Raw genomic sequence first — 144,179 nt, forward strand, 5'->3', positions numbered from 1 at the left:
CTAAGTATATTCTCATTGTATAAACACAGGTAGATAACATGATACCAGGTGGTGATTTAGACTTTATAGCACACTTTTATGACCATGATATATAGAATTGAATGAAATGGCTCCAGAGTGTATTTATAGGATGACAGTTTGAGATGTAAAAAAAAACACGCATATTTATTACAAGCAATAATTTATGCGTGAATATTGAGATAATGCGTGAAGCATTCCACCCAGATACAGATCTGGAAAACTATATTATTCTATGATGTAAAGGAAATACTTTAAACATAAAATACATTATATTTACACCCATATGATATTCTGATTACTCTTTCTTTTCTTCTTGTTTTTTCTTTTCGTCTAATTTAGGGGTTTTCAAAGCGTGGTCCAGGGACCCTCATGGTTCCTTGGGGGGTTCCAAATGGACCCTTACAGGTCTGTAACTCTGAGAGTGTCAGGGTCCATTTAATCTCTCAAGAACAGATTCTGAGATAGTACAAACAGCAGAGGGCGCTGTTTTTCATTCTCATTTGGCTTTGGGTTCCCAGATTGGGGTCCATTTGGTTCCATTTGTACACTCTCAGAGTTATGCGAGTCCCTGCCTGGAATAAAATGAAAAGTTGAGTTGATCTCGTTCCATTCATGGAATGTACTTAAAGGACCACTTCACCCACTTTCAACCTTATATATGTTCTTACAATTGGTCCTCACTAATGCTCATCATAATATGGCACAATTTCTGTGTCTCAGAGGAGGGCTGTGGACAGTTCACAAACCTGCCTACCAGTGACATCGTCGGTAGGCAGGTTTGGTCATTTCAAACACAAGTTAATTTGTATTCTTATTTTGTAATAATGCAGCTTCTATTTCAGCATGCAAACTTTCCAGGAAGAGAAAGGCCTTAGTTATTAGTTTTGGAATCCCCCATCGATGATGATGTCACTGGTAGGCAGGTTTCTGAACTGTCCACAGCCCTCATCTGAGACAGGGTGAGAGTGAGTAGACAGACATGGTGCCATATAATGAGCATTAGGGAGGACCAATCGGGCATAGCAGTACATGGAGTCCATTTTGTGGTGCCACATATAGAAAACCCATACATTTTTCCCAAAGAGATTTCTGAAAACATTTATATAAATTGTTTTAAGACTGTAACCAAGCCATCCAGGCTCCTGGTGAATCATTCATGACCATAAAACATTTTGATTCTGAAGTCAAAAAAGATTTGAAAACCGCAACAAATCGTATTTATTAAATATATTCTATGAAGATAAGGTTGACAATGGGTGAAATGCTGTTGGTGGTGTCCCCTCCACTAGAATACTAAACGCTCAGAAAAACGTGAAAACTGGTTTTAAATTCTTACAACGTGCACATGTACACACACACATGTACACACACACACACACACACACACACACACACACACACACACACACACACACACACGTATGTATGTATGTATGTATGTATGTATGTATGTATGTATGTATGTATGTATGTATGTATGTATGTATGTATGTATGTATGTATGTATGTATGTATGTATGTATGTATGTATGTATGTATGTATGTATGTATGTATGTATGTATGTATGTATGTATGTATGTATGTATGTATATACTCCTTCTCATTGCATTTTGTCTGATGGCTGTAATTTCATACTCTGTTGTAATTATGTTATTGTAGTTTTATTTACATATTCTGTTGTAATTATGTTATTGTAGTTTATTCAGCGGTTCCCAATCGTTTTCTGGATCAGGGCCCACTTGAAACACCTAGAAAAAATAAATCCTTTTATTATCATATTTATTATTATTATTATTATTATTTATTTTTTTCAGATCAATATTTATTTCAATGATCGATCGATCGGTCGATTGTGTTCCTTTGAGTAAACTTTTTGTTTTACATTACGTTTTTAACGTCAATATTATTATTATCATTAAAATCTCAGTTTCTTTTTGCCAATTATTTGGGGGACCGTCTTGCAATACCCTCACGGCCCACCAGTGGGCCCCGCCCCTCAGGTTGGGAACCGCTGGTTTTTAATATTACACAAATACTGTACCTGTTCTTCAATAAACCGTTTATCAGAATATCACATACAGTAGAACACAATAAACTCAGTTTTGAATATCAGTCAGCCTTTTTTTGCAGTTTTTTAAAATTTATAACCGTCTACATCGTGGGTCTTCATTAACGGGGGTCCGGGGACCCCGATAGGGGGTCCTCAAAGTTACTACAGGGGAGTCGCCAAATCTTCACGTGTTATAGGAACTATCACATCATGTCTAAACATGTGTTAACCACTTGAACCCTTACAGCGTCCCTATTCTGGAGGTACAAATAGACGATCTATAAGCTCGCAACGTATCACGGAGGTTTGGCGTAGAGGTGGAAATAGAAAAAGAGCAGACCAAGTACAGAGCCAAGGGTCAAGTTATGTCTGAAACACATTAACATGAATCCAACAGCACTGATGGACGAAGCATGTCTAGTTTAATCTGCAACAGTTTTATACAATATGTAGTAGTGGGCAGTGTTGGGCAAATTGGGCAATATTACTCCTTCCTTAAAATATATATATATATTATATTACTTAATACTTGGAATCATGAGTAATATATTATATTACATATTACTTTTGCATATAAGAGTCACCAATCAGACAAAAAGTCTATAAAATATAGCAGCAATCTGTCCTGACCTTTTAATCTTACATACCATAAAATATTTATACAGCAATAAATCTCATAACTTCAGTATTTATGTATTCATCAGTTTATATAGTTTTCCCTCTGTACAGAGGATGCTTAAAATTAAAAACAAATAAGCTTTTACAGATTTAGTAATTGTTATAAATGAATAAATGTCGCCATCTCCTGGCGGCATAGCGGCACGTTCAGCCTCACTGTAATGTTTGGAATTAAGTTCTTATCAATTATTTTATAAAGTAGCCAGGAGACAAAAGTAACACTTTTGACATTTTCCTTCACAATTCACAGAATACTTAAAATATACTAGTCGTCTTTTGTTTTAAGAAACATATATATGTGCCCTAATTACTAATACCATTTATAAGCTTTCACTAGTAAGGACAAGACTAAAATATTACTTTTAATGCAGTAAGTCAGAGTGTAACAGTGTAAAAATAAGTCATATTAACACACTTTATCTCAAATAAAACTCACTAAGTAATATGTATTTTTTATAATTTAACATTTTTACTTAGGAATGTTTTATATACATAATTACAATTATTTAGTATTTTTATTCGAATTATTTTATATAATTTTAGTGTCATATATTTCGATATAAATAAATACATAATGTTATTGTATTATTTTAGTATCATTTCAGTTACAAACAGATGCTAACATTTGTCACTTTCTTGTAAAGCTGCGGACTATACTATATATATTTTTAAAAATGAAATTATAATAGGCTTAATAAAGTTGAAACATTTTTTGTTTGTTTTGTTTAGATTAACAAATAAATAAGACCCGAAAACAGCAGATCTACAAGCTCACAACGCGTAGCGGACGCGACGCGTTGTGAGCTTGTAGATCTGCTGTTTGTTTTATGGCGCACGACAGACCTACCGTCGCACGACGACAAAGTACGCTCGCGCTATTGGCTGGCTGTTACCGGGGCAACCCGTACGTCCCATAGCTCCACGGGACAACCCAGCCAATCAGGATCGACCATAAACCCTCTGGGCCTATGGGATCATTTTACTTTTTTTTGTAACCTCGTTTCACCCCAGCCTCACTCATCTGCGAAGAGCGTTTCACAGTGGGATCCGGTTTAAAGCCCGCCCTACCGTATCCGGTCATTTTACACCTACACATAAATGAAAGAAACCATTTCCGTATCCGGCATAGAACCCAGACCGGATTAGCAACTTTTAAAGTAACTGGATCCCAGTTCCAACTTTTTTTTAGTTTTTCTGTTTACGCCGAATGTGACGTCGTCGTCGTTGTGGTGGATGGTCACGTGATTGCCGATTCAAAACAACATGGCTTCCTCCACTGTCTGAATGTTGTGTTGACATGAATGTTTTAGTGAATTTAAACATTAAGGTTGTGTTTGAATACGTTTAAATGTTTGACAGCCTTTCCTGTCATTGATTATAGTGGCCGTAAGAAATAAAAAGCTACAGTAAGTGATGTTTTCTTTGTTAAAATAAGTGTTAAATAGCTCTATATTGTGATAGTAATCATTACTACAGAGTGTTTGTTCAGTAACAGTGTTAAATAGCTCTATATTGTGATAGTTATCATTACTATAGAGTGTTTGTTCAGTAACAGTGTTAAATAGCGCTATATTGTGATAGTAATCATTACTATAGAGTGTTTGTAACAGTGTTAAATAGCTCTATATTGTGATAGTAATCATTGCTATAGAGTGTTTGTAACAGTGTTAAATAGCTCTATATTGTGATAGTAATCATTACTATAGAGTGTTTGTTCAGTAACAGTGTTAAATAGCTCTATATTGTGATAGTAATCATTACTATAGAGTGTTTGTAACAGTGTTAAATAGCTCTATATTGTGATAGTAATCATTACTATAGAGTGTTTGTTCAGTAACAGTGTTAAATAGCTCTATATTGTGATAGTAATCATTGCTATATACTAGTGTTAGTTCAGTAACAGTGTTAAATAGCTCTATATTGTAATCATTGCTATGCAAGGCAGGTTTATTTGTATAACAGCACATTTCAACAAGGCAATTCAATATGCTTTTTAATACAAACACATTAAGCTAAGGACACACGTTATAACAATACATTATAATTCAGTGAAAATAAAAAGTGAGAGTTTAAAACGTATTTCTTATTCAGGACACAGAGTAAAAACAATACAAAAATTAAATACAATAAAGACAAAAAGTACCCAAAAAATAAACTCTCCAGCTCTTTAGTAAACAGAAAATATATTATTTTATTCAGGTCGGGATACCAATTGTATCCAATTTACAGAGATCTCATAACTGGATATGAAGTGAAATTATGAATGGAAATGATGAAGCAAAGATGAGCAGATATTTGTGTAACACTGTATAAATGAAGCTAATATTAGGGACCAGGGTAGGCTACAGTACTCATTGATTGATTTAATACTTTATTAACAGTTTGCAAAATAGTGCAGTGGCGCGATATTTCAATCTTTTGCTAAAAGCTTGTTTCCATTGTGGACCTGTCCTCCTGTGGTCGTCATCATGAGTCCATTAGTACATTTAGGGCTATAGGTCTAAAGGTCCTTACACACCGGGGCGATTTTTTTCATGCGAATAATACGTTTTTTTAAAAAACCTTATAAAGTCAATGCAAGCTTTCACACCAGTTTCGCGGAGCGAAAAAAGCGTCTTTTAATTATTCGGAACAAGTCCGAATTTTGCGTATATTCGCATATTCGCCGGTGTGTAACCGCCTTTACACTACACTATGTGTTTCTGGTAATAATGTTATTGACCGCTCATTTTAGTCTGTGGAAAGAAATACAGAAACATTGCAAACATGGCGGACGCGTGGTGAGTTTGTAGATCGGCTATTAAACATATTGGATACTGACGAAGATTAAAACTAAGGACATTTTCTCTATGATTTGAGTTTATTTCAGTTAGTAAAAAAATCAGTTAACTAAAACAATTTTTTTTTTGGTGGAGAAGACTCAGTTCTACCTAGCCTCCTGGCTCTGGACTATATAATAATACTAATAATAATACTACTAATAATAATGTGTTTAGATGAGTGATGTGGTGGAGAAGACCCTGACGGCCCTCCCCAGTCTCCTGGCTCTGGACTCGAACCAACAGCCTTCCTCTGGAGGTAAACTGTCGTCTGCCTCCAAGCTGGGCCAGCTGATCAGAGCCATCACTGAGCTCACCTCCAAACATGTGAGTGCATTCATTCATTCATTCATCACTGCGTTGACCCATTCAATACAGCAGTAGCCTCGGAAACCCATGCCCTTTTTGAGCGGTGTAGCCGCTCCTATAAGTGGGTTTGGGACCTATCCGTGGCGAAACATTTTTTTTTCATCGTGAAAATTGATCTTTCGCTGTACTGTGATTGGCTGATTGGCTGTGACGTACTGTGATTGGCTAGCGAGACGCATGATGAAATTAATAACTCATAAATAGCACCACTCACTTCAAAAAAATTACCTTTTTTTTTTAAGTGAGCTTCCATCACTGTGATGACCACTGTTGTTTTTTAGCACCGAGCGGTGCAAATATACAAGTGTCACAGCAAAGGGTCTGAATACTTATCTTTGCAGGACGTGTTGTGATTGGCTAGCGAGACACATGATGAAATTAACTTAAAACTTCGCTCATAAATAGCACCGCTCACTTCACACTGGGTGTGTTTTTGTCAGACCCAAGGGGTCGGGCTTACATGAGGCTTTGTATCTGTTTTCTCCATACATGGGCATGGTCACTTTGTCCCCCGGCCCCAGCCAAAAAACGAACTATTCATGACATCATTATTATGTCACATACTAGGACTTCATTCTGGGTCTGGCAGAACCAGGTCTCCTGGTCTTGTTTTTTGTTACAAAAGAAAAAAAGTCTGGGGGAACCATGCAGGAACGGTGGTTTCGGAGTGGGAGTGAACCTTGTGCAGAGGGGCGTCGCTCTAAATTTGGTGACGTCAGCGTGTTCCGTGCATAGGCCGGGGGGGGGGGGGGGGAGAGGGGAGGGGAGGCGGGAGAGAGGGGAGGGGAGGGGAGGCGGGGACATAGATTGGTGAAGCAATAGGAAGCGGCGCTGGAATCCAACCGCCTGGGTTTGGATCCGCCCTTCAAACCATCGATAGGGCTCGCTCTTTCTGGCTAATAATACAGCAGTGATTTTCAACCTTTTTCGTGTCAAGGACCCCCAAATTGACACATATTAGCCCACGGACCCCCATTGGAAAAGATATGCCAGGGACTCGAGCATTTAGATTTCTCTGGGTCCCAAACTACACTGTATCATCATCATTAGTGTTCATTAAATGAACTTCATTTAACTCTGAGAGTGTACAAATGGAACCAAATGGACCCGTACACTCTCAGAGTTACAGACACACGAGGGTCAATTTAGTTCCTAACTATTAATTTGGGTGGGGACCCTTTGGAACCCCCTCAAGGACCACTGGTGGTCCCCGGACCACTGGTTGAGAACCACTGCAATACAGGAACGCATCTGTGGCATTTTTGATATTTCTTTGGCTATTAAAAAAAAAAAGAGAGCAGATCTACAAGTTCATAGCGCTGCACCATGAGCTTGTAGATCTGCTATTTTTTGAAAAATCGTAGATTTTTTTTGAAAATCTTAGAATATATATATTTTTTAAAGCGAACATTTGTAACTCAAATCTTTGCTTCCGGGGGGTCCCTGGAACAAAACATTTTGAGATGGGGGTCCGTGGCCAAATACATACATATCTAACAAATTATGTTTTCTAAATCCTAACATTATGTTGCTATATCAGTGGTGCTCCAACCTTTCCATGTCAAGGACCACCCAAAATGTTATGTATTTGACCTCGGACCCCCATCTCAAAATAAGTTGTTCCAGGGACCCCCCCCCCCCCCTAATTATTATTATTATTTAAAAAAATAAATAATTTTAATATTTTTTTAATGTTTATTTGACAGGGACAATACAAAAAACAATGTATCAAGTGCTCAGATCCAATAATACATTGTTTTTTTATATTGTTCCTGTCAAATAAACATGCACATTGTTTTTAATTCGAATATTAATTTTCATATTCGAATATACAGAATTCCCCCCATATTCGAGGAATATTCGAAATTCGAATATTAATTTACCAGCCCTACTGTACAGTGTGTTTATCAATGCCTTATGGCTGATATGAACGTTCCTTATGTTCCCACAGGAGGAAGAGAAACTGATGAAACGTGAGCTGGTCTCTATCAAAGAGCAGGTGTCTTCTCCAAACACCTCCATGGTATGAAACTTGTCACTGCTTGTACTTTTATAAGTCGGTGACAAATAAAACAATCTTGATTGTTTAAACCCTGCATTTCACCTGCATGTCCTGCTAGGATGGCTGAAACTATAGAATACAAAATAGTTTTCCATGGAAACGTGTCGCTTTGCGCCACATTTCGTGCTTGTATGTAGATCTGCTGCTTTTGATGCTTTTGTGTGACGCTGTAGTATGATCAAGTAGGGCGTTAATTTACAGAAAAGAACCCACACAAAGTTAAAATATGGAGATAAGAGGTTTTTGCCCGACTGTGTGTGTGTGTGTGTGTGTGTGTGTGTGTGTGTGTTTGTGTGTGTGTGTGTGTGTGACTGACGCCCCCCCCCCCCTCTTCTACCCTTTCTCTTATGGAAATAACAAAAACGATGAAGCTTGTTGCACAAAAACTAATTTCACCCACTGTTTTACACCTGTAAACCTGTGATGTGACAATAAAGACGATTCTGTGTGCGTGTATGTGTAATCCCCTTTGTGTCACATGACCTGTTCCAGAGGCAGATGAAGGAGTTGATGGTCAGAGCCATCTACTGCGAGATGCTGGGCTACCAGGCCTCCTTCTCCTACATCCATGCCATCAAACTGGCCCAGCAAGGCAACGTCCTGGAGAAGAGAGTCGGTACGTAGTATTATTATTATCACCTACTCATCCATGCAGAGAGAGAGAGAGAGAGAGAGAGAGAGAGAGAGAGAGAGAGAGAGAGAGAGAGAGAGAGAGAGAGAGAGAGAGAGAGAGAGAGAGAGAGAGAGAGAGAGAGAGAGAGAGAGAGAGAGAGAGAGAGAGAGAGAGAGAGAGAGAGAGAGAGAGAGAGAGAGAGAGAGAGAGAGAGAGAGAGAGAGAGAGAGAGAGAGAGAGAGAGAGAGAGAGAGAGAGAGAGAGAGAGAGAAACCCTAACAACTAGATCTATGAGCTGACAACGCATCCGCTTGTAGATCTGCTATTTTCCGTCTGTACTTATGGTTAAAAATGACCCTTAAGTTTTTTTGAATGGCCCGGACTGCTGGCCTAGCGGTCACTTTGCTGCTTGTCACTCCCCGTCTCTCTCTCTCCCCATTTCCTGTCTGTATACTGTATCCACATGTTTCCTGGGGCGTTGTGGGCATCACTTCCTGTCGATTTCATTGGATATCATTGGATTTCATTGGATCAAATCGACAGGAAGTGATGCCCACAACGCCCTAGGAAACTTGTGGATACTATCAATAAAGGCCCAAAAAACAAAGAAAAAATATAGATAGTTTTGTAAAAAATAGCATTCATAAATCACTGTTAAATGTAAAATGTTGATGTCCTCACAAGTATAATAATACAAACCTGTGTGTGTGTGTGTGTCATTAGGCTACCTGGCTGTGTCCTTGTTTCTGCATGAAGGTCATGAGCTGCTGCTGCTGCTGGTCAACACAGTGCTGAAGGTCAGTGTTCCTCTGTTGTTCCTCAACCACTCCAACCCCAGCAACCCTAAAAAATAGCCGATCTACAAGCTCACACCAGTGACCTCCGCACCAGACACACCAGGGGTCACATCAGGGGCCCCCGGGGCCACAGGCTCACCGTTGCTACAACGGCACACACACACACACACACACACACACACACACACACACACACACACACACACACACACACACACACACACACACACACACACACACAGTGCCACGCTATGAGCTTATAGATCTGCTTATTTTTTTTAAATCATGAACATTTTAACAAATCTTTGAATATATATATATTTTTAAGCAAACATTTGTAACTCAAATCTTTGCCTCTGGGGATTCTACAAAATGTCTTGTAAATCCACATTTTTATTTAATTTTTTTTACTTAACTAGTTTTGAGTTAAAAGTGTTTAAATATTCAAAGATTTGCACACATTTTCACGATTTTTTTCAAAAATTGCAGATTACAAGCCCATAGCGCTATGAGCTTGTATATCTGCTATTTTGAATAGCCAAAGAAATCTAATTTATTTTTTATTTAATCTTTTAGGATCTTCAGAGCACCAACCTCATAGAGGTCTGCATGGCTCTGACCGTCGTCAGTCAAATGTTCCCCAAGGACATGATCCCTGCAATACTGCCCCTAGTGGAGGAGAAGCTCACCCACCCAAAGTAAGTAGAAAACATATAACTTCAATACATTTTTCATGTATTTATATCAAACACATTAAAAATATAAATGAGAAAAATACAAAGGAAATAAATGCTGAAACGGTTTATTTATAATGTTAAAAAATGTTGGGAAAATACGTAGATCTTCGTTTATGACACTCAATGTGTTAAAATGAAAAAGCGAAATAAAATATAAATATTAACACTTGGGGTGCCAGAGGTTTATTAAAATATTATACGTTGAGTGCCTGGATTTTTTACCATTTTTGAACCTTTTTCAAGTAGTCACAAAATATTTTCAGTGATCACTGTCCTCACGGTGATCCCCTCATTACACACATACAGGTCTCGTACAATCGGGGGGAAAAAATTAAAAACATTCGGTAATCCGTTCCATAGTTGCAGCCAGTTGAAAATAGTTAAATTAACATTGTAAAAAAAAAAAGTACACAGGAGCCGAGATAAAGGCTTTTGAAGTCATAAGTTAACCAGGAAGTGGATTGGAGTCTAAGGCCTAGGCTACACGTATATGGATCTTTTACTAAACGGATATTTTAGTCCTCCGTTTTTGAAAAGAATCCCTGGCCACATGACAAAGATTTAAATAAATCCCTGTCCACACGTAGACGCAGAAACGCATTGATCAGCTGCAAGTTTCAATTTTATATCAGATTTTATATCTACATTTATTTTATATATGAGGGGCCAAACACATATAGCCTATACATATTTGTAATCACATGTTAAGGCCCAATGCTGCAATAGCTGCATTATTTTAATAGCATCACCACTGAGCATACGTGAACATAAACGAAAACAACATTATTAGGGCGCAGCTGCAGCGCAAACAGTTGCCATGGTTCACATGACGCTGAGTCCTTGGTTTATAGTGGTGTTCAAATTTTCTTACATTGCCAACTCTCACATGTACATAAACGTTCAGATTTCAAATATAAAGTGCTTACCCCTGAGCCACGGATGTTACAAGGTGATCCGGACCGCGATAAGTACCCGTATCTCCCGTATTGTTCAATAAAAAGCATTTTAATCCCATCGCCGGACATTTTCTTTTCTTTTTTTTTGTAATGTATCGGAGTGCAATACACCCCCCAACCATTAGTGTCGCATGGTTGAAAGCGTCGGAGAAAATTTTGAGAAAATGGCCGGCGATCGGATTAAAATGCTTTTTATTGCACAATACGGGAGATACGGGTACTTATCGCGGTCCGGATCGCCTTGTAACGTCCGTGGCTCAGGGGTAAGCACTTTATATTTGAAATCTGAACGTTCATGTACATGTGAGAGTTGGCAATGTAAAAAAAAATCGAACACCACCATAAAGCAGGGACTCTAAGCACCATGACTGTCATGGTATGACAGTCATGTTTCAGGGCTACGCAAACAGTAGTAGCTCCGACGGAACCTCTCCCTCCGCTGTATAGCTCCGAGATGAGCTATACAGCGGAGGGAGAGGTTCCGTAGGGGCTACGCAAACAGATGAGTTTTACTTCATCAATTCATTCCATCGTCCCAAAACTCCCCGCCCCACGCACCTTTTGAGCGGGCCACCCGCGGCCGCTCCATGGTCGCTGGATTTTGACCCGGGGCGATTGTGTTTTAGGACGACAGACCCCACATTCAACCCGTGTGCGTGCCGTGTGCGCTACTCGGCACTCTTTCTCTGTGCCGACTCGGCACAGAGAAAGAGGGTTTTCGTCACACAGTGAATGAGCTACTTTTCCCACCACTGTCTTATTATTAATTATGACATTATTTTGCCATAAATGAGCGTGCCTTGTTTCATAGACTGTAAGTGTTGCTCTCTATCTCTTCATTTATTATTATAATGACCATGAGCGGTCTGGTGTTTATGTATTATTATATTATTTATTATTATAATGACCATGTGCGAATGAATGACGTCATCGTTTCTCAAAATCTCCGGATTACATGTCCACACAGATACACTGAAACGCATGTTTTGGAAAACCTTCACTTATTTATCCGTTTACAAAAATATCCGTTTTAGCGGCCAAAAACACCGTTTGCGTGTGGCTGAAAGGCCCAAACGCACACAAAAATGTGCGTTTAGAAAAAGATCCATGTACGTGTAGCCTAGGCCTTAATCTTCGAACAATGATATCTCCTGGTGCTGTGAAGGAAAAAAAATAATAATAAATTCAAAAAACGTATATATACGGTTTTGGCACCCAATGTGTTCAAAAAGAGCGTCTGCTAAATGCCTAAATCAGTGGTTTTCAACCGTGTCCTTGAGGGAGTAACTGGGGGTCCCCAGCGAAATGAGTTAACATAGCGTCACAATCATTTTTAACCGCTTAGCTTTGGCTATTCTAAAATAGCAGATATACAAGCTCATAGTGCGGCACCGAGTGCCGCGCTATGAGCTTGTAGATCTGCCATTTTTGAAAAACCTTGAAAAAGTGTGCATATCTTTGAATATTTATATTCTTTAAGGCGAACTGATATCTTTGCTTCTGGGGGGTCCCTGGCACAAAACATTTTCAAATGGGGGGGTCCGCGGCCAAATGTATATCAATTTAGGGGTCCTTGGCATGAGAAAGGTTGAAAACCACTGGCCTGAATTGTAAACAGTATTTTCTTGTCTCTGGTTTCTAGGGAAATCATCCGGCGTAAAGCGGTGCTGGCGCTCTACAAGTTCTACCTCGTAGCGCCCAACCAGGTCCAGCACATCCACAACAAGTTCCGCAAGGCTCTGTGTGACAAGGACCCCGGTGTCATGTCCGCCTCGCTGCACATCTACCTGCAGATGATACAGGTTATCTTTGTTTTATTATTCACATCTATACCTGCAGATGATACAGGTTATCTTTGTTTATAATATTCACATCTATACCTGCAGATGATACAGGTTATCTTTGTTTATAATATTCACATCTATACCTGCAGATGATACAGGTTATCTTTGTTTTAATATTCACATCTATACCTGCACATGATACAGGTTATCTTTGTTTATAATATTCACATCTATATACCTGCAGATGATACAGGTTATCTTTGTTTATAATATTCACATCTATACCTGCAGATGATACAGGTTATCTTTGTTTTATTATTCACATCTATACCTGCAGATGATACAGGTTATCTTTGTTTTAATATTCACATCTATACCTGCAGATGATACAGGTTATCTTTGTTTATAATATTCACATCTATACCTGCAGATGATACAGGTTATCTTTGTTTTTAATATTCACATCTATACCTGCAGATGATACAGGTTATCTTTGTTTATAATATTCACATCTATACCTGCAGATGATACAGGTTATCTTTGTTTTTAATATTCACATCTATACCTGCAGATGATACAGGTTATCTTTGTTTATAATATTCACATCTATACTTGCAGATGATACAGGTTATCTTTGTTTATAATATTCACATCTATACCTGCAGATGATACAGGTTATCTTTGTTTTATTATTCACATCTATACCTGCAGATGATACAGGTTATCTTTGTTTTAATATTCACATCTATACCTGCAGATGATACAGGTTATCTTTGTTTATAATATTCACATCTATACTTGCAGATGATACAGGTTGTCTTTGTTTTATTATTCACATCTATACTTGCAGATGATACAGGTTGTCTTTGTTTTATTATTCACATCTATACCTGCAGATGATACAGGTTATCTTTGTTTATAATATTCACATCTATACCTGCAGATGATACAGGTTGTCTTTGTTTTATTATTCACATCTATACTGGGAGATGATACAGGTTGTCTTTGTTTATAATATTCACATCTATACTTGCAGATGATACAGGTTGTCTTTGTTTATAATATTCACATCTATACCTGCAGATGATACAGGTTATCTTTGTTTATAATATTCACATCTATACTTGCAGATGATACAGGTTGTCTTTGTTTTATTATTCACATCTATACTTGCAGATGATACAGGTTGTCTTTGTTTTATTATTCACATCTATACCTGCAGATGATACAGGTTATCTTTGTTTATAATATTCACATCTACTTGCAGATGATACAGGTTATCTTTGTTTTATTATTCACATCTACCTGCAGATGATACAGGTTATCTTTGTTTTATTATTCACATCTACCTGCAGATGATACAGGTTATCTTTGTTTTATTATTCACATCTACCTGCAGATGATACAGGTTATCTTTGTTTTATTATTCACATCTACCTGCAGATGATACAGGTTATCTTTGTTTTATTATTCAGCCCCTGATCCAGATGCGTTTGTGCCATGGTTACGAGACTGATGGCCGACAGCAGTTGAACTAATGAATAAAATCCCATATCGATATTTTCCGATATTACATTTTTATGTTAACTCATTCAGTGCCAATTAAATAAATAAAAAAGTCTTACCTTTTTCAACTAGTCACAGAATATTTATCTCCAGTATGACCGATCCCCTTATGGTTGCTAATCACTGAGGAATCCACTGTGTGGTTTCACAAATGTGAACGAGGTCATCGCGACCTCGTTGACATTTGTTGTCTGCCTTTGAAAATAGCATGTCTGGACCAAAAATACATAGTAAAAATAAAGTACACAGGAGCCGAGATACAGACTTTTTAAGTAATAAGTTAACCAAGAAGTGAATGGAGTAGAAAATCTTCGGATCACAATATCTTTTTGTTTTTGTTTATTTTTTCTCAAAAACTTGTCATTGGCACGTTGCGTCATTGCGGAAAAACACGTCAAACACGTCCATAGACCATATTCACACGGCGGCCATATTGCCATTAAGTCAATGAAATGCCACCCCAGTTGCCACCCCAGTTGCCACAGCAACGCAATGTTAAATTCCAAAATGGCCGCCGTGTGAATATGGACTATGGCACTGAATGAGTCAATAATGGCCGATCTTATCGAACAACTCTAGCCCCAAGTACCCCATGTACCCCAGATACCATGGGTGCCTTCGGTGCCTGGGGTAGGAAGCTAGAGTCAGGGTCAGGTCGTCTATAAGCAAGTGAATGGTGGTGAATGGAGCTGGAACCCTGTCCAAAGATGGAGTCATTACATCATAGTGATGTCATAGACTGACCACATGATGTCACAGATTCACCACGTGAAGCCACACCCCAATACACCCTTTCTTGTTAACTGGTGAACCCAGCGATTCATTGTTTTACACTTTTTATGCGTTTTTTAAATTTAAATTGTATTTTTGTTCTGTTGTTGTGCGTGCGATGCAATGCGAGAGTTGGTCTAGCCAACACCAACTCGGGACTCCTGAATCGCTGCCCTCCACACTCTCCTATCTAACATCAGGGTCTTGAGCTCTACATTGTTGTACGCTTAGGTGTCGCACTGCAGTTCATCTACGTAGGTGGTGCGCTTCTTGCCTTTCGTGGCTTTACCCTGGGTTGGCTCCCATATTGTCAGTTTGCTCGCTCTAGTTCTGGGTGCCTGACGCAGTGCCCTGCCAGCCTTATCCTTCTCTCTCTGACTTTGTCTGTGACCCGTGGTAGGTCCCCATAGAAGATCAAATCTCTGATGTGGTCCATCCATGTGACACCTAGTGCCATTCGTAGCATTCTTGTATAGACTCCATCCTGGGCCCTTTCCTGTTGTGCTGTGAGGGTCCATGTCTCAGCCCCATACAGCAGTACTGACTCCACTGTGAGGGTCCATGTCACACTCTTTTCAGCTGTGTTCAAATTGAAAACATCAAAACTATAACAACCTTTGCCCAATGGCCGAGCTGTCGATTGTGCCTCAGGGTGCTCCTTCTGAACGTCTTTTGAATATATTATTTTTCAAAGCAAACATTTTGAACTCAAATCTTCAAAGCTTAAGGGCATTCTACAAATGTCTTCTAAGTCCTAACGTTTCTTTTGTTTTTAAACGTATGTTGCTGTAATATCAGTGGTTCTCAAACTTTTCCATTTCAAGGACCCCCAAAATGATATGTATTTGGCCGCGGGACGCCCATCTCATGTTGTTCCAGGGACCCCCCCCCCCAGAAGCGCACAGATCGGAGTAAAAAATGTTCGCTTTAAAACATATATATATATATTAAAAGATTTTGCACACATTTTCCACGATTTCCCCCCCAAAAAATTGTAGATCTGCTATTTTTGAATAGGCAAAGAAATCTTAAAATTGCACAGATGTGTTCCCGGTCTAAAGGTCTCTCTATCTCTCTCTCTCCTCTCTCTCCTCTCTCTCTCTCTCTCCTTGTGTTCCAGGAAAACCCAGAAGGTTACAAGGAACTGACCGGCAGCTTTGTGACCATCCTGAAGCAGGTGGTCGGGGGGAAGCTTCCCCTGGACTTTAACTACCACACTGTCCCAGGACCCTGGCTCCAGATCCAGCTGCTCACCATCCTGGCCTTACTGGGGAAAAACGACCAGAAGTAAAAGAAAACATAATAATATGTAACATAATAATAATAACATAATAATCGGTCAGAACGTTATTCTGACCGATCTGTAGGGATGGGCAATATTATCGATATCACGATATATCGCGATATTTTATTTCGCGATACTGTACGATACTCCAGTATCGATATCGCAAATGTTTTTTTTTTTGGAGAAAAAAAAATGTTTTTTTTTTTTTTTTTGCTTTTTCAGATACAGGCTTTATGAAAAACATTCAAAGAACCTATCACAGATCTGCAGCTACTCAATATGTAGTGTATATATAAACAATATGTAGTTGTGATATATGTATATATCGCAATATATCGCAATATGTATCGTATCGCAATATGTATCGTATCGCAATATATCGTGATATTGCAATATATCGCAATATATCGCAATAATATCGCGATATATCGTGATATCGCAATATATCGCAATAATATCACAATATATCGTGATATCGCAATATATAGTATCGTGACCCAAGTATCGTGATGCGTATCGCAATATAATCGTATCGTGACCCAAGTATCGTGATACGTATCGTATCGTGAGATTGTTGCCAATACCCATCCCTACCGATCTGTATGGTTAGAGCAGGTTCTCTAACTTTTTCATCTCAAGGACCGCCAAGATGATATGTATTTGGCCGTGGACCCCCATCTCAAAATATTTTGAGGTTTTATTTATTCTTTCCTGTTCGCAGCACGAGTCAGATGATGTATGAGGTGTTGGACGAGTCTTTACAAAGAGCAGAGATGAACCATAACATCACATATGGTATGTTCTGTTACATTCAATAAACAGCGGTGGAAAAAGTACTCGAATGTTTTACTTAAGTAAAAGTATCAATACCGCAATGTAGAAGTAGATCTGTTACAAGTAAAAGTCCGGAATTCTAAATTTACTTGACTAAAAGTACAAAAGTGTTGGCATCAAAATGTACTTATAGTACAAAAAGTAAAAGTACTAAAATGTCTGAAAATAGCAGATCTTCAAGCTCACAACGCGTCGCATCGCGACGTGTTGTGAGCTTGTAGATCGGCGCTATTTTCAAATAGCTATAGGTATGAAATAGGGCTAAAGTGGTTAATGTACGTTTTATAATATAATAATTTATATCTGCAAAGTAACTAGTAACTAAAGTTTTCAACTAATTGTAGTGGAGTCAAAGTACAATATTTGCCTCAGAGATGTAGTGGAGTAGAATTAACACTCGCATGACTGAGGTTTCATACTCCTCCACCAAGCCTGAAAAAAGATCATTTTGATCCCCAAATCAGGCTATCCTATTGGCCACTGTCTCCCTCTGTTCTCCAGACTAGTTCACACTTTCTCCCCCAAACAGTGGGGGGTTCCATTGTCTTCTAAAAAACTGAGAGTTGAAAATGGGTTGCCAAATTTTGAGAGAGAAATAAGCAGGCAGGTCTATGAAAGTGTAGGCAGTAGGCTAGTGTGTATTTCTATCTGTCTCCTATATGTCATCATGATTTGTGATTTGTGTATGTGGGGATCTCATTTTTACTTCCATGCAGTGTTGATTTCGTTAACGAAAACGAAACGAAATATGTTCGTCAACGCACATTTTTCAAAGGACGAAGACGAGACGAGACCACCACCCATGAATAAACAATAACTGGGACTAAATCATTATGCAATTTCGTTGACTAATAAAGACGAGACGAAAATGTAGTTCACTAAATAAAGACTGGACTAAAATCTATGGTCATTTTAGTTCACGAACAAAGACGAGACGAAATATTATATCATATATTTATTATATGATCCCTGTCTCCTTTGATAAGCAGCGCAGGGCATGCTGTTCCTCACTCACACACACCCCCTTTTAAAGTTGCAGCCGCGCACGCACACACACACACACACACAGAGTCACACCGTCAAATGAATGGCAGGAGGATTCAGATTTCAGAGCGAAACTTTACAAAATAAAACGGTAAAATGCTTTGCACGGGGCTCGGGAGAAAGAGAAGAGGTGATATGGACACATTTTCGCTACATCGACGTGGAGAACAAAACACAATGCTTGAACACAAGCGTTCACCACAAAGAGATCGAGTTATAAGTTAACAAAAGGTTTGCACTTTCTCCATTTACACCCCATACATCTACACAAACGTTCAGATTTCAAATATAAAGTGCTTACCTCATGGCCAGGGATGTTACAATTCTATTCGGGTAACCCATAAGTACCCATATTCTCCGTATTGTCCAATAAAAAACATTTAAATCCGATCGGTGGCCATTTTCTCCGTATTTTTTCCATGCTTTCAACTAAGTGACCCTATCGGTTGGGAGGTGTAATTGCACTCTGATACACTATAACTCTATGAGAAAATGACCGCCAATCGGATTAAAATGCTTTTCATTGAACAATACAGAAGTTACGGGTACTTATACCCACCCGAAGTAAATTGTAACATCCGTGGCCACGGAATAAAAACTTTATATTTGAAATCCGAACGTTTATGTAGATGTACGGGCTGTAAATGGAGAAAGTGCAAAAAACAGGTTGAAGTTTCGTCATGACTGTCATAATATGACCGTGATGTAATGCTGCTTTCGATTTAGTAGCAGCAAGCGAACTATAGTAACTTGTAAACAACCCAGTGACAAACCTATATTATTATTATTCATAATAATAATATTCACATTATTGTCTGAGCGTAAAGCTCTCATTCTATCAGCTGTCCACGTCGCTGACAAACGCGTCTCCTCTCCTCCTCCCGTGCAACAAGTGAACACAATGCTATGTTCCACAAATGTGCTCAATCCTGCGCAAAATATCTGATCTTCAAGCATAAAACAGTTGCTGCGTGACAAGCTGTATGCTTGTAGATCCTATCTTTTTCCACCGCTTTGCAGTGAAAGGGAAAGTAAAATGGGTCGCCACATTTTGCGAGAGAAATAAGTTAGGTCTATGAAAATGTTACTGCATGCGTCGTTGTGCCCTGAGAAAACAGTTAGGCATGAATGCTGGGGTAATAGCCGAGGCTAATTTGCAACACCAGTCCCTGGTTAGACCTTTCTATATAAATATATACCTAATAAAAATGCATGAAGCTCTAATCTAAACAAGTATGAAAAGATATTTATATCTGCAAAGTAACTAGTAACTAAAGTTTTCAAATAGTTGTAGTGAAGTAAAAGTACAAGATTTGCCTCTGAGCTGTAGTGGAGTAGAAAAGTATTACCATTATAATGTAATTATATATATAATTATAATATTAATAATAATAGAAAGACGCGAAAAACAAGCCCAAAGTCGCTTATAATAAGCAGACATGGCAACATCGACTCGCATAGACTCGCTGCTGCAGCTCGTCTACGGGCCGCTCTGCGGGGGGTCTAGAGGTGTCAACTGCTCTTCCCTGGGGGAGAGAGAGGGAGAGCGGTCAATTTAGCCGAAATATAACGTTTGGGATGGTATATATGGTATATATTTCATATTTATAATACGTTTCAGAAGAAAAAAAAAACGGAGATGATTTGAAACATATATTTAGGAAAAGTCATGAAAGGGGAACTTTCTCAGAGCTTCATGAGAGAAGATAATCCACTTTAAATTCTCAAAATCGGTCATATTGATAGCTTAGTCATGCAAGTGTTAAAAGTACTGATAATTGGAAATACTCCAGGAAAGTAAAAGTACCTCAAAATTGTACTTAAGTACAGTCCTTGAGTACATGTACTTTGATACTTTACACCGCTGTCAATAAATGAATGAATGGATGAATAGATAAATAAATAAATAGATACATAAATATGCACAGTTTTTTTTTAAGCTCAATTCCTCATAAGCATCGCAGTTGTCATTTCATCTTTTTGTTCACGATCTGTCTCTTTTCTGCAGCCATATTATACGAGTGTGTGAAAGCCATTTACACCATTCATCCCAAGTCGGACCTTTTGGAAAAAGCGGCAAAGTGTATCGGCAACTTTGTCCTGTCGCCCAAAATCAATCTCAAATACCTCGGTAAGATGCAAGAAACACTGAGTATGTGGTTAACCCATTAATACCTGGAACGTATCTGTGTCACTTTTAGATTTCTTTAGGCTATTCAAAAATAGCAGATATACAAGCTCATAGCGCGGCACCGAGTGCCGCGCTACGAGCTTGTAGATCTGCTATTTTTGAAAAATCGTTAAAAAATATTTTTTAGATTAAAAAAAAAAAAACTGTTAGGATTTAGATTTTTTTAAAGAATCGCCTCAGGTCTTAATGGGTTAAAACAATTGCTTTCTCAATGGACTGTCAGTGTTGGAGCAGTGTTAGGTCTTATTAGTCATAGTCTTTTGAATACATTTTAGTCAATTTAGTTTTAGTCATATTTTAGTCATCTGAAATGTTTTGCTTTCAGACTAGTTTTAGTTGACTAAATTTACAGTTGGTTTAGTCGATTAAAATCTATGTTGGCGGGCCTCGATGGCGTCGTAATGCTCGATTTATATTTCGCTGTGTACCGAAAATAGCCGATGTACAAGCTTACATCCAGTCGTGATGCGACGCGTTGTAGGTTTGTAGATCGGTTATGTTCGGAGAGCGACACCCGCACTCAACCAAGCATAAAATGTTGGCGAAATTGGCAGGATATTTTGTCATAGTTTTAGTCATCATAGCTTAGTTTTTATGTGGGGTTGGTGAAAGGGCATTTCTGTGTGGAGTTTGCATGTTCTCCCCGTGTCCCCTAGGGTAGGTACCCTCACACAAAAACATGCAGTAATCCTGGTCTCTATACTGCCTCCCCCTGGTCAGCCGGGGCGCCTGATGGAGGGGAAAGGAACTTGTTGGAATAACGTCTTCCTTCCAGTCGCTACGTCCTACCGGGGAAACCCCCCCCCCCCCCTGTCAGGTGATAAGAAGCGGCCTGCTCACTCCTCATGCATTGAAGGAGGCATGAGCTCAGTCTGGGCTCTCCCTAGGCTGGCAGAGGGAGAGTAGCGCCCAGGATTACATAGGCAATTGGCACTGGGTGAAAAAATGGGTTACAAAATCGTGGGATAAAAACAAATTATTTAAAAAAGCATAGTTTTTATTTATTTTTCGTCAGTGAAAGACAGGTAGTCAACGGACCTTTTTTCATCATAGGTTTAGTCGATGAAATTAACACAGGATTGGAGACATTTATTACCGTCATTGTTATTCTTCTTATTGTTATTGTTGTTGTGATGTGATTGTAGGTCTGAAGGCGTTGACCTACGTGGTTCAGCAGGACGTCAACTTGGCCCTGCAGCACCAGATGACCATCATCGAGTGTCTGGACCACTCTGATGTCATCATCAAACGCGAGGTGAGACATGATGTCACTCTGATGACATCATCAAACACATGATGTCACTCTGATGTCATCATCAAACACATGATGTGTTTTATGGTCACTGAACTAAATATGGAACCCGATCGCTGCAAGACACACAAAATATTCCGACTAGTGTTGATTTTGACAGCAAATTTTGATTCAGTTTTAGTCATAGTCTTTTGAATCAAATGCCATTTAGTTTTTGTCATATTTTAGTCATCAGAAACGGGTTTTTTTTTGGTAATCTACAGTTGATTTAGTCAACTAAATGTATTTTTGCGGTGCCTTGATGGCATCGTAATGGCTGATTTTACACTTGGTTGCATGCTGAAAATAGCCGATCTACAAGCTCACAACACGTCGCAGCGCGACGTGTTGTGAGCTTGTAGATCTGCTATTTTTTGAGCGCCACACCTGAGCGCAACCAAGCATAAAATGACTTGTCTTTTAGTTCTACTGGATCTCTTCTCCACTAGTCCCTCCTAGTTTTTATTTGTTCACGAAATTGTCAATATATTTTAGTCTTGGTTTATTATTTCGTTTTCGTCAGTGAAAAAAGATAGTCGACGAACATTTTTCGTCATAGTTGTAGTCGACGAAATCAACACTGATTCCGACACTAAAACCTATTTTTTTCAGAGAGACAGATTAGGAGAAAATAAACATTATTATCGACCTTTCTCTGTCCCAGCAACACACTAGAGATCTAGTACCAGTAAACATTGGACATCCGTAAGATGGCACCCACTTGTATACAGACCATTTGTGTGCCATTTGTGTGCCATTTCTCCTCTAGTGGCTACTATTTGGATGGCCTATCTTTCTATATCCACGGTCTTTGGGGATCTCACTAAATCCATAAACGGGTGTTTCTCCCAGGGACTGCCCCTTATGTTCTGTGTCACACACACTGTTGTGTCTGATGCGCGTGCTTGTCGGCTTGCATTGGCTCGGCTCGTCTTGTCGAGCTAAGCTAATTTGAGCTAGCCACGTTGAAAGTCGACAAGATTTCTGAACCAAAAATACTTTTCGTATCGGTATTCAAGTGGTATGTGCAGGAGCAGGGGCATCGGTTGCTCGGGGCGGGCACTCACTCACTCGCACTAGCGCTCCTGCTAAACGGGGCGGCAGTGGCAGCGGATGGGAACCGCGAGGTTCCCAGTTCGATCCCGGGCTCCCCCAGAGTTAGTGTTGAAGTAGCCTCGATCTCCAGGCTTTTATTTTTTAGTTTTGCTAAAAAATAAAAGCCTGGATCAGCGAGTCGGTGTTCCGGGTATAGGAAGTGTTTCATTTTCCCAACCAACCAGAGTGCAGTGGGCGTCGCTCGTAATGTTGTGTTGAAGGGGGGGGGGGGGCTGACGGACAGATCGCTGAACCAATGGGATCACACGCATTCTCTCTCCGGAGATGTTAAACCTGCCCCTCTGAAGTGTCCTTGAGCAAGACGCTGAACCCATAATTGCTCCCGATGAGCAGGTTGGTGCTTTGCATGGTTTCCTCCGCCATCGGTGTGTCAGTGTGCGTGTGAAAGGGTGAATGTAAGGCACAATCTATGTAAAGCACTTTGGATACAAGCGCTATATAAATGCACCATTTACCATTTAAACCACGCCCATCCCGGCTAAACACCTGGTTTGTAGTGAGTCCAGAGACAGAAGCTGGTGTATTGTGGGTTTGATTGTGTTATGGCACGATGGTGTTGCTTGCCAAAAATAACTGATCCACAAGCTACCAGGACGTAGATCAGTTCCTGTCGGCAAGGGACTCCGTCGTACTGAGTGTGGATCGGATGTAAGACTGTGCGTTTCCTCCTAGACACTGGAGCTGCTCTACCGGATCACCAATGAACAGAACGTAGTCGTCATCGTAGAGAAGATGTTGGACTTCCTCCACCTGTGTAAAGACGAATACACCATCACCGACCTGGTGGGGAAGGTGGCTGAACTGGCAGAAAAATATCCTTTTATCACACTGATCATTACTTTACTTTATTTACGTGTTTTGGACGGGATGGCGCATAATATTGAAAAATTCATACAGTACATGATGTAATGTCAATATTCCGGATTTAGCAAGAATGCTAATTTCCGTCCGTAGTCCCCAGACACATCAAAATGATGATATCCAAAGCGCCTTCCCTCTCATGAAACGCGGTGTGTGTGGACACGGGCCGTAAATGAAAGTCCTTTACGACAGAGAACGCCGCAAACTTACAGTGCCTGTGCGCAGATTGCAGTTTGATCATTCATCCCATAGCTTGGGTCGCTACAACCATGGTGACGGCTGTAAACATGGCGACGATAGCTCCCATAGGCCAAACTCCGAATCTCCGGTGTTGACACAAAAGCGCTAATAAACAGCTTACATTTTGGGAAAGTTTAAAACGGGTGTCGTCATTTGGTGCATATGCTAATGGCCAATGGCCAGATCCTTTATGTTGTTCTATATGTTCCTATATTATCAGTACGTATGCCCCAGATCCTATATCATGATGTTCTATATGCAGTGGTCTAAAGTAACTAAGTACATTTACTACTGAGTACTGTACTTAAGTACAATTTTGAGATACTTTTAGTTCACTGGAGTATTTCCAATTGTCTATACTTTTACTTCTACTCCACTACATCTTAGAGGCGAATATTGTACTTTTACTCCACTGCAATTATTTGAAAACTTTAGTTAGTAGTTACTTTGTAGATATAAATGATTACATTATAAAACACACATTAACCACTTTAGCCCTATTTTATACCTATAGGCTATTCGAAAATAGCCGATCTACAAGCTCACAACGCGTCGCGATACGTCGCGCTGTGAGCTTGTAGATCTGCTATTTTCAAACATTTTTGTACTTTTTTTACTTTAAGTACATTTTGATACCAATACTTTTGTACTTTCACTCAAGTCAATTTTGAATTCCGGACTTTTACGTGTAACAGAGTGCTTCCACCTTGCAGTATTGATACTTTTACTTAAGTAAAACATTTGAGTCCTTTTTCCACCACTGTCTGTATGTTCCTATATCATAAGTACGTATGCCCCAGACAACAGCTGGTTCATAGAGACCATGAACGTGGTGTTCACTCTGGGAGGAGACTCCATGCAACCTGACATCCAGAACAACTTCCTGAGGCTGCTGTCTGACGGTAAGAATGTTACTTTACTTTATGTCATGAACAAGTACATCATAATGTAATAATATTAACTCACTGACTGCCAGAGTTAAAACGTCATCTATAGCTGCCCTTGCCAGCGATTCCGAGCGTTTTCACTAACCTCAAAAAAAGAATTATAGAATATTTTTCTTCACAACGATCCATCCGTCGATCGCTTTAAAAGACATAGGGGGGTCTCGTAGAATCGAATACTTTTTTTTTGTACTAATCCATTCCATAGTTATGGGCAGTTAGTGTTCGCCAAAAAGCTACAGAAAGCAGAGAAAATTTCATTTTTATAAATCCTCTGATACTAACAAAACCAGCTCCATTTTGTTGTGATCTATGGTAGGTCTGTCTGGTGTCACATGGTAATATGTCCCACTGAAACCTGTCTGGTGTCACGTGGCAATATGTCCCACTGAAACCTGTCTGCTCCCACGTGGTAATATGTCCCACTGAAACCTGTCTGGTCCCACGTGGTAATATTTCCCACTGAAACCTGTCTGGTCCCACGTGGTAATATGTCCCACTGAAACCTGTCTGGTCCCACATGGTAATATGTCCCACTGAAACCTGTCTGCTCCCACGTGGCAATATGTCCCACTGAAACCTGTCTGCTCCCACGTGGTAATATGTCCCACTGAAACCTGTCTGGTCCCACGTGGTAATATGTCCCACTGAAACCTGTCTGCTCCCACGTGGTAATATGTCCCACTGAAACCTGTCTGGTCCCACGTGGTAATATGTCCCACTGAAACCTGTCTGGTGTCACGTGGCAATATGTCCCACTGAAACCTGTCTGGTCCCACGTGGTAATATGTCCCACTGAAACCTGTCTGGTGTCACGTGGTAATATGTCCCACTGACGAAGGCTGGATAGTCGAAACGTGTGTTTCTTGTATAAGGCATATGGAGAAATAAAGAGCTGACTTATCTCGTCACTCTGAGTGAAGTGTGTGACCCCTCACTCTTGCCAAATATTCACGTTTTAAGAGGACAACCATGCACCAGAGGAGTCCGGGCACGGTGGTAACAAAAGGTTTTGTTTCATTGTGTTATCAGGAGCAGACAACACGGAGGACACAGAGCTGAGGCTGTTGGCTGTAGACTCATATGTGTCTCTGCTTCAGGGAGACGTTCACACACTGCCTCAACGCTTCTTACAGGTCATCAGCTGGGTGAGATACACACTACATAGACAACACACACACACACACACACACACACACACACACACACTGCCTCAACGCTTCTTACAGGTCATCAGCTGGGTTCGGAGATACACACACATAGCCGTGGGGCTGCTGAGGGGGCTGCAGCACCCCCTGAAAATAAAGTATGATTTTTTTATTTATTTTTTTATTAAAATAAAATATATTTTTTTGCACAATATGCCTGTTGTTGTAAAAAATAACCGCAGAAACCGGACAGAAACCGCAAATGTTCGCGCGCACACGCTAGGCACGCATGCGCCCGTAACCTATAACGTCTTCCCACGGCCCTGCACGCACCACATAGGCACCACACACAGAGAACCGAGCCTGTTTGGGGCCAAGATATTGACTTGTCCCTCGCAGGCACCGGTCGGATCAGTTCCAATTGCCATGGGTCTCGGTTGCATCCATTTGAAATGGATGGACCCGTATGGCCCCGACGACCAGCTTTTTATTATTATTATTATATTAATCTCTTTAACCTTCGGTTTTAAAATGAGACATAATATGCGTTGTAATCACGCTGCTAAATCCATATCGTCTGTTCTCACATATTGAATGAGGCCCGTTTTAAACGGCCGATTGAAACGCAGCCAATCTCAAGCGCTGCACTGCTGAACACCATGGAGGTTTTTAAGCAGGTGAAACGCAAACAAAAGCCACCGGGAAGATGCAAGTGGGAACGTCATCTGTGTGGAGCATGTTTATGGACATAATCTGCGGGGACGGGCGGTATAAAGTCGATGAAACATGTCTGTCTGCAACACAAAGCAGAACGCACGCGACACAGCTCGTCTGCAGTCCAGAATGGGTCTAGAGACCCGGTCGGACCTGGTCTAATACATTTGAATTATTCTCGGTTCATTTCGGACCGGGTCCAGTAATCTAGAATGTTTTCTCGGGTCTGTTCGGATCAATCCAATTATCCGCGGGTCTGTTTCGGTTCGGATCCCATCTTTTGGACCCGTGCTACCCTCTAGGGCAGGGATTTTCAACAGATTTTGACCCAGGGACCACCATCCTGACTAAGAGCAACCCGGGGACCACCACTATTGTGCGTGGTGGGTCCATCATAGACCCACCCCACACAATAGTGGTGGGGGGGGGTTCATGCACCACAATGAGCTGGAGAAAATAGCTATAATATCAATATAATATCTAATAAAATACAGTGATTTTGTTTGAATATGATGGAATATGATTAAGGATTACTGTGATCATGGTAAGCTCACATTTCATATCACACACACCATACAGTAAGAACTCCTGTAAGTTATTAAAAGTAAAAATAAATAATAAATAAAAACGTTTTTTTAGGACCACCTGCAATACCTCCGCGGACCACCGGTTGAAAACCCCTGCTCTAGGGAGTACTCTCCCCCCCAGAGAGGATCTCCAGTAGGTTTCATTGTGCTCTCTCTCTCTCTAGGTGCTGGGTGAGTACTCTCCCCTCAGAGAGGGTCTCCAGACCGCCACGGTCCTCAGACTGCTGCTCAAGCTGCTGGACATGAAGCACAGCAGCAGCGACACCAGGATCTGGGCCCTGGCAGCCATGTGCAAGCTGCAGTGTGAGGGTCCTGCGGGCCTGGGTCCGCTGCAGGACAAGCTGCAGTGTGAGGGTCCTGCAGGTAAGGGCTGTCACAATTATTACATAATCGTTGAATCGCAGAAATTTGTCTCCCTGTGTCCGCTAGGGTAGGTACCCCCACAAAAACATGCAGTAATCCGGGTCATTATACTGCCTCCCCCTGGTCAGCCGGGGCGCCTGATGGAGGGGGAAGGAAATGGTTGGAATAACGTGTTCCTTCCACGCGCTACGTCCAACCAGGGAAACTCCCCCTGTCAGGTGATAAGAAGCTACGTCTTACCGGGGAAACTCCCCCCTGTCAGGTGATAAGAAGCTACATCTTACCGGGGAAACTCCCCCCTGTCAGGTGATAAGAAGCTACGTCCTACCGGGGAAACTCCCCCCTGTCAGGTGATAAGAAGCTACGTCTTACCGGGGAAACTCCCCCCTGTCAGGTGATAAGAAGCTACGTCTTACCGGGGAAACTCCCCCCTGTCAGGTGATAAGAAGCGGCTTGCTATAGCTCCTCATGCATTGAAGGTGGCATGAGCTCAGTTCTGGGCTCTCCCCAGGCTGGCAGAGTGAAAGTAGCGCCCAGGATGACATAGGCAATTGGCACTGGGTGAAAAAATGGGTTACAAAATTGTGGGATCAACAATTGTAGTAATAATAATCGTCAAATCGCAATTATTTGAGATAATCGCAATTATTTTTGCATAATCGTCATAATCGTTTCCATGTTGTAAGTTGTCCATTCAGTTTGAAACTTTTTCAAAATACAGTGGAAATAGCCGATCTACGAGCTCACGGCGCGGCTGCGTCGTGAGCTCGTAGATCGTCTATTTGCAGTATTTTTGGTTATTTCCAAAAAAAAATAAAAACATTTTTGAAAGTATAAAATGATTGCATCGCTTTGTATATTTTTTTTATTTGTCATATCTAGCCTTTGCAACTTCAACACCTACAGTATAAAAGCCAAACAGAAATGTCATTTGTATTCATAATGTCATCCAGCGCTCAACGACAATTAAATCGTTAATCGCAAGTTATTTGTGTGACAACGAATGGTCACGTAAAATGTCACATTGGTGACGACAGTCCTACCTGCAGGCCAGGGTCTGGTGGGTCTGCTGCAGGACGTGTGTGAGAGCTACGCCGGATCCCTGGACACCGTGCTCAGGCAGAAGGTCCACGAGCTGCAGCTTCTCAGCCAGGACCCAGAGCTCCGGGCCAGGGTCCTGATGAGCCCCCCACGACGCCATCAGGAGCCCCTGGAGGTACAGTACCACATGCACCGTATACAGAGAGAGGGGTTTGGATTGGTGGTTGGTGGTTGCTCACTATACACATATTAATCATATATGATATGATAACTAAATAATTTAACGAGCTGGTTCAGCTCATTTTAACCCATTCAATCCGGGAACGCATCTGTGTCACTTTAGATTTCTTTGGCTAAACTTTTTTTTTTCTTCAGAAATAGCAGATCTACAAGCTCATAGTACTCGGTGCTGTGCTATGAGCTTGTAGATCTGCTATTAAAAAAAACAAAACATAGTGAAAATGTTTGCAAATATTTATATATATATATATATACAGTATATAAACATTTTTAACTCAAATCGTTGCTTCTGGGGGTCCCTGGAACAAAATATTGTGAGATGGGGGGGAACCGCGGACAAATTCATAATCATTTTTGGGGGTCCTTGACATGAAAAAAGTTTGAGAACCACTGATATTATAGCAACATTTAACATAGAATTTAGAAGACATTTGTAGAACCCCCAGAATAAATGATTTGAGTTACAAATGTTCGCTTTAAAAAAACATATATTCAAAGGTTAATTGATGGCTTGCTTTTGGCTGCTATTTATGAATAGCCCAAAGTATAAAATAATGGTTATAGCTATAAAAATCTAAAATGACACAGTATGCGTTCCTGGATTGAATCAGTTAAGACATATTTACAATTAACACAATTTACAATTTAACCACCTATTTTCTGTGTCATACGATGTCAAGACGCATTGTGAGCTTGTGTAGACCTTGCTATTTTTGCTATTTAGCAACATTTAGAAAGAAATAGAGACAAAATAATGTTTGCCTACAATGACATGCCCAAAAGAGGGAGAGAAAAAGTCCAGGGAACTGTCATTGGCTGGGCTGTAACGCAGAGCCTGTGATTGGCTGGGCTGTAACACAACCTGTGATTGGCTGGGCTGTAACACAACCTGTGATTGCCAAGCCCCGCCCTGCCTGCCTTGCGATTGGCTGAATGCAAAAACGACCGCTGGGGGATTCGGAAGGTTACTTCTTCTCGGAACTTTTACCGTTCCAAGAAACTGAACCCCTAATTGCTCCCGATGAGCAGCTCGGCGCCTTGCATGGTTTCCTCTGCCATCGGTGTGTGAAATCTGTGAATTTGTAATGCACACTGTAAAGCGCTTTGAATAAAGGCGCTATATAAATGCACCATTTAGCATTTTATTTACCATTTAAGTGCATTGTTACTATAGTACCAAAAATGTTTTACAATATGCATTTATTACATTCACACATTCACACACCGATGGCGGAGGAAACCATGCAAGGCACCGAGCTGCTCAGCGGGGGCAGTTAGGGGTTCAGTGACTTGCTCAAGGACACTTTGACACTCAACGATCCTATATAATCATTAAGGCTGCTGTGAAACTAGTTAGTGTGGTTCTGCTCGTGGCCACCAGAGGTCACTGTGAACCTAATGAAGGTTACACTTATTTGTCTCTGTCTGGTGGAAACCTTATACTGTATGTCCAGTATTTTTGAGCTTGAAGATTGCCTATTTTTGCTACATTTGTGTGACACTTTAGTATGAAGACATATGGCATTCATTTATGAAAAAACATACAAAGTTTCTGCCCAATTTTTCTGGGGTCATGTGTATTTTACATCATATTTCTTATTAACATGGTATCATGTGTTTTTCAGGTGGATTCCTCGCTGTCGTTTTTAGACGGCTTCGTGTCGGAGGCGTTGGCTGCGGGGGCCGCGCCGTACAAACCCCCCCATCAGAGACAAGAGGAACTGAGCCAGAACAAAGGTACCGACCTCATGTTCTCATGTATTCATGTGTTTATTACACTGTTACCTCACTGAACATGTTCCCAATGTATTCATGTGTTTATTATAGAGACTCCTATATGTATGAGACTCATACAAGCTCATATGAGCTTTTATATCTGCTATTTGTTGAATAGACAAAGTTTAAAATAATGGTTAAAGTGGTTAAAATCGAAAATGACAATCCCTAAGGTCTGGCCCTGGTTGTTGTCAGTATGTAATAATGTTGTTAGCGTGTTAAACTAGGTCCTTTGTAGCTCAATACTGTACATTCTCCCATTCATGCTTGGTACCACTCTCTGGTCTCGGACAAATATAACGTCTCTAAAGTGTTGCACAGAGATTTCAATGACACTCATAACTGCGTCAGGGTCCCGCTGAAACGTGTGTTGATTGGCGCTGATCGCCGCTGCCATTAAAAATGTTCAATCCATACTTTTGTCTCCGCCAGGCCGAAAGGCATGGCGAGAGAGTATGTTTTACACCCTGTCCGTCCTTCCGTCCGTGTGTCTGTCTGTGAACAGCTAATGTCCGGCACCGTTGGCCCGGTCGCTGCAAAACTGTGCACACACACCCCCTCGATGCCTATTCAGAACCTCTGCCCCAATTTTTTTCACATGGGCCTGTTATAGCGCCACCAGGAGGTGGATTTGTGCAAAACCCATTTTTGGATATTACTCCTACAGATTTTATTCAAACATCACGCAAATCGGTACACAGTATCTCTATAGTCATATGATCAAGACGGATCTGTTCGATATTTCATATTCCATCCTGATTGGCTAAGGTAGTCTGCTAAGTTTGCAGGAATGGTCCGTTTTGAGCAAAATGTCTCAAATCATCAACGCAGCGTGCGATGTCCGTGAAAATTTGCACGCACATTCCCACTAGGCCGAGGAGGAAATGCCGCCCTTTTCACATATTATAGCGCCACCAGGAGGCCACAATAACCTGCCTGACCTGGCGGAGACCTGTGCTCCGAGGAGCACTTTTTCTAGTTTGCATTTAGTTTTGCTCTCACTCGTGCTCCATGTCCACGCCATGTCCTGTGATTGGCTAGGCAGAGTGCAGCTAGCCAATCACAAGACAGGGGAAGGTGGGACATGGAGCGCAAGGGAGAGCAAAACTAACCTTAACACACATGGATTAAACTGGGAAAACTCAAGCTGCGCTCCCGAAAGGGGCGGTGTGGTTGTATAATGTTGTTGTTGTTGTTTGTAATGTTGTTGTTGTTGTTGTTTCAGCAGTAAACATGGAGCCATACAGTCTGTCCCTGTCTGTCAGTATGTCAGCAGACAGACTGTCTCCCACCCTGAGGTCTGTGAGCTCTGGACTGTCCGGGAACAGCGCTGAACTCTCACACAGAGGAGGGTAGGTACTGTAGGAACAGCGCTGAACTATCACACAGAGGAGGGTAGGTACTGTAGGAACAGCGCTGAACTATCACACAGAGGAGGGTAGGTCAACACCATGCTGCCATTATGACAGGGGTCTTCAACGTTTTTCAGACCAAGGACCCCCTAACTGAGAGAGAGATGAAGCAGGGACCCCCCTCTATATTGTATAAAATTGTGTTGCAGATTAACTCTTAAAAATGTTTTCTTGGTCTGCTCTTTTTTCCCCTCTACACCAAAACCTCTTTGCCAAAAATAGCAGCTCTACAACGCGTTGTGAGCTTGTAGGTCTGCTATTTTTGGAGAGATTTTTTTCAGAGATTTGGCGCACCCCCTGTGTAGAAACTCTGAGGACCCCCTAGGGGTCCCCAGACCAACATTCCTAGTGATAGATCAATCACAAGTAAGACGCGCGAACGCGGGAAGCGAACGCAGCTCAACAATGAGATCTAAAACTGTCCTCAAACTAAGGCGTTTTCAACTTGCCATCCGGCCTGAAATATGCAGAAATGACATGGAATTCTTAGATATCCCAATAGCTGAACTCGTGTAGATGCTTTTTGACTGTAGCTGCTATATTTCTCTCAGAGGAGTGTAATTAGTCACCCAGGGGCAGGCGGATTTCAGCCACACACTCTGAGATCTGTCAGCAGCCAATGAGAGCGTGAGTCACATGGGGGCGCGGCTGCACACAGGCAGTGCACACAATACTGCACACAGACAGACAGACAGACACACACACACACACACACACACACAACCCGAGCACGGTTTCATAGTAAGCTCCACTTGCTCGGGCGCGCCTCCTTCCGCTGCGTTCGCAACTATAAATGAACACACTTTGTAGCTTGTTGCCCTGTAAATAATTTACAAAAATGTTCAGAAGAAAAGAAAATAATCAGTTTTCACCGATCCATTGATGTCCTTTTCAAGGTGCAGCAGCCTGAAGCTGGACGGAGTGAGGCGGGTGTGGGGGAGGGAGGGCTACCTGGAGGAGGCTGCAGTGACCGAGGAGGTGCCCAGTCCCCTGCAGTCTCCTCCTCCGCCTCCTCCTCAAGGAGGAGGAGCCCTGGGTTCCCCAGGAGGTGCAGGTTCTCCTGACAGCGCCGTAGGAGGGGCACGGGGGTCCACGCTCCTCCCCCCCGGACCCCAGCAGGAGAAGAAGCAACAGCTGGCCTCCTCGCTCTTCGTTGGCCTGGGTTCCCAGAGCTCTGTGTGTCTGGTGAGAGACTCTTTCACTGCATGACAATAAGCTATTTATAATAAAGAAAAGAGCTCTTTGTCATTTTAAGATTTCGTTGGGCTATTCAAAAATTGCAGATCTACAAGCTCATCGCGCGGCACCGAGTGCCGTGCGATGAGCTTGTAGATCTGCTATTTTTTGCAATGGGTGTCGATGTCCAAACCTCACCCGCCCAAAAATAGCAGATCTACATGCTCATAGCTTGTCATAGAGCGCTATGAGCATAGCGCTATGAGCTTGTCGATCTGCTATTTTTTGAATAGCCCAAAGAAATCTTAAAATGACATATGCGTTCTCGGTCTGAAAGGGTTCAAAACACTTCTGCATGGCACCGCTGGCCTAGCGGTTAAGGCACATACCACATATAGGCTCTAATCGGTGTTAATCTTGTCAGCAAATTCTAGGCCTGACCTCGACTGAGTCGAATAGTCGACTGGTTAGTCGCGGAGGGTCCGAGTCGACTGCGTGTCTCTTAGTCGAATCTAGTCGAATATGTTTTTTTTTTTTTTTTTTTTTTGGCCAAGTCTACACCTGCAACCACACGTAACTTCCACTTTATTCTTCTTCTTCCTCGTCTTTGTATTGGTATTGTTTGTGTTGGAGTGCCTCAGTGCGGCTGCAGAGTTCATGTGTAACCTCTTCCAGAGAGAGATAGAGACACTAGAAACTCTGCTGGAGACACAAAACAAACTGTGTAGACTTGGCCCTTTGAAATATTTTTTTATTTTTATTTTGCATTAGTCGACTATTGGCAATTAGTCGCCAATTAGATTCGACTAAACAAATCCTTAGTCGGGGACAGGCCTAGCAAATTCTGATGTAGTCTTAGTCTTTTGAATAACACACCATTTAGTTTTAGTCCTATTTTAGTCATCTGAAATGGTTTGTCTTAGTCTAGTCTTAGTCGACTAAATATCACAATATGTTTAGTCTTAGTCAACACAATTAACACTGACTCTAATGGCTTTGATTACCGAGCTCGACGGATATCTTCTGCGTCTCTCTCTCTCTCTCTCTCTCTCTCTCTCTCTCTCTTTCTTTCTCTCTCTCTCTCTCTCTCTCTCTCTCTCTCTCTCTGGGATCGTTTTGAACAAAATGCCGCAAATCATGAACGCACTGTCCGATTGCGGTGAAACGTTGCACGCGGATTCGCACTACGAACAAATGCCACACTTTTAACATTGCCCTATTATAGCACACCAGGAGGCCAAGTTCCCCCTCCCAGTCCCCCTTAATCTTGCTGAGTGAGGCGTCATTAAATGAAGATAATATAGAGCTGTAAATGTTTGATATGAGACCTTGAAGTTGAGCACAAAATATCAAATTTCAAGTCTGGATCTAAATTAGGAAAGGTTTGGGTTTGAACAAAGTGTCTGATTTGAAAGTACCGGAATAGGTGTGAGCGGGGGAGGTAGAATTTTAGTGAAAGGTCATTGAAAGTGGCAAAAGTCTATGTAGAGGTCAGTACATTTATACAGGCCTGATCTTTTCCAGTGCAAAAAGCTGGCATCCAATTTAGCAGGGAGAAATAAATGGTTGTTGCATATGGGGCCTTCTAAAGAGAAGCCACTAAAATTAAAATGCTGACGGAATTGGGCCCAGATTTTAAGAGTAGATATAACAACGAGGTCTGAAGTGAATTGTTTGGGAGAGAGGGGTAGCTTGGCTGTAACCAGAGCAGTAAGGAATGTTGTACTGTAGTACATGCGCTAGCCTCAGACCGACACCAATGTGCATCTGGGGAACGGATCCAGTGTGTAATTTTTTGTATATTTAGTAATAGTAATTACTAAAAGTAAGTAAGTGACAGTAATAGAATAGCAGGTTAGGAAGTACCAGTCCGCCACAGACTCTTGGCCTTTGAAGAAGTTCCTTACGGATTCTGGGGTTTTTGCCGCGCCATAAAAAGGTTGTTATGGTTTTATCAACTGATTTGAAAAATCAGTTGATAAAACTGTCATACAGTTTCTATCTCCCAGGCTTAGCCTGCCAGCTGATCAATCTATTGGGGATTGCTATCAGCCGCAATATGCACTTAAACCCTACCAGCGCCAACAATTTAACCCCAAAATAAGCCCTGTATGACAAACAAGTAACTAAGGGCTACATTTTCTAGGCACTTTTTCTTGGGTCACCACACAAGTCTATGGAGGTATGAGGGCCTGTTTGTTTAGATGTACTGTGTCTGGGCATGAATTCATGTTGTTAAAGGTCGTGTATGCTCTCACGCAATGGCAATAAGACGATAAGATGATGATAAGATTTACAGCTTTATCTCCCCTAAAACCAGCAAACAGTCCTGTCTCTGCAGGCAGGCTCATGACCTGCTTTGAGGACATCAAGTGCTGCATGGCACACACCTTTATACAGCTGAATGTAGCTTTATACAGCTGAATGTAGCTTTATACAGCTGAATGTAGCTTTATACAGCTGAATGAAGCTTTATACAGCTGAATGAAGCTTTATACAGCTGAATGAAGCTTTATACAGCTGAATGTAGCTTTATACAGCTGAATGAAGCTTTATACAGCTGAATGTAGCTTTATACAGCTGAATGAAGCTTTATACAGCTGAATGTAGCTTTATACAGCTGAATGAAGCTTTATACAGCTGAATGTAGCTTTATACAGCTGAATGAAGCTTTATACAGCTGAATGTAGCTTTATACAGCTGAATGAAGCTTTATACAGCTGAATGAAGCTTTATACAGCTGAATGTAGCTTTATACAGCTGAATGAAGTTGGAAGTTGTTCTGTTTGTCTCCCTCACAGTCACTCCATCACAGGGAATACCAACGGTCTTGGTAACCTGTCCACACTTTGGTTGGTTAAACCCAATGCGAAACACCTTGGTGGGATGTTTGATTCTGCCTTTAAGTTTAACAAGCAGGTAAAATATATTTTTCTCCAACGTAGACCTTGAGAAAGTCCTCCATGCCTTTATATCCTTTGGGTTACTGCAACTCCCTGTAGACAGTGCAGGCTTAATGCAAGGACTTACGGTGCTACAGCACTGGGCACCAGCAGGGCAAAAGAGAAAGAACACTCTACTATTGGGTAAAAAGTGCTGAAATATTGAAACAATGGCAAAGAAGCGGTAAAAAGGTCAAACGTGTCGGCAGCACTCGCTGGTGAAGCGATTCTTTTCTGCTGCAATTTTCACATACAACAAAAAACAAGCAAACACAAGAAGAAAAAGGGAGAAACTAGAAAAAGTGCTCCTCGGAGCACAGGTCTCCGCCAGGTCAGGTAGGTTATTGTGGGCCAGAATTGTTCGGAATTTGCCATTGAGGATGGAATACGAAAAATAATAGCAGATCTACAAGCTCATAGTGCGGCACTCGGTGACGCGCTAATGGGTTTGAGTGATTACCGAGCTCGACGGATATTTTCTGCGTCTCTCTTCTCTCTCTCTCTCTCCTGTGTACTCTCCTGTGTACTATCAACACAAAGGCAGAAAAGCCCTAAAATTATTTTTTTATAAAATCAATACACTTTTGCACACCTACAGTATATTAAAACGGTTTAAAAGCCGATGCGTAGGCAAAAAGCAATAGACAACAACATCCAACAATAAAAAACTTGCCCACACACTGCCAGCTGCTATGAGAAAGAATTTAAAAAGCAATGTTTGGGTCATGTGAACCTTCCTGAGGAGAAAGGTCCACATCACTGAAACGGGTGATATTTTTATTGTCCATAAAGCAAGCAGAAATACGATGGAAATAATCATAACAATAACAGCAGTGACACTGAGGTTATGTTTGCTTCACACCAGATGGGAAGGTCAGAGCCGACGCCTCAGCGCTTCCGAAGAAGAGCCAAAGGTCAGGGGTCGTCATCAGACTCCTCCCACTCCTCTAACAGTACCGTGGATCACACAGACCCCCGACACGCCCACCCCTCTGTGGACCCGCCTCCCACTTCAGACCCCAACCACGGCCACCTCTCTGAGGACCCGCCTCCCACTTCAGACCCCAGACACGCCCACCCCTCGCTGGACCAAGGTTATTATTTTTGCGTTGTTATTCTCTCCGCCAGGCCGAAAGGCATGGCCGAGATTATGTTTTGTATCCTGTCCATCCGTCCGACCGACCGTGGTTCCGTCTGTGAACAGCTAATCTCCGGCACTGTTGGCTTGATCGCAGCAAAACTGTGCACACACACACTCCCTGGATGCCAGAGCAGAACCTCTGCCCCAAATTTGTTCACATGGGTCTGTCATAGCGCCGCCAGGAGGCCGATTTGTGAAAAACATTTTTTTTTTTACAGTACTCCTACAGATTTTGTCCAAACATCACCAAATCGGTACACAGTATCTCTATAGTCATTAAACGAAACAGGTCTTTCAGATTTGTTATATTACATCCTGATTGGCTAAGATTGGCTTCCAAAGTTTGCAGGAGTGCTTCGTTTTGAACAAAAAGCCTCAAATCATGAACACAGCGTGAAATTTCCGTGAAATTTTGCATGCATATTCCCACTAGGCAGAGGAAGAAATGCCACTTGAAATTTCTCAGCCTCATGGTGGCGCTATAACAGGCCGACTGTGTAAAAATGTGTATGCGCATTCCCTAGAGGCCAAGGAAAATCCTTTGCCCTGAATTCTTCACATATGCCTTTTATGGCGCCACTTATGTGAAACAATTGTTTTTATATTACTTTCACACAAATCGGTACACATAATCTCTATGGTCATGTAATCAAGACAAGTGCAAGATTCCAAAAGTTCAGAAAAAATATTTTAGCAAATTGTAAAGGCAAATATTGGACTAAAACTAAGGACATTTTCTCCATGGTTTTAGTTAGTTTTGTAAAGACATTATACAGTTTCAGTTTAGTTCTTCTCATTCTTTTGTAAAGCCTTGTTTTTGTTTTTATTTCAGTCAACTGAAATGTATTTTTTTCCCCCGTTAGTTTTAATTAACTTACTGTATACTGACCTCTGCCACAGACGCCCAGCAGTCCCAGAGCTCTCTGGACGCGGCCACAACCAACGGTACCTGCGGTGGGGAAGAGCTCCTCCATCCCGCCACACACACAGACCCAGACACATCCAAGGACCAGAGTCTGGCCTCCCAGCTGCCAGTGGACCTGGCGCAGTTGCAGCGGTCAGCTCAAGGTATATGCTTTTATTAATGCAAAAACAATGGCTTCTACTTCAGCATGATAACGTTCCAGTTAGCTTGGCATCCCCATTGATGATGTAACTCAACCTTCTCCCAGCTCCCTTTTTCTAGTCTGGGTCGGTTCAAGGTAGAAGACAGAGTGCAACATCCCTCAATACGTCTGGTCTTTAACACATTAACACATTGATTGCCAGAATTATTTCAGATTTTTTGAATTTTCATGCCAGGGTTTTTACATTGAAAAAAAAAAGTACTCAGGCTGAGATACAAAACTTTTAAGTTTTAAGTTAACAAGGAAGTGGATGGGAGTTTAGATCTTCGACAAATCATATCTCCTTGGTCTTTGGGTCAAATTAAAAAAAAAGAAGAACATTTTTTTTTTCCTAAAAACGAGTTAACTCGATCTAGGCAATCAATGTGTTAAAGGGATATTTCACTTTCAAAAAAACTTTGGGTCATTTTATCGTCTACTCAGGCTTTTGTAAGCCCCCCAGACCGTTTTTAAGTTGCTTGATTTAGTATTTAGATATTTGATAATCATTTTATCAGACACGCCCCCTTCCTATACAAACCCATTATAACTTCAAACTCCATTTTTAACCTGTTAGATTCATCAAAAACACTCGTCCTTGGTTCTGCTGACTCACCCTGCCCTCCTAATACGTGAGGGGGCCGTGTTTTTTCGATTACTTTTTTCATTTATTTTATTTAAATTTTTTATTGTATTACATTTTTTTCATTTTCCAAAAAAATATTTAAAATAAATGAAAAAAGTTATCGAAAAAACACGGCCCCCTCGCGTATTAGGAGGGCAGGGTGAGTCACCAGAACCAAGGACGGGTGTTTGTGATGAATCTAACATGTTAAAAATAGAGTTTGAACTTATAATGGGTTTGTATAGGAAGGGGGCGTGTCTGATAAAATGAATATCAAATATCTAAATACTGAATAAAGCAACTTAAAAACTGCCTGAGTAGACGATAATATGACCAAAAGTTTTTTTGAAAGTGAAATATCCCTTTAAGACCGGGAACGCATCGCTGTCATTTAAGATTTCTTTGGCTATTCAAAATTAGCAGATCTAGAAGCTTATACTTTGCAGAGTGTTGCGCTACGAGCTTGTAGATCTGCTAGTTTTGATCATGAAATTTGTGCAAATCTTTGAATATATATATATTTTTAAAGCGAACATCTGTCAAATATTTTGTTCCAGAAGTAAAGGTTTGAGCTGCAAATGTTTCGCTTTAAAAGACTTTTAACAAAGTGTTTTATTAATTCTTGGGCCTTTTTTTTCTCCTTCTCTATGCCTTAATGTTACCTAGTTTTTAATTTGACCCTTCGATCGGCGATCACTCTGCAATGGAGGATCGCGTTAGAAATATTATTGTTCCAGGCGTTAGTCGGGACCCTCCGCCGTCTCGCACGCACGCTTTGTTTACATGCACTTCCGCGTCGGGGCTTCTACAGCACGAAACATATCAACGTAAGTGGATGGAAGATATGCTGGCACTAGATGTACCCTATTTTAATAAACCTCTGGCACACGATGTGTTAATATTAATATTAATAATATTATCATCATCAGACATCCGGCTGCCAGTGGACCTGTCTCAGCTCCAGAGGTCAGACATCGTGCCTCTGTGCTCCAGCCAGGGCGGGGTGTCTGTGTCCGGCTGTCACGTCCAGGGAGAGGACACCCTGCTGCTGCTGCTCTTCCTGTCCAACGCCTCGGACGCACACGTCCATCACGTCCTCCTCGACATCACCTCCACACAGCTACAGGTATGTGTGTCCTCCTGGACATCACCTCCACACAGCTACAGGTACGTCTGTCCTCCTGGACATCACCTCCTCACAGCTACAGGTATGTATGTCCTCCTGGACATCACCTCCTCACAGCTACAGGTATGTGTGTCCTCCTGGACATCACCTCCTCACAGCTACAGGTATGTGTGTCCTCCTGGACATCACCTCCTCACAGCTACAGGTATGTGTGTCCTCCTGGACATCACCTCCTCACAGCTACAGGTATGTCTGTCCTCCTGGACATCACCTCCACACAGCTACAGGTATGTGTGTCCTCCTGGACATCACCTCCTCACAGCTACAGGTATGTCTGTCCTCCTGGACATCACCTCCTCACAGCTACAGGTATGTCTGTCCTCCTGGACATCACCTCCTCACAGCTACAGGTATGTCTGTCCTCCTGGACATCACCTCCACACAGCTACAGGTACGTCTGTCCTCCTGGACATCACCTCCACACAGCTACAGGTACGTCTGTCCTCCTGGACATCACCTCCACACAGCTACAGGTACGTCTGTCCTCCTGGACATCACCTCCACACAGCTACAGGTACGTCTGTCCTCCTGGACATCACCTCCACACAGCTACAGGTACGTCTGTCCTCCTGGACATCACCTCCACACAGCTACAGGTACGTCTGTCCTCCTGGACATCACCTCCACACAGCTACAGGTATGTCTGTCGTCCTGGACATCACCTCCACACAGCTACAGGTATGTCTGTCGTCCTGGACATCACCTCCTCACAGCTACAGGTATGTCTGTCCTCCTGGACATCACCTCCTCACAGCTACAGGTATGTCTGTCGTCCTGGACATCACCTCCACACAGCTACAGGTATGTGTGTCCTCCTGGACATCACCTCCACACAGCTACAGGTATGTCCATCGATACTGGACTGTCATTATATCCAACATAGTGTGTGTAATTATACAGTGTTATAAGTACACTGTGGCGCCACCACAATTAATAATAGATCATTGCCATATACAGCTACAGTACTGTATTGACCCGGTTATACAAGACAGTGTGGTGTCTAAGGTGTGAGTCGTTTAGAAGAGTATGTCCTCTTAGCCTGGTTCCATACCATAGACCCCGCCCACTCTCTGAGTGGACTGACTCTTGGTCTGGAGTTGTAAAGGTGAACCTAAGACTTCTCCGGTACAAAATGCGTTGTCCAATGAGAGGCGGAGGTGGGCGTGGGGATCCCTTAGGATTGGTTTAGGGAATTTCTAATCCCCGACACTGGAGCCAATTTCAGACTGAAGCTCCATGCAGCTTCAGTCTGATAATCAGGCTGATGTCCTCTACTTCTGTGTGTGTCCGTACGTCCGTCCACGGCACGCTGCCGTCACCCATACACACACACACACACACACACACACACACACACACACACACACACACACACACACACACACCTTCACACCAGACACAGTCCTCCCTTAAGTCTTCAGTGATTCACACGTCGAGTAAGAAGTCCATCAGTCAGACGGTTCTTGAGGTGCTCCAGCACACCAGTGGTGGAAGAAGTACTCAGATATTTTACTTAAGTGAAAGTAGCAATACTACAATAGAAAAATACTGTGTTACAAGTAAAAGGCTTAGCTGTGTTCAAAAGGTTACTTAAAATTGTAAATGCAAATTTGCCCGATATGCCCCCTATTCCCGCATATCTGAGTAAATACCTCCAAAAGGTTAGCGACACCCACAGTCACAATACCAGAGGGAGCGTTAACAACAATTTGGTACCACCCACCCATAAAACAAACATGGGCAAATTCTCCTTCTACAGCACTGCCACCCAGGATTGGAATAGTCTAACCCCATCCCTCAAAAAATGCAGTTCGCTGGGCTCATTTAAAAGAGCCTTACAAAAATCACCTTTCAGGAGGCCAAAGGAGGAGGTAGTACCATTTTCCCGTTACATTTTTTGCCTAATAAAACATTCAATCAATCAAATCAATCAATGAGTAAAAGTACAAAAGTATTGGCATCAAATATACTTAAAGTACCAAAAGTAAAAGTACTAAAATGTTTGAAAATAGCCTATGTATAAAATAGGGCTAAAGTGGTTAATGCATGTGTTATGATAATTTATATCTATAAAGTAACTAGTAACACAAGATTTCAGATACTTGTAGTGGAGTAAAAGTACAATATTTGCCTCTGAGATGTAGTGAAGTAGAAGTAAAAGTATTGAAAATGTAAAATACTTCAGTAAAGTAAAGATACCTCAAAATTGTACAGTCATTTGAGATCAAAGTAGGAAAAAAAGGCTATATGTTATTTAGTCCGGACTTGTCCTTTAACTGCTGTGCTGCCTCTGTGCGACTGAAATTCCCCCGCGGGATCAATAAAGGTATCTATCTGCTGGAGATAACTGACCTTTTTTTCTTTTGTTTTCCATGTGTTTCAGGTGTGCAGTGTGTGTGCCAGTCCACTAGGGGGCGTGCAGGCTCACAGCGTGGAGGTGTGTCAGTACTCTCTGCTCATGGAGACGCCGGCGGCTCACGCGGAGCTGAGCGGCAACATCTCCTACCAGCCAGCAGGGGGCGACCTTCAGTCACAGAGCTTCACCTACACCCTGTCTCTGGCCGACTTCATCAGGTACGTCAATGTACATGACATCACTTCCTGTTACCGTTTAACCACAAGAACCCCAGCGTCCTTTATTCTGGGGGTGAACATTCAGCAAAAAAATGGCCGCTATTCACCTTATTCCTGGCCACACCCACCAGGTAGGGGAGTAGTGGTTTCCTCTTTACTAGTGTTGCCATGTCTGCTTATACTAAGCGACTTTGGGCTTGCTTCCTAATGTTTTTTTAAACAAGTGGTTCAGTAATTTTTTCATTTCAAGTTCCCCCCAGATTAAACTTAAATGAAACTATCTTTGGACCCCCATCTGAAAGTATTTTGTGCCAGGGACCCCCATACAAAAAAGTAAAAAATCCCCCAATATTTGTTTTAAATAGCAGATCTACAAGCTCACAACGTGTCACGATGTGGCGCGTTATGAGCTTGTAGATCTGCTATTTTCAAATAGGTAAATGGTAAAAGCAATGGTTATACTTCTTTTGGGCTTGTTTTCATAGACCTGGCCGCTTGTTTCTCTTGCGAAATCTGGCAACACACTGATTACCTGCATTACACCTGTAGTCTAGTGGGGAGGAAGTGAACACATATTGAATGAAGCAGCAGAAAAGGGCAATGGTGCTGCCCTGGAGAAGTCCATGAATAAGGTGAATAAAAGCTCTTGCGGATCACAGCAAGACACATTGTGATCATCACTGGGCTGTGGACCCATTAACCCATTAAGGCCTGAGGTTCCGATTCTACAAAATGTCTTCTAAATCAGTTTTTTGAAAAAAACGTATATGTCGCTATGTCAGTGGTTTTCAAACTTTTTCATGTCAAGGACCCCAAAATGTATATGTATTTGGCCGCAGACCCCCTTCTCAAAATATTTTGTTCCCAGGACCCCCCCCCCCCCCCCAGAAGCAAAGATTTGAGTTACCAATGTTCGTTTAAAAATATATATGTCACAGGGAAATTGGCATTCCAGGGAAATTGAAAGGGGAGCGCTTGTTTTTAGACGCGGGCGGGGCTGCTAGGCGGGACTTTGATGCGAGGACGACGACGACAACAACATAGCAACCAGGAAAAGCAAGCACCAGCCTTAGTGGCGCACTTTGATAATCATTGGACTCCCCATCCACTACCACTGGGAGTCTGGGTTTGACTCCCGCTTGGGACATTAATTTTTCAAACAACCGCAGACTACTTTTTTTCGCCGATAAAGTATAGTTTTGGACCATGACGGAGGCGCGCCGACTCAGCAGACCTTGAGGCCGAGCGCCTCCAGGCACGAGTGCCCGCGCCGACCGGCCGATGGTCTGCTAGTCGACTAAGCGCCGTCCGAGTTATGTACCGATAGGCACAGAATCGTAAATGATGTTGTGGGGACTGCGTTTGCCCCAACTGCCACTCACTGCACTAACATAGCCCGCCAGCCCCGCCCCCTCGCCCCCTTGTGCTTCAACTGCATGGAATAAGGCTGTTCGCGGGTGTGCCTGTGTGCGTGCTCGTTTGTGTGTGGTGTGGGGCTCATGTCTGGCTTGCATTGCCCTCTAGCGTTGGGTCTACAGAATTGCCTGTGGGGCGGTGAAAACAAGCGCTCCCCTTTCAATTTCCCTGGAATGCCAATTTCCCTGTAACATATATATTCAAAGATTTGCACAAATTTTCTCGATTTATCAAAAATAGCAGATCTACAAGCTCGTAGCGCGGCACTCATGAGCTTGTATATCTGCTATTTTTGAATAGCCAAAGTGTAAAATAATGCTTTTTTAGCTCAAATCTAAAAATGACACAGATGCGTTCCAGGTCTTAATGGGTTAAGAGACCGATTCTACAAATGCCTTCATAATCAGTAGTACTCACACGATTTTTTTCAAAAGTATTTTTCAATAGCCAGCGCTAAAATCTAAAATGACACCCGATGCTTTCCTGGTTTTAATGGGTTAAAAAGGAAGCTTAGTGGCTGCGTTTGATTGGTGAAACGGAGTCATGTGACAGAGCCTTTGGTATTAGTCTCTCTGACAGAAATAAACAAACAGATCACTGTAAATAAAAAAAATAAAAAAAATTCAATGGAGCGTAGTCCGGTGCAAAAGAGTAAAAGAACCGTTTCTTCTTCACAAATTAAAGGTAGGGTAAGTGATATTTTTTGGTTAAAACAAAAAGTATTTTTTTTAAAGGTTAAAGCACTATATTCTGATAGTAATCATTGCTATAGAGTGTTTGTTCAGTAACAGATGTCTCCCCGTCTCTCCAGCTCTTTAATAAACAGAAAACATTTTCCGGTAGGTGTCAAAATCTCAGCCAATCAAGAGAAAGCACCCATTTTTAAGCTTCATTTTTATAGTGTTCCAGTTCAAATTTTGCCTGCTCATTTCTTAGTGTCATCACTTCCAATTTCACTTGTTTAATCTGTATCCTGATTGAGTTCTCTGTCCTGATTGGATAAAATTGGAAATGAAACTGAAACTGAAACGAAAATGCATTTTCTGTTTTATAAAGAGCTGGAGAGACAAGGAGACTCCTAATACTGAACAAACACTCTATAGCAATGAGTACTATCACAATATAGAGCTATTTAACACTTATTTTATCCAAAGAAAATCACTTACCCTACCTTTAACTCAATGAAAAGTTAAAAGTATGTTGCATTAGAACTACACGAGTATCCATAAGGTTACTTATGGATACTCGTGGATACTTATTATGTTTTACCCCCTGTCCGTCCGTGTGTCCGTCCGTGTGTCCGTCTGTCACCAGCTAATCTCCGGCACCGTTGGCCCGGTCGCTCCGAAACTGTGCACACACACTCCCTGGATGCCAATTCAGAACCCTCTGCCCAATTTTTCACATGGGCCTGTTATAGCGCCACCAGGAGACCGATTTGTGCAAAACCCATTTTTTTATATATTACTCTTACAGATTTTATCCAAACGTCATGCAAATCAGTACACAGTATCTCTACAGTCATGTGATCAACACGGATCTGTCGGATTTCCAATATTCCATCCTCATTGCCTAAGGTTGGCTTCCAAAGTTTGCAGGATTGGTCCGTTTTGAACAAAAAGCCTCAAAGTATGCACGCAGAAATTTCACATGCACATTCCCACTAGGCCAAGGAAGAATTGCCACCCTTTTCACATTGGCCTGTTATAGCGCCACCAGCAGGTCTAATTTAGCAAAACACTTTTTGGAACAAAATGCCTCAAATCATGAATGCAGTGTCTGATTGCTGTGAAAGGCCTACGAATAAATGGCACGGTTGGCACCCTATTCACATTGGCCTATTATAGCGCCACCAGGAGGCCAGAATAACGTACCTGACCTGGCGGAGACCTGTGCTCCGAGGAGCACTTTTTCTAGTTAGTAAATGTAACTTGTTACTAATATCAAACAGACAGTCTGATATGTGGATGTAGAGGCATGGTGGACAGTAAACTGGACCCTGCATATACAGTATCCATGTAGTTTTTGTTTTTTTTAGTTGCCTTTCACATTGGAAATTGTATGCATTTAATTATTATTGTCTCCGCCAGGCCGAAGGCGTGGCCGAGACTACGTTTTTCAGATCACCAGGAGGCCGAGTTTTTCGAAAAGGAATTGGCTATTGCTAATACAGCTTTTGTTCCAGCATCACGCAAATCGGTACACAGTATCTCTATAGTCATGTGATCAAGACGGATCTGTCAGATTTGTCATATTCCATCCCTGATTGGCTAATATCGGCTTCCAAAGTTTCCATGAGTGGTCCGTTTTGAACAAAATGCCTAAGATCATGAACGCAGCGTGCGATTGCCGTGAAAGGCCGCGGCAGAAATGCCACCCTTTTTCACATTGGCCTATTGTAGCGCCACCAAGAGGCTGATTGTTGCGAAACATTTCTTTTTTATGTTACTCCTACACATTTTGTCCAAACATCACGCAAATCGGTACACGTCATCTCTATAGTCATGACTGAATTCCGAACATTGCTGGCCCACAATAACCTACCTGACCTGGTGGAGACCTGATTACATTTTTTCTGTAATCATTATCTCTGCCTATTATGTCACACAATACATTAAAAATGCATGTTATAATAGTATTATTTTTAAACTGTTAGATGGTATCAAAGATGGAAGCCATTATCAAACCCATAACCTCCACTATTCTCTGATAAGGGAGGTTCAAAGTGCTACGTGTTTAAATGTTTCCCTGTCTCTGCTTGTGTCCAGGCCATTCCCTGTGTCTACAGACGAGTACGGGTCCATGTGGCTGTCTTTCTCTCATGACACCAGGCAGAACCTGTCTCTCTGTCAGGACGTCCAGGACCCGCTCACTGCCACCCTGACACTGCTGAGGGACAAACTACAGCTCCATCTGGTGGACATTATAGGTACTGTAGGCTGCTTGATTATACGTCCATGATTTCCATACTTAGATTCAGGATTTCATATCATATCTCATAGAGATGTATGGTATCGTTACTGTCGGACAGAAACCTCTATTGTCCATATTTTAACTTTTTGTGTTAATAAATTAACGCCCTGCTTGATCATACTACAGCGTCACACAAAAAGATCAAAAGTAACAGATCTTCAAGCTCAAAACGTGGCGCGAAGTGCCGCGTTTCGAGCTTTGAATTTGTTTAGTTACTTTGAGAGAGAGACAAAGTAACTCAAGTTTTCACATTTTTAAGTGGAGTAAAAGTACAATATTTGCCTCTGAGATGTAGTGGAGAAGTAAAAGTATTGAACATTGGAAATACACCACCGATTTTTACCATGCTCTGCTCAACTCAACTGAATCAAAACGAACGCGGAACTGCCTCTCATCTACCGACGGCGGGGGCGTTGTCACATTCTAACACAGCTCAAAACCCTGTAATTTTACCTGCACTGGTGGCGTGGCTCGTTAACTCATTGAGTGCCATTAACGTGTTTCACACGTTTTACCGCTATGGTGCAACGTGGCATTAACGTGTTTCACGTGTTTTTGAAAAAAAATGAAAAAAACTAAAAAATATATGTTTTCCAAGATATCATTATCTGAAGATTTGCAGCTCCATCCACTCCTTGTTTAACTTATAACTGAAAAAGGCTGTATCTCGCTTCCTAAGCACTTTTTTTTTACTTTGAAAAAAATAAAAAATAAATAAATCGTACTGGCCAGAAATAGCCAGAAATAATTCGGGCACTCAATGAGTTAAGCATTGGACTGCCGACTTCAATTTCCAGTGATCGAAATCCCGCTAACGACCTTCTTTTTCCGACAACGATAAACCGATAAAGTACAGTTTTGGACCGCGATGGAAAAAGTGAACTGTGGTTGGTCACATGACTGTCAAAGTGAACTCTGGTTGGTCACATGACTGTCAAAGTGAACTCTGTTTGGTCACATGACTGTCAAAGTGAACTCTGGTTGGTCACATGACTGTCAAAGTGAACTCTGTTTGGTCACATGACTGTCAAAGTGAACTCTGGTTGGTCACATGACTGTCAAAGTGAACTGTGGTTGGTCACATGACTGTCAAAGTGAACTGTGGTTGGTCACATGATCCGTGTTGTGTGTCCCACAGGGTCGGAGGGCATCGTGGCGTGTCGTCTCCTGCAGGGTCAGCCGTGTCTCATGCACTGTCGTATCCATGGCGACAGTCTGGCCGTGTGGCTGCGCTCGCCCGTCCCAGAGCTGCCCGACTGTCTGCTGTACCACTGTCAGAGAGTACTGACCCAGGATCAGTCCTGATGTCTCCTCTATCACTGTCAAACACATAACATCTGACCCCAGATCTGTCCTAATGTCTGCTGTATACCAGTGACCCAGGATCAGTCCTAATGTCACAGAGTGCTGCAACCATAGATATATATAAAGGCTAGATGACTCACCCGCGCTGCTGGCCAATGGAGTACGACGTTGCCACATGGCGGCCATCTTGCGACGGTCATTCATAACATTATGTCTATGGTGTACTTTGAAATAACCATAGCGTGCTCAATTTTCATCCGATTTTCAAACGGTTTGGTGTGTTGTAAACACCAAAGATGTAGTTATGATACTGCATACTTAATTTTATATTTAAAAAAAAACATGATTATAATTATAAGTATGCAGTATCATAACTACGTCTTTGGTGTTTACAACACACCAAACCGTTTGAAAATCGGATGAAAATTGAGCACGCTATGGTTATTTCAAAGTATATGCACCATAGACATAATGTTATGAATGACCGTCCCAAGATGGCCGCGGTTGAGCTACGCTTGCGACGCCCCCTTGAGCCATCTAGCCTTTATATATATCTATGGCTGCAACCACATAACATCCGATCCTAGATGTCCTTGTTTTAGGAAACACGACGCTAGTGTGTGTGGGGCTACACTGTATATACAGTACCTTCACACTGTTTCACAAAATGACACTTGGTCTGACAAGTGTAACATCACTGCTGGTGTCCACAGCTGTCATTCACAGCTGAAATGAATGATTTTTCATTATTATTGTTATTGTTATTGTTATTGTTATTGTTATTATTATTATTATCATGTGTGTTTTGGTTGAAGTATTTATTAAGTGTGTAAAAGCAGACGGTCACACTGTCAGTCAGGGGACTTTTCTTCAAGACTCAACGACTCAGTCACCACGACTGATTTCAATCGTTTGGATTCTCTTGTCTTCCTCTAAAGCAGCGGTTCTCAACCAGTGGTCCGGGGACCATCAGTGGTCCTTGAGGGGGTTCCAGGTGGTCCCCAGCTAAATGACGAAGAGTTGGTGGTAACCAAATGGACCCTTATTAGATCTTTAACTCTTGAGAGTGTAAAATGAATGGTTTAATTTTTACACTCTCAAGAGTAAAAGTATTGTTTAACATCTGCATATGCAATTTACAAGAAGTCTACACAATTTAGAGAATGTAGAAGAATTGTTATTTTGATCAACGTTTGCCTGTTATCTCTCCTATTGGAACCAATCAATACAGCATGGATGGAATTGTGGACAAAATCTCATCCAACGATAACAACATATTCTAAGTCTTGGGTCCGAGGGTCTAAATCTCATCAAACGGTGGTTCCCGTGGCTCAAATGGCGAATAAATAATGGACTTTGATATGAAAAGGGTTGAAAATCACTGCTCTAAAGGATGACTTATACTTGGTTGTGTGCCTTGTGTCAAACACTGACAATAACCTCTATAGAATAATTAGGTATTTTTGTCTAGCAACCAAGTTTAGCCCATTAAGACCGGGAACGCATGTGTGTGTCATTTTAAGATTTTCTTTGGCTATATAAAAATAGCAGATACACGAGCTCATCCGCTCTATGAGCTTGTAGATCTGCTATTTTATTTTTCTTAAAGCGAAAGCTTTTAACTCAAATCTTTGCTTCTGGGGATTTTACAAATGTCTTCTAAATCCTAACAGTTTTTTTTCCTAAAGTTTTTTTTATATTTTCTTTTTTACTTATGTTGCTATATTATCAATGGTTTTCAAACTTTTTTTCATGTCAAGGACCCCCAAAATAATATGTATTTGTCCGCGGACCCCCTCCCATCTAAATTTTTTTAGATGGACCCCCAGAAGCAAAGATTTGAGTTAAAAATGTATATAAAAGATTTGCACAAATGATTTAAAAAAAAAATAGCAGATCTACAAGCTCATAGCGCGACACTTGGTGCCGCGCTATGAGCTTGTAGATCTGCTATTTTTTAATAGCCAAAGAAATCTTAAAATGACACACATGCGGCCTTAAAGGTTTAAATCATAACTTACTTTAGCCCATGTGTGGCTGTTAAATTCAAGCCTTACAGTAATAATAGATATGACAGTTTGTTTTAAGATGAAGGAGTATTTGAATGGGTCGAACTAGCAATAGAATCCACGTTCAGAAGGATCTTATGTAAACACTAGAATGGTCTCAGACATTTCATAAAAGCAAAGATCAAAGCCTCAATCTGTGATTTCTTCAACTGTTTGGCTGTAATGCAGAACAACAGGAGCAATAGGTTTAGGACGATGACACCAAAACATCTTGGATTCGGCGCTGAGCCTCTTCCCTCTTATCTCTCCACAACTGAGGGAATCCTTGTTTATTTTTTTATTTCACCTTTTATTTGACCAGGAATAGTCCCATTGAGATTTAAAAAAAAATCTCTTTTGCAAGGAGGGAGTCCCATGGCTAAAACAGCAGCACACAAAGTTTCAGGGAAAAATAACACATCAACATAAAACATAAATCCCCCAAAACAGAACGGATCGGACAAGAAAGGCCCACAAACATTGAGCGAAGGCGTCAGTGGTGAAAAAAGTACTACATTTATTTACTTAAGTGAAAGTATCAATACTGCAATGTAGAAACATTCTGTTACAAGTAAAAGTCCGGTAATCCAATTTTTATTCAGTAAAAGTACAAAAGTATTGGCATCAGAATGTACTTAAAGTACCAAAAGTAAAGGTACTCATCATTATGCAGAATGTCCCGTTTCACAATTCACAATTAATACATTTTGAAAATAGCAGATCTACAAGCTCACAATGTGTCGCATTGTGACGCAGTGGAAAGCCTGGTATCTGTTCTGAATGAATCAGTGTTATTTATCCGGTCTGGACTCAGCATAAACTCCCAAAAATGCAGTTTTCTGTGTTTGTGCCACAGCGTTACCGTTCCCTCACACACATGAATGCCAAGTCGACTAGCCTATAGTCTCAGCAGTCGCTACAAGTTATAGGATCAAACATGGGCTTAAACAAAGTACTTGAAGAAACTTGCCTGATTCATAAGAATCAACATCTTGATGGAGAAACCCGTGGCACAAACAGGGAAAGGTTTTTTTTTAATCCTTTTTAAGTGTTTAAAGCAGTGGTTCTCAAAGTGAGGTCCAAGGACCCCTCAGGGTTTCGTGATGGACCACTGTAACTCTGAGAGTGTACAAATGGAACCAAATGGACCCGTAAGGGTGCATTTGGTTCCATTTGTACACTCTCAGAGTTAGGTTTGAGAGCCATTGATTTAAGGGTTCGTTCATGCATCTGATTAGCAAGTCCACTAAGATGGTTGAATTCAAAGAGGTCTTTGATTGTTATATTTTTGTATTGATGCATTATTTGAAACGTATTTATTGGAGATATATTCTTACAATCTACAAGCTCATAGCGTGGCACTCTTGCAGATCTGCTTTGAATATGTATAGTTTTTTAAAGCGATCATTTTTAACTCAAATCTTTGCTTCTGTTGGGTCCCTGGCACAAAACGTTTTCAGATGGGGGTCCGTGGCCAAATATATAACAATTTAGGGGTCCTTTCCTTGGCATGAAAAAGGTTGAAAACCACTGATTTACAGGAAATAGAAGGAAAAAAATGTGTTCCAATATACAGTAGTTATTATTTAAGTCATCAACAAGTTCTTGTTAATACTTTTCATTCGTTCAATATTTATAAAACCCCACAGACAGACTTACCCACTTAACTTGCCAGCAGGCCTATTTTGGGGCGTTTTATCATAGCAAAAAATAGACTGATCTGCAAGCTAACAATTTGTAGATCTGGCTATTGTATTTACTTTTTCACAATCACAAAACAAATGGGGGAGGGAAAAAAAACGGATAAAGATTAAATATGGTTTCTGCCCAGCAGTGACGATATGAAGGACTGATGTGATCAGATTGTCAGATCTCGGCTTTCTTTTTTTGCTCTGCCTTAAAAGAGAAGACACAGTGATTGAGAAGCACGGTGAAACAGTCTTAATTTAATGCCTTCCGTTCCAGTGTGTCTGATGTGCTCCTGAAATGATCCCTGCACAGTTGTGAAAACTTGTAATAAATCAGTTAAATGAAGTTAAAATGTCTTTTGACCAGCCTCATTATGTTTTGCCACGCCCCCTTCCTATATAAACCCATTCTAACTTCAAACTCCCATTTTAACCTTGATGGATTAATGGAAAACACCCGTCCTTGATTCTGGTGACTGATATTGTCCTTCTAATGCATGAAGGGGGGCTATTTAATTTAATTGTTTCATTTGCATGAACAGATATAAAAGAATACATCCAAAAAGAAATTGAAAAAATTTGGCCCCCTCACGCATTGAAAGGACAATATCAGTCACCAGAACCAAGGACTTCACCAGACCAGTGCAACACAGACACAATTTGAGTTGATGATTAATTTGATTTGAAACAGCCACTCCACTCACACAAATACCTATATGAACACTATGGGTATTCCATAGGTCATAAATGTGTGTAATATTGTGCCTTGTGGCGTGTGTGTCTCTCTGCATTTTTGTAAGGTATAATCCATGTGCCACAATGAATTGAAATGTTATCACTTTTTCTCCACCAGAATAGATCTGTCACAATTATTTCATAATCGTCTAATCGCAATTAATTTATATAATCGCACTTATTTTTTTTTGCATAATCGTCATAATCAATTTCCTGTTAAAAAAAATTATATTTTCAAAAAAATTACAAAAATAGTGGAAAAAGCAGATCTACAAGATCAAAACGCGTCGCGATGTTTTGAGCTTTTAGATCGTCTATTTCCACTATTTAATGTTTATTTTTAAGTATAAAGTCATTAAATATGTGTTATTTGTCATATCATAATGACTTTTGTTTACGAAGGGGGCCGTGTTTTTCCGATTATTTTTTTCATTTATTTTATTTTATTTTTTTATTGTATTTTATTTTTTAGAATTTTCCAAAAAATATATCTAAAATAAATGAAAAAAGTAATTGAAAAAACACGGCATAAGGAGCATAAGGAGGGCAGGGTGAGTCACCAGAACCAAGGATGGATGTTTTTGATGAATCTAACATGGTTAAAATGGAGTTTGAAGTTACAATGGGTTTGTATAGGAAGGGGGCGTGTCTGATAAAATGAATATCAAATATCTAAATACTGAATCAAGCAACTTAAAAACTGTCTGGGGGGCTCACAAAGGCCTGAGTAGACGATAAAATGACCAAAAGTTTTTTTGAAAGTGAAATATCCCTTTAAATGTGTAATGGTGACAGCCCTACAGCGGAATCCAGTATCAGTATCTAAATTCAAACAATGTAGTTTTCACTTATTATCATCCTCTCCTTTAGAGCCATTTCCTCTGCAGAGATTTTGTTATAAAGAATAAAAAACACACCATCACGTGTTCTTGTGTGTTAGGGAGATCAAAGATCTCATGTTTTTTTATTGGTTATCAGAATAGCGATACCAAACAATGCTTAGTTGCGATCACAACGTTTTGCTTTGTGATTCAGGCATGCTTGTTATCTCTCATGGTCTTCTCGATCCACTCTTTGTAGAAGCAGACGTCCATGAAGATAGATGATGCTAGAGGGTCCGTGCCGCACGTCGGGCCCCTGAGAACCCCATAGATGGATAGATGTGGTGTGCCACCGGGAACAGGGACGCCATACACCGCTCCTCCACCGCAGTCACCCTGAGAGAGAGAGAGAGAGAGAGAGAGAGAGAGAGAGAGAGAGAGAGAGAGAGAGAGAGAGAGAGAGAGAGAGAGAGAGAGAGAGAGAGAGAGAGAGAGAGAGAGAGAGAGAGAGAGAGAGAGAGAGAGAGAGAGAGAGAGAGAGAGAGAGAGAGAGAGAGAGAGAGAGAGAGAGAGAGAGAGAGAGAGAGAGAGAGAGAGAGAGAGAGAGAAATATAGCTGATCTACAAGCCCACAGATCAGCTATTTTCAGTGAATGTTCCACCCAGAATAGGGACGCTAGGGTTCAAGTGGTTGTTGGTTAATACAAAATCAAAATGAAAGTTCCTATCACACAACGATTTGGCGGACCCCTGTAGTAACTCTGAGGACCCCCTATAAAGGTCAAGTCCATGGGACAACACATCTCCTGCATTGCAAATGTTCTTTTGACTCTGGGATTGTGATTCAAATTTAAAACAGTATTATTTAGATGTTCTAATGAATGAATGAATGAATACATCAATAAACAAATAAATAAATAAATACATTCACGCAATAAAATGGAGCAAATTAATTAAATTGTGTTTAAAAAGAGTTTAAAATATAATAATAATAATAATAATAATAATAATAATACAAAAAATAAAAAAACATACAATAGACAAAACAGTGCTTTAGAATGTGTCTTTATTGACAACATGAATATGAGCATTATGGAAGCTCTTTAATGTAATGCTACCAGGACCAGTGATGGAAGAAGTACTCACATTTTTACTGGAGTAAAAGTACAAATACCATTTACAAGTACAAGTTACAATTTAGACATTTACACTCTTATCCACAATTACTTACATGTGTAACCACAATATAGAAATACTCTGTTACAATAAAATACCTGGAAAAGTACAAAAGTATTGTCATGAAAAATACTTACAGTACTCATTATGCTAAATGGACTATTTCACTTTTTCCTTTTTGTCCAAATCTTTCAAAAATAGCAGATCTACAAGATCATAACATGATCTACAAGCTCACACATTGTGAGCTTGTAGATCTGCTATTTTGGAAGAGCCAAAGTCTAAAATAGGGCTTGAATGGTTAATGTATGATTTGTATTGATAATATAAATCTACAAAGTAACTAGTAACTAAAGCAGTTGGATAATAGTAATGGAGTAAAAAGTACAATATAAGTATAATAGAGATGTAATGGGTTGTGACATTAATATGTATTTGGCTGCAGACCCCCATCTGAATAGATTTAGAGCCAGAAACCCCCATAAGAGAAGATTTGTGATGCTATATTTTATAAATGATTCCACATCATTCATTGTTTATTTTTAAATAGCAGATCTACAAGCTCACAACACATCACTGTGAGCTTGTAGATCAGCTATTTCTGAATCGTAAGTAAAAATAGTGGTTAAAATGATGATGATGATGACGATGATTAAAATAAAAGTATCTCTAAATTGTACTTAAGTAGAGTATTTGAGTAAATATACTCAGTGAGTTTCACTAGCAGTGTTACATAGAATAGAGCAGAAAACCACTGAATGTGTTGTGATTCAGTGAGTCATCATAGAGCCTGTAGGGACTACCACTATAACCATCAGACCTCATGTCTACTGTGTCTCCCTGCTCCATCTCTACTATCGCTCCATTAGACATGTATTCATAATATGCATGATTATTCTGTCCATAGTTATTAATGAGTAGCTGATTATTTTTATACATGCTGATACCCATAGTCTCTGATGATCCCAGGGTAGCTGCAGTGAATCTGAAGAAATAAACTCCTTTCACAGGAGATCGAAAATAACCTAGAAAACACACACACACACACACACACACACACACACACACACACACACACACACACACACACACACACACACACACACACACACACACACACACACACACGTCATGTTGATGCTTGTTAAACACTGTGAAATACTTTTTTCAAAAACGTTTCTAAAATAGCCGATCTACAAGCTCACATATATTCTAGAAGAGTGTTTGAACATTTTAGCCTGTAATGACGCAGCAGAGTTAACCCTTCACATGCTGTTACTGATGTTTTCACACAGATGTAACTTGTGTCATGCCAGAGCACAAGATTCCATAACAACAGATAGTGCTCTGTTATCTGCTACCGCTGCTGAAAAACATGAATGGCTTTGTGTAGACGCTACCACACCATCCCCCACCGCTGCTGAGGGGGAGGGGGGCGCCACACCCCCCCCTACCAAGGATGGTGGAACAGCCATAACAAATGAACTCTCTGATAACTCGGAAACAAAAACAAAAGCTGATGACAGCCTGGAGGAGATTGTCGACTCTGATGACAGCCTGGAGGAGATTGTCGACTCTGCAGCCACGGTCTGCAGAGGGAAGGGATGGACTCTCGATGAGAGGGAGGGATGGACTCTCGATGAGGAAGATCAACCTTCCTCCTCCTCATCATCATCTTTTTCCCTGTCCCCAATACCCCTTCTGGAGTTCACCAGTAGCATGAACGACTTGATTAAAGAGGGGACTAGAATCACCCCCCAAATCAAACGCCAGGCCCCACAACCATCAACCGTGCCCTGCCCCCCAACCATCCCCCCTCGACGGTTGACGCTGTTGGCACTAGCGATACAGAGGCGCAAGATCAGGAACGAAGAACGTGAAGAACAGCGCAAGAATTGTCCCTACGAATTGTCCCTACGTCTAGAGAATACATTTGACTGCTGAGATAGGCAGGGTCCATTATGCATAGCCAAAATCATGTCTGGGCCCAAGGCTATTTCAGTTAGCCTTGTTGAAAACAAGGTTTACAATATTCCCACTGTTATCTCAAATAGAGCCTCCGGGACAAGGAGTGACTTTAAACACTCTGCAAATATAGCAAATTTAACACGCATTCCCTGTAGAGGCAACAGCCAGATAGTTGAATGCCTGAAGCTAAACCTGGCCCTATTTAACATCAGGTCACTTAATGACAAGTCTTCCTCTGTAAATGATATCATCTGTAAAGAGAAACTAGATATTATCTTTTTAACAGAAACTTGGCTTGGATCTGATGGAGCGGTGCCCCTAGCTGCAGCATGCCCACCAAAGTACAGTTTCATTCACTCAGGACGTGAGGGAAAAAGAGGAGGTGGTCTGGCGAATATCTTTTCTGACACTTTAAAATTCAAACCTCTGCCAAACCTCGGCAGTTTTAAATCATTTGAATACCAGGCCACCATATTGGAGAGTCAATCCTCTGTGCTTATGATTAGTATGTATCGACCTCCAAAGTGCAGCAAAGCCTTATTTCTAACAGAAATATCAGAACTTTTATCTATCTGTTCCACTAATTATGACAGAACTCTGATTACTGGAGATGCTAATCTACATGTTGACATTGTTTCGGATGTTGTGGCTATGGGTTTCCTACAGTTACTGCACAACTTTGACTTTATTCAACATGTTGTTGGGCCAACACATAAACATGGCCATACCCTGGACTTGGTGATCACTAAAGGTTTGAATATCACTGTTGACAGTATTATTGATAAGCCCGAACTAACAGACCACTATTTATTGTGTTTTAATATGACTGTCTCTGATCTAGGGAAAAACAATACAGAATATACTATAAAAAAACGTTTTTTTAGCTCATCTGCAGCAAACGAGTTTCCTCGTCATCTGGCGTGTGTGCAGGTGCCCCCCCTACTTGATGCTCCCTCAGTGAATGATATGGTTCAACATTTTAATCTCAAATTAGAGTCAGCTCTCGACATAGTGGCTCCTATGAAAACTAAAAAGAAACTTAACTCTAGAGTAACACCCTGGATCGACACGCACATGCGCTCACTCAAGAAAGAATGTCGTAAAGCTGAGCGAATTTGGAGAAAAAACAAACTCACTGTCCACCTAGAGATCTTTAAGAAGTCAACAGTGGCCTATAACAAAGCACTGCGCTTGGCAAGGCAGGCATATTTTTCACGCATTATCAATGACAACAAGCAAAATGCCAGAGTCTTATTCTCTACCATTGAACATCTCTTAAACCCCCCCCAGGCTTACAAGGAGTCGCTCCCTGCTTCTAAAGCTAAGTGTGATGAGTTCGCATCCTTTTTTGAAAACAAAATTTTTAGCATTCGAGCTGGTATTATAAATGCTGCTGCTAGCACTGCAAATGCGGCAAATGGTGCATGGTGCAAAAATGTAGATCCCTCCAGAGGAAGCCTAATATCATTCTGCGCAATTAATGAAGAGGAACTCCGTAAAACTATATCACAGATGACATCATCATCTTGCTCACTGGATGTAGTACCCACCCCGTTTCTCAAAGAGGTTTTAGACAGTGTTATTGGAGATATCCTAAGAATTGTAAACAGCTCTCTACTTTCAGGCGTCTTTCCAGACTCACTGAAAACGGCTGTAGTCAGGCCGCTACTCAAGAAACACAACCTTGATCCATTGGTGCTGGGTAATTATAGACCAATCTCAAATCTGCCATTTTTGGGCAAGGTCTTAGAAAAAACTATCTTTCATCAACTGGATGTGTTCCTACAGAACAATAAGGTTCATAACAAATTCCAATCTGGCTTCAGGAAAGGTCATAGTACAGAAACAGCACTTGTAAAAGTAATTAATGATCTAAGGGTGTCCGCTGACGACAAAAATGTATCTGTTCTCCTACTTCTTGACTTAACCGCTGCTTTTGATACGATTGATCACACAATTCTACTACAACGTTTGGAGTACTGGATTGGTTTGTCAGGCACAGCCTTGTCTTGGTTTCACTCTTACCTAACAGGCAGAAGCTATTTTGTCAGTCTAGCTAACTTTGACTCAGACAAACACAACATCTGTTCTGGTATTCCACAGGGCTCAATTCTGGGTCCCTTATTGTTCTCCCTGTATATACTACCGCTGGGAGAACTCATCGCCGATCACGGAGTGAACTTCCATTTCTATGCTGATGATACCCAGCTGTATCTTTCAGTAGCTCCAGACGACCCCTGCGCTCTAGACCCATTGTTGACCTGTCTGTCCAGTATAAAATGCTGGATGAGTGAGAACTTTCTTAAGCTAAATGAGGATAAAACAGAAGTTCTCATAATTGGCTCCAGTGAGCAGAGAGAATCAATAACAAGTAGACTTGGTAACCTGGCTGTAGAAAGTAACACCACAGTAAAGAACCTGGGGGTGATTATCGATTCTGAATTGAATTTCAATACACACATTAATCATGTCACCAAGATTGCTTTCTTTCATCTTAGAAATATTGCGCGAATTAGAGACTATCTGTCGTTAGACGATGCAAAGACGCTGATCCACGCTTTTGTTTTCTCTCGGCTTGATTACTGCAACGCACTCTACTCTGGCCTGCCAAAGAAAACAACTGACAGATTACAACTTGTTCAAAATGCGGCAGCCAGAATTTTAACTAAAACCAGGATGAGAGAACATATCACTCCAGTTCTTGCTTCACTACACTGGCTCCCGGTTGTTTTTAGGATTGATTTTAAAATTCTTTTAATAGTTTATAAAGCTCTAAATGGTCTGGCACCTACCTACCTCTCTGACTGCCTAGAGAGATATGTTCCAAACCGGGCCCTCAGGTCTTCAAGTGCTGACCTGCTCGAGGTGCCTACAATGACATATAAAAAATACGGTGAAGCAGCATTCTGCTTTTACGGACCGACAGTGTGGAATAAACTCCCATTACACCTAAGACAGGCAGCCTCTGTCGATAGCTTTAAAGCACAGCTCAAGACCTATTACTTCACTCTTGCTTTTAGCTGATTCTTTGGTTGATTTTTAATTCCTCACTGTATTCCCTATTTTAATGTTGTTTTATGCCTTTGCTTTTGCTTGCTTTTATTTTATTTTATTTTATCTTTGTTTGCTTTATTGTTAAATTGGTTCTAACTGTAATTGTATTATTGCTCTGTAAAGCACTTTGAGCTGCATTTCATGTCATGAAAGGTGCTATACAAATAAAGTTTATTATTATTATTATTATTATTATTAGTTGGTGAGAGATAATTGACTGTGTTAAGCTCATTAACATAATGAACTTATTCACTTAATGTAGAGCTCATTAACATAATGAACTTATTCACTTATGTAAAACTAATTGACATAATTAATGTCATCACTTAATGTAAAGCTCATTAACATATTTTACTTATTCACTTAATGTAGAGCTCATTAACATAATGAACGTATACACTTATGTAAAGCTCATTAACATAATTAAGATAATCACCACCTACCTGTAGATGGATTGTAGGCGTTGCCGATGTTAGTGAAGACCTTCTTATAAACCAGAGTGGTTAAAGAACTAAATGGTCCAACCCATCCATCATAACTCAACCCAGCAGAGAAGGCCACCTTTGGTTGGTCTGTCAACACAGGAGCATTATCACATTATTTATATTGTTATAAAAGCATATTTTATACTATTAATTATCTAATTATGTATATCATTATAAGGTTGTTGTCGGGCAGAAACCTCATATCTCCATATTTCTTCCGTAAATGAACGCCCTACTTAATCATACAAGAGTGTTGCAAAGATGGTAAAAATAGCAGATCTACAAGCTCACAACACGTCACAATGAGCTTGTAGATCTGCTATTTTCACTATCTTGAAATGTCCCATTTCAAGGCCGTCAACTGTATAGAAATCTTTTGAAAATAGCCGATCTACAAGCTCACAATGCGTCGCATTAGGACACATTAATGTATGTTTTGTAATAATAATCAAAATCTACAAAGTAACTAGTAAGTAAAGTTTTCAAATAAATGTAGTGGCGTAGAAGTAAAAGTATTGGACATTGGAAATACTCAAGTAAAGTACAAATACCTCAACATTGTACTTAAGTAAATGTACTTACCGTAGTTACTTTCCACCACTGCTTGGTTGTGCTCAAGTAACTTACAGTAGTTACATACGGCTAACTTAGTTATGTACGGACATTGGGAAATGTTCAATACATCCCCCAGGGCTCTATACTAGTCCACTATTATTTCCCTCTACACCAAATCTCTTTGCCAAAAATATCAGATCTAAAAGCTCACAACACGTCACATAGCACCACGTTGTGAACATTAGGAAAGAGTTACAATTAGTGTCTCCTCAGCAGATTAACTTTAAACTGTGACCGTTTTAGTACGTCCAGTTTTAATGTTAATATGTTCAAAATAAAACAGCATAACAGCAAATAATCATTGCTTTCTATTTAATAACAGTTGTGCTACTTTATTTCATTTGGTTTAACCCTTTACAGATCAGTGAGGATACATGGCTTCTATTCCTCTTCCCTTGGATGTAAAGTTGTTTTACAGAAGTTGATACATTATTCAGTTAATTTATTTGGAAAGAAACCCAGAGTCAGCCGTCAGAACTTATAATTATGTTGTCCGTGTCCCTGAATGGCGTCTACACAAGAATGCTACGAATGGCCCTAGGTGACGGACCACATCAGAAACATGGTCCTCTATGGGAACCTACCACGGGTCACAGACAAGGTGAGAGAGAGAAGGATGAGGCTGGCAGGGCACTGCGTCAGGCACCCAGAACTGACACTATGGGAGCCAACCCAGGACAAAACCAGGACAGGAAGGAGGTGCACCACCTACGTAGACGCACTGCGGGGTGACAGCTTAGCTAACAACACTGTAGAGCTCCAGACCCTGATGCTAGACAGGAAAGTGATTCCAGAGTTGGTTTTCTCTCTTTTTTTTTAGGCACACACATGGGGACACACTCGTTCTATTGCTATGCCACCAAAATGCCCTTCCAGCAATCATCAAAAAGTGTAACTCCTTACCCTCCTTCAACATTCAAAGAGCACCTGTCTACCACTGATAACTGGACCTAGGAAAGTCTCCTAAGTCTGACCCCCCCATCCTCAACTGTTTTACTCTTTACATACTTTTGTACATATTCGTAGTTTAACCACAAGGTCCCCCCATGTTTATTTTAATATAACTTGTACATAGTATATTATTGTATGTCTTTAAATGTCTTGATGAATTGAATACCCAGGACCATAATGGAAACAAGCCCTTAGTGCTTATTGTGTCATCCTTTCAACTTCTGTTAATAAGGATTTCAATCAATCAATTAAAATTAAATCAATTACTCCTGCAGTTTCATTTGAGTAGGTAAGCTTTCCCATGTGGATTACATTGATCAACATCAAAATTATTCTCCAAACTCAAATGAAGTAATTAACATAAATTAACACTAAAGTAAAATATTACATTTGTCCACTCTGTCCTCTATACCTGCATCCACTGAACATCCTTCTGTTCTAATTACCTTTGATGTCTGTCTTCAAGGCCTCCATGTTGGTCTGAAGGTCTTGGACATGGTTCTCACTAGTGTCCAGTCTGGTCTGAAGGTCTTGGACAAGAAGGCAGTTCAGAAGACAAGAAGGACAGAAAACATTTTAAAAGGAATAGATGTCAGTGAAGTTGCTTTCTTGCTTTAAGGCTGCAGCCAACTATACAAAGAACAATGATGTGTTCTGTATGGACACCTCAGTACAAATCTACATGGGGAATAAAACAATACATTAAGAGGCTTGAGATGAGTATCTTTGGTGTTCTGTTAGACAATATCAGCATAATCTATAATGGGAAGTATACCTCAGCAATTATAATTTTCCTCACTTCAAAGGAGAAGCAGTTCATTGAAGGATAAAGTTAGAACATTTAGTTCTTTAAACATGAAGTTATAATACCTGCATTGTGTCTCTCAGTGGTGTTGAGCCTCATTTCTAGGGTGGACAGCTGATCAAGGAGGGCTGAAATCATCCCAGCATTAGCATTAAATCAATACTCAGTTTACCCTGGTCAATTAGGCGGATAAAATATAAATTGCATTTAAAAAAACCCATCTATTTTGAATATAATATAATTTTTAAATTACCTTCCTCCATCTTGGTCTGACTGGCGCTCACCTTCACAAACACTGCAGAGAAATATCACATAAAAAGTTATGTTAAACTGTAAAACATAAAGGAGAAAAAAACATCTCAGCCTTTAGTTGTACAAGTTGAACTCCGAAACCTTAGCCTGGCTTCGGCCCCTGAATCGGTAGCCACACCCATTTAAAACAATATGTTCTGAGTGAAACTAAATGAAAATCCAGGATACCAAAATCTAGCTTTTACATTTTTAATTGGTTTTCTCTCAACTAACATAATAGTACATAATAGTCCAGTCGTCTACTTGTAATAAATACATGGATTTATGTTGTAAAAACATACAGGTCTGACTCCAATCAGTGTTGTTTGTTTCAAGAGGTCGAGTGGCCGCTGCAATGTGTGCCTTGAATGAGAGCTGACTGTCCAGGTCCAGGACAGCACCAAGGTTTGTCGTACGGCGGTGTTGCACAGCCAACATAACAGATCTACAAGCCCTCAAAGTGTCTTATTCGCAACGTATTGTGGGCTTGTATGTCTGCCATGTTCACGGCGTGACACCGTCGTATGACAGCATAAATCAGACAGCACACCGCTGCCTGCCTGCCTGTGAATGGAATGGATCAATCTACTTCAACAATGTGGGGGGGAAATACCAGTGCAGCGGCCCCTCCCACTTTGGTCTAGTCCTATTTTCTGCTTAGATCTAATTGGCTCACAGGCTCAGTTCCACTTTACTTTTGTTTAGGTAAGGAACGTTGGTACAGAAGTTAATTAATATCACCTGGTCTTGAAATTCGTTTTTGAGCAACAAGCTCCATTGTTTTGTTGTTTTCAGAAACAGAAAATGAATATGTGTCAAGATATCTAGACTACCTACTGTAGATAGCATACAGTACATGAGGTTACACTATACAAATCTGAACTAAGGGGACGTGAATTTCAGGGAATTCAAATCCACCATCTTCGATTTACGGTCCCAAATTAAACAGGAAAACAAATGCTATTGGGTAGCAGTGGAGCGAGGGTGGGTCTACCCTCGTCTACCCCCCCCCCCCCACACACACACACACACACACACACACACACACACACACACACACACACACACACACACACACACACACACACACACACTGCATGTGATTGGAGAATACTTACAGTGAACTCCAACCGTGATTCCAGCCAATAGGAGGAGACCTAGCAGACCCACAACGACCACAGGAAGCCTGCAGCTGCCCTTCCTCTCTGGAGACACTGCAGTGACTGTGGACACCAAACACAGTGTAGCAGTAAGCTGTATGTGTGTGTGTGTGTGTGTGTGTGTGTGTGTGTGTGTGTGTGTGTGTGTGTGTGTGTGTGTGTGTGTGTGTGTGTGTGTGTGTGTGTGTGTGTGTGTGTGTGTGTGTGTGTGTGTGTGTGTGTGAGAAAGCGTCAAGTTGTATGGAAGGCTTTCTCTAAAAGTAAAAAAACATTGTTTTTTACAATAAGATAATGGGGGTCCTGCTTTATCACTCTCTCAGCTAAGGGGTCCTTGGCCTGAAAAACGTTGAAGACCCCTGCTCTATTCTGTACCAAGTGCAGCTTTCCTTTCCTTTTTTATTTATTTATTTTTTACTTTTTTTTATTTAGCATTTTTCAGCACATTAGACAAAGAGCATCATTTCATCATATAATTTTTGGGTTTTTTCCCCCACATCCCCCCTCCCCCCATAACTGGTTAGTGTCCATACAGACAAAGCGAAGTAAAAAAGTAAACAGACATATACAAAGGGAAAAATAAAAAATTAAGCACACATCACAACATGATTAATTGTTGGAAAATAAATACATAATAGTAATACTAAATAATAATAATAATAATACAAATAAAAAAATACCCCCCCCCTCTCTCTTCTTCAATCCTGATTTCAAAGCCTAATTGCAGCCGGTTGCAGACACAGTCCAGGAGTGCAGCTTTCCTGCTCCTTTTAGAAAACAATGTGTTTGTCAGATACTGCATGCCCCCACCGCCATTTTTTCCCTCAAACGAACCACAATGGAAACGAGCTTTCTTGTGTCTATACTATGTTCTATCTTGTATGCACCTGTATTCACTTGTTCATGTCATTTGGTGAATAAAAAGTTTAAATCAATCAATTTCATCGTTGATGACATAATTTCACATTTAATGCTATGTATGGATGGTTTTAATAACATATCTCACCAGACTGCAGTATCTAGATGGTCTATCATGTCCATTACACATGGTGCAAAGTGAACAATACTCGTCAATTCTACTTTTCTTTATGAACTCCTTTTCCTTGCTCCATTGTTTGCTAAATGAATACTAGCCAATGCGCTGGCTGCCAGCTGATATTCTAATCTATACCAATGAAACGGGAGATTTACCGAGATATGTAAATATAAACCAATAACACATACACTCATATGCGTCCGGCCAGAGGGTGCACCGGACGGAGGACAGCTGGGTCTAAAACCGGACGAATGGCCACCCTTATTAACCTGTATTCACTTGTTCATGCCATTTGGTAAATAAAGTTTCAATCAATCAATCAATCAATCAATCTCATCGTCACAATTAATGCTATATGGTTTTAATAACATATCTTACCAGACTGCAGTATCTATATGGTTTTAATAACATATCTTACCAGACTGCAGTATCTATATGGTTTTAATAACATATCTTACCAGACTGCAGTATCTCATGGTTTTAATAACATATCTTACCAGACTGCATCTATATGGTTTTCATAACATATCTTACCAGACTGCAGTATCTATATGGTTTTAATAACATATCTTACCAGACTGCAGTATCTATATGGTTTTAACCCATTTAGACGGGAAAGAGATAGCAGATCTACAAATAGCAGATCTACCAATTGCCGCGCTATGAGCTTGTAGATCTGCTATTTTTGAAAAATCGTGAAAATGTGTGCAAATCTTTGAATATATATATATATATATATATATATTTAAAGCAAACATTTGTAACTCAAATCTTTGATCTTTGGGATTCTACAAATGTCTTACGCAAAACGTATGTTGCTATATCAGTGGTTCTCGAACCTTTTCAGGTCAAGGACCACCAAAAATGATATGTATTTGGCCGCGGACCCCTATCTCAAAATATGTTGTTCCAGGGACCCCCCAGAAGCAAAGATTTTAGTCACAAATGCTCCCTTTAAAAAAAAATATATATATATTCAAATATTACACATTTTCACGATTAAAAAGAAAATAGCAGATACAAGCTCATAGCACGGCACTCGGAGCTTGTATATCTGCTATTTTTGAATAGGCAAAGGAATCTAAAAATGACACACAGATGTGTTCCCGGTCTTAATGGGTTAATAACATACCAGACTGCAGTATCTACATGGTTTTAATAACATTTCTTACCAGACTGCAGTATCTATATGGTTTTAATAACATATCTTACCAGACTGCAGTATCTACATGGTTTTAATAACATAACTTACCAGACTGCAGTATCTATATGGTTTTAATAACATATCTTACCAGACTGCAGTATCTATATGGTTTTAATAACATATCTTACCAGACTGCAGTATCTATATGGTTTTAATAACATATCTTACCAGACTGCAGTATCTATATGGTTTTAATAACATATCTTACCAGACTGCAGTATCTATATGGTTTTAATAACATATCTTACCAGACTGCAGTATCTTGTGTGGCTGTTGCTCCTGAGGTGCAGGGTTGTCTATATCATTATAGATTTCATCGTTCTGGTAATTCTCATAGATCACATCACTTGTCTCTTCCATCTCAATGTTTTCAGAGTGGAAAGCCACCGACATTTCTACCTTTTTATGACTTAAAATTCTAAAGTGATACGGTTCACTTCTTTAGCTTAAGACTTAGATTCTAAAGTGATACGGCTCACTTCTTTAGCTTAAGACTTAGATTCTAAAGTGATACGGCTCACTCCTTTACCTTAAGACTTAGATTCTAAAGTGACACTGCTCACTTCTTTACCTTTGAGACTTAGATTCTAAAGTGATACGGCTCACTGCTTTACCTTGGTCCACTTCTTTACACAAACTGGAGAGGAGTGAGGTGTCATCTCTCTTTTATGTATTTTCTTCTGTTCCTCTTTTTCTGGTGCGTTCCTCCCTCACGCTTAGAAACTTCTTTTTTTTTTTTTTATGTTTGGTTGTTGTTTTTAGAGCGTCCCTTAATTATTAGTATTAGGGCACGGCACCTGTCATCCGGTCATCTGCAACGTGTGTGGTGAATTTGAACCGTTCTCGAGATACGTGGATTCTAAGTTAAAGGAAAAACACTGGAGCACTTTTTCAGCTGAAAAAGAAAAAAATTAAAGTTGAGGAATCAACTGAAATAGACTTTCATATAACTATGGATCATATTAAATGCTGAAAAGAAAGTTTAAAAGAGAGTTAAAGAGAGCATATTTATATACTAAAACAGGTTCTCAAACTATGGGTCGGGACCCCAAGTGGGGTCATGGGGAAGGTGTATCATTCCAGTTAAGTCAGTTTTATGTTTTTGAAAAGCATAATATGTGAATTAATTTGCATTGTTATTTGATGGCAACAGATACTGTATGCTTCCATTTAGAGATGTGTACAGAAACAATTGGTCAGAATGTATTGAGAGGAAAGCTCTGTCCCTTGAGATGCAGCATCTCATTTTAGAGGCTACAGATAAATAAAACATTACACACAATAAAAATACACTATACAAACACGTACAGATACAGTTAGCTTGCTCACCCTCACCCTCTCCCACCCACAACCCCAGCCCTCAAGTCATTTTAAACAAAGAAAATGGAGAAACAGTACAATGACCTGAATCAAAGTCAGAAATCAACGTAAGTACAAACAGTTTAAAAACACGAACAGGTTGTTTCTAGATGTGAATATAAGGAAGTCCTGAAAAGGCCAAGAGAGGCAACAGACCTGAAAGAAAGAGGAAGATTGTTCCAGTTGAATGGAGCTTTATAGTGGAATGACCCGTCCAACTTCAGTAAAAAATAATAATTGAGGAACAACAAAATAGGATATTGTGTGTGTCTTATGTCTAGGTGGATATGGTGATGTACTGTATATGGAACCAGGGACTGTTTCAAATAAAATTACAGAAGTGAACACAATAGATATCAGTGAAGTTGCCTTCTTGCCTTAAGGCTGCAGCCAACTAAAGGGCAATGATGTGTTCTGTATGGACACCACAGTCCAAATCTACATAGGGAATTGAATAATACTGTTGTGATGGGCAGTACAGGCCTGTGACATCTTATTCTATGACAGACTGTGATGTGTGTAACATGGGACTGTGTTACCTGGATATTTGAGTTACCCCCTAGTTTGGTTGGATGTGCGTGTCATTGTCATTGGCTGTCCTACGTTCTGTGCTAGTTTGATAAGAGACGTCAGCGTTTCCTTGTTCAGTGTTAATGCCAGAACGAGAGGACCCAAGTGATCTAATACTCACCTATAACCAGCGAGCAGTGTGTGTTCATGTTATCACCATCCTTGAACCTTGAGAGGTTATTGTTTAAACTTTAAGGTGTTAAAGACCGCCGCTGACGGTGCATGCTCGCGCGTGCATGTGGAGCATGCGTGAGCCCCCAGCCCCCATAGTGTCAGAGCTGAGCACCCCCTAGAGCTCACCCCTGCTGACCAGCATATTGCAAAGAAGTTAAAGTAACCTGTATTTTCCAAGTAAAGTCTACTAACCTGGATAAACATTGTCGTGCCCCTCCTTACCCACTCCTCTACACCCAGCAGCAAGATAAATGGTGTCAGAAGCGGGACAAAGACATCAAGGTGTGTAGAATCTAAAAAAATACACTGTAACAAATATTTGAATGGTGAAAACCGTGAAAAAACTAAAAAAATGACAGGAGGGGCAGTAGGACGAGAGGAGGTAGTACCAGCATTGGCTACTAATTCTGATCAGCCCCCAGCATGGCTTCAAGCGCTATTGGAGAACCAGAATCAGCAAAGCCAAGCACTACTCACTAACCAAAATCAGCAAAGCCAACAACAGCAACAACAACTCCAAATGCTGTTAGCCCCTGTCTTGGCACACATTACTGCAAGCAGCAGCAGCACAGTAGCTCAACCACCTACACCAGGGGATGGAGTCCAACAGCCCCCACCAGCAGCAGCCTACAGAGGGAATGGAGCCCAGCAGCTCCCACATACATCAGCTGCTTTAAGAGGGGATGGGCGGGAGAGGACCCAAAACCCTGCACAGGAAAGAAGATCACTGTAATCTGATGGTCCCCTACCTTTCCCTTGGGAAATCCCAGAAAGGCCCCGTGAGCAGATTACTGGCCCGTTTGCAGCGGAGCTGAGTGTAATACAACAGCGAGCACGCACCTCTGGTCCTCCCAGAACAGGCCCTGCTGCAGAGCCAGATGTTAGACGCAGAGGCACTGAGCGTGGAACCCAGCACCTACAGCCGATCTCCACTGGTGAGCAGAGGTCCAGCAGCTCTAGCCGTCAGAACCAATACCCTATGCAAGAAGTTCCCAAGGCTAAGCTAGCCCTATTTGATGGTACAGATGATTGGGAGTCCTTCTTACTACCGTTCGAGCGTCAAGCCAGGAAGTATGGGTGGGGCTCGGTGGAAAGTGTGGATCGACTGCATGAATGCCTAAGAGGAGCGGCCATTCGGTACGTCTGCTCGCTGCCTGAACACATAAGAGAGGAAGGACTATATCCTCTTGAGAGAACAGCTTAGCCAACGTTTTGGTCAGCGGGACCCCCCTACTACAGTCAGGAGAAGCTGGGTGACCTTCAACAAGGAAATGAGTCCATGGCTGAGTTTGCGGAGGAGGTGCGCCGTCTCGTTACCCTTGCTTACCCTGGCGTGGATCTGGAGCTACAAGACCAGCTAGCAACAGATACCTTCCTCAAAGGACTCGGAAACCAAAAAGTGGCATATGAAGTCATGAACCGTGACCCACGCTCCCTGGCTGAGGCGCAGAAACTTGCAGAGGCTAATGACCACAACTACAGAGCCACTATGGGGCGAGAGACTGAAGGGAGGAGCAGAATGCGACAAATATCCTGGGCTGACGAAGAGGACATCGCTGAGGACCGGCCAGCGGTGTCACGCAGAGTGCAAACCCCACAGTACGTTACCACAGACCAGTTTGCTGTAATTACAGGTCAAGTTACGGCATTAACTGACCAATTCAAGACTCGTACCGACCAATTCAAGACTATAATGCAGGCATTGGAGAACCTACAGCTGCTGCACAGAGATTCTCAGGCCAACACGATTGAGTATCGACGTGACAGACAGTCAAACCAAGGTCCCCTCCAGTGTTGATTTCGTTAACGAAATCGAAACGAAATATGTTCGTCAGCGCACATTTTTCAAAGGACGAAGACGAGACGAGACGAGACGAGACCACCACCCACATGAATAAACAATAACTGGGACTAAATCATTATGCAATTTCGTTGACTAATAAAGACGAGACGAAAATGTAGTTCACTAAATAAAGACTGAGCTAAAATCTATGGTCATTTTAGTTGACGAAGGAAGACGAGACGAAATATTATATTATTATAAGATTTTGTCACTTTCTTCCTGCCTCCTTTGATGCGCTGCGCAGCGCAGGCTGTTCCTCACTCACACACCACCTTTCAAAGTTGCAGCCACGTGCGCACACACAGTCAGTCACACGCACACACACACACACCACCGACAAAATGAATGGACAGTCAGGAGGAGGATTTAGATTTAAGAGCGAAACTTTAACAAATAAAACGGTAAAATGCTTTGCACGGGGCTCGGGAGAAAGAGAAGAGGTGATATGGACACATTTTCGCTACATCGATGCGGAGAACAAAACACAATGATTGATTTTAGCCGAAGCGAAGTGATCACAAGACAGCTGGGAAAAGCACAACAAACTTGAAGAGATACATAAGCGTTCACCACAAAGAAATTGAGCTAACAAACGATTTGGTGGTGGACTGGTGGTTGTTTACAATGTAACATTAAACGTGGAGTTGCGTGTCGGCTTAATGTTCCAACAAAAACGCCAATCCGACCCCAAAGTGCCCAAACTAATGATGACTAACCTACGTTAGCTTCTTAGCATGTAGCGATAAACCTCAAGCTGGTGTTTGCACTTTATCCATTCACAGCCCGTACATCTACACAAATGTTGAGATTTCAAATATAAAGTGCTTACCTCGTGGCCACGGATGTTACAAGTCTGTTCGGGTAACCCATAAGTACCCGTATTTTCCGTATTGTTCAATAAAAAATATTTGAATCCGATCGTTGGCCATTTTCTCCGTATTTTCTCCACGCTTTCAACTACGTGACCCTATCGGTTGGGAGGTGTATTGCACTCTGATTGCACACTATAACTATGAGAACATGGCCGCCAATTGGATTAAAATGCTTTTTATTGAACAATACGGAAGATAAGGGTACTTATACCCACCCAAAGTGAATTATAACATCCGTGGCCATGGGGTAAGCACTTTATATTTGAAATCTGAACGTTTATGTAGATGTACAGGCTGTAAATGGAGAAAGTGCAAAAGACAGGTTGAAGTTTCGTCATGACTGTCATGATATGACCGTCATGTCATATGTAGGTTTCTGCTATAAATCTAGTAGCAGCAAGCGAACTATAGTAACTTGTAAACAACCCAGTGTGCAAACTGTGCACATAATACCTGGGCAGCTATACAATTTTGGATGCAAACAAGTAATCTTTAGGTGACACTGACACATGTGACATTCACTGTTTCCAAAATAACATTAGGACACAAACAAGCCATTTGGGCTTCTTGGTTTTTTTTTAATCCTTTTTAGCTGACCTTGTATTGGAACTGTACTATCATGTGCTTTGTTTCTGCAAACTTCTAAATACAGTATTCAATCAATCAATCAATCAATCAATCAATCACACTTCTACTAGTGAATGATTTGTGAGTAGTTAATATTTACCCTGGTATCTGTCACCTTTTTCATTCTCCATGAGAACCACTTACTGGTAAACTTGACCTGAGTTGGCTCTGTACTTAATTGGACTGCTTTTTCCTTCTACTCCAAATTTGCCAGAAATAGCCGATCTACAAGCTCTACAAGCTTTTTGGCTTATGTTTCCCCTTAGAATATAGATGCTGGGGTTCAACTTCAAGTGGTTAAGTCCATGAGGCACTTTATTTTATTTTATTATTATTTTTCATCTGAGATGTATTTTATTTATTTTAATGCAAGCATTGGTGTGTCTTTGAATTGTTATGGTTTAAAATAAATATATAAGTTCAATCAGAACATGTTCCATGTCTGGATGTATTCCTTAAAATTGTGTTTTTCATCAAAAGGATGTGAGGAAATGCTATGTGAAATTATTTAGATTAGATGGAAATGTTCTATATTATCTGCTGACAAAAAAAGTAAAGGGCTAATATAATTGTCATGACTAAAACTTGACTAAAATGTCAACAGTTTTTGTCGACTAAAACTAGACTAATACAAATAAGTTTTCTTGGACTAAGATAAAGACTAAAATGCTCGACCTTTAGTCGACTAAAACTAGACTAAATAAAAAAAGGATGAGTTTGACTAAATGTGATAAAAACTAACAGCCGTCATTGAAACTGGACTAAGACTGGACTAAGACTAAAAAATAGCTGACGAAATCAACACTGGTCCCCGCTCAGGGCAGCAAGGACACATGCGGTCTCAGTCCCAGAGTCCCACACGTGGCACGACAGGCCTGTGTTTCTGGAGGGAGGAAGGACATTTCCAGAGAGACTGTTCTAGGTCCCATAATCCAGCCCCTGCAGGTGGTCACAGTGGAAAGCCTCCTGGGTCCCAATCCCAGGTGAGCCGCATCAAAGCCAGTGGACCAAGCCTGCAGATTTCCTTATGTGTGAATAACGCAGTGGTGGACACTGGAGCGGAGACCACTGTCATCTCTGAGGACCTGTACAAGCAACTGGGAGACCAGGCTGACCTACAGGAGACACACCTCGACAACGCTGGGGTGGGAATAGGCATGGCAGCTAGACATGGACTGACAGTCACATTCAAGATTGCGTCTCAAACAGTTGAGTGGGGGGTCCATGTAGCCCCTATACGTGACTCTGTCTTGCTAGGCCTAGATCTGATGATGGCTGAGAGTGTAGTGATCTATACCCATGGCCAGGTTTCCATTGGCGATGAGCTGGTGCCATTTAGGATAGTGGGAGCAGGGGCGATCCTGGGTGAAGCCACCACCTTGCCCCTAGCATCCTGTTCACCCTGTCCTGGGGCCTCCGACTTGTGTCCCTCACCCTCTCCAGCACCTGGGGGTCACCTTCCCGTTCCCTGGCCTTCTAGGCAGCCTCCTGAATGGTCCAGCCAACATCAGCGTCCTCCAGAGAGGTCCCGCCCGCTTCGCCGGCCTCCACATCCTCCTACAGGGTGGGATCACCGACGCCACCGATCTTCAGAGAGGTTCTGTCACCGGCGCTGGCCTCCGGATCATCCACCGGGGAAGCAATGCGGACGTCGCCAGCACCGAGAGCATCCTTCAGAGTGGTCCTGCCGATGCCACTGGTCTCCTGGGAGGTTCCGCCTGTCTGGCCATCCTCCTGCCCATCCTCCAGAGCAGTCCTGTCCTCCTAGTCGTCCACCTACTCATCCTCCAGACCTTCACTACGACAAGAAGGAAGCAGGGATGCTTCAGACTCGTCAACGGAGCAACGCAAAAATGGAAGCGAGGACGCTTCAGACTCGCCAACGGAGCGACGCAAAAATGGAAGCGAGGACGCTTCAGACTCGTCAACGATGGGACGAGAAGAACGAAGCAAAGGCGCTTCAGACTCGTCATCGGAGGGACGACAAGAGCAGACAAGGACACGCCTTGGGCGTGAGATTCACAAACCAGAGACATACCAGAGATAGACTGTGTTAAAAAAAGAAGAAAAATAATCTGTACTGTTTATTGAAGTTCAATTGATGCTGCTATACTTTGAAGTTATTTCATGCTTTATTTTGTACACTTGCACGTGTACTGAAGGGACTCAGTGCTCTTGGAGGAGGGTTGTGTTGTGATGAGCAGTACAGGCCTGTGACATCTTATTCTATGACAGAATGTGATGTGTGTAACATGGGATATTTGAGTTACCCCCTAGTTTGGTTGGATGTGCGTGTCATTGTCATTGGCTGTCATACGTTCTGTGCTAGTTTGATAAGAGACGTCAGCGTTTCCTTGTTCAGTGTTAATAGGGTTTCTCAAGGTTCAACAGCAGGGACAGAGCGTCTCCCGTTCTGTGCTAGAACGAGAGGACCCAAGTGATCTAATACTCACCTATAACCAGCGAGCAGTGTGTGTTCATGTTATCACCATCCTGACCTGACCAGCATGTAAAGAAGTTAAAGTAACCTGTATTTTCCAAGTAAAGTCTACTAACCTGGATAAACATTGTCGTGCCCCTCCTTACCCACTCCTCTACACCCAGCAGCAAGACAATACATTAAGAGGCTTGAGATGAGTATCTGTGGCGTTCTGATAAACAATATCAGCACAATCTACGATGGGTTATACTTGAAAAAAAGTTATACTTGAGAAATTATTCTCCTCTCTTCAAAGGAGAAGTGGTTAATTGAAGGATAAAGTGAGTGCAAGTTAGAACATTTAATTTCTAAACATGAAGTTATAATACCTGCGTTGTGTCTCTCAGTGGCGTCGAGCCTCATTTCACAGCTGAGCAAGGAAGGCTCGCTTCTGTAGCTTTTAAACTAGAGAGAGTAAATATTCCTATTCAAATCAAACCATGTGCTTTATTATTATTTTTGATGTCAACTTTGACATTGCACTATAAATCAAGTGTGCGTGTGCGTGTGCGTGTGTGCATGTGCGTGTGCGCGTGTGCGTGTGCGTGTGTGTGTGTGTGTGTGTGCGTGTGTGTGGGGGGGGGGGGGGGTCCTGTAATAAAGAGAGGTTTGAGAACCCCTACCTGCCCTAAAATGTATGGATGTTTTATAGACAGTTTTTCTCTCTCCTGTCGGCCATGTCTGCTGGCTGGCTCCGTCTGCAGTGAGGATCTGACGCTAGACCACAACTCACTGATGTTCAATGTGTGATTTACTGCCTTTTAATTAAATACATCTCCTCCATGAATCTAGCCAACACCATGCAACACCATGCAATTATAGCAGCTAATATATTACTGAAAGTAGCAATACCACAATGTAGAAATACTCTGTTACAACTAAAAGGCCTGCATTCAAGATGTTACTTGAGTAAAAGTACTGAAGTGTTAGCATCAGCATAAAGGGAACCAAAAAAAAGAGAACTTTTACTTTATTTCCCCATATGACACATCAAGGTGTAATACAGTACAGCACGATATGTGCTTCCAGTTCAAATCTTCTGTCGAGGTATAATCAAATGAAGCTATGGGGAAATGCACTTAACAAGGAAGAGAAATGCTACACAATATTGTCATTGTTACACAATAACATTAATATAGGGGATTTTACACTGTAGGGCATGTTCTACCGGTTTAGAAAAAGCAGTGTAGTCCCTTGTGACCAAAGACATTTAGTATTATAAGAAACCTTTTTCAGACAATCCTACTTGTAACAGATTGTAAACAAGCTCCTGCTAGTCTTTTAAACACATGTTGGTCATGTTCCAGTTCATCAACATTCTGCTCCATCAGAGGACCTTGACTTACAAAAGACTTGGACATCAGAGCCTGTTTGCTTTATGAACAAAGTGTGTGATTGTTATGAAATGGAAGAACACCTCCCCTCCCCCCTTCAGCAGGTGGATCTGTGAGGTTATGCATTTTCTTAAAATAGAAAAGAAAATACATGCCGTCCGCCCAACCAACCCCCCCCCCCCCCACCCCGCCCCGTACCCATTTCATACTTACCTGGCAGGGAGACACGTTGATCACCATGGTCGCTCACCCAGAGAGAGAGAAAGAGAGAGAGAGAGAGCGCAAAGGAGCTATACGTAGAGAAATGAAGCAGTCAGTGTTTGACACAATAGTACATAATTTGATTGAGATTTTTTGATTCAACTTTATCTGGAGAACAGCACTACAATGTGTCCTCCTTTCCTAGGGTCCTTTTGGTCTGGGTTTAAAAAAGAAAAGTGTTCTTTATTATTGAGCCACAACACAATACCTCTCCTGATTATTAACAGAGGATTTTTGGAGGGGAATATTTGTAAAAGTGAAAAATGTTGTTTTCATACTCACACCCTAGTATTGTTAAGTTGGTTGGTTGGGAGCGGATCCGATTTGTATAAGCTTGGCTTGATTGACCGACTTTAATAAACAGACGTTTGTCTTATTACAAAAAAATATTGTGGACCTTTAAGATTTGTATTTCAGTACCCCTGGTATAAACAAAGAATACAAACAGGATCACACACACACACACACACACACACACACACACACACACACACACACACACACACACACACCAAATTTCAAAATATTTGCAAAAGAACAGCAGTGGACTCAGAACACAGCCCTGGGTAGAGCCATTGTTTTCCGACCCGCACAGATCGAGGTCTGTTCATTAGGAAGTCCAGCAGCCAGTTACAGGGGAGTGCTAAAGGCCCAGGGGGTCCAGTTTGTGAACCAGTTCACAAAGTAGACCCCCTGGGCCGTGGCCTTGTTGCACATTAACGGTAACCGAAGTATTACGGTAATCAACTGGGGACCCCCCCAAACTAATTTGGGGACCCCCAGTTTGGGAACTACTGTGCTAGACTAACAGCCCTGTATAGATCTATTGATGAAGAGTTCAACGCACAACAGTGCAGGGCGACACCTGCTGGTCAGTGTCAGTATAGTTTTTGATGGTATGTCTATAGCCATTCCAGTCACACTGTGCACAACTGAGCAGTGGTGGAAGTACTCACACGTTTTACTTGAGTAAAAGTATCAATACCACAATATAAAAATTGTCTTTCACAAGTAAAAGTTTGGTATTCAAAATTGACTTGAGTAAAAGTACAAAAGTATTGGCATCAAAATGTACTTGTGTACCAAAAGTAAAAGCACTCATTGTGCAGAATGTCCCATTTACAAGTTTTCAAAATGCAAAATAGCAGATCTACAAGCTCACACTGCTTTGCAATGAAACGCGTTGTGAGCATGTAGATCGGTTATTTTAAAATAGCCAAAGTGCATATATAGGCAAACCTAACATGGGGCGAGGCACAACATGCTGCACAGGATAGGACCAGATGAAGCAGATAGTCACAGCCTTATGTTCCACAGGGAACCAAGATGATAAAGTAATGAAGTAATATATGTCACAGTACGATTGGAAAACCAGTCAGAATGAAAAAGGTGCAACATGGTTTCACTGACGGAGGCGCGCCGCCTGAAGGAGACTTGAGCCACGAGGCACCGCTGAGCGAGCTTAGGCGAGGGAGTCGCCGCGCTGAGCGTTGCAAAGTCACCTTCAGGTGACTCAGCACCGTCCGAGTTATGTACAGATAGGGACAGAATAGTAGGTTTCGTCCCCACCTAGCTTCAGATTGGCTAATCCCTAACCCTCTGCAAAGACCCTAACCCTAACCCTCTGATAAGAGATGCCAGGCTGAATGTCCCTAACGCTCTGATAAGACCCTAACCCTCTGATAAGACCCTAACCCTCTGATAAGACCCTAACCCTCTGAAAAGACCCTAACCTTCTGATAAGACCCTAACCCTCTGATAAGACCCTAACCCTCTGATAAGACCCTAACCTTCTGATAAGACCCTAACCCTCTGATAAGACCCTAACCCTCTGATAAGACCCTAACCCTCTGAACAGACCCTAACCCTCTGATAAGACCCTAACCCTCTGATAAGAGATGCCAGGCTGAATGTCCCTAACCCTCTGATAAGACCCTAACCCTAGGAAAAGACCCTAACCCTCTGATAAGACCCTAACCTTCTGATAAGACCCTAACCCTCTGATAAGACCCTAACCCTCTGAAAAGACCCTAACCCTCTGAAAAGACCCTAACCCTAGGAAAAGACCCAAACCCTCTGATAAGACCCTAACCCTCTGATAAGAGATGCCAGGCTGAATGTCCCTAACCCTCTGATAAGACCCTAACCCTAGGAAAAGACCCTAACCCTCTGATAAGACCCTAACCCTCTGATAAGACCCTAACCCTCTGAAAAGACCCTAACCCTAGGAAAAGACCCAAACCCTCTGATAAGACCCTAACCCTCTGAACAAACCCTAACCCTCTGAACAGACCCTAACCCTCTGATAAGACCCTAACCCTCTGAACAGAGTGCTGAGAATAAATTCAATGTGATCAGCTGTTGTTTTTATGCTGTGATAACTGAGTGAACGAGTGTTCAGCCTTCAGACGTTCAGATAAAGACGATGATCTCTAAACTATATGATCTCTAACTAATGTCAGATAAGTTCTTTCTTTGTTATTTCATGTGAACACACACACACACACACACACACACACACACACACACACACACACACACACACACACACACACACACACACACACACACACACACACACACACACACACACACACACACACACACAGTTTGTTTGATCAGGTGATCAAATAGTCAGTTCCCTTTCACTCAAATGCACTTCACTTCTCTTACTGTACTTTACTGTAGCCTATGTCATACCACAGCTTGTAGATCTGCTACTTTTGCTGCTTTTGAATTTGAATCCTGAACAGAGACAGTTTTCTTTTAAACTTACTTCCTGGAAATGTATTGAAACTCATCTAAACTAATGGAGAATGGCTCCTCAAGTCAATGTTTTCAGCTGGTGTATGACTAATGATAGTTCTGTTTATTTAAGTGGAATATAATAGTGAAAATAATACGATTCCCTGGCCTATACAATGTTATGGTGTAGGCCCTACACATTAACATTGTAAAGGGAGAGAGAGAGAGAGAGAGAGAGAGAGAGAGAGAGAGAGAGAGAGAGAGAGAGAGAGAGAGAGAGAGAGAGAGAGAGAGAGAGAGAGAGAGACAGGCAGTGGCAGCAATTTATATTGTGTGACAAAATGTGACAAAGTACAGCAAAATCCTAAAAGTATTTACAGTTACCTGTATTGGAAATTAAAGAGCCTGTGTATTATGCAAATCACAGCAGCTAGACGGTCAATGACACACGCACACATTTTAACACAAAAAGGTCCAATAAGCCTCAGTTACAAACACCCCGTTTTCACAACACTAATAGAATACAACATACAATAAATTGCACATGGATAATATCCAACAGGCCTGCCGGTCTGCACGGCGACAGCAGCAGCAATAAACAATAATTAACAGGTTAATATAATGCATGTCTTACCTATTTGAAGACTCCAAAGGTAGATTTCCTTTCTGGTGTGTTGTTGGGCATAATGACAACAAGCTGCAGACCACCTCATCACCACCAAACAAGGACTGGAACAGCGACTTGCGCTTTGATGACTCCCCTATCACCACTGAGACGGGGACGACCCGCTGTTCCGAATGCCCCCAGTTCCGACACCCCGTCAGTCCGACCAGAGCCCAGATGCTGGGGCGCCCTGAGCCCGGATACCCACCTCCGGGGGACACCCGGCGCACCAGGTGGTCCTGTGGACCCACTCCTAAGCACCCCGCGGCGGGTATTAAGTTAAGAGACACCCCGCGGCCCAGGGACCGCGGGAACCTGGTGATAGAAACTCCACGGCACGTCTATAAGCCATAGCCGCGGGAAGACCTTTTAGGTTAAGGGTGCGGTATGTGCGTGCGGTATGCGCGTGCGTGAGCGAGCGCGAACATCTTTCGCGGTTTTGGTCGGGTTTTGGTTTTTTTTTTGTCACCTAAATTCGGTTTATTCGGTTCGGTTTTGTTTTGTTTTGTTTTTGTTTTATTAGGATCCCCATTAGCTTTTGCCATGACAAAAGCTAGTCTTCCTGGGGTCCGACACAGACAAACATTTTAACAGAAACATTCCTTACATCAATTTTACAATCACTATAATCTAAATAAAAATATAAAAGAATTAAAAATAAAAAGTACAATCAAGTAGTACAATTAAAGCTATAACTAAATCACTTATTACACATTAAACTTTGTGTGTCTGGGGATTAGTACAGGCATGTTTTCATCAGGTTTTCATCAGGTGTTCTTTTAACTTTTTCTTAAAGGTGAATTTTGTGTTTGTATTAATTATGTACTTAGGCAATGAGTTCCATCCTATTACAGCTCTATAGATAGTAGAAGCTTTGAGAAGATCTGTTCTTGGTTTAAGTGTTACCATATCACCTGAACTGGCTTGTCTAGTCATATGGGTATGTTCATCTCTTCTGTATCCTACCTGGTCAAAGAAATACTGGGGTTTTTGGTCAGTTAAAACATTTCTGAAAAATGTGAGAGTGCGTGAATGTAATCTATTCTCAACAGTAAGCCAGGATAGATTTCTGTGCATTTCTACTACATGTGTGCGCTTTGAGCACTGGAGAGCTAATCTGGCAGCTTTGTTTTGAGCTGTTTGCAATTTCTGTATGTCTTTCTTTGTAGCAGATGACCAAACAACTGGGCAGTACTCAAGGTGTGACAAGACTAAAGCTTGAGTTACTACTTTCAGAGTTTTTAATGTAATACACTTGGAACATTTCCTGGTTATAGCGATGCTCCTTCCCATTTTAGTTACTATATTATCAATTTGCTTTGTCCAATTTAGTTTAGGATCTAATACAATTCCAAGCAGTTTAGCCTCCTTCACCTGTTCCACTGGCTTCCCGGCAAGTGATAGGCACAATTGAGGATCACTTTTCAATATATGTCTAGATCCAAACACCATGCATTTGGTTTTAGCAATGTTCAGTGCTAATTTGTTCTCTTCGACCCAATCCGCTACTGATTTAATTTCAGCATTGAGTATATCATTTAACTCACCTACTGTAGATGCTGTACTGTACATGGTTGAGTCATCCGCGTACATAACCACACTAGATTTATTTAATGCCAAAGGTAGGTCATTAGTGAATATCGAAAATAAAAGAGGACCTAAGGAACTTCCTTGAGGAACCCCGCACTGCATCTCCTTACTGTCAGAAAAACTTCCATTAAAATACACCCTCTGCTTTCTCTTTGACAGGTAACTCTCCATCCAGGCCAGAGCAACAGAATTAAAACCATAGCATTTAAGTTTTCCCAACAGCAAAGCATGATCAATAACATCGAAAGCAGCACTGAAGTCTAACAATACCGCCCCTACCAGCCTTCTGTCATCCATGCTCTTTAGCCAATCATCCGTTATTTGTGCCATTGCTGTACTTGTGGAGTGCCCTTGTCTATATGCATGTTGGCAGCTTGTTATTAGACCATTACTTGAGAGATAGTCTTCAATCTGAACATACACAATTTTTTCAAAAATCTTACTCAGCACTGGAAGAAGACTAATAGGGCGACTGTTTGGACCAGCGAAGGTGGATCTTTTGTCCTTGGGCAGTGGAATGACCTTAGCTTCCTTCCAAATCTCTGGGCAAACACCATACTCTAGGCATTTATTGAATATGTGACATAAGGGCTTGGAAATATATTTAGCAGCAATTCTGAGTAGTTTGCAGTCAAGATTGTCTGTACCTGGAGGTTTGTCATCAGATAAATGTAACAGCATTTTTTCTATGTTTTCTTCCACAACCTGGTGAAATCCAAACATGCACTCCTTTCCCTTCATGATACCGTCTTTAATGATGTCATGTGACCCGTTGTTATTCGTTGTACACATCATATTCCTCAACTTATCAACCTTATTTATAAAATAATTATTAAAATAGTTAGCAATTTCATATGGCTTTGTGATAAATGAACCTTCTGTCTCTATGAAGGAGGTATGCATGTTTGGATTCCTTCCCATTATGCTATTCAGCGTTCTCCACAGCTTCTTTCCATCATTCTTAGCATCATTTATTTTAAGCCTATAATATTCCCTTTTTTTGTAATTATTCAATTTTGTCACAGCATTTCTTAGTTTACAGTAATGTTGCCTAACAGATAGAGAACCTGTTCTATCTGCATTTCTTTTTGCATCATTACGTTGGGCCATTAATCTCCTTAACTCATCATCCAACCAGGGTGCACTTTTTGACCGAGCATTCCATTTTTTCATTGGAGCATGTTTATCGGCAATCTCCAAGAACAACTTCATAAATTCACTCAGTGCTTTTTCTGGATTTTCCTCACTCCATACATCCGACCATTGCACACTCCTCACCTCCCCCTCAAATAATGCCTGATTAAAACCTTTATACGACCTTCTATAATTAATTCTGGAGCCAGCTTTGGGCAAACTGGTCTTTCTCACAATTGCAACCAAGTTGTGGTCGCTGCAACCCAGGGTTACTGATATTGCTGTGGAACATTGCTTGGGCCTGTTAGTATAGATGTGATCAATACATGTTGTTGTTGTGACATCAAACTTGTTTGTGGCCGTTCTGGTTGCTGATGTTACTACCTGAGACAGGTTACATATTTTAGCAACAGACATCATTTTCTTCCACATGGGGCAGTTCTCATTAAATGCATCTATATTCATATCTCCCAAGAAGTAAATTTCATTATTATTATCAGCTGTCTTGTCCAACATTTCACAGATGTCATCCAGATACTTCACATTGGCACTAGGTGGCCTATAACAGCATCCAATTAAGATAGGCTTTAAGTGTGGTATATGTATCTGTAACCATAGGGCTTCAATTTCATTCATCATTAAGTCACATCTCTTTTTAACTGGAATATGATTTTTAACATAGATGGCAACTCCACCACCATTCTTGTCCCTGTCCCTTCTAAACAAATTATATCCATGTATTGCAACTTCTGAATCATCAAAAGATGACTCTAGATGTGTCTCTGATATCGCTAGTATGTGAATGTTATTTGATTCAACCAGACTGCATAGTTCATGTACCTTGTTCCTCAGACTGCACACATTTAGATGAGCCAGCAACAGTCCCTTCTTTGGCAGATTAATAGTATGTGACATTGGCATCATAAGTTCACGGTTAAAAACATAACAGCCGCATACCTATCAAGTTCACTCGTCACTAGGTGACTTTTTGCTGTCACGGGGGCGAATTATTAGTCTGTCATGCCTCAGATAGGCAATTTCCCCTCTCTCCCTTGCCTCCCTCATCTTTGGCAGTAGTTCTTTCCTTTTCATTCGGACTGCTTCAGTGTAATCTTCATTAATGTAGATATTGGTCCCTTTCAAATTTTTGGCTCTCTCTTTATCACAGCTGATCTGTCCTTAAATCTTAAAAACTTCACCACAATGGATCTGGGTCTGCTGCTACCAGGCACTGATCTCCCAGTGCGGTGTGCTCGCTCGACTTCAACATCCGGTTTTTCCACAAGAACACCCCTCACCTTTTCCTCCGTATCTGCCCAGGTCTCCCCAGGCGTCTCAGTGATGCCGTCAAAAACCAGATTGTTCCTTCTCGATTGCCCCTCTGCATACTCCATTTTATCTGTGACAGCTGATAGGCTGTCACAGATCTTCATGCTGTCAGCTTGCATGGAGTTACAACGTACAGATTGTGTTGCATTCTGACCTTTGATATCATCTACCTCCTTCTGTGTAAATTGTATACTTGTTTTGATCTCCTGCACCTCTCTTGTAAGTGCATCCAACCTAGTGTTGGTGGAGTCCATAATAAGTTTTACAAAACCTTTAAAATTCTCTTGTTGCAGCTGTAAAAGTGCACTGAACATGTCTTTCTGTTGTTGAAGCAGCTCCTTTACCTGAGCAAGTGAGACCAGATCTTCCTCTGACCTTTCCTCTCTCACCTCTGCCTGATTTTTCTTCGGAGGCATCTTCACATCAACTACCCACCTTGGCCTAGTGGCTCGCTGCCTGTTGCTGCCCGGGGGTGGTTGGCCTGGCCCGGTGGCTAGCTGCTGCCTGCTGGTGGTGGCTGCTCCTCAGCCTGGCCAGGTGGTGCTAGCTGCTGCTGGGGTCCAGGTGGTGCTAGCTGCTGCTGGTGGCTCGGCCTGGTGGTGTCGGCTGCTGCTGGTGGCTCGGCCTGGTGGTGCCAGCTGCTGCTGGTGGTGGCTCGGCCTGGTGGTGCCGGCTGCTGCTGGTGGCTCGGCCTGGTGGTGCCGGCTGCTGCTGGTGGCTCGGCCTGGTGGAGCTAGCTGCTGCTGGTGGCTCAGCCTGGTGGAGCCAGCTGCTGCTGGTGGCTCAGCCTGGATGCTGCTAGCTGCTGTTGCTCCTGCAGAGGCCAGGTGGCCTGGTGCTGCTACATTTAGCCTGGGACATGCGGTCGGAGTCGCTGATTCAGCTGGGAGATGGACATTGGTTCGGTATGCGAGGGAACATTGGAACGGCACCAGGGTGAGGTCTCCAGCCGGCATGGAAACCGGATTAGTAGGCTTGAGTCACCGTTTGATAGCGGAGTGGCGTACGGCCTGCTTAGGGAGTAAGCCTGGGACTGAAGTTATGGCACTTCAAAGGTATGAGAGAACTTTTTTCATCACTCGTGTATGGAACAAAAAAGTGACACTTTAAAATGACAGAGACATCCGAAAGACACTTATTCTCAATGGATGAGGATACAGATTATAAACTACACGATTTTGAATCTAATATTGATCCAGAAAGTAATGTGTTTAATTCCATCAATGACTTGTGATTATTATACTGAGGAACAAGTTAGGGACAATGTTGATTTAGTTAACACAATGCTAAAGACATAAGAATAGCTGCACTTTGGTCTCGACTGCATGGTGCTTATTAGAGAGATATTAGTGATACATAAAGGAGATCACATTTAGGATTTGGCTTTGCTATGGGAGAACATGAAATAAAAAAGATACAACAGTAGTTGCTGTGAGCGTCTATTTACATAACGGCAGTTGCGGTGACGACCGCCATTGTAATGTTATGCAGCCAGGTCAAGTTGAAGAGGGCCAGAGCATCAGCATCGTCCAGATGCGTGAGGCAACGCCCGCCATTGTAATGTTAAGACATAGGCTACAGGTAGACGTCAAGTACCGCACAGATTTGTTTCCCCACAAGTTGGTGGAAAGTAACTAAGTACATTTACTCAAGTACTGTACTCTACCTACTTACTTACTTACTTTACTGGAGTATTCAAGATTTTCAGTACTTTTACTTCTACTCCACTACATCTCAGAGGCAAATATTGTACTTTTACTCCACTACAATTATTTGAAAACTTTAGTTACTACTTTGTAGATTTAGATTATTACTACAAAACATACATTAACCACCATCAGCCCTATATGCATTTCGGCAATTTGAAAATAGCAGATCTACAAGCTCACAATGCGTCGCGATGCGACGCATTGTGAGTTTGTAGATCGGCTATTTTCAAAAGCTTTGTATGCACTTTATATATTTGAAAACGTGTGAAATGTGACATTCTGCGTAACGAGTAGGCTACTTTCTACTTTTGGTACTTTAAGTACATTTTTATACCAATACTTTTGTTCTTTTGCTCAAGTAAATCTTGATTACCGGATTTTTACTTGTAACAGAGTATTTATACATTGCAGTATGATACTTTTACTTAAGTGCAAAATGTGAGTACTTTTTCCACCACTGACTTGCACTCTCTCCTTTGGTGCAGTCTCCTAATTTTTTGTTTAGTGTTGTAAGTGCAACTGAGTACAGCATAAGGCTTATTAATACCTAGTTGCACATCGGTTTTGCGTGTTGAAAATAGCAGATCTACAAGCTTGTAGATGGGCTACATGATGCCTCCTATGTTCAATGGAGGCTTAATGAATACTAAGAACATTCTTGTCTCCCATGTCCAGCTTCTAATGACCAGCATAGCAATTGAACTACAATGATGTCTCACCATTCTGAATGTGTTCTTCTTGTCGACTAATTTACAACTCAATGGTAAACCTACAGACCAATCAATGGCAAATTAGCCATCATTCTTTCATACTGTCACCTTTAATGACAATGGGAAGAGAGGTGGAGAGAGCGATAGACACACATAGATACAGGCAGCAGCAACAGTAGTAAGAGCTATGACAGCAATGACAATAACAGCAGGTATAAAAGTACTATATACTCAGTGTAAGACCAGTATAAGTTAATAGCCTACATAATGGTATCATATAGTATCAATGTACATGGTTTATGTATACAGTGTATGTATTTCTGTTAACTGTAATGGTATGAAAGACAATCATAGACAGAGTAGGCCTACGGTGTATTGCTAAATTTGACCCAGACTGTGAACAAACGTTCAATTGGGATCCATTCCTATAGGCTACATTGTTGTGCATGCACTCTTGTGGACCACTATGCATGCATCTTATCAATTATTAAATTGTTGCTTGGATTATTATATTTCAATTGGTTTGATAATGGAGTGGACATTTGTTTTTGACTTGCAGGGTTATGGGTAGGGAAAGTTATATTGTTTTGTTAAAATACATGTTGAATAGCTCTAAATGTATTCTAATAGTATGCTGTTGTTTGGACAGTAACAGGGGTCTCCCCGTTTCTTCAGCTCTTTAGTAAATAGAAAATGCTTTCTCAGATCAGGGTACCAATAGTAGCCAATCAGGAGAGAGAACTCACGCAGGATACAGGATAAACAAGTGAAATTGGAAGTGATGATAAAAGAGCAGACGGATTGGAACTGAATGAAATGGACCCCTTTTACTGAACACACATTCTAGCAATGATTATTATTAGAATATACATACTTTAATCTTTTATAACCAAACATATCACTGTGTATTTTAACAAAACACAGCACTTACCCTACTAGTCCATGAGCCAGAGCCCCAAAATTGAGCAATTATTATCGAAAGAGTGGGCAAAACCAAACCTATATTAAATTTTTCAGAGGGTCAATACGAGTAAATAAATGTATGATAACCTCACCACAGGAGCAGCTTTTTCATGGTTATCACACATTTTGTAATTTTCCCCATACGTACATGACAGGTCAAAAAATGACAAAATTTTAAAAAGAGTTATCATAATGAAACTTCCTGAGTTGATTACTTACATGAAGACAATGATTTATCGTATTACAAGTTTTCTGAAATTGTATATTTAAATATGCAAATTAGGCATAGGAAAATTTGCCCAAATTTGCATAACTTTCCAGAATCAACATTGGACAAAGCCAGAGTCAACATACTTATTTCATTTTGTTAAGATGTTGGATTCAAAGGTTTTTAACGAGGGAATATTCAATATCTGCTCAATTTTGGGGCTCTGGCTCATGGACTAAATGCCTAATTTGCATATTTAAATATACAATTTGAGAAAACTTGTAATACGATAAATCATCGTCTTCATGTAAGTAATCAACTCAGGCAGTTTCATTATGATAACTCTTTTTAAAATGTTGTCATTTTTTGACCTGTCATGTACGTATGGGGAAAATTACAAAATGTGTGATAACCATGAAAAAGCTGCTCCTGTGGTGAGGTTATCATACATTTATTTACTCGTATTGACCCTCTGAACAATTTAATATAGGTTTGGTTTTGCCCACTCTTTCGATAATAATTGCTCAATTTTGGGGTTCTGGCTCATGGACTATACCTTTCAGGGCAGTTGACCGACATGGGGGGGGGGGGGGGGATTCATGACCAACAGTCTTCTAGTTTCTGTCTATTGTTGGTGTGTCCCGCCCCCCTACTCTGATAGGACCATCAGACACACCCTCTGTGAGTATTTAGCAGAGCTCCATTTTGTTTGTTGACATCTTAATCTGTGAAAGACAGTTGAACTAACTAACTAACTTCTCTCTTCTGGACTGTGGTGAAGCAGTCTAGGTATCTCGTTTTTGCTCAGTTCATTATTTTGTACTTGATTTGACTAGGGAGAGGACAGAGGAGTTTTTGGACTAGCAATTTGAGGGTACGATCGACCAACAGCTGTCCAACTTACATCTGTTGGCTCTGTCTATTTGGCTCAAGATTGAGGTTCAGCTGTCTATAATGGCTAACTATATGGCTTTAGAACAAACATTGAAGTCCTTGGTCAACAAGCGTCTATCTGCATCTGCTGCTGAAGAGATACTTGGGATTGTTGGAAGAATTCTAACAGAGTACGAGGACCAAGCTCTCCACTCCAAGCAAGAGATTGACCGCCAGCGCAGACTACTGGACATGGTCCTGAAACCAGACATCAAATTACACAGAGCAGGTTGGTAAAATCACTACATTGTATCCTAACACAACATGAACACATGTTTGGTTTAATTACAGATATCTGTCTGTTTCTGTCTCTTATTTTTCTTCTTCTTTTTATGTGTTTTAAATGTAGAGTTCACTTGAATACAATTTGGTTTGAGTATAGAGTTGGTTTGTATGCATCAACACAGTTCAAAACCGAGACAGTGTTAAAGGAGTAGTTAAACAAAAAAAGACTCATTTTCTATCAATTACACACCCCATGAAGCATTGAATCCAGATATCCAGAGATTTTTTTGTTTGTCACATTCCTGAGCCAATAATTTCATGATAATAATAAAGATGCTAATGTATCCGGTAGGAGACATAAAGGAGACTCTGTCTGTCTCCGCCGGTTATCAAATTATTGGCTTAGGAAACTAAAAATCTCCATGAATTCAATGCTTTGTGGGGTGTTTAATTGATAGAAAATAATTCATTTTTTTTGGGTGAACTACTTTAAACGAGAAAAGGCTCATGGTCTAATAATATAACCTCACTATGGCATCTCAGATAAAAATCTAAACATTGACCAAAACATATAGTGTAGAACCTTTTTTGGAAAACTGTTCAAACATTTAACGGTTTACTCTTGTGCCTTCTGTCTAGACTTCCACCTCCCTCTGTTAAAAAAGGAGGTGTCCCCTGAACAGCAGGAGTGGAGCTCCAGTTTGGTCCAGGAGGAACCACAGCCTCCACAGATTAAAGAGGAACAAGAGGAGATAATTCAAAGACCAGAGGATGTTGATGGATTAACACTGACATTACTAGCAGTGACAAGTGAAGATGATGCTGAAAACAGACAGACAGAGCCTGAGGCTCTGTCTGAGCCTCTAGACACCACCCCAACTGAACACCTGAAGACACAAGCTTATGTTGAGGACTGTGGAGTATCACCACCATCTGGTGGTGTATTTCTCCCCTCTTCACCCTTTCCCGAATCTGACACTGAGGAGAACAGGGAAGAAAAGTCAGATTTAAACACACCGAACAAGACACATGTGGAAGGACAACGTTTGTATGTGAGCCACAAGCTGCCACAAGAGTCAAATGCATCAGGACAAAAAACATCCGTGAGGAGTCACAAAGGGCAGGATACATTTTGTGGCAAAGGCTTTAGTAATTTGATGACACACATGAGGAGGATTCATACAGGGAAAAACAACTTAACTTGTATACATTGTGGCAAAAGCTTTAATTGTAATGAAACTCTGAAGTCACACATGAAGATCCATACAGGAGAAAAGCCCTTTAATTGTAGAGTGTGTGGCAATGGCTTTGCTCTCATGAGTACTCTGAAAAAACACATGACCATTCATACAGGAGAAAAGCCCTTTAGTTGCACAGATTGTGGCAAAAACTTTCGTCAAAGAAGTCATCTGACACAACATGCAAGTACTCATACTCGTACTGGAGAAAAACCCTTTAGATGCCCAGATTGTGGCAAGGTCTTTGGTCAAATTGATTATTTGAAAAAACACATGAAGATCCATACAGGGGTAAAATCCTATAGTTGTGCAGTTTGTGACAAATGCTTTCGCAATAACACACATCTGAAGACACACATGAGGACTCATACTGGGGAAAAACCCTTTAGTTGCAGAGATTGTGGCAAAGGCTTTAGTCAAACGAGTAGTTTGAAGACACACATGAGGATTCATACTCTTTTGAAAGAAGCCATCTGAGCAGACACATGCTTTTACACAGATAGTTCATTCATTCTTATATCAGATGACAATGACAACACATTCTCACAAATAGGCGTCAGTTATTGCCGCTCTGTCATTTTCACTCCCTAATGTGTCACTATAGGACTACAAAAACTAAAAGACACGCATTGGAGCTTCAAATACTACTCAAAACAAAACGGTTTACAGCTGCCTCAGAGGCTTTCCAGGTAGCAACGCTAGGCCAGCAACTACAACCTTACGTGATCAAATCCCACTGTGGGTATGACTCTTTTTTTTAGGTTGGGGTTAGGATTAAGGTTAGGTTCAGGCATATTCTTGCAAGGTTTGGATTAGGGTTAGGTTTAGGCATAGTTTGGTCAACATACGACGTCGCCACGGTGTCCCGTCATGTCAAAACGTTTCAAAATGTGATGCCGTGGGAGTGAGAACGAGTTGACAATGACAAAACCAAAGGAAGGGATGACATTCATAGCCAGGTCATGGGTTACTGTGTAGAGCATAAGGATTTGACCAAGACTGTTGGTCACACACTTTGTGGAATATCATAAAATATTATGCAATTTCAGAGAGTATATCTGTGGCATCCATGTGTTAAGGACCACCATATAATAAAAGGTGTTGTTGTTTGTGTTGATGATTGTTAGATTTGACTGGCTTCAAGTGGCTTCAACTTCAACTCTCCTGGAGGCAGTGTGTCTTGGCAGGACAGTATGGTGACCAAAACACATACAAATGATTTTTATTTATTTTATATCTCTGTTTTGTTTTTATTTCAGTTATTGTACTTATCGTTATAGGAAATTCATGTAAAGAGTTGATAAGTGATGCTCTCACAGACATTGGTGTATATGTCTTTTTCCACATATTTTTGAAAATAAAAAAAGCTATTCAAAATCTTTGTAGAGACATTATGCAAATCACTAAATCTAGAGACTGGAACATCAAGCACTTCCACCACAGTTGATTGATTGAATACTTTATTAGTTAGAAATGTAAACAGTACGAGGTACAGTAAGACGTTAAGCCTAAAAGGATAACACACAAAAGTCTTGGGTACTATTTTCCACTATGTTTTCAATTCATCAACATACAGTAGCATAATAACACAATATTTAATATCAGAATGTACTTGAACATCATTGACACTGGGTTATTACACTGTAATGCCATTGCTAAGTTACGTTTTTTTTCTTCAATGATCTACTATGTTTCCATGAAATTAAAACAACACAAGAAACATGGTTACAGTTAAAAGTTGTCTTTGTCTAGGTTGTTATCCCTATAATACCATAGCTAAATTGTAAACCTATAGAGTCTATAGGTTTACAATTGCTCGATAGTACAGAGCAGTATGTCTATAGTATAGACCAATCAATGATAATCGAGCCATTATCCCTTCGCACTATTGGTCCTTACAGACACATGTCACAAACTCACCTTTAATGACAATGAGCATCCATCCTTATGTGCTACTATTTATTTCTGGTTGAATTACACCTGCATGGGAGACCTATTGACCAATCAATGGAAAAGTCTTGTGTCCATCCAACAATCAATCAATTTAAATTGGCAGGGGTGTCTTCAGGGTCACACCTTTAAGGGTAATATTTAATTAATTAACATGCACACATGTCACACATTTTTACCACACAAGACCGTTGTATACGTAACAGGGCGGTATTGAGGACTGGTAGCCAACTACGCCACCTAGGGGATTGTGCCCTAGGAAATAGTTCTAGGAATCTAGTAAACATAAACCACCTGAATACAATGATATAACTCCCCACAAGGTTTGTAGATGAAACACCAACAACTTAAAATGTATCATTGTGGTTCAGCAAGATCAATTGTACCCCAATGAACGCAAATGAACACTTTCCAGCTTGTGGAAAAAACTGCCAGGGTGCTGCTTTTGAAAATGGGCTCCCAAGAGCCCCACTCATGACTGCCCTATTGTTGTCACGGTCCGCTCCTCGGGCTGTGGACTTTATTATTTAGACCTTCATTGCCCTTATATGGTCGTGGACACTTTAGGCCTGTTCTTTAGGCCTGTCACGGTACGCTCCTCGGGCCGTGGACTTTGACTTTATTATGTAGACCTTCCTGCCCTTATTTGGTCGTGGACTTATTAGGACTTTATCACACTAATGTTATCTTCACTATTTATTATTATTATTATTATTCCGCCCGTTTTGTTGGGTCATTTCAATGGAGAAATGCCATTTAGTGACATCATAATGCATAATACCATTCTAGTCATAATGCTTAATGCCATTCTAGTGACGTCATAATATTGATGTCATTGTATTATGACCCTACTATAACACTACTAACACTATCAATATTCTTAGCGATCCCACACTGTTTCTTCAGGAACAGTACTTTCTAGTTCCTATTGTTCTCCTTGTACCTTTATTATGTAGTGTTGTCATGGTGTTTCCTGTCTGCCCTAGTTGTTCCTACCTGTATTGTCTCACCTCCCGTTTGATTAGTCATGTTCTCCTCCTGTGTCCTCTTAGTCCCTCAGCCTATCCCAGCGTTGATTGTCTGTTAGTTCACCTGTGTCTTATTATTTCCCTGTCTATTTAAACCCTGTGTTTGCACATTGTCCTTGCTTGTTCATTGTAGCTTATGTTGCGTGTAGTATTGTCTTGGTTTCAGTTCCTGTTTGTATTCCTACACTTTGAGTTATTAAACACTTAGAATCGACCTGTTCAGCCTCTGTCTCCTCCTGCACTTGGGTCCTATAATCTGCCCTGACTCAGACCGTGACAATTGTAAGTCTGTGCCACATGTTTCAACTGATCAATTCTATTGGATTCTCAAATTAAACTGATTTAGCATCAAAACAAAATGAGGGATATAAAGAAAAACTAAAATAAACTAAAAATCTAAGCATTTAGAATTAATTTAGAAAATAAAGAACAAAAAAAAAACATTAAAATGTTGTTCATTGTCGTTACACATACTACGGTTGACAAGTAAGTCAACTGTGCAGTAGACAGAGTCAGGTAGTGGTGGAATAGATAGAGGGGTGGCTGTGGAGGTCCAGGGGGTGGGGTCGAGGTGCGTTGGAAAGAGTGCAGTCTGGAATGGAGCACCATATGTGGGTAAATGTGGAGGTATTAAAAAAATAGGCTACTTTCACATGTTGTCAGCATTGATCCAAACCCCACATGTGCGGTATCATTGGAAGGCCCAGGATGTCCTCTTCAGATGTAAACAGAATTGACTGTTTTCACTCAAATTACACATGCACACGCTTGTGTGTGCGCGCGTGCATGTGTGTTTGATTTTACAGTTTTGGAGTGTGGAGACGCTGATGGTCCTTCTTATCATTTAACTGAATCTCTTAATCTTGTCTGTGCTGACTAAGGCCTTTGTTGGTTTCTTGGTTTCTTCCTCAGCCGTTTACACTGGTCTGAGTCTTAGGCCACGTTTACACGGTAACGATCAGAACAGAAAACAACAAAGTGCCGCTGCGTTCTCACTTTTTATTCGGCGTTTACACGAGTGCAGACGGATACACCGATGTAATAGTGTACGCAGCGTGAGCCATGACATCACACGTTTTGCGGTTTCCCCCGTATTGCCTGTTTACATGGAGACGCGAGATGGGAGCGCTTTCAAAGATTTCCACTCTGGAAGGTGGTTTCTCTTTTTCTTTTGCGTTTTCAACCCCCGAAAATGCTGTTGCCGTCCAAACGGAAGGAAGGCACATCTGATATTTTATTTCGCTGTTTTCTCTAAAGACTGTTGTCATCTAAACAGGTCCTTAGTGGCTCGCTTTGTGCCACTAAACTCTTGACTGGCAGCTCTGACACCAATGGAATGGACGGATCCTCCATGTGGACTCTCTCTGGCCCATGAGGTTTCCTCTGACTGTGAGTAATGCTGCTGGATTTGCTGGGTTTCAACTTAATCTGTTGTACATGTTATGTTGGCATGAAGCCTTCCCCAGCAGACGTTTGGTACGTGCAATGGTTGAGGTCAGGATGGTCAGATCGGGCATGAAGGGAAGGTAGACAATGTCCAGACAGCAGATGTTCTCCTCCTGTAGTCCACTTCTTGGAAACTCAGATGATCAATTCCATTGCCATGAAGGCTGGAAGGGAGATGGTCCACTCTGCCATTATTCTCACTACCAATTCATTCAATAATCAAGAAGGGTTTATATGTGTCCTGTACAATACAATATAACATATGATGATAATAATAATAATAATAAATGTAATAATAATAATAATAATAATAATAATAATAATAATGGATGAGATATAAAATAAAGTACAATATCTTTTAAAAACTGCAAGAGCAGAGACATTATACTGTATCATTGTCATGCTTTTGGGATGGTTTGCTTCTGCCATGCCACCTTCATTTGCCTCCACAAGAACCGCTAAGACATTTGGAGAATTTTGGTACAGTCGGCATGGGACTCTGGTCCTAGAGATGCCTTCCTCACTGTTTTTTCTTTATCTCACTACTCCAACTGGTGTTCTGGCTGAGGAATTGGTGACATGTCTCCCTCTTGCTCAAGTTTGTCTGAGTGGGATGTTTTAGTAAATGAATTAACCAAATAGTAATGTATGAAAACAACATCTGTTTAATGAAATAAATGTATTTTCTCCTTTTTTGTGCAGAATTATACAGGACGGCAACGGCCCCAAGTGTTGGCTATGTGGCACAAACATTATGTGAAGCTGACGGTTCCGGTTAGCCAATCAGGGATTTATACTGGTTTGCAGTACAAACGTGATGTGACGTGACGCCAATCCGCAAAGCAGACGGTTCGGGTTGGCTTATCAGGGAAGCCGATGCATGAAATCTCCCCGAACACACAGCGAATGTCTGCGTCTGTATGTGGTAAGTGGTTGGCCGCTCTTAGATAATGTCTGTGTCTTGGATGTGATAAAGTGCTTGGCCACTCTTGCTGCCAATACGTTTTACCATTTTCTACATTCATTTGGTAGGTTTTTCTCCAGTGTGGACACGCTGGTGTCTCCTAAGAGATCCTAACCGGCTGAAAGTCATGTCGCACCGTAGACATTGGAAAGGCTTCTCTCCTGTGTGGGTGTGCAGGTGTCTCTTGAGAACACCTAATTGACTGAAGCTCTTGTCACATGTTTTACACAGGAAGGGTTTTTCTCCGGTGTGGTGACGCTGGTGAATCTTCAGATGATCCAACTGATTGAAGCTCTTGTCGCACTGAGTACATTGGAAAGGTTTCTCCCCAGTGTGGATGCGCTGGTGTCTGTTCAGAGAACCTAAATGACCGAAACCTTTGCCACACTGTTCACAGTGGAAAGGTTTGTCTTCGGGGTGAATACTACGCTTGCGTGTATTCAGGTGACCTAAGTGACTGAAACTCATGACTGGCTGTTTACAGTCGCGAGTTCTCTTTCCTGTGTACATCAGCTGATGGGTCCTTGCTTCTCCCGGCCGAGTTAAAGTCTGTGTGAACTGTTGATGACTGTAGGATCTTGGTTCGTCTGTGTCTCCTTGTTTCTGACTGGTTACAGAGTGGAAAAGGTTTTCTTCGGTGTGGATACGTCGGAGTGTATTCAGGTGACCTAAGTGATTGACAGACTGTTTACAGATGTTAGTTTTCTCTCCTGTGTAAGTCAGCTGATGTGTCTTTACTACTCCTGGCCGAGTTAAAGTCCTTGTGAACTGTTGATGACTGTAAGATCTTGGTCCATCTGTGTCTCCATGTTTCTGGCTGGTTAGAGAGCTGGTCATTTGCCGACACGCTGCTGAGGTGATGTTTGGTGCATTCCTCAGCATTCTGCAGCAGACTTCATTGTGAGTCCTCTTCAAGTGGTTCTGGAGGAAGTCGTGAGACGAGAAGGCCTGGGATAACTGGGACCGCATCCCTTCCAGATCAGCCTTAACGCTGCTTCCAAACATGGTTGTGATGGGGACAGAGATCTTCTGTTGGGAAATCGAAGATGTGTCCTACGCTCGCCGCTCCCTTATCTCAGAACTGTATCAGGTCTCTCTTAGAACTGTGTCAAGTCTCTCTCAGGACATGTGTCCTATGCTCGCCACTCCCTTATCTCAGAACTGTATCAGGTCTCTCTTAGAACTGTGTCAAGTCTCTCTCAGGACATGTGTCCTATGCTCGCCACTCCCTTATCTCAGAACTGTATCAGGTCTCTCTTAGAACTGTGTCAAGTCTCTCTCAGGACATGTGTCCTATGCTCGCCACTCCCTTATCTCAGAACTGTATCAGGTCTCTCTTAGAACTGTGTCAGGTCTCTCTCAAAACAGTCTCTCTTAGAACTGTGTCAGGTCTCTCTCAGAACTGTGTCAGGTCTCTCTCAAAACAGTCTCTCTCAGAACTGTATCAAGTCTCTCTCAGAACTGTATCAAGTCTCTCTCAGAACTGTATCAAGCCTCTTTCAGTATTGTATCAAGTCTCACGCACAAGTCTCTCTCATGTCAAAATACCTGTAAGGTGTACTCGTACAAGGTCTAATATAGCTGAGTTCTCCTCTGATGTCAAACACAACACATACTGTTGCTTGGCTAACACCTAATAACGCCAATTTGCACAGGCACCATTGCATGTTCTCATTGGTCGATTAAATCTCCATAATTGGAGAGAGCCCGGTTATGTTATTTTAATACACAATGTGGCCTTGTCAGAGTACCCATCTGTCTGTCTGTGTCTCTTTTGTGCCCATATATGGAGATCTCTGTATCTGTCTGTACCCGATATATACAACCAGAGTTGGAGGCCTGTGTAGGGCTGTCTGGAACTCCATATTTGGGCAAAACCAACGTCATATTTGATGACACGAGATCTAAAGCTACACAGGTCAAAGGTGACTACAACAGTGCTGGGGATTCACTGTTCTCAGTGTGAGTATATTCATCACACATGTTTGTTTTTCGTCCCCTGCTACTTGATAGTGATTGGTTTATTATTTAATATATTCCATTTTGAATCCCAAGATGGTTTCGATGAGGGATAGTGACACCAGCCTGTGGCTTCACAACAAACTAGGATCCACAGATGAGCTCTGGGCACCTTCGAGCATCGCTTCTCTCCTCACCAACGTTATCGACAACCTACAGTCAGGTTTCTTGAGTTTATCGACTCCGGTGAAGCTCAAACTGTTGCTGGGGATGTTGCATCTTCCCCGGTGTACCACTGACGACAAGAAGAAGAAGAAGGAGTCCCTTTCAAATGTCATTCAACTGGCTATGGCGGATTCTGACGACTGGGTGCGAACGGTGGCCGCCATCCTCAAGTCCTTCCCGGAGACGGGTTCCCTCAACCTGGACCTGGAGGAGCTGAACCCCAACGTCCTGGGGGAGCTCCGGAAGAGAGTGAACGAGTGCGAGTCGTCTGCCATGCTGCCGCTGGAGTGCAAGTATCTGGACAAGGAAGTCCTGAAAACCCTGGTAGGACCGCTCACACCCCCCGTCAAACACTTCCACCTCAAGAGGGAGCCCAAGAGCGCCACCCTCAGAGCAGAGCTACTGCAGAAATCCAAGGAAACGGCCCAACAGCTGAAGAAGATTGTGGTGCCTTTCCATGCGAACGACAGAGGCGTGGTTAAAAACATCGACACCACTACACCCGTCAAAGGTGACATCCCCAAGGCTCCGTTCCAGAGTCCCACCACCCCCGGTGTGTTCAGCCCTCCCATTAACCACACGGCCATTCCCACAGCCCGGACGCCACTGCACAAGAAGAGGGGGGTCAAGTTGCTGGACATTTCAGAACTGCGTGTCAGTGCTGGTAGAGAGACTAAGAGAAGGAAGGCATCGGAAACTGAGGCCGGAGAGAAAGCAGCCAAAGAAGAAACCGTGATTGAGAACACCATCCTGCTGACGCCAGACCAGGCTTCTGGCCTTATCTGTTCACAGAAACCTGGTGGCATTGAGCAGAGACAGTGCCCTCCTGTTAACCAACTACCTGCGGGCCATGCAAGTATGGTGCCGTCCACGAACATTCACAGCTTAGAGGCAAAGTCGAGCGAACATGGACAGCGGGTCTGATCAGAATATCCTGCAGTCAGCGCAGCAGCCCAGAAGAGTCAGCCACACTCCAGCTTGGAAGCCACAGCACAACGAGTCAAGTTGCTGGACATCTCAGGCCCGGAAATGGTCAGTGCTGGTAGACAGGCTAAGATAGATAGGCAGGCAGACTGGCAGACTGGCAGGCAGACTGGCAGGCAGGCAGACAGACAGACAGACAGATTATATCATAGTTTTACAGGTGTAAAGCAGTGGGTGATTTTTTTTCCTGTGCACGCTCGTATCACGGCCAGGCGGAACTCCATATTTGGATGAGACTGACATAATGCCATCAGTGACTGTGAGGAACTCCATATTTGGGCAAGATATTCTCAGATTGGATAATACTCAAACACTTACACTCGGCCCACATCCAGCAATGTTGGATGGCACTTTAAAGGGCCAGATCCGGGCCACATTCTGACCCTAATCAGGCCAGATCTGGCCCAGATCTCAGCCAACTGTGTAACCATATAGCTGGCCCAGTCTCACCACTGGTTCCAGATATTAAAGTAAACCTATAGCTGGCCCTAGACCAGACCAGTCTAGGCACTAGACAGGATATAAAATATTATGAATAAGGTGGATAACTTATTTCTAGACGAAGTTCATACCCCTATTCCTCTGCACAAGGATGTCTGTATGACTTACTTTTTGCTGTACATATGTCCCAGGTGTAAAACTATATCCTGGGTTTTAAGAAGCCTGATTTTATACTTAGTTTTTATACTTTGAGTCACGACGGTGTTGCCCACCAATGAAAGTGAGCTCAAATCAATCTCTAACTAGAAAATGTGCTCCTCGGAGCACAGGTCTCCGCCAGGCGAGGTGGTAAAAGAAAGTACTGTTCCTGATTAATCCTGTCTTACTGGCGGAGACAACAATGTGTCGATTGACGGGGGAGTTTCTACGTAAATGTCAGCTCCAACTGGAACCTCTCCCTCCGCTGTGCAGCTCCGAGATGAGGTTCCATTGCGTAGGATTTCAAACATCTGAGAGCAGGCGGCGAAGACCTCTATTTCAGTGATGTGACGCGCACGTCGCTTAACACCTACACTGCAAGTCACACAATGGACAATTGATATGCATCTAGGCTTATTCCTATGTTAATTCGCTAGGTGTGAGTCGGGAGCCTTTGAAAACTTTGTTGAGGTGCGAATTTAAAGTAGTTTTAAATCTATGCGTGTGCCTGCGTGTGCTCCTGGTCAAATAGGTTCCGGCACGGCGTGCAAGGCCGTCCAGTGAGCATTGCACCCCTGCAGGTCAGGTACGTTATTGTGGCCTCCTGGTGGCGCTATAATAAGGCCAATGAGAAAAGGGTGCCATTTATTCTTAGGTCGTTCACGGCAATCGGACACTGCATTCATGATTTCAGGCATTTAGTTCCAATTTTTTTTTTGCTAAATTAGACCTGCTGGTGGCGCTATAACAGGCCAATGTGAGAAAGGGTGGCATTTCTTCCTTGGCCTAGTGGGAATGTGTTTGTGAAATTTCACGGAAATCGCAATTGGCATCGCAATTGGCATCGCAATTGGCATCCAGTGAGTGTGTGTGCACAGTTTCGCAACGACCGGGCCAACGGTGCCGGAGATTAGCTGCTAACAAACGGACAGGACACACACACGGACGGACGGACGGACGGACGGAGGGTAAAAAATACTCTCTCGCCATGCCTTTCGGCCTGGCGGAGACAATAAAACAAGCAATAGGCTCAAAATCACAAACATAAAATCCAATAAAACCACAACAAAGTCAATAATGCAATAATGCAGTCAATATTTACACAAATTAAATGTTGCTCCACACTTCATTCAAAAGCTAATGAAATACGGACATCGCTTATTTGAGGTGCTGGGTTAGAAGTGATCATGAAGAAAGGTATGAAGCCTGCACACACTCATGCTCCAGTACTAGTGCTGGCTTTATTCAGCTTCACACTTCATTCACAACCAGACAGTTTGAATTTTGTCTGGTGTTCTTTTTTGTTTGTTTGTCCATCCTAACCAGAGGTCTCTTTGTCTGTCGCGACAGGCGTCATCCAGTTACGCCTCAAAGACAGCTTGAACGTATGAAGACATTGTTTGAAATTAACATTGGTATCACTAGCTTACTACGGCTACTGGATTTAAAGGCCAACTTACCAATCACAACAGCTCGAATCTTGAGGCACTGGAAGCCTAACTTGCCATTTTGATCGCCTGATATCAATGTTATTGGCCAAGCTGTGTCCCAAAATTGCTGGCATAACAGTCTTTAACGTTCAGCCCACCAACCAGTGCCAGTGTGTGTACCTGAAATCATATTTTCCCAATAATGTCAGGATCTATCGCCATGTAACTTCATTTTGTAGCGTCGTCCTACATTTTTTACTTAAGTAAAAGTATCAATACCACAATATAGAAGTACTCTGTTAAGTAAGTAAGTAAAAGTAAAAGGCCTGTGTTCAAAATGTTACTTGAGTAAAAGTGCAAAAGTATTGGCATCAAAATATACTTAAAGTACCAAAAGTAAAATAACTAAAATGTTTGAAAATAGCCCATCTACAAGATCACAACGTGTTGCGACACGTTGTGAGCTTGTAGATCGGCTATTTTCAAATAGCCTGTATGAAATAGGGCTAAAGTGGTTAATTTGTGTTTTATAATATAATAATTTAAATCTGCAAAGTAACTAGTATAAAGTTTTCAAATAATTGTAGTGGAGTAAAAGTACAACATTTGCCTCTGAGATGTAGTGGAGTATAAAAGTAAAAGTATAGACAATTGGAAATACTCTTAAGTACAGTACTTGAGTAAATGTACTTAGTTACTTTACGGCACTCGTCGTCTCGCTTCCCTGTGATTACTAGTTATCTCCTCCTGTTAGTCTCCTAGCCTATCCCTGTGTTGATTGACAGTTGTGTATCACCTGTGTCTGGTTATCCTGTGTGTATTTAAACCCTCAGTTTCCAGTGTTCCTTGCTGGTTCTTAAATGTTGTCATGGGTGTTTTGATCCAGTTCTGTTCCTTTAGAACATTGGTCCTCAAAGAGAGGTCCTTGAGGGAGTTCCAGGGGGTCCCCAGCTAAATTATGGATAGTTAGGAACCAAATGGATCCTTATGGGTTTGTAACTCTGTACAAAGAGTGTACAAATGGAACCAAATGGACCCATTTGTACACTCTCAGAGTTAAAATTAACATTGATTTTACAATATAAATTGGGGTCCCAGAGATAGAAATGTCATTAAATAGGGGTCCGTAACCTAATGCATGTCAAACTGGGGGTCCTTGAAATTAAAATGGTTGAGAATCACTGCTAGAACCGTAAAAATCTTCTCTTATGGGGGTCCCTGGCATGTCCTTTCAAATGGGGGTCCGCGAGCTAATAAGAGTCAATTTGTAACAATAATAACTTTATACTTGACATTGAACCACCCTAAATTCTGGGGGGTTCATTCACCAAAAATAGCCGATCTACTAGCTCACAACGCATCACAACGTGACGCGTTGTGAGCTTGTAGATCAGCAATTTTTTGGTGAAGTGATTTGGTGTAGACTGAAAAATAACGCACCAAGTACAGTAGAACTCAGGTCCGTTTTACAAAGTCATATAATTATTATCAAAGTACCCTGGACTTGTGCCATGGCTAACCTGACTCCGCCAGATGGGGGCGGTATTGACTTATATTCACAATACAGCCTGTGAAACAAATGTGATGTAAGCTTTTTCCATCTGGTGGAGTCAGGTTATGTCACGGCACCCACTTTGAGAAAACCTGACCAAGAGTTTTCGGTATAGACCAATTATTTGTTTACAAACATTGAGACTGGACGCACAGGTGACATGTTATCAATTCCCAACAGATCCCCAAACCTGCTGTTTTGGGGTGCGCTGGTCCAGTTCATTCAACCCCCTCTTGTGTGTTGGCTAGTGAGGTGCGCCCTGCATGGCGAGACATATGTACTTCACCCCGCAACGGTATTGCACGCCGAGAACAGCTGACATACAAGCTCACAACCGTGTCGCACCGACGCGGATGAGACCGTTGTGAGCTTGGAGGTCTGCTATTCTTGGCTGTTCTCTGTGCGCGACACCTTCGCGGGACGGAGCATAAATTAGGCTTGACGGGCTACAGCTGCGCGAACAAGAGCAGGTTCTGGTGCCATGATCATAGAGCGCTCCCTCCGTTCTTATGACAGCCACTGGAGGTGGGGTTTGGGGGACAACTGCTTTGAATTGCTATTATTGTTTACACACAACAGAAACCAAGAAATATATATTTCAAGAGTGAGAGATCACAGTGAAAATCCTAAGCATTCTTCCTCCACACTGGGAGAAAAACAGCATCTGAAAGTTTGATGGGATGCATTTCTACACATGAGGCTGTGACCACTTTAACATTGTATATATATATATATATTTCCATCAAGTCTTTACGAATTTTCAGTGCTACGTGTACAAGTGATTGGAAATCCTTAGGCATATATTGAGACATGGTATCCTCAATGTCTGCAATTTGCAGAACAGCAGTATGTGCCGCCTTTTGCACATGTTGCTACTACTGGTGCTGAAGGTCAAGCCACTGAGGAAGCTGCAGAAGAAGGTCCTGGGACCTCCATGTCAGACTCATCCATTGTTGTTACAGAAGGACCTTTCTACAAAGACACATAACACAAAACATTATGGCCCATGTCTATAACACAGTTATTGTGTACATTAGCTTGGCTACCCTTTCCTGACTATACATTGTACATACACAAGCTTTTCATAACTTGAAACCCCTTTTTTCTGTGCCATTTCTGTTAGTTCAAGTGGTTAAAAGTTCATATTCTTCCTATGCTAGAGATGCAAATAATAATAATTAGGAATTGTCAATGGCGGCATCAGGCTCCTCTATGACCACCACATCTCTCTGCTCCTGTTTAGCACAGGTTAGTGCTTTAAACAGTGCATAATATAATAAGAAATACAGCACAAAGAACAATTAACATAGATGATTGTTTTGTTGGATTGCGCCCGACTGACATTGTGAATGAGACTGGCATTTAAACATCTTATCAACATTGCATCTAATTCCAAAACACACAACTCACATGTGTTGTCCGTTTGCGGTTCCCTGCATGAAGCTGCAACATGATGCAGCCATGCAGGGCACATGTGGCATCTTTGCAAACTCTGCTGCATTGTAGGGAAGTAGCTGTGTCCACCTGCTCTTGCCATGGAACCAAAGAGGACATTCTTGCCATTGCTTGATGCTTGGCGAAGCTGCTTGCCATAAAAAAAAGTGTTCTGGTAGAACATTTTAACATATTCTCATACAGTTTCTCATTATTTCAAACTTATTTTTTTACAGAACCATTTTAACCTTTTAGAATCTGAGGGATTCATTGTCGTCACTGCATTTTGGCCACCAAGGCCAACCCCGCGCCCAGGAAGGAGCGCATTTGGGGGAACTGGGGGACACCAACGCTGTGCTGTCTCTCGGACTTCAGACAATGTTAGTCGGCAATCACATTTTTCATGCCGTTGTTGGTACGTGGGCATTTCTGGATCAGAATGGACAGTATCATGCCGTATACCAGGCCTTTGAGGTACCCAGGAGGCTTGGAAAACAAACCAAGCCTAGTCGGGTTGAAAAAATCTATATCGATATTGATACCAATGTCTTATCTTTGAACTTGAAGGGTGCATCCATCCTGTAGTTGCATCCGAGGCCAAGCAGCAGGGTGTTTAGCACTGTATGCAGCCAATTGGATAGAGTGATCTCAGAAGATACGAAGATATTAGCCCCCTCTGCTCTCGTCGTATTCAACAACTCAGGGCCAAGACGGAGTTACACCTCTCCTGCAGGCTGCATGCATTTTTAATAACGTCAGTCAACTGGTCTCTGACCCAAAGCCAGGCAGAGTGGACTTTCCCAAAACGTATGCTGTTTATTAGCGCTTTTTTGTCAACACCCAAGATTCCGAGTTTGGGCTATGGGAGCTATCGTCACCATGTTTATAGCACCCCAAGCAATGGGATGAATGATCAAACTGCGCACGGGCACTGTTAGACAGAGAACGCTTCAAACTTATAACGGACTTTGAACACATCCCAATGTTCGACGTGTCCGGCCGCGTGTGTGTGTGTGTGTGTGGGTTCGCGGCGGGGTGCGTGAACTGTTCATGAGCGTGTGTGTGTGTGTGTGTGTGTGTGTGTGTGTGTGTGTGTGTGTGTGTGTGTGTGTACAAAGTCACTTTACATCCCTGATATACTGTCTGTGCACAGCGCATAACCCAAACTGCACATACTGTGGGTGCTCATATCCCTGGACGGGTATGGACTAGTTATTATAATTTATTACTGATAGCTGTATCGCTTTTTTGTATGGGATCAATAAAGGTCTATGTATCTATTGTGTGTGTTCACTGTGTACACGAGATATTCACCGTGGATTAACAATACAAAAGGAAGAAGGAAACCAATTAATTCACAATGGCTGATTGAGCGAGGCATTGAAACGTACTACTTAGTCAGTGTTATTGGATAGTGTTATTTTTAGACCTCATGGCCTGTTGACATGAGCTGTATCTGAGACCTGTGTTCATTAAAGAAAACGAGATGTTTGTGTGAGTGTTATGACATCACTCTGCTAAGGGACTGTCATTTGGGAGTTGACGGTGCCTTAGGCTTCACCCTTGTTTTCCACTCACACCTCAGCCATGTTAACCAGCAAGCAACAACACCTTTAACACCCTGATCCTCCACGCTTTCATGTTTTCCGTCTCGGTTCCCACTGGAACCTGTCTTTGTCTTTCAGGTCTGTTGCATCATCGGCCTCTTAAGACACGTAGGTTACTTTGGAACGTTGAGCCTGTGCCAGAGGCTGTCACTCACACACTGCTGTCACTGCTGTCACTGCTGTCACTGCTGTCACTGCTGTCACCTCTACTGTCATTGACCCTGAAGGCCGGACGGCCGAAAGGCCGGAGAGAATGTTTTCGCCTCAGTCAGTCAGTCAGTCAGTCAGTCTGTGTGTGTGTGTGTGTGTGTGTGTGTGTGTGTGTGTGTGTGTGTGTGTGTGTGTGTGTGTGTGTGTGTGTGTGTGTGTGTGTGTGTGTGTGTGTGTGTGTGTGTGTGTGTGTGTGTGTGTGTGTGTGTGTGTGTGTGTGTGTGTGTGTGTGTGCGTGCGTGCGTGCGTGCGTGCGTGCGTGCGTGCGTGCGTGCGTGCGTGCGTGCGTGCGTGTGTGTACAGCTCATATCCGGCACCGTTGGACCAGACAGCGAGAAACTTTGCATGCATACTCCCGTGAGGCCAAGGAAGAACCTCTGCCCCAAAGTTTTCACAACTGCCTTTTACAGTGCCACCAAGAGGCCAATTTTTGCTAAACATATTTTTGATATTACTCCTACAGATTGTGTCCAAACCAAATCGGGACACCATTTCTGTAGTCATGTGATGGAGACGTAGGTATCCGTCAGATTTTTCATAATGCCATTCTGATTGGCTACGATTGGCTTCCAAAGTTTGCGGAAGTGGCCCATTTGCACAAAATGTCACAGCGTCCGATTGCCGTGAAACTTTGCACGCACATTCTCCTCCCAATATTTGAAATCGGCCTCATGGAAGTGCTATAACATACTGATTCACGTTTTGGCCTATAGCGTAACGCTTAGTGTAAAAAGTCATTTTGCACACTTACTTCAAGGGACACCTGTTCATAGGAGTAGGCAGTCATCACTGTCACTTGGTGGGTGGTCTTACGGAACAGGCTGTAATTGCTTAAACCCCACCCCCTCTGTGTTCCTACTGGTGGAGGTTTAAACAGCCATAACTCCAGTTACCAGTATGCTAAAAGCCCCAAACTTGTTGGGTGCTCTCAGATGGCCAATAGGGACAGGCTGTAATTGCCTAAGCCCCGCCCCCTCTGTGTTCCTACTGGCTGGGCTTTAAACAGCCATAACTCCAGTTCCCAGCACGCTAAAGGCCCCGAACGTGGTAGGTGATCTTAAACGGTCAATAGGGACGGCCTGTACTCTACTGATACCCCACCCCCCCTGTCTTCCTATTGGATGGGGTTTACACGGCCATAACTCAAGTTCCCAGAATGCTACAGGTTCCAAACTTGGTGCTTGGTCCCACCAACTTCCAATTTCATCTAAAATGACCACTTCCGTTTTCCCCCCTTCCTACTTCCGGTTTGTCGGATTGCCTTGAAACTTCCCCCACACACTCTCTGAGGGGTGTGGAGTTCAATGTTGCAACCCGGAAGTGGATTTGTTTCACTTAACTGGTTTAGGAAGTGGTCGTAGTGACCTGAAACTCTGCCTCCCCCTCCCCCCTCCCCCCCACACTTTTTGGTACAAGGAATCCAACGATAAAGACCCCCAGGACAAGGCTTTCTCATGGAACTCTCGGGGCAAAGCCAAAGGATTTGAAGGGGCGAATAACTGGCAGAACTCGGAGCCCTGTGATTACAGATCTGACCGGCTGGCCTGCGCTACCACCCGCGTGTCACCATCATCGATGCCCCCGGACACAGGGTACCGCGTCTTCTACCCCCCTTCAACAGTGGAAAACTGCCAAAGGGAGATCTACAAACAAATCTCCCAAAACATCGAGTGCTGAGCGTCAACAGTGGAAAACTGCCAAAGGGAGATCTACAAACAAATCTCCCAAAACATCGAGTGCTGAGTGTCCTGTGCAGCTGGGAAACAGATTCACCCCATTGCTCCAGGACCCCAGATGCCCGTCTGATCACAGACAAAACAAATCATCTTCACCCAGCAGGGTAAGAACCAAGAGTAACTCAGAAGGAAAAAGGCTATATGGTGAGCCTGAATTTCTGATCATAGGGGATGCCGCTGTTAAAGATGTTAAAAGCATGATAAGAAGAAAGGCAAAAGTGTTATGCTTCCCCAAAGACAAAGTCTCTGACATGAATGACAGAATTCTGAATCTTGTCGCTGAACACCCAACGGTTAAGACCCTGATTTTGCACGTTGGCACATGTGATACAGAGGACAAACAGTCAGATATCCTAAAACAGCATTTCACTGCCCTATTCAGCAAAATCAGCTCACTTGATGTAAAGGTGTGCATCAGCGGCCCACTACCACCTACAAGAGGTGGCGATGAACATTTCAGTAGACTGTCTGCACTGAGCAAATGGCTTTCAACTACGTGCACCAACAAATCTGTACCTTTTATTGACAATTTCATTTTTTATTTGGGATAGAAGACACCTTTTTTCAGATGGCCTTAAATTAAACAAACTGGGAACAAAATTGTTTATGTCAAACATTTTCTACAATGTTCCTTTGTCTTCGCCAACCTCTGCCAAGGCCAGAGCACAAGATCCCAAAACAACAGATAATGCTCTGTTATCTGCTACCGCTGCTGAAGAATGTGAATGGCTCTGTCTGGACGAATATGCTGCCACACCACCCCCCACCGAGGCCCCCCCACCCCCCCCCCCCCCCTGCCGAGCTGAAGTGGAGGGGGTCGCCACACCCCCCCTGCCGAGGATGGAGGAGGAACATTCATAACAAATGAACTCTCTGATAGTGAAGACTCTGAAACAAAAACAAAGGACAGCATACTGAAAACAACTGCTGATAACAGCCTAAATCCACAGGAGGAGATTGCCACAGCCCCCGACGTCGACTCTGCAGTCATGCTGGAAGAGGATGGAGACACAGAGTCTCTCAATGAGGAAGATTATCCAACTTCATCACCTTCCACCTCCTCATCATCTTTTTCCCTGTCCCCAATACCTCTTCTGGAGTTCACCAGTAGCATGAACGACTTGATTAGAGCGGGGATTAGACTCACCCCCCAAATCAAGGCCCAACAACCACCAACCGTGCCCTGCCCCCCACCCATCCCCCCTCGACGGAGCCATCGCAAGAACGTCCTGTCGGCTTTCATGAATAGAGAATACATACTAGAGAATACATTTGATTGCTGAGATAGGCAGGGTCCATTATGCATAGCCAAAATCATGTCTGGGCCCAAGGCTATTTCAGTTAGCCTTGTAGAAAACAAGGTTTACAATATTTCCACTGTTATCTCAAATAGAGTTCCCAGGACAAAGAGTGACTTTAAACACTCTGCAAATATAGCAAATTTAACATGCATTCCCTGTAGAGGCAACAGCCAAATAGTAGAATGCCTTAAGCTAAACTTGGCCCTATTTAACATCAGGTCACTTAATGACAAGTCTTCCTCTGTAAATGATATCATCTAGGGGGCGGCCATAGCTGTGTGGTTAGTGAGCCCGCCTAGGGAACCAGAGGCCCTGGTTGCCCCAGGTTCGATTCCAGGCTATCCCAGCATATGTGCCGATGATATGAAATTTGTCCCTGAGCAAGACTCTTAACCCCAATTGCTCACAGGTTCTCATTGGAAACAAGACCGCAAGGACTTTCATGAACGACCTGTTAAAAGGACTTATCCTTATATTATCTGTAAAGAGAAACTAGATATTATCTTTCTAACAGAAACTTGGCTTGGGTCTGATGGAGCGGTGCCCCTAGCTGCAGCATGCCCACCAAAGTACAGTTTCATTCACTCAGGATGTGAGGGAAAAAGAGGAGGTGGTCTGGCGAATATATTTTCTGACAACTTAAAATTCAAACCTCTGTCAAACCTTGGCAGTTTTAAATCCTTTGAATACCAGGCCACCATATTGGAGAGTCAATCCTCTGTGCTTATGATTAGTATGTATCGACCTCCAAAGTGCAGCAAAGCCTTATTTCTAACAGAAATATCAGAACTTTTATCTATCTGTTCCACTAATTATGACAGAACTCTGATTACTGCAGATGCTAATCTGCATGTTGACATTGTTTCAGATGTTGAGGCTATGGGTTTCCTACAGTTACTGCACAATTTTGACTTTATTCAACATGTTGTTGGGCCAACACATAAACATGGCCATACCCTGGACTTGGTGATCACTAGAGGTTTGAATATCACTGTTCGACTGTTGACAGTATTATTGATAAGCCCGAACTAACAGACCACTATTTATTGTGTTTTAATATGACTGTCTCTGATCTAGGGAAAAACGATACAGAATATACTATAAAAAAAACGTTTTTTTAGCTCATCTGCAGCAAACGAGTTTCCTCGTCATCTGGCGTGTGTGCAGGTGCCCCCCCTACTTGATGCTCCCTCAGTGAATGATATGGTTCAACATTTTAATCTCAAATTAGAGTCAGCTCTCGACATAGTGGCTCCTATGAAAACTAAAAAGAAACTTAACTCTAGAGTAACACCCTGGATCAACGAGCACATGCACTCACTTAAGAAAGAATGTCGTAGAGCTGAGCGAATTTGGAGAAAAAACAAACTCACTATCCACCTAGAGATTTTTAAGAAGTCAACAGTGGCCTATAACAAAGCACTGCGCTTGGCAAGGCAGGCATATTTTTCAGGCATTATCAATGACAACAAGCAAAATGCCAGAGTCCTATTCTCTACCATTGAACATCTCTTAAACCCCCCCCCAGGCTTACAAGGAGTCGCTCCCTGCTTCTAAAGTTAAGTGTGATGAGTTTGCATCCTTTTTTGAGAACAACATTTTTAGCATTCGAGCTGGTATTATGAATGTTGCTGCTAGCACAGCAAATGCGGCAAATGGTGCATGGTGCAAAAATGTAGATCACTCCAGAGGAAGCCTAATATCTTTCTGCGCAATTAATGAAGAGGAACTCCGTAAAACCATATCACAGATGACATCATCATCTTGTTCACTGGATGCAATACCCACCCCGTTTCTCAAAGAGGTTTTAGACAGTGTGATTGGAGATATCCTAAGAATTGGACAAGGTCTTAGAAAAAACTATCTTTCATCAACTGGATGTGTTCCTACAGAACAATAAGGTTCATAACAAATTCCAATCTGGCTTCAGGAAAGGTCATAGCACCGAAACAGCACTTGTAAAAGTAATTAATGATCTTAGGGTGTCCGCTGACGACAAAAATGTATCCGTTCCCCTACTCCTTGATTTAACCGCTGCTTTTGATACGATTGATCACACAATTCTACTACAACGCATGGAGTACTGGATTGGTCTGTCAGGTACAGCCTTGTCTTGGTTTCACTCTTACCTAACAGGCAGAAGCTATTTGGTCAGTCTGGCTAACTTTGACTCAGACAAACACTACATCTGTTCTGGTATTCCACAGGGCTCAATTCTGGGTCCCTTACTGTTCTCCCTGTATATACTACCGCTGGGAGAACTCATCGCCGATCACGGAGTGAACTTCCATTTCTATGCTGATGATACCCAGCTGTATCTTTCGGTAGCTCCAGACGACCCCTGTGCTCTAGACCCATTGTTGACCTGTCTGTCCAGTATAAAATGCTGGATGAGTGAGAACTTTCTTAAGCTAAATGAGGATAAAACAGAAGTTCTCATAATTGGCTCCAGTGAGCAGAGATAATCAATAATAAGTAGACTTGGCAACCTGGCTGTAGAAAGTAACACCACAGTAAAGAACCTGGGGGTTATTATCGATTCTGAATTGAATTTTAAGACACACATTAATCATGTCACCAAGATTGCTTTCTTTCATCTTAGAAATATTGCGCGAATTAGAGACTATCTGTCGTTAGACGATGCAAAAACGTTGATCCACGCTTTTGTTTTCTCTCGGCTTGATTACTGCAACGCACTCTACTCTGGCCTGCCAAAGAAAACAACTGACAGATTACAACTTGTTCAAAATGCGGCAGCCAGAATTTTAACTAAAACTAGGATGAGAGAACATATCACTCCAGTTCTAGCTTCACTACACTGGCTCCCGGTTGTTTTTAGGATTGATTTTAAAATTATTTTAATAGTTTATAAAGCTCTAAATGGTCTGGCACCTTCCTACCTCTATGACTGCCTAGAGAGATATGTTCCAAACCGGCCCCTCAGGTCTTCAAGTGCTGACCTGCTCGAGGTGCCTACAATGACATATAAAAAATACGGTGAAGCAGCATTCTGCTTTTACGGACCGACAGTGTGGAATAAACTCCCATTACACCTAAGACAGGCAGCCTCTGTCGATAGCTTTAAAGCACAGCTCAAGACCTATTTCTTCACTCTTGCTTTTAGCTGATTCTTTGGTTGATTTTTAAGTCCTCACTGTATTGCATATTTTAATGTTGTTTTATGCTTTTGCTTTTATTTTATTTTATTTTATTTTTATTTGTATTACATCTTTAGCTTTATTGTTAAATTGGTTGCAACTGTAATTGTATTCTTGCTCTGTAAAGCACTTTGAGCTGCATTTCATGTCATGAAAGGTGCTATACAAATAAAGTTTATTATTATTAAAGTCCATCCTACCACCGGAAGTGAAATTGCAATGTGTCCCCCCACTCTGATCATTTTTTTCCCCCTACCTCCCGAACGCAAGGTCGCACAGGTATGACAGTGGCAGGTGCTGCAAGTGCACTGTTGCTCCAATCTTCACCAAACTTGGCGCAAATACTGTTCAGAAGTCTGCCATGACAATAATCACACCAAAAACAAAAAAGGCACACATGTGGGGCACTACAGCAGTGTTAGTCAGTTTCTAACATTTCAACTGGCCATAACTCAGTGACCATTGTTCTGATCAGCACAATATAGGACTGGATTCGAAGGCCCGAAAATATGGTTTACAAAAAATGCACATCATGTTGTATTGAAGAACACTTTAAACTAGTTATTGAAAAAGTTCACTCATTATGAACATGGTTACTGAGGTAATAAATCAAGTGAGAAGTAGGATGATTTTTACATTGACTAGAAATGACAGGAAGAGTCACCCCCTGCTGACCATTAAAAACAACTGATGCTTGTTGACATTTCCACGCTGGCCTAATGTTGTAGGCCAGAAGCTTCCCGTGCCCTATAATGGGAAAATACTAACAGTAAAAATGAGTATTTAATTTTGAATACATTATTTTCTAAAATCCATAAGACATCCCATGCATGACTTACAGTGTTGAGATAGTGTTGACATGTGTTATGCCCTGCCCATACTTCTGCCTCTGCCCAGATGGGTGTATGCAGTGGTGTAAAGTAACTAAGTACATTTACTCAAGTGCTGTACTTAAGTACAATTTCGAGGTATTTTTTACTTTACTGGAGTATTTCCAATTGTCTATACTGTTACTTCTACTCCACTACATCTCAGAGGCAAATATTGTACTTATACTCCGCTACAATTATTTGAACACTTTAGTTACTAGTTACTTTGCAGATATTAATGATTACATTATAAAACATACATTAACCACTTTAGGCCTATTTTATACCTAGGCCATTTGAAAATAGCTGATCTATAAGAGCTTGATCTATAAGAGCTGCTATTTTCAAACATTTTAGTACTTTTACTTTTGGTACTTTAAGTACATTTTGATACCTTGTACTTTTGTACTTTTACTCAAGTCCATTTTAAATTCCGGACTTGTAACAGAGGAATGAGGACTATATATTACCGTATGAAGGAATGGAGGATGGGGATATTACAAACATAGATAACACTTCCGAAAGTGTCCACAGATTATATAGTAAATATGAAAACCTGAACTTTAAAACGTTTGATATTAAAGAGCATAAAATATATGGGATTGAAAATGAAGTTGATCCTGACAACCACTTCTATAATAATATAAGTAATAATTGTGAGTACTATACAGACGAACAATTTATCAGTAATATTAAGATGGATGATGCCCTATCAATTATACATTTCAATAGCCGAAGCCTATATAGTAACTTCTCAAATATTAAAAAATATATTACAAAATTCACGAAATTCAATGTTATAGCTATATCAGAGACATGGCTTGATAATAAAAAAAGGCTATGATATGGAATTAGATGGATATGAGCTGTTTACAACAAATAGGGACACTACAAAAGGAGGTGGAGTTGCAATATATATAGACACAGCCTTAAGATGCAGAATGGTTAAAAGTATGTCAAACACTATAGATAATATGATAGAATATCTAACTATTGAGATTATTGTTGAGAAATGTAAAAATATAATGATCAGTTGTGTATATAGAACTCCAGGTACTTGCTTAGATACATTTAATAATAAACTAGCTGATATGTTTGGAAATTTAAATAATAGTAAAGTGCATGTAGTTTGTGGTGATTTTAACATAGATATCCTTAATCCACATGGAAATAAAAAACAACAGATTTTATAAATCTAATGTATAGTAGTAGTCTTTTTCCCCTGATTTTAAAACCAAGTAGAATAACGATAGACACTGCTACTTTAATAGACAATATATTTACAAATGAAATTGACAGTGAAATAACAGGAGGACTGTTGATAAATGACATATCCGATCATCTTCCCGTTTTTGCAATTTTTCACAATTTTTTCAGGAACAAAAAGGAACCAAAAATAAATACTTGTAATTTTTCAAGATTAAAAACACAGGAAACCATTGCAGCCCTCAACTTGGACCTTAGTAACCAGAACTGGCAGGAGGTTTATGCCAATGAAGACCCCAATAAAGCCTATGACATCTTTCTATCCATATTACTTGAGCTTTATGACAAAAACTGTCCCATAAGGAAACAAGCCACAAAATACAAGAAAGTCAATAAGCCATGGTTAACAAGGGGGATTGAAAATGCATGTAAAAAGAAAAATCTATTATACAAAAGCTTTTTGAAATATAGAACAAAAGAAACTGAAAATAGATATAAGACTTATAAAAATAAATTAGTAAATATTATACGATTTCAGAAGAAGGAGTATTACCGCAAATTACTGGAACATCATAGGAGTGATACTCAAGGGACATGGAGGGTAATAAATAGTGTAATCAGAAAGGGTAGGCCTACTGGAAAAGCTGACTATCCTAATTATTTTATAAATGACAATAATGAAAATATTAATAAACCAAAGGAAATTGTTGATGAATATAATACATATTTTGCAAATGTAGGATTTAATTTGGCTAATAAGATTGTGGAACCAACAAATAAAGATGGGATAGAGGATATTGTTGACCGTAATTATTATTCAATTTTTATTAGTGGTATTAATGAAATAGATATAATTGAAGTAGTAAATCAGTTCAACGACAAAAAGTCTACTGACTGGACAGATATAGACATGTCACTAGTTAAAAATATAATAATGCATATAGTAAAACCATTGACCCACATTTGTAATCAATCTTTCCAAACAGGTATCTTTCCAAACAAAATGAAAACTGCAAAAGTAATTCCCATTTTCAAAAACGGAGATAAACATCAATTCAATAACTACAGACCAATTTCTCTACTATCACAATTTTCCAAAATTATTGAAAAACTATTTGTTAAAAAATTAGATCAGTTTCTAGAAAAACATAACCTTTTGAGCAATCATCAATATGGATTTAGAGCAAATAGGTCCACCACAATGGCGGTAATGGAACTAGTTGAGGGAATCTCAACTGCCATTGAGAATGGGGAATATACGGTGGGAGTATTTATTGACTTGAAAAAGGCTTTTGACACCATAGACCACAGCCTATTATTAAATAAACTTGAGAGATACGGTGTAAGAGGGATAGCTAATTCATGGATAAAAAGTTACCTAGAGGATAGATATCAATATGTTCAAATAAATAATGAAAAATCGGGACTAGAAAAAGTCACCTTCGGCGTCCCTCAAGGTTCGGTTCTAGGTCCGAAATTATTTATACTATATATAAATGAGATATGTAAAGTGTCACCAATATTAAATTATGTTTTGTTTGCTGATGATACAAACCTTTATTGTTCTGGGAAGAATTTGGAGCAGCTTCTGAATACAGTGGAAGGGGAATTAAAGAAAATTAAGACATGGTTTGATATTAACAAGCTATCATTGAATTTAACTAAAACAAAGTATATAATATTTGGCACCAGGAAAATAAAAAATCAAGCTACAATTAAAATGTGGTATGGAAATAGAAAGAGTATATGAAAATAAGTTTTTGGGAGTAATGATAGATGATAAACTATGCTGGAAATCACATATAAATAATGTAAAAATAAAAATGTCCAAAACTATTGCAATATTACATAAAACTAAATACATCCTCTGTCAGAAATCACTGTACTTAATATATTGTTCACTCATAGTTCCATACATTACTTATTGTGTGGAAATATGGGGTAATGCATACAAAACGAATACCAACCCTATTTTTTTATTACAGAAGAGAGCCATAAGGATAATAAATAGATCAGGATATTATGAACCGACTAATAAACTCTTTATTAAGTATAATACCTTAAAATTCTATGATATAGTAGCACAGAAAACAGTTTTATTAGCATTCAAAGCACAAAAGAAACTGCTTCCAAGATGTATTCAGAATCTGTTTCAAATTAAAGAAAATCAGTACGAGTTGAGGGGTATACTTATGTTTGAAATTATTACAGCTAGAACAAATATTAAAAAGAAATGTACATCGGTAATGGCAAGAGAAATATGGAATAGTTGTGAAAATGACCTAAAGAAATGCAGTTCGATACATAAATTCAAGAAAATGTTTAAAGATAATATTGTAGATAAATATAAAAAAGAATTATAAACCATTACATGTTATTTTTTGTAGATGAAAAGACAAATGTTGTCTTTGTCTTTGTTTTGTTTTGTTTTGAGTATTGATTGATGTTTGGTTATTGTTTGTTTTATAATATCATAAGGGTAGGCACTATAAGCTACGGCTTCAGCCTACACCTTTTCGGTCCATGAATTTTATTATTTTTTCTTCCTTGGAAATGTTAAATGACAAACTCTGTACATGGCTTAATGACCGAAATAAAACTAATTCATTCATTCATTCATTCAGAGTACATTGCAGTTTTGATACTTTTACTTAAGTAAAACATGTGATGTATATGTATGTGAAAGAGGGCATGATGTCACACACTAGCACAGGGGATGGATGGCACGCCGCACTGTCTATAAAACTGGACAAAGGCTTTAGAAACGGGGGGTATTGTGACAGAGGAGGAGAGTCATGAGGTCTTCTCTAGACATACACCTGCTTTCATACCTGTATCTGTACTTGATATTGTTCTCTTCATTCCCTCCTTTGTCCTCCTCACCTTCCTCTTCTTGTGAGTTACAGGCACGGTTGAATCTCAACAGAATTCACAAGGATGGAGACTTTATTCTGGGAGGCTTGTTTGAGATTCACCTCTCCTCTGTCTTCCCTGAGCTGTCTTTCAGCTCCGAGCAACAGGATCCCATTTGCTATGAGTGAGTATAGCCGGCGGTGTAAAGCAACTAAGTACATTTACTTAAGTGCTGTACAATGTTGAGGTACTTTTACTTTACTGGAGTATTTCCAATTATTTATACTTTTACATCTCAGAGGCAAATATTGTACTTTTTACTCCACTACAATTATTAGAAAACTTTAGTTACAAGTTACTGTGTAGATATGGATTAGTATTGCAAAACATACATTAACCACTTCAGCCCTATTTAAACTCGGACTATTTGAAGATAGCCGATCTACAAGCTCACAACGCGTCGCGATGCGACACGTTGTGAGCTTGTAGATCGGCTATTTTCAAAAGATTTGTATACATTTCATACAGACAATATAGAACATCACCAAACCCAGTACTGTTTTCCTGTTGATTTTACTATTTGAAGATCCGGATCCAAAGATCCAGTCCGGGTTTTTTTCCTAATAAAAATGGCAAAATCAACAGGAAGTTAACATTTTCATATAAAAAAAAACAGCACTGGGTTTGGTGATGTTCTATATCGTCTGAATCAACGTTGTTTGCGTTCGTTTACGTGCTAAAAGAGTGACTTTGAGAGCTGTTTCAGCGTACAATGTAAGTCAATGAGGAGCATATTTTGAATTATCAATTTCTCGTCCACCTTTGGAGTTACATCATGGCAAGGTAACTACACAACCCAAACCTTTACCAAAGTGGTTTAAGCATATTTTGATTATTGCGATCATAATATTGTTAATCACAATTATTTTTTGCCACAATAATCGTGACACGCAATTTTCATGTCGTCCCATCTCTACTGTGGCATTGTGTGTCTTAGTTTTCACATTGAAGGGTTCAGATGGGCCCAGACCATGGCTTTTGCCATTACTGAGATCAACAGAAACCCCAGCCTGCTTCCCAATGTGACTCTGGGATACAGTCTCTATGATAGCTGTGTTACTCTTGGAGTTGCGTTCCGTTCAGCGTTGTCACTGATCAGTGGGAGAGAGGAGACGTTTCAGTTGGACGAGGGCTGTGTCGGCTCTCCTCCAGCGCTCGGAGCTGTGGGCGATCACTCATCACATTCTATCGCCATCTCTAGTATATTAGGTTTGTACAGAGTGCCCCTGGTAAGTTTCTTCCTTGAACCCCATTTACCATCAACTATTTGATCTATGCTTAATTTTGGTTATTTGCAAATACATGATGTGATGTATATTGCATTTCTAAAACTTGAAAGAACATGTTTACTTGCAGGCAGAGCATGTGAGTGGAGCAGGCAGATTTTGAATGCAGTGTGAAGCACATGGTCCGAGTGCAATGCATCTGTGTGTTTAGAGGTTTGATTCCTCCTGGACCTGAGAGTGTAGGAATCCTGTGGCCCTGGTGTCATGATCACAGACAATGTCATCTATTTGGGGGACGATTCTGAACGGATTTGTGTCGTTAAAATGTCTCTGTATTCCGCAGAGTCAGATTGTTTATTCCAATGTGTTTTGGTCATCAATCAATCAAAGGTTACAGTTTCAAATTGAAGTGTTGGGGGGAGAGAGAGAGAGAGAGAGAGAGAGAGAGAGAGAGAGAGAGAGAGAGAGAGAGCAATTATCTTACAGGTGTGCACTTTGTGACAGCATCACTGTCCACAGTGTTTGAGGGTGCATAGTCTTGGGGTGTGTAGCCTGTAGGATCTAAATTATAATTATAGAGTTGGCTACAATCTTTTTTCTTTTGTCAAAAGTTCCAACTGGTTTCTTAAACTGGCCTCCAAACTGCAAAGGCTGCCACTGTGTTTTCTTTGCAGCAAAGTCCAAAGTTCCTTATTTATTTGTTGTTTGTTCGGAGCGGTGAGTGGGGCTTAGCAGAGCAGAGCGGGGGCAAATCTAGGACTGACCAATCCATGGACTGATTGTGAGCAGATAGCAACAGGAAGTGGTAGTGGATCCTAATGAACGTGGAGCAGGATTTCTCCTCTCCCCACTCACATGCTTTGCTTGCAGGGACATTTTGTCAAAGATGTCCAGTATAGACTATTACAGAACAGACGTTTTGTGCCTTTAACAGGTCAGTTACTATGCCTTGTGCTCCTGTCTGAGTGACCGGAATCAGTTCCCTTCCTTCTTTAGAACAATCCCAAGTAATGCCTTCCAGGTGAATTTCCAATAGATGTGTTGGTAATAACGCATAGATAGTTCATGTTCCACATACTTGACAAAAAACCATTCCTTTCTAAGTGAGTGTAATTGATACTGTATCACCTCCCGTTTGCTTGTGTGTATTACTGCTGGAGCTGAAAGGTCTCTGTTGACAACATCAAAAGAGAATGATTAGACCAGGGGTCTTCAACGTTTCCAGGCCACGGACCCCTTAGCTGATGAGAGAGATGAAGCAAGGACCCCCTCCCCCACTACATATTGTATAAAATGGTGTTGCAGATTAAACGTTTTCACAGATTTCATAGATAGCTTCATAGACTTGTTTGACAGCGACTATCATCAGTGTTTCCCTCTGTATTTAGACTGCTCCTTTTCCCCCTCTATACACTAAACCTCTATGTCCAAAAACAGCCGATCTACAAGCTCACAACGCCTCACAGTGTGAGGCGTTGTGAGCTTGTAGATCTGCTATTTTTGGCTAATGTTCCCCTCAGAAAAGGAATTCTAGGGCTCAAGTGTAAAAACACACTTTCACACAAAGATTTGGCAGACCCCCTATAGTAGCTCTGAGGACCCCCCTAGGGGTCCCGTACCCCCTGTTGAAGACCCCTGGATTAGACCTTTTCATTGTGGAATCTGTGTAGGAAAATCACCGATTTGATCCACTATATGTGAATATTCTAACCCAAACACTATATCCCTGCATTCTCTATGCGATCAGGTGGAAGCTATGCTCCAGATAATGAGACGGTTCGAGTGGACGTGGGCAGGATTGCTCATTAGTGACGATGCCTATGGCCACGATGCTGCCCGCATCTTCCAGTCTGACTTGGCCCAGTCTGGTCTGGGGTGTCTGGCTTATTTGGAGGTTCTGCCCTGGGACAATGACCCGGCAGAGCTCCAGAGGATTGTCACTGTGATGAAGAAATCCACAGCTCGTGTGGTCATTGTATATGTATACGGCATCCGTATGGTTAAACTCATGGAGGAGGTTGGGGTTATGAATTATATGATCCATGTTCATTTAGCGATTCATAATCATAAGGAATCTGGAATGAGTTATACTGAAGATAAGCATTATTCTACACATTCAAATAGTAATGGAAACTCACGTTCATATTAAAATATGATGTTATCAAATATAACAACAATTAGATGATTGAGACTTTCACACATAATGACGTCAATAATACTTCATAAAATAATTGAACAGAGAATTAAACAAACAAACACAAGCACGGGAAAGGTGGTGAAGATTTCTCTGTAATATTGAGGGCTACTGTGAGAATGGTACACACTGTTCAAAGCCTCTCTAGAGGTATTGAGATGGACATATTTCATTCATCAATATAGACTGTAATGTACTATATACATGATTAGAACAAGCTTGAACGTTCCACAATTAAGGTCTAATATTTCTACAATTGCTACAAATTGCTACACAACCTGTAAGTCCAATCATTTTGGGCATAAACAAGAAGTTGAAGGGTGCATTTAAGTCTGATAATGATGTACCGTGCATGTAAACATTTTAGCAAAAAGACCCAAAAGAGAAATTAGATGTTTGTCCGTGACCCAAACTAGTGAGAATAGCACTCACTGTGAGCTTGAAGATCTGCAATTTTCACTATTTCTTAAAGGTTTTATTTTATTTATTTATTTATGGTAATTATTAGATTTTTTGATTTTATTTATAATATTATTAACTACTTTTGAAAAAAAGTTGGAATTGTTTTAGTTGCTGAACGTTTTTGATTCTTTAGTTTGAACTTTCTTTTTATCTTTCGAAATAATATATATTTTTAAAATGTGGGAAGATGAAGAGGGATATTTTACTTGTGACCCATAACAATTGTTCTGCCACCCAAACATAGGTCCCGACCCACTGTTTGGGATACAGTGCTTTGCATTAATTAAGACAATTCTTTCAAATATTGATTGGCTATTTTGTCCTAACATTGTTGGACAAAATAGCCAATTTTACAAGGAGGGGCCCACTCTCCCTAAGTGCCCACTCTTCTTGTATCCATTTTTAGTACTACTGTTGTTGTTGTTGTTGTTGTTGTTGTTGTTGTTGATCACAATCAACAGGTGGTAAGGCAGCATGTGACAGGTCTACAGTGGATAGCTGATGTGGGCTGGGCCAACGATCCTAACCTCCAGACTCCAGACTTCATGCCGTATCTTAGAGGCACCCTGGGCGTCGCCGTCCGTCAGGGAGAGATACCAGGCCTCAGGGACTTCTTGTTAAAACTACATCCTGGAAATGACCATGACAACAGCCATGGAAACACACTAGTGAGTCTTTTTTGTTTGGATACGGGTCGATTTATGGGCACCTCAATGTTAAATTTGCTATGCGTTTTTCCAAAATGTAAAACGAATAAAAACAAAATAAAGAATACTGTATGTTGTGGTTTGAACATGCAGGGTACATCGTTATCAGACCTGCATTTACCCTTCAACTTGTTGTCTATGCGACTGGCAATCCACAGGTTTTATAGCAATTTGTAGTAATTGTAGAAATATTGGGCCTTAAATGTCATTTAAAACATTATTATATGTACAGTATTTGGCCCCCGATTTATAAAATAAATCTAAGCAAATGAATACATATTAAAATAGGCGCCCAGAGATCTCAGGGGCCCACTGTACCGGTTACCTTTTGTTTAATGTTCAAGGTTCAATGTTAGAAGAGTAATAGCATTTCTCAATCTTTACTTTGGCTAGTTTGTTCCAGTGTCTGATTGTGGAAGAAGCTCATAAGTGGTTTACTGCCAGTGCGCTTGTGACTGTGGAGCCATTCTGTTTCTTCAGGTGAGGCAGTTTTGGGAGCACACGTTTCAGTGTAAATTTGCACCCCTTCCGTCACAGTGGGTGGATGCTGGTGGAAGGGTGTGTACTGGACAAGAGGACCTAGGAACAGCAGAAACCACCCTGTTGGATGTGTCTGATCTCAGGCTAGAGTATAATGTGTACAAGGCTGTGTATGCTCTGGCCCATGCCCTGCATGACATGTTGCAGTGTGTGCCAGGAAGAGGGCCTTTCAGTGGGCACAGCTGTGCCAGTTTGCAGACAATACAGCCATGGCAGGTGTGATATCAATACAAACTTTACTAATGTTTCTAGTTTGGTTTAATTTAGAATAATAATGAATATGTAAATATGTAAAAAAACAAATTGCATGAATGAGCGATGCGTCAAGCGATCCATCAAGGTCCATATTGGTCGGGGCAAGTTGCTACTCCTATTGTATATGTCTATAGACCAATTATTTGTTTACCAACATTGAGACTGGACGGACAGCTGGTTACTGTTTCATGTAATCAATTCCCAACAGATCTCCAAACCTGTTATTTTGAGGTGCGCTGGTTTCAGTTCATTCAACCTCCTCTTTTGTGTTGGATAGTGGGGTGCGCCTAGCGAGATACTTCATCGCGCAACGGCGGATGCGACCGTTGTGAGCTTGGAGGTCTGCTATGCTCTGTGCGCGACACCTTCGCGGGACGGAGCATAAATTAGGCTTGACGGGCTGCAGCTGCGCGAACCAAGGAGGTTCTGGTGCCATGATCATAGAGCGCTCCCTCCGTTCCAAATCTCTGTGTGATAGGATTTTTTTTTTTTACATTAACCACTAGCATCCCTATTCTGTGGAGAACTTAAGCCAAAACAATTATGGCATTGTGAGCTTGTAGGTAGGCTGTTTTCGGCAAAGAGAGGGAAAAAAGAGAAGACTAAGTACAGAGTGAAAGGTCAAGTTTACTAAGTACCGACGATGTCTGAAAATACACCTTTAATCTGCAACACAATGTTATACAATATGTAGTGGGAGTCCCTGCTTCATCTCTCTCTCAGCCTTGGTCTGTAAAACGTTGAAGACCCCTGTCACAAAGTGTCGAATCACCATGCCAAACATGAGAAAGGCCATAGGACTGGACAACATCAACCCCAGGGTTGCTTAACCATTGAAAACCATGTGCATTGTCCCAGTGTCAAAAAAGGGACGTTCCCCAGTCCATAAAGACTACAGGCTGATCTAATCTATCTATTATATACAACTCAGGAAAATGTCTAACAGTGGAGTTATAGCAAGGTGCCCCAACCAATATGACAGCGACATTGATGGATGAGTGGCCAATGTGGTGTTTATGGCCAATCCACCCATTACATAACAAAATGCCAGACGCCAGAGGTTTCACAGACTTCATCAGGGTCGCTGGGAACCTGATGAAGACCCTTTGAGCCGAAGCACGTTGGTCCCAGTGTGTTTTATAAACTTATAAAGCCTAGCTATGAAATAATAAAGGCATTTCAACTTGTTCAACTGAACAGTGTGCCTTCTTCTTAAGTCTGAAGTGCGTTGCCTACAGTGTCTCTTCGGATGAAAGGGAATCTGTATGTCATTTGATAGCCCTCTCTCCGTTGGCTATAATTACCAAATTCCTATTGAAGATCTGGTGATAGAAACGTTGAGAGTGCAATGCAAGTGGAACATGTTTAACCGGTGTGCAAACTTTATTATTATTTCCGACACAGCACTTCTATATCTCTTAATTGTGTACAGTTTATGTTTATGTTGTATTCTAAATACTGCAAGGATGCAATTAATACATACAATCTCTTACTCTTCAATTTCTAGCTTGTGTATTACCTGGAAAAGATCAACTTCACCACATCATTTGGTGATCAAGTATCATTTGATGAGAATGGTAACGCTTTACCAATCTGTGATGTCATGAACTGGGTGTGGCTCCCTAATGGAAGCACAACGTTTCACAATGTAGGTGTGTTCAAGAAATCAGCCTCTGCAGGTGAAGAACTCATCCTTGATGAAGACAGAATCTTATGGAGCTTTGAATCCACGAAGGTCACTTTGGTTTTCAAAAATATCTAATATCGGGCTCATGATGTGAATGTAATTTAGTTTAGACTGAAATCGATCATTGTTACTTTCCTCTGTAGCCTCCTCGGTCAGTGTGCAGTGAGAGCTGTTCCCCTGGAACCCGTGTGGCCAGAAGGAAAGGACAACCTGTCTGCTGCTTTGACTGCATTGCTTGTTCTGAGGGAGAGATCAGCAATGAGACTGGTAGGTTCATATTATGTACCAGTAGGTTATCTTTAGGATGATACTGTATGTTGGTACCTTTGATCTTCTTGTCTTTGTTAGACTCTACAGGGTGCACCAGTTGTCCAGAGGACTTCTGGTCCAGTCCCCAGCGTGACCACTGTGTCTCTAAGAGCATGGAGTTCCTCTCCTACAATGAGGCACTGGGTATCTCCTTGACAACCATATCTTTGCTAGGCACACTTATCTGTGTCGTTGTCCTGGGAATCTTCATCTATCATCGAAGCACACCCATGGTGCGCGCCAACAACTCAGAACTCAGCTTCCTTCTCTTGCTGTCACTCAAACTATGTTTCCTGTGTTCACTTCTGTTCATTGGCCGTCCCAGACTCTGGACTTGTCAGCTGAGGCATGCAGCATTTGGGATCAGCTTTGTGCTGTGTGTCTCGTGTATCCTGGTAAAAACTATGGTGGTGTTGGCTGTTTTCGAAGCTTCCAAGCCTGGGGGTGCAGACATTATGAAGTGGTTTGGTTCTATGCAGCAAAGAGGAACAGTTCTGGCTCTTACTTCCATCCAGGCAATAGTCTGCACAGCCTGGCTTTTGTCTGCCTCACCAACTCCTCATAAAAACACACAATACCACAGTGATAAGATAATCTATGAGTGTGCGGTGGGATCAACAGTTGGTTTTGCAGTGTTACTAGGTTATATTGGTTTACTGGCACTCCTCAGCTTCCTCCTAGCATTCATGGCAAGGAATCTTCCGGACAACTTCAATGAAGCCAAGTTAATCACTTTCAGCATGTTGATCTTCTGTGCCGTGTGGATAGCCTTCATCCCAGCATATATCAGCTCTCCAGGCAAATATGCAGACGTAGTGGAGGTATTTGCTATTTTAGCATCTAGTTTTAGCATTTTGGTGGCACTGTTTGGACCAAAGTGTTATATAATAATTTTGAAACCTGAGAGAAACACTAAGAAATCCATCATGGGTCGAGGTGCCACCAAGACGTAGAGGCAGATTCAATGACAATACATTTTCTCTGTTGGTATTGTATAATTATATGTAAAGAGTCAAGTTCGCTCAAACAATTTTCAAATGCTTTTGCCAAACAGAAGTGCTGAAGATGTGCATCATAAAGTGAATGTCCGGCCTCCCCCCTCTTCCATTTGTTTTTGCAGTTACGTGAATAAATCTCACTGTAAATCAAATGATTCAAAGCCTAGCTAGCTTGCTGCTTAGAAAAAACGGGAACTCAAAACTATAATAGATTTTAAGTTTTAAAATATATGTTCCAGGACGGAAACAGATGACACTTGGGACAACGCTCCACGTGTCCAAGACTCTTTTCCCTCCTGGCTCCCAAACTGTGGAACATGAACTCCCCTCATCAGTCAGGACTGCAGACTCACTCCCAATTGCCCGCCTTAATCTGAAGACTCACCTCTTCTAACTCCACCTCAACCCCTAGCACTTCACTCTCCCCTTTTACCCCTTTGCTCTCACCTCCTGCCTCCATTGATGCTATAGCGATTGACCAAGATATAGCTGCCATGCAGACATCTTGGTCATTCATGTCATGGGTAGCCATGGGGACTACGGAAGGTATTAGCATTCTTGCTAAATCCGGTATATTTACATAACATCAATTATTGTATTGTGTATTTTATGATGTAGGCTAGTAACTTCACAGGACAACTCGGTTGTTTCTAACGTGGTTATTTATTCAGCTTCTCACAGGTAAACAAACACAGCCTCTCAGCTTGCCCTGCGCTGGTAAATGACTGACTTCCTGCATAATCTTCTGTTAGCTGATCACTTCGTAGGACTGCACTGCCCTCTGGTGGGCAGGCCGGGTAAACAATAAACATTCTAGGTTCACATGTGTTCATTAATATGCTTCATAGCATTTATTCCAAATAAACAAATAAAGAAATACAATACTTAGTCCTCATGTTTTTGTCACTTAGGCTTGTTCTTCTTGACCACAATGTTAAGAATGTAATTTAGATAGCATGCTATTTAAACAGATGCTAGGTGGTATCCTATCTTTTCAATGTACAGATTATTATTTTTGATAGTATATTGTTTAGAATGATGCAAGGTTCATTGTTTACATGGTATCCTATAGTTTCATTGTACAGATTATTATTTTGATAGTATATTGTTTAGACTGATGCTAGGTTCATTGTTTACCTGTGATCCTAGTTTACAGAGGCACTACACTGTCTCTCTGCATTCTATCTATGTGTTTACCTTGCTTGGAAGTCTCTTGTAAGTCACTTTACAATTTAGGCATTTAGCAGACACTCTTATGAGTGTCTGATAAATGCCTAAATTGTACCTTTCAGGAGGCGTAGATACAGACTATATGTATATATTTATTTGGCTTGATTCTAGGCTTAAAATAATTTATATAAACATTTTGGAAATATCCCTAAATGAATGGGCCACAACAGAATGGCCACCACTGCTATGCCCTATAAAGCATAGTGCACATAAAATATAAAAAAAACAAGAAATGAACATTCAAACAAAATAAACACTAATGAATCAAATCTTGCCAAAATCGTTGGCTGGCATTTTTCCGTGAGAGAGTTTGGGTAAGCATATTATATAATTGAAGGATCTCCATCTACCTTGTCATCGTGGATGTTCACCAGATGTCCCTGGCTGGTATTTCCACACACCTATTCATCTGCTCCACACAGGCACATCGATGTTAAAGTTTGTGTGTGCCGTGTGACAGCACAACTTTTAGATGTGTAGAAGAACACGCAATATTAGATCGCGACCGATCCTGTCGGTAGGGGTGGATTATGCTGCTGTGCCTCGGAAGCTTTGCTTTTTCTTTTTTTACGGTAGCTTTGCTACCCTTTTTGTTGTGGGTAGTTACCAAAGCAAAAGACAGTAGTTAACAAGCAAATGAAACCGATTGTGTGCAACTCATCAACACCCCCAGTCTGTCCTGCTTCTCAGCAAGGTGCTAAATGTTGATATTAAAGGCCTCTACTTTGTCACAATTTAATTGTTTAATAGTTGTGCAAATATTTGCTAATGCATTATGCAACTATTTAGTGACGGTCCCTATGTGTTCAGTGCTGTGTGAAGAAGGAGGTGCAGATTCCATAAATCCCTCCCACCGCCCCGCAAAGGGCCGAGCCACTTCACAACTGGAGCCCGCGGCTTGCGGCCTTCTTCTGGAGGTCTCGGCGGCGGCTTGCTTTTTCATGTTTATATTATAGTTTGTTTGCCATTCTCCGTTTTAACCTTGATATTGTGTGTTAGGACGTCTTAATGATGCACTTACAACAAGTTGCTAGTTTGATAAGGCATGAATTCTATAAACCATGTAGCCCCTATATCTTAGCAATATTTAGTGAAATTAGCGTTGTACTGTTACAGAGTAGCCTACATGCAAAACATAACTTTAATACACTTACACCGTGCAAAAAAAAAATACAGAAGTTAACAGCCCGGTTATTTAAGAAGAGCTTGAATCATACAAACATTGATATGATAAAAAAAAACAATACAGTACAGTACAATAGGCCTACTGTAAAGCAGCAACTTAGCATAACACAAACAGTTATTTCATATTATAACAAATAATAATTATTATCACCCGTTATTTTTATAGCTTCACATTTTCGACACGACTTTGGAAAATACATGAATATACCCCTGGTAAATAGTCCTGGATATGTTGGGATCGCATTGTTACACTGTGCAATTTTACATAAGTTTCACATCCCAGATGGATTTACAGAATGATCCAATTTGTATAAAGCACCATGGCCCATGACTACAAAATCGTTACATCGTCATGTTAAATAACTGTTCTGATAAAGAAGGTAATTAAGGTAAGAAAAGACGATAGTAAAGTGCTAACAAGCTAGCTTATTATAGTGCCCAGACGTCCTGGATATGCCATGTAGCTAGCTACTGACACAAGTTACACATCCCAGATGGATTTAAAGAATAATCCAATGTATTGACTATAACACCATGACTACACAATCATTGCATCGTCATATTAAATTGTACTGTACTGTACTGATACAATGAAAAGACGATAAAATGCTAACAAGCTAGCTTCGGTACCCAGGCGTTTGTTTGTTTGCAGCAGAGCTCTTTCCCTCAAGCTGTTATATAAGAAACTATGCGCAATATATTTAAAATCATCATCATCATCATCATCATCGGGTTGTTCTTGTGATCACTGGACGTGGTTAGCATCCAATCCATATTGGATCCAAATGTCCAGCCTCGGATGTCCAGAACCAGTGTAAATGTAAATGTCCAAACTGACTGACGACCGCAACGTTACTTACGTTAAATACGTTAATTGCGTAATTCCCGGTTGGTTACGTCAAAACTTTATGTCACTTAACAAAAAGGTTTTCAGTTTTTGCTGATAATAATATGACTGAAGTGTCTTGAGTATGTGTAACGCTCCAGAATCCCTATCAGTGGCATCTAACTATTTAGAAGCAGACTTGGCTCTGGTTAGCTCTGGTAGCTTTGAGCGATTGAGCGAGTTATAAACCTCAAATGTGCCTGTTCATACAATTATGATCGAAAATGTATATTGATATATTTATGAGAGATTTGTGTCATCACTTTTTCAAGTTAATTTGATGGTGCTCTCTCTTTAACATCCACGGCCACAACAAACGTCGAAGATCCTCCTGGTCCCGGTGTCGAACTGTCCGTGAGCAGGACATTAAACTCCTATGATTTGTGAAATTTTGCTGGGCCCCCCTGCAAAGTTTGAAAGCCAATCGTAGCCAATCTGAAAGGAATCTGAAAACGTGCTGCGTTTAATTTAATTTGCATCTACTAATTACAGGGTTATTAGTAATCAAACATGTCCATATACAATCACTGTTGTAAAATACAGACTTGCCATTGCATTTGCGTTTCTACATCTTGGTGGCACCTCGACCCATAATGGACTTCTTAGTGTTTCTCTCAGGTTTAAAAATGATTATATAACACTTTGGTCCAAAGAGCACCACTAAAATGCCAAAACTAGATGCTAAAATAGCAAATACCTCCACTACGTCTGCATATTTGCCTGGAGAGCTTATATATGCTGGGATGAAGGCTATCCACACTGCACAGAAGATCAACATGCTGAAAGTGATTAACTTGGCTTCATTGAAGTTGTCTGGAAGATTCCTTACCATGAACGCTAGGAGGAAACTGAGGAGTGCCAGTAAACCAATATAACCTAGTAACACTGCAAAACCAACTGTTGATCCCACCGCACACTCATAGACTATCTTATCACTGTGGTATTGTGTGTTTTTATAAGGAGTTGGTGAGGCAGACACAAGCCAGGCTATGCATACTATTGCCTGGACGAAAGTAAGAGCTAGAACTGTTCCTCTTTGCTGTATAGCACCAAACCACTTCATAATATCTGCACCCCCAGGCTTGGAGGCCTTGAACACAGCCAACACCACCATAGTCTTTACCAGGATACACGAGACAGACAGCACAAAGCTGATCCCAAATGCTGCATGCCTCAGCTGACAAGTCCAGAGTCTGGGATGTCCAATGAACAGAAGTGAGCACAAGAAACACAGTTTGAGTGACAACAAGAGAAGGAAGCTGAGTTCTGAGTTGTTGGCGCGTACCATGGGCGTGTCTCGATGATAGATGAAGATTCCCAGCACAATGGCACAGATAAGTGTCCCTAGCAATGAGATGATTGTCAAGGAGATACCCAGGGCCTCATTGTAGGAGAGGAACTCCATGCTCTTAGGGACACAGTAGTCACGCTGGGGACTGGACCAGAAGTCCTCTGGACAACTGGTGCACCCTGTAGAGTCTAACAAAGAAAACAGAATCAAAGGTACAATATCATCCTAAAGATAACCTATTGTACATAATGCAATGTAAACCTACCAGTCTCATTGCTGATCTCACCCTCAGAACAAGCAATGCAGTCAAAGCAGCAGACAGGTTCTCCTTTCCTTCTGGCCACACGGGTTCCAGGGGAACAGCTCTCACTGCACACTGACCGAGGAGGCTACAGAGGAAAGTAACAATGATCAATCTAAACTAAATTGCATTCACTTCATGAGCTCGACATGAGCTATTTTAGAAAACCAAAGTGACCTTTGTAGATTCAAAGCTCCATAAGATTATGTCTTCATCAAGGATGAGTTCTTCACCTGCGGAGGCTGACTTCTTGACCACACCTACAGTGCGAACCTTCGTGCTTCCATCAGGGAGCCACGCCCAGTTTATGACATCACAGATTGGTAAGGCATTACCATTCTCATCAAACGATACTTGATCACCAAATGATGTGGTGAAGTTGATCTTTTCCAGGTAATACACAAGCTAGAAATGGCGATGAACAGAATTATGACGAGTGAGAGAAATATAGCCAACTGAGATCCTGTGCTCTTTGGAGAGCACCTGATATCTGACATAATAAGTATTAGCATGCATGTCAATGTTGGTATTCCCTCTCATCCTGTATGCCACACAAACTGGGAACAGTTTGTCACGGTTTCAGAAATGTTAAGCATGGTTAAACTCCCTGTTGATCACACAGAAAGGGCTGTGATAGGCAATTCAGAGGCTTGTGGAGAAATCTCCTCCCTCAATAGACATGTACAATAGGAGGAGCAACTTGCCCTGAGCAATATGGTACCTTGATGCTTGATGCTTTTTTTACCAATGTCATATTTACATATTCATTATTATTCTAAATGAAATCAAACTAGAAACATTAATAAAGTGTGTATTGATATTGCACCTGCCATGGCTGGACTGTCTGCAAACTGGCACAGCTGTGCCCATCGAAAGGCCCTCTTCCTGGCACACATTGCAACATGTCATGGAGGGCATGGGCCAGAGCATACACAGCCTTGTACACATTATACTCTAGCCTGAGTTCAGACACATCCAGAAGTTTAGTTTCTGCTGTTCCTAGGTCCTCTTGTCCAGTACACACCCTTCCACCAGCATCCACCCACTGTGACGGAAGGGGTGCAAATTTACACTGAAACGTGTGCTCCCAAAACTGCCTCACCTGAGGAAACAAAAAGGAGGCTTAAACGGAAATACAACACCTTGAGAAAATTTAAAAACCAACATCAGATTGAATTAGCAATTTAAATACTACATTTGCTGTGTGGATAGCCACACGCATCAGCAGATGTGATCTTCCCTCGTGGTCACCCCAACAACGTATTGTTTCAGAAGATGCCACATAGAAAGTGGCTCAACAGTCCACGGTGCAACTCCCTATTCTCATCAAAACCACCATAAAAGAGTTCTTGCGTAATTGTACTTGCTCTACTGTTTGCAAATTGTATTCAATCAGTCGATCAACCAATCAATACATTTTTAAGAGAGCTTCTCATCCAGGACAATCACACACTTAAACGAACAAGCCAAAGTCAAGCTTGAGAAACGCTATTGGCCCCCAAGCCCCGAAAGCCACCCCACCCATACCTCCAAGGCCGTGTGATGAAAAAGTGTAAGACAATGGCACAGTTCACTATTACAGCATTCTAGATGCTGACAAAATGTCTCACCAGTGTGTTTCCATGGCTGTTGTCATGGTCATTTCTAGGATGTATATTTAACAAGAAGTCCCTGAGGCCTGATATCTCTCCACGACGGACGTCAATTCCCAGCGTGCCTCGGAGATACGGCATGAAGTCTGGAGTCTGGAGGTTAGGATCGTTGGCCCAGCCCACATCAGCTATCCACTGTAGACCTGTCACATGCTGCCTTACCACCTGTTGATTGTGATCAACAACATCAATAATTCAAAAAAATACTACTACTACTAGTTATAATAATCATCATCATCAAATTGTCTGTAAGTTTGTATTAATTGTTTGCTTATTGTGCGGAGAAGTACTGAGAGAAAAAAAGCACAAATGTGAATATATGTGAGACACTGAACACTTCTAACCCTAACCCTATCTCAGATAACATACCTCAGTTTAACATGGGCCACTGACCTATTGACCCCCAGGGATGCTGTGTGTTTTCCCACAATATTAAAGAGAAATTATCACCACCTTTCATGTCAAGAATGTTTCACTTAATATTTGTGTTTATGTGTGTTTCTTCTCTTATATATTGTATCAGTAATTAGTAAAGTCATGTACTGTAATTATTGCATTTTTCTCATATTTTAATATGAATATGAGTTTCCATTTATTTATTTGAATGAATAAAGAAAATGCTTGCAATTAAATTGCATTTGCAACCTATGTTTTTATATATGAAAGGATGTCTTCACTTCAACATAACTCATTCCAGTTTCCTTATGATTATGAATCACTAAATTAACGTGGAACATATCATTCATAACCCCAACCTCCTCCATGAGTTTAACCATACGGATGCCGTATACATATACAATGACCACACGAGCTGTGGATTTCTTCATCACAGTGACAATCCTCTGGAGCTCAGCCGGGTCATTGTCCCAGGGCATAACCTCCAAATAAGCCAGACACCCCAGACCAGACTGGGCCAAGTCAGACTGGAAGATGCGAGCTGCATTGTGGCCATAGACGTCATCACTAATCACCAGTCCTGTCCAGGTCCACTCGAACCGTCTCATAATCTGGAGCATAGCTTCCACCTGATATAGAGAATGTAGGGTTAACGTGAGGCCGATTCTTACTTATGTCTTCTAAATCCAAAACTATATCAGTGGTTCTCAAACCTTTTCATGTGAAGGACCCCCAAAATTATATGTATTTGACCGCCAACCCCCATCTCAAAATATTTTGTTCCAGGGACCCCCAGAAGCATTTTGAGTAAAAAAAATCGTTTTAAAATGTTATAAAAATATAAATTTGCACACATTTCCTCGATATACAAGCTCATAGCGCGGCACCGAGTGCTGCGCTATGAGCTTGTATATCTGCTATTTTTTAATAGCCAAAGTGTAAAATAACGCTTTTTAGCTGAAATAAAAAAATTACACAGATGCGTTCCAGGTCTTAATGGGTGAAGTGTTTAGGATAGATAGATTATTCACATCAGCAAATCAGTGAACATCCTACTCAGAAACCACAATAAAATGGGCTAATCATTCTCTTCATTTTATACAAATTAGAGATGATACAGCATCAAATGCACTGACTAGAAAGGAATCTTTTTTTGTCAAGTATGTGGAACATGAACTACTTGATACCAACACACATCTATTGTCAGTGGAAGTTCACCTGGAAGGCATTACTTGGGATCGTTCTAAAGAAGGAAGGGTGCAGATTCCGGTCACTCAGACAGGAGCACATGGCATGGTAACTGACCTGTTGGAGGCACAACTCATCTGTTCTGTAATATACTACATAGTTAGGACAACGTTCCCCTGCAAGCAAAGCATGTTTCATTTAATTTCATTTCATTTCATTTTATTTTGTTTCGCACATGGTAGTGTATTACAGTACATATAGTTCATATCATAGGATATTAATTCATTAAATCGAATACACCTAAAAGCGAAAAGGAACAGTCAGAAGAATACATTCTTATTAATACCTACCCCCTATCCAGTTTTAAAATATATATACTTGATGATCGGCGCATACAACCTACTTGCACTAAATGCAAGTTTAAACAAAACCAAAATCCCAAACAAAACAAGCAAAACAAAACAAAGTCCAATTATTTCCTATTCGTCTTCTTCATATTGTCTAATAAATGTATTTTTATAAAAAAATTATTGATACATATTTGTACAACCTTTTAAGTCATTATGGAGAGAATTCTACATTCTGACTCCTATATGATTGAAGGACACATCTGCCTCTGAGTGGTCCGTGCAGACTGATGCTTAAAATCAAAATTTCTCCTACTCATTACAACATTCAGACAGCTTTTGCAAATTAACCTTTTAAGATCGGGAACGCATCTGTGTGTCAATTTTAGATTTCTCTGTGCTATTCAAAAATAGCAGATACACAAGCTCATAGCGCGGCACAGAGTGCCACGCTATGAGCTTGTAAATCTGCTATTTTTTGAAAAAAAAAATGAACATTTTTTGCTCCGATCTGTGCTTCTGGGGGTCCCTAGAACAACATATTTTTAGATGGGGTCCGCGGCCAAATACATATCATTTTGGGGGTCCTCCTTGACATGGAAAAGTTGGAGCACCACTGATATAGCAACATAAACGTTTTTTAAAAGAAAATGTTTGTAGAATATAATATTCAAAGATTCGCACAAATGTTCGCGATTTTTCAAGATATCTTAAAATGACACAGATTTGTTCCCTTTCCGGTCTTAATGGGTTAACTGGCAGCGTTTTGCCTTTTGCCCTAAACAATGTGAGTGGAGACAGGACCACGCTCATGAGGCTGTTCTCACGCTCCACTCCAGCGCTCAAAATCAGTCACTGGTCACCTAGATGTGCCCCCCCCCCGCAGCACTCGCACCGTTTCAAACGAACACACAAGAAACAAACAAGTTGCAATTTGATTTTGCTGCAAATACACAGCTGGTAGCCTTTGCAATTTGGAGGCCAGTTTCAGAAACCAGTTGGAGCTTTTGACACAAACACTGTAGTCTACCCTATAGTCACAGTGTAGGCCGTACAGGCTAGCCTGGTAAACCCTCCCTCCGGAAATCTCAATTCCATTTCATTTCAGGAGTGAGTCTGGCCTGATCCGCCTGTCTGCAATATTGGCTGTGCTGGAGTTGGGCGGGAGTAATACCGTTGACTGACAACCCCTTCAGCCAATGATAATTTTTCCCCTTCAGCCAATCAGCAGTTCACCAGTCTTAATGTGACGCGACGGGACTTTTGAGACAGCCATACCCAAAATGGGTTGCCTTTTTCGTCACTGCCCGCCCCTACCGGTTCTCTAATTTATTTTTTTTAAATAGGCTTTGTCATGATTAATTGACCACATATATGAAGTTAAACAACTAAATTCTATCCAAACGATATCTTATAAGTAAATTCCGTGCCTCAAAATAGAAGTTAGAGAGCTTTTTGAAGTAAAAAAATAGCGGAGAATTGGCCGCACAAGAAAAAGATGGCTGCCGTTCGTGTTTTGGGCTCACTCGAACTCGCCACCTGATTGGCCAACGTAAGCTGTCAATCACAGAACAATGAGCGACGACGCTGATAGGCGCGGCCGTTTGGCATACACATGCCAGACTCACTCCAGGAATCAAATAGAAATGAGATTTCCGGAGGGAGGGTTTACCAGGCTACGTACAGGCTACACACCCCACGAATATGCACTCGTAAACACTGTGGACACCTTTGCTGTGGCAAAGCACACACCTGTAAAATAATTGTGCTTTTGATCTCTCTCTCTCTCTCTCTCTCTCTCTCTCTCTCTCTCTCTCTCTCTCTCTCTCTCTCTTCTCTCTCTCTCTCTCTCTCTCTCTCTCTCTCTCTCTCTCTCTCTCTCTCTCTCTCTCTCTCTCTCTCTCTCTCTCTCTCTCTCTCTCTCGCGCATCTGACTTTGCGGAATACAGAGAAATTTGAATGACACTCATGTGTTCAGAATTGTGTGCACATGTTGTGTGTGTGCACATGTATTTTGTATTACAACATCGGTGTAACTTTATCATGTATGGATCCCAGTGATGTATGAGGTTTAATGTTATGACACCAAATAGTGTTATCCCCACCTCCGATAGTATAAAAAACTAAGACATTGTATGTGACCACGACCAGCCTGACTCAGGGCCGTGAGGTCCAGGATGAATCAAACCTGGAACACAGATGCATCGAACTCTGACATTATGAAAACCTTCAAAATATGCTCTGAGAGTAAATATGTCCTTTCAAGCTTCAAACATACTTTAATCATTGTGCATCATATTATATTTGTAAATAAATAAAGATAAAACATAATATATTAAATTGGTGATAGTAAAAATGGTTCATGCAAAGAAACTTACCAGGGGCACTCTGTACAATCCTAATATACTAGAGATGGCGATAGAATGTGATGAGTGATCGCCCACAGCTCCGAGCGCTGGAGGAGAGCCAACACAGCTCTCATCCAACTGAAACTTCTCCTCTCTCCCACTGATCAGTGACAACGCTGAACGGAACGCAACTCCAAGAGTAACACAGCTATCATAGAGACTCTATCCCAGAGTCACATTGGGAAGCAGGCTGGGGTTTCTGTTGATCTCAGTAATTGTAAAAGCCATGGTCTGGGCCCATCTGAACCCTTCAATGTGAAAACTAAGACACAAAATGACACTTGTAACCTTGCATAATGTATTATTGTATTATTTGTAGAAATATACACCAAATAATCCTATGGTACGATACATCAAGACAAAGTCCAGTTCTTTTGCTTGATACTGCATTTGCTATACTCACTCATAGCAAATGGGATCCTGTTGCTCGGAGCTGAAAGACAGCTCAGGGAAGACAGAGGAGAGGTGAATCTCAAACAAGCCTCCCAGAATAAAGTCTCCATCCTTGTGAATTCTGTTGAGATTCAACCGTGCCTGTAACTCACAAGAAGAGGAAGGTGAGGAGGACAAAGGAGGGAATGAAGAGAACAATATCAAGGTCAAGTATAAGTATGAAAGCAGGTGTATGTCTATAGAGAAGACCTCATGACTCTCCTCCTCTGTTTTCTAAATCCTTTGTCCAGTTCTTTAAACAGTGGTGTGCCATCCCCTGTGCCGATGTATGCCATTATGTAATCTTTCACAGCACCCATCTGGGCAGAGGCAGGGCATAACACATATGTCATCAACACTATCTCAACAGGGCTATTTTTTCAACACTGCAAGTCATGGAATGTCTTATGGATTTTAGAAAATGTATTAAAAATCGAATAAATATTTTTCCCATTATTCCTTTAGGGGAGCTTCTGGCCTATAACATTAGGCCAGTAAAGTCCAGGAAATGTCAACAAGCTTCAGTTGCTTATAATGGTCAGCAGGGGGTGACTAGTTGTCTCCAAGAACTCTTCCTGTCATTTCTAGTCAATGGAAAAAATCATCCTACTTGATTAATTACCTCAGTAAACATGTTCATAATGAGTTTACTTTTTCAATCACTAGTTTAAAGTGTTCTTCAATACAGCATGATGTGCGTGTTTTGTAACCTATATTTACAGGCCTTCAAATCCAGTCCTATATCGTTATGATCAGAGCAATGGTCACCGAGTTATGGCCATTTGAAATGTTGTAGTGCACATGTGTGCATTTTTTTAATTCATTTTTGGTGTGACTATTATCATGGCAGACCCCTGAACAGTGTTTGCACCAAGTTTGGTGAAGATTGGAGCATAGTGCACTTGCAGCACCCAGGTAGGGGCAAATAAATGATCAGAGTGGGGGGACAAATTGCAATTTCACTTCTGGTGGTCGGATGGACTTCCGGTACTTCTGGGTTACACCATTGAACTCCACACCCCTCAGAGAGTGTGTGGGTGAAGTTTCAAGGCAATCCAACAAACCGGAAGTGTGAAGGAAAAACCAGAAATGCTCATTTTAGATGAAATTGTAAGTTGGTGGAACCACCCACCAAGTTTGGAGCCTGTAGCATGCTTATGGCTATTTAAACCGAAGCCAATAGGAGCACAAAGGGGGCGGGGCTTCATCAATTACAGCCTGTCCCATAAGACCACCTATCAAGTTTGAAGACTTTATCATGCTGGGAACTTGAGTTATGGCCGAAGACAGAGGGGGCGAGGGGGCGGGGCATCAGCCGTCCAAGAGCACCCACCAAGTTTGGGGCCTTTAGCATGCTGGGAACTGGAATTATGGCTGTTTAAAGCCCAGCCAATAGGAGCACAGAGGGGTTGGGGCTTAAGCAATTACAGCCCGTCCCGTAAGACCACATACCAACTTTGGGGCCTTTAGCATGCTGTGAACTTGATTAATAGCTGTTTAAAGCCCAGCCAATAGGAACACAGAGAGTGCGGGCTTAGGCAATTACAGCCTGTCCCGATTGGCCGTCTAAGAGCACCCACCAAGTTTGGGGCCTTAAGCATGCTGAGAACTGGAGTCATGGCTGTTTAAAGCCCAGCCAATATGAACACAGATGTGGGGCTTAAGTAATTACAGCCTGTCCCGTAAGACCACCCACCAAGTTTCGAGCCTGTAGCATGCTGGAAACTGGAGTTTGGGCTGTTTAAACCCCAGCCAATAGGAACACAGAGGGGGCAGAGCAAGGTGCGCCTGTGGCACCCAGGCCCTTGGGTGCCTCACGTGGTCCCTGGTGTGGCTATTCTGATGGCAGACCCCTGACCAGTGTTGATGCCAAGTTTGGTGCAGATCGGACCAACGGTGCGCCTCGGAGGTCCGCATGTTAGTAATGTAATTAATTAAATTAATTAAATTAATTAAATGATATTAACGTAGTCATAACAAACATTTCTCAACATATAGCGCTACTCCTATGCACCTGTCCCTTGAAGTAGGTGTTCAAAAGGATTTTTTATATAGGCCAAAACGTGAATCAGTAGCCTATGTTATAGCGCTTCCATGAGGCTGATTTGAAAAATTGGGTGGCATTTCTTCCTTGGCCTAGTGGAAATGTGCGAGCAAAGTTTCTCAGCAATCGGACGCTGTGTTCATGATTTGTGACATTTTGTGCAAAACAGGCCACTTCCGCAAACTTTGAAAGCCAATCGTAGCCAATCAGAATGGCATATGAAACATTTGGCAGATACGTCTCCATCACATGACAGAAATGGTGTATCGATTTGGCTTGGACAAAATCTGTAGGAGTAATATTAAAACATTTCACTATAATAGGCCGTTGTGAAAACGTTGGGGCAGAGGTTCTTCCTTGGCCTCACGGGAGTATGCATGCAAAGTTGGACGCACGGACGGACGGACGGGCGGGCGGACGGACGGACGGACGGACGGACGGAAGGAAGGACGGGGACGAAAACATAGTCTCCGGCCTTCAGGGTCAATGACAGTAGAGGTGACAGCAGTGTGTGAGTGACAGCCTCTGGCACAGGCTCAACGTTCCCAAGTAACCTACATTGTGTTAAGAGGCCGATGATGCAATAGACCTGATAGACAAAGACAGGTTCCAGTGGGAACTGAGACGGAAAACATGAAAGCGTGGAGGATCAGGGTGTTAAAGGTGTTGTTGCTTGCTGGTTAACATGGCTGAGGTGTGAGGGGAAAACAAGGGTGAAGCCTAAGGCACCGTCAACTCCCAAATGACAGTCCCTTAGCAGAGTGATGTCATCTGACAGGCAGCCTAACATCTTGTTTTTTTTTATGAACACAGGTCTCAGATACAGTGCATGTCAACAGGCCATGTAAAAGCCATGCGGCTTAAAAATAACATTATGTAACTAGAAAGTACTGTTCCTGAAGAAACAGTGTGGGATCGCTAAGAATGTTGCTGGTATTGAGTATTGATAGTGTTAGTAGTGTTAAAGGTTTGACATTTTTAAGGTTTGAAAGGGTTGAAAGGTTCTAAAGGTTCTAAAGGTTCTAAAGGTTCTAAAGGTTCTAAAGGTTCTAAAGGTTTGAAAGGTTTGAAAGGTTCTAAAGGTTCTAAAGGTTCTAAAGGTTTGAAAAGTTTGAAAGGTTTGAAAGGTTTGAAAGGTTCTAAAGGTTTGAAAGATGTGAAAGGTTTTAAAGGTTCTAAAGGTTCTAAAGGTTCTAAAGGTTTTAAAGGTTCTAAAGGTTTGAAAGGTTCTAAAGGTTTGAAAGGTTCTAAAGGTTTGAAAGATGTGAAATGTTCTAAAGGTTTGAAAGGTTCTAAAGGTTTGAAAGGTTTGAAAGGTTTGAAAGATGTGAAAGGTTCTAAAGGTTTGAAAGGTTCTAAAGGTTTGAAAGATGTGAAATGTTCTAAAGGTTCTAAAGGTTCTAAAGGTTCTAAAGGTTTGCGGTTCTAAAGGTTTTAAAAGTGTTAAAGGTTTGAAAGGTTTGTAGTTTCTTAGGGTAAAACAGTGATTGCTAGGGTCTAATAGGCGGTTGATATGGTCTAATAAGCAGTTTCTAGGGTCTAATAGGCGGTTGCTAGGGTCTAAGTGGTGGTTGCTAGGGTAAAACAGGTGGTTGCTAGGGTCTAATAGGGGTTGCTAAGGTCTAATATGCAGTTTATATGGTCTAATATTCGGTTGCTAAGGTACAAAAGGTGGTTGCTAGGGTAAAACGGTGGTTGCTAGGGTCTAATAGGCTGTTGCTAGGGTATAATAATAATAATATAATATAATAATATAATATGGTGTTGATATGGTCTAATACGCAGTTGCTAGGCTCCACTGTAGCTAAATGGCCATTGAAATGCCATCCCCATTGAAATGAATGGGATTTTATAAGCAATTAAAAATGAAATATCTCTAAAAGTAAAATTGTTTCAAAAATTCAAATGGTAGCCGACATGTCCTGAGTAGGCCGAATGTTGAAGAGTTGGAACGGAGTTTGTAGCTTAAAGTATGAAGGACTAGTTAGGGTCCAAAAAAACGGTCGGAATATAGGCAATAACATTAGTGTGATCGCTTTAGCGATCCCACAATAACACTGATTAAGTAGTACGTTTGAATAATGTATATGCAGAGGTGATAATGCTTACATTTGGCTGTTTGCATTTTACCATAAAAAAAGGATGTAAATTAGTTTGTACATGAGCAGTGTTTCCTCTATATGCAATGCTTTTCCAGAGCGTCTGCTCCGGAAAAGCTGGACAACCGCCAGAAAAGGCTCTGGCCATGGCCCAAATGAGCTAATTGATAGCCATGGCAACCCCAGCCATAGCTTGATTCCCCACACCTGCCATTTGATTAGTTAGTCAGTCAACTTTTCACAGTCAGTTTGCACCGCCGATCCCCCCTATTATGCCCATGGGTATGCCCATATATGCCCATATACTGATAACATCAGAGATATCCATATATGGGCATAAAGGGGACAAGGACAGATATATATATAGATCTCCACATGGGAATAGAAGGGATACAGGCAGACAGCGATCTCCATATATGGGCGCGAAAGGGACACAGACAAACGGTTAAAAAGGGTGCTATGACATCAGGTATAATGCATAACAGGGTGGGGCATGCATTCCCTATTTTCGTTGTCCCCAACTTGCATCGTTCCCAAGTAGGCCCGGTGACCTGACTGTGTTGAAACGGCCCAAGTCTCTCTGCCTCTTGGTCAGTGCTCACAAGTGGAGGAGAATACGGGTAGAGTTCCACATGAAAACAGCTTTAATCTTATCCATTATTAACCGCACCATTTAATACATGTCAGAGAACCAACCGACCATGACGTCGGGTGCAGTAGGGAGACTGTGCTTCAGCAACATCACGGCCCTGGCTCCAATGGTTCGAGTCGGCACCCTGCCCATGAGGTTGCTGGCTCTGGACTATGGGGCCGACGCGGTCTACTGTGAGGAACTCATTGACATAAAAATGGCTCTGTGTCAGAGGGTGGTAAATGAGCTGCTGGACACAGTGGATTTTGTTGCTCCAGATGACAGAGTCATGTTCAGGACCTGTGAGAGGGAGAGGGACAGAGTTGTCTTCCAAATGGGAACTGCCGATCCAGAGAGGGCGCTAGCCGTGGCACAGCTTGTGGAGAAGGATGTGGCTGCTATTGACGTGAACATGGGTTGTCCAAAGGAATACTCCACTAAGGGAGGAATGGGGGCTGCTCTTCTTTCAGAACCTGATAAGATTGAGGCCATCCTCAGGACCCTTGTCAAAGGAGTGTCCAGGCCGGTGACTTGTAAAATCAGAATCCTGCCTACACTGGAGGAGACAGTGAGTTTGGTCAGAAGGATTGAGAAGACGGGAGTAGCTGCTATTGCAGTTCATGGCAGGTTTAAAGAGGAGCGTCCGAGGCACCCAGTTCACTGTGACTTCATACAGGCTGTGGCTCACAATGTTTCTGTCCCTGTCATCGCTAATGGAGGCTCTTTGGACCTGGTGAAGAGTCAGTGTGACATCCAGGAGTTCCGTCAGGCCACGGGGGCGTCGTCGGTCATGCTGGCCCGGGCTGCCATGCGGAACGCCTCTGTGTTCCGCAGCCACGGCCTGCTGCCTGTGGAGGAAGTGATGGGGGAATACCTCAAATATGCAATGCGATACGACAACAATGTGTTCAACAGCAAGTACTGCCTGTGTCAGATGCTGAGGGACAAAGTGGAATCTCCAATGGGAAAACAAGTCCAATCGGCGCAGACCAATAAAGAGCTCTGTGAGGCCTTCGGGATGCAGGGGTTTTATGAGAAGATCGAGACCCAAATGCAAACCAAGAGAGAGGCCATCCAGGTCCACAGCCACCCTGAGCACCCCGTCATGGATGGAGATGTCACTGCCATGCCGGTCAGGTTTGAAAGGAGGGAGCGGCCACCACAGATCACTCCTAAGATGTATCTGCTGGAATGGAGCCGCAAGGAGAAGCTGGAGCAGCCGTTATATGAAACTGTTCAACGGTCACGAGACAGAGCTTTCCAATCAACGGTAACGGCAGCGGATAAGAAATACAGGTCGACCTTGTGGGAGAAGTCGAAGAAGTTGGCGGAGCAGGCAGCAGCTATAGTGTGCCTCCATATTCTGGGATTCTGCGCTCACAATACCAATATGAAATTTACCAACAGATGTTTGGTTGTGTTAAACTAGTTTGTATTACTTTAGCAGCTCATGAAGTTCAGGGAAAGAATAAAAATAAAAAAAGGCACTAAACAAATTGTACAAAAGAAAATGACTACTAAAGAGAGGAAAAGGATATACAATAAAAAGGAAAATGCATTTATAAATGTCACTTTCTACTTTATTTTTGTTTGTTTATTATTTTATGTTGTACACCTTCTGCAATGTGAATACGGTGCTCAATAAATACAGAACGTGTTTTAAAAAGATAAGAGAGTGGCCGATCACATGGCCGTAACCACCTACCAACGTCAAGCACCCGCTATGAGTGGTCTGCCGCCTCAAGGCGACTGGTTGCCCCGTCGCTCAGAGGTCCTTCTGGCCGATCTACACGGTCACAGCGTTTCTCTGTTCTGGCCACACAGTGGTGGAATGAACTCCCCACTGATGTCAGGACAGCAGAGTCACTGATGTCAGGACAGCAGAGTCACTGATGTCAGGACAGCAGAGTCACTGATGTCAGGACAGCAGAGTCACTGATGTCAGGACAGCAGAGTCACTGATGTCAGGACAGCAGAGTCACTGATGTCAGGACAGCAGAGTCACTGCCCATCTTTCACCGCAGGCTGAAAACCCACCTCTTCAGGAAACACTACACTGACCCTTCCTCTTAGCCGTGCCTACTTGTTGTCCATTATTTGTATGAGCTCTTGTTTTATTGGATCTTGTTTATTTGATCTCTTGGTTTTAGCTCTTGCTTATTTGATTTTCCTATTTGTCTCATCTGTTTAAGAAAGTAGGTAGCTGATATATTGCACTTTTACCTTAGCGCTAGGTATATATGCTCTTATTGCTTGTTTGAGAAGAGAATGCACTTAAGACTTTTGGTGATTAGTAGTTTCCTTGCCTACCTTTGTTGAATGCACTTACTGTATTGTAAGCCGCTTTGGATAAAATTGTCTGCTAAATGACTGTAATGTAATGTAATGTAATGTAATGTAATGTAATGTAATGTAATGCAGCCTCCAGACCACTGCACCAGTTTCTCTGCTCCAAACAAAGACCTTGTGGTTTATCTGCAGGCTGTTGAGAGTGGCTTTGGCCTGGTGTAATGAGGTGAACGTGACAACTGTTTGTTTTACATAGCTGTCACCTTCTTCTAATGGTATAAATAAGAATGGTCATATTTTCAAGTTTTTCAAAATGGAATAAAAAACAATAAAACAAGCAACATCCTGGAATCCATTTGAAAAACTTGTATGAAAGTATATACCCCTTAACAGATGCCGTCACACTGATAAGAACCTGTATGCGTGCAACCAGTATGCGCGCAATGAACCCATTCTATCAGGTCTCGCTAGGACGCGCCTCACCAGCCAACACACAAGAGGGGGTTGGGGTGTGCTGAAACCAGCGAAACCTCGAAACAACACCTGTGCATCCAGTCTCAATGTTAGTAAACAAATAATTGGTCTATATGAGAACTTTTAACTCATATGGAAAACAAAGTTTTAGTTACTCCACTGCGCCCGCTACATATCTTGTCTATTGAAAGATTCCATTGACCAGATTTTTCTTTCCGGTGAAATATTTTCTTTTCTGGACAAAAAGTTAGATGTGAGGTGGGGGGCTCAAAGTGTTCCCACTAGGGAAAGTAGGCTTTCAACACCATAAAACCGTCTTTGTTTTGGTGAGAAGCTAAAGTGTATTTTTTTTAATTTTTACTACAGACGAGAGGCTGCGCAGCTTGTGGTGTGTGCGCAAGGGCTCGAAAGTCCCTAGCGTTAAGGAGCACTCCTTCTAACGCTATAGACCAGAGCTAATATACACACACACACACACACACACACACACACACACACACACACATGTACACACATTTAATGCATTTTTACACCTTCCTCGTGAAAACAACACAGGAGCTATTATGTAACAGGGAGACCTGT

At 41.5% G+C, this 144,179-nt stretch overlaps 5 protein-coding genes and 1 pseudogene across 10 annotated transcripts; 4 read left to right on the top strand and 2 right to left on the bottom strand.

Annotated features, from left to right (window-relative positions):
* Positions 1–4,041: 4,041 nt before the first annotated feature.
* On the top strand, positions 4,042–50,586 carry ap4e1 (adaptor related protein complex 4 subunit epsilon 1). 2 transcript variants are annotated; one of them, XM_080436881.1, is made up of 25 exons: positions 4,042–4,156; positions 5,747–5,896; positions 7,890–7,961; positions 8,493–8,616; positions 9,337–9,410; positions 9,987–10,108; positions 12,746–12,905; positions 16,345–16,511; positions 17,231–17,304; positions 20,396–20,518; positions 21,724–21,833; positions 23,658–23,797; positions 24,876–24,988; positions 26,063–26,178; positions 27,644–27,842; positions 28,880–29,058; positions 30,749–30,860; positions 32,125–32,251; positions 33,208–33,496; positions 37,295–37,523; positions 38,471–38,638; positions 40,231–40,427; positions 42,871–43,061; positions 47,246–47,406; positions 48,589–50,586. In XM_080436881.1, the coding sequence occupies exons 2-25, from the start codon at positions 5,747–5,749 to the stop codon at positions 48,753–48,755; spliced, it is 3,564 nt and encodes a 1,187-aa protein (XP_080293007.1). In that variant the 5' UTR covers positions 4,042–4,156; the 3' UTR covers positions 48,756–50,586. The 2 variants fall into 2 exon arrangements, with proteins under 2 accessions (XP_080293007.1, XP_080293008.1); XM_080436882.1 differs by having other exon boundaries at positions 32,128–32,251.
* A 3,620-nt stretch (positions 50,587–54,206) lies between these two features.
* Positions 54,207–67,400, bottom strand: LOC308091357 (complement C1q tumor necrosis factor-related protein 4-like). 4 transcript variants are annotated; one of them, XM_080436918.1, is made up of 7 exons: positions 67,037–67,400; positions 64,510–64,614; positions 63,354–63,395; positions 63,166–63,228; positions 62,742–62,783; positions 60,688–60,816; positions 55,170–56,247 (listed from the first exon to the last, which is right to left on the bottom strand). In XM_080436918.1, exons 1-7 carry the CDS (start codon positions 67,179–67,181, stop codon positions 55,952–55,954), a joined length of 822 nt encoding a protein of 273 aa, XP_080293044.1. In that variant the 5' UTR covers positions 67,182–67,400; the 3' UTR covers positions 55,170–55,951. The 4 variants fall into 4 exon arrangements, with proteins under 4 accessions (XP_080293045.1, XP_080293044.1, XP_080293042.1 ...); XM_080436916.1 differs by having other exon boundaries at positions 62,742–62,825; XM_080436919.1 differs by lacking the exons at positions 55,170–56,247; positions 60,688–60,816 and adding an exon at positions 54,207–54,443 and having other exon boundaries at positions 62,742–62,825.
* A 29,798-nt stretch (positions 67,401–97,198) lies between these two features.
* LOC308092374 (negative elongation factor A-like) lies at positions 97,199–98,216 on the top strand (annotated as a pseudogene). The gene has a single exon. The product of its transcript is annotated as a negative elongation factor A-like (transcript).
* Positions 98,217–98,234: 18 nt separating this feature from the next.
* Positions 98,235–124,699, top strand: LOC308092375 (extracellular calcium-sensing receptor-like; the record flags this gene model as incomplete). Its single annotated transcript, XM_080438225.1, has 12 exons — positions 98,235–98,369; positions 102,772–102,868; positions 103,176–103,180; positions 116,360–116,490; positions 117,304–117,595; positions 118,527–118,613; positions 119,340–119,609; positions 120,710–120,916; positions 121,436–121,711; positions 123,258–123,485; positions 123,581–123,704; positions 123,786–124,699. The coding sequence occupies 12 exons, from the start codon at positions 98,235–98,237 to the stop codon at positions 124,697–124,699; spliced, it is 2,766 nt and encodes a 921-aa protein (XP_080294351.1).
* Positions 124,700–128,610: 3,911 nt separating this feature from the next.
* On the bottom strand, positions 128,611–137,977 carry LOC308092376 (extracellular calcium-sensing receptor-like; the record flags this gene model as incomplete). Its single annotated transcript, XM_080438226.1, has 8 exons — positions 128,611–129,515; positions 129,602–129,725; positions 129,815–130,042; positions 130,464–130,682; positions 131,248–131,454; positions 132,045–132,314; positions 135,599–135,744; positions 137,956–137,977. 8 exons carry the CDS (start codon positions 137,975–137,977, stop codon positions 128,611–128,613), a joined length of 2,121 nt encoding a protein of 706 aa, XP_080294352.1.
* Positions 137,978–140,904: 2,927 nt separating this feature from the next.
* Positions 140,905–142,263, top strand: LOC308092377 (tRNA-dihydrouridine(20) synthase [NAD(P)+]-like; the record flags this gene model as incomplete). Its single annotated transcript, XM_080438227.1, has 1 exon — positions 140,905–142,263. The coding sequence occupies one exon, from the start codon at positions 140,905–140,907 to the stop codon at positions 142,261–142,263; it is 1,359 nt and encodes a 452-aa protein (XP_080294353.1).
* Positions 142,264–144,179: the final 1,916 nt, after the last annotated feature.

This window comes from Gymnoscopelus braueri, assembly GCF_963280865.1.
Source record: "Gymnoscopelus braueri genome assembly, chromosome: 9".
Lineage (NCBI taxonomy): Eukaryota > Metazoa > Chordata > Actinopteri > Myctophiformes > Myctophidae > Gymnoscopelus > Gymnoscopelus braueri.

Coding starts and splice junctions, on each gene's coding strand:
- ap4e1 (XM_080436881.1), top strand. CDS start 5,747: ATGAGTGATGTGGTGGAGAAGACCCTGACGGCCCTCCCCAGTCTCCTG. Junction 30,861..32,124: donor GGAACTGAGCCAGAACAAAG/GTACCGACCTCA, acceptor TTGTTGTTTCAG/CAGTAAACATGGAGCCATAC. Junction 37,524..38,470: donor CCACCCCTCGCTGGACCAAG/GTTATTATTTTT, acceptor CCTCTGCCACAG/ACGCCCAGCAGTCCCAGAGC.
- LOC308091357 (XM_080436916.1), bottom strand. CDS start 67,181: ATGTCGGTGGCTTTCCACTCTGAAAACATTGAGATGGAAGAGACAAGT. Junction 64,615..67,036: donor ACACAAGATACTGCAGTCTG/GTAAGATATGTT, acceptor TGGTGTCCACAG/TCACTGCAGTGTCTCCAGAG. Junction 60,817..62,741: donor CTTGAAGACAGACATCAAAG/GTAATTAGAACA, acceptor CTGTGTTGACAG/ACCAACCAAAGGTGGCCTTC.